Source organism: Anabrus simplex, chromosome X, assembly GCF_040414725.1.
Source record: "Anabrus simplex isolate iqAnaSimp1 chromosome X, ASM4041472v1, whole genome shotgun sequence".
Classification (NCBI taxonomy): Eukaryota; Metazoa; Arthropoda; class Insecta; order Orthoptera; family Tettigoniidae; genus Anabrus; species Anabrus simplex.
In genome coordinates this window covers 141,101,080-141,245,258 of record NC_090279.1, presented here as the reverse complement: position 1 = coordinate 141,245,258, position 144,179 = coordinate 141,101,080, and the positions used below count along the sequence as shown (strand labels likewise).

General features: G+C 39.2%; 1 long non-coding RNA gene across 1 annotated transcript; it reads left to right on the top strand.

Moving 5' to 3' along the window:
• Positions 1-74,627: 74,627 nt before the first annotated feature.
• Positions 74,628-134,256, top strand: LOC136886316 (uncharacterized). The gene is made up of 3 exons (XR_011019039.1): positions 74,628-74,709; positions 79,399-79,494; positions 133,734-134,256. It is a non-coding gene; the product is annotated as an uncharacterized lncRNA (long non-coding RNA).
• Positions 134,257-144,179: the final 9,923 nt, after the last annotated feature.

Below are 144,179 nucleotides of genomic sequence, written 5' to 3'. Positions count from 1 at the left end.
ATAATAATAATCATCAGAGTGATATACTAATAATAATAACAGTAATAACCATTTGTGTTTGCGTCCCGCATTATAATGACGATATTAATCAAACGTGGCAGTGCCAGGAACCGTTGAGTATAATAATAATAATAATAATAATAATAATAATAATAATAATAATAATAATAATAATAATTTCAAGGATGATAATTTCATGGATAAATGAATATTCTGACGATAGTGAATTAATTAATTGGTGACAACATCCCTCTACTCGTATGTTTGAATAATAAGAATCATAAATATTATAGTCGTTTGTTACCTCGTTATCGTTCGGTTTCCGCACGGGACGAGTTACAGTAATACTTGGTGTGTTTGTTTACTTCGCTCGCGATGCGAGGGGAGGTCATCGGCACGGTATTTCCCACCGCTTCTCGTTATCTCATCTGTGGCAGTAGTCTACTGAGGCTACTTTGTAACATTTCAGATCATGTGTAAATAAAATATAAATGCTAATTCAGTGGTATGGCATCAGCTGGACATCGTAAGATAGGAACTGTCCGTGTAATCCATTTTTCGTAATTCACGAGAAATATTACCCAGTCCGAGTACCGGTCTCGGAAAAATGTATATAGCCGGGGTACGTCATCTTAGTTAAATCGAGAAGCCGACCGTAACATGGGTTATGCTCGGGCTCCCGATAGAAGGAAGCTATATCCTTGAACAACGGTTCGATTCAAATGGAATCGACCCATAAGTTACACTCCAATTGTAATTTCTTCCAGAAGCAACCCAGCAACATATTGATACCACTTGCAGTATAGCAAGTGATTTATTTATGTAACATGTGTGAAAATTTAAATGTCATTGCCAAATGTATCAAAGTTTCGTACGTCGGATGGCGTAATAAACTGCTCCTTCTGGCAATTATTTCAAAGGAAACCATTCTCATAATCTTTTTATTGTAGTTAGATGATACCCTTTTTAAAGTTAACTGCAACTTCCTAGTCATATCATGGAGCCCTTAAATTCAAGTTTACAATCGAGCTTTCCCCATTTTAATTTTAATTGCTCCGTTCATTCCCGTGTTTTATTATGCCTCTATATTTATATATTCGTGGACTTAAAATAATGAACCGACACCACTGAGATAAATGCTAGTCTGGGACTCGGGAGGTGGACGGGTGCAGTATCCCTTATACGTTAGATTCGTCTCTATTCCTCGATTTTAAGTGAGATTGGACTTTTACATGCATAATTCATACTTTCAATCAAACTACACGAACATTGGCTCACTCAGTACCCATGTGAGCCAAATGCTATGTCACATAATTATCCGAAAAATAATGCAATGTAAGTTAATCTTACACAAATTTCACACAATTCAACGTTCCTAACTCAATCTGACCCATGAATAGATGAGATGCGAGAAAATATCAAAGGACCAGCCATTTAGACCGCTAAATACTGCGTTTTATGGTACAATCCTTTGTCGATATGACGTAGCGTTTAGCAGCAGTTAATCTGTAAATGAAGGTCTGCAATATTGTAAACATGCATGTACTTTCATAGGCGATCTATGTATATATTCACTGATGTCGATTTGTAGCGATCGAGAAAGGGTGTGTCTGCTGTTGTAATCAGTACTCCCTATACCGACTTTGACTGGCAGTAGGAATGGGGTCCTTCTCCAACTCCCCTGTAACTGGCATTATTAAGGAGGGCCTACCTTTGTAATGATAATTCACTTCTCGATTTGACTTGCAGAAGGCAAGGGAGCATGCAGTTTTGTTCAAATCTCCCGTACCCGGTTGTGTTTGGCTGTAGGCCAGGGTGCCCGCCATTATAAACAAATTTACCCATTTAATATGTGACTAGCATTAGGCATAGTGGCCTTCTGTTATCACGGAAACTCTGTGTGACTGGCATTAAGCTTACTGGCAGCAGGAAAAAGGGTCTGTAATTACAATGATAACTGCATAACTCAGTTTTGACTGGTAGTAGGGAAGTTGCCTGGTATTATAATAAAACTCCGTAACTGTAATCTGTCTGGAAGTAGGAAAGGGGGACTGCCATTGTAACGAAAACTCCCAAATCGATTATGAACGCGCAGGAGGCAATGGTGCCTGCCGTTATCATCACAACTCCGCAACCCTCACTTTACATTAGTAACAGCATATGGGGACCTCCCCATGCTATTTCTCGGATAATGCTAAGTGATATGAAATTTTAAAACAATCTTTTTTTATTGCACGTACAATATTTGCTTTGATATCCGTATACAATGCAGAATTCCGTAGCGAACCATGGGTACATTATCTAGTCTATATAAATAAAATCTTAACGACCGTGTGTCTGCACATTGACTATTATATCGAAATTTCCGTACAATTATCCGTTTCAGGTATAATAATGACCATCTGCATATTTTTTAGCTTTGGTGTCTGTTTCATTGCCTGTTTGTCTATTTGTCTGTCTTTCTATAACTTGAAAAATACTGGATATATTTCCAGCAAACTTCATATTTAGAATCCACTTATCCTTGGGTAGGTTTGAGGCAAATATTGTTTCTAAATCCCTGATCTGACTGGGGGTTTATACGAAACCGAAACCGTGATTTTGCACTCCCTCAAAATGTACGCAACCAAACTTAATGGAAATCTACCTGCCTTAATGGAAATTAATTTTTCAACCCTTTTTCTCATGTGCATAATTTCGATACCAGGGTTAACAAGGGAGGTATCATTAAACGGACCGTTTTTCGGTACAAGTCCCATCGGAGTTAACGCAAGAGTGGGTGCGTGTAAAGCGTATTTCTTACAACTTGAAAACTATTGAAGACATTTGAACGAAACTTTATATTTAGCATCCACCTGTCCAAGGGTAGGCTTTAAGGTCAATACCATTTGAAATTTCCGGAATGGAATAGGGTTGTGTAGGGAACCGAAATGGTGATTTTACTCTCCCATTATACAGAACAAGACCAACATGATTGGAAATAGACCAAACTTGATGGAAATCCATTTCTACCTTTTTCTCATGTGCATTTTTTTCGTCAGGAGGATTAATAAAGGGGATATAATGAAAGGTTCGTTTCCCAGGCTAAGTCCAGCGGACATAACCCAAAAGGTGTTGTACGTGGAGTGGAGCAGATTTCTTATCTATCTATATAAATCAAATCGCAACGACCGTGTGTCTGTGTATTGACTATTTTGGCGAAATTTTCGTACTCAGCCCGTTTAAGCCACGACTAACACATTAGAGACAAAAGACACCATCAGGAGTGCTCAGGAAGGGATTGACATGTTCCATAAAGGAAATGGTGTGGATCAAGGAGATGGGCAGATATCAGTAAATAATGAACCATCGAAATACAGATTAATGGCGGATGATTTATTACAAAATAATTCCGTCCTAAGAATTATGATTATGTGACATGACCACTAACATTTTTAATTTTACGTTAACTCTTGCTGAACATCCAATAATTAAAACAAATGGGATGGTTCATGTTAATTAATTCTTATTAATTCTGACAAAATTTGTTTTCATAAAATCATACTTTATCGAATATTATTGAATGTTAAATTTGATTTTGTTTAAAGAATGATACTTATACGCATGTCAAATCATGCCGGAAAATCGGGAACAAGATTTTAAATGCTTAAGTTACATGACTGGTCAAAAATATGAAAATACAATATATATATATTCGTTTTAAACTTAATTTCACTTGCTAATTATTTCTCCAATTTAACTCGACCTTTCAGTGATTATCCGCTCAGCGTAACCTCAGAATACACGTGACTTTACGTGATAAAAGTAAGCAAGAAAGAAAAAAATTAAATTAAATCTTTAACCATGTGTTATGACCTTAACACAACGCCGAAACTCAGAACAACGATGGTAACACACACACAAATAATTTACAATAAAATCACTCAACCTGTGTAAATAACAAAATAAAAATGCACGTGGGGCTAAGAAATTTCTCGCTGAATCGAGGCGCACTTACTGTAATGACCTGTGTACAAGGTATGTGTCAACTACACCGGCAAACAAATCAGGCAAGCTCGTTGTGTGATGTTGAGAATGATGATGCAGTTGTATTGCCTGGGATTTTTCTTTTCGAGGAAATGTAGTGATTTTGTCATTTCCGGGCGCCCGATTCAAACTGACGAACTTACTGTATTTGCTGGGCCAGAGAGTTAGCCGCTGTCCGTCAGAAGAGGGAAGGGAGGGGAAGTGAAAATGGGAGACAGCGATAATGCTCGATGTGAATGCATAGTCCCTTTATTGATCCGGTAGGCGGTGTACAGTTTGTTTTACACAAATTGACTACTATGTGAACCCCAAGAATACAGGCAGCTTTCCAAGTCTTTCACCACACACTACACATCCTGAACAGAGTCTGGGGATCACTCACTACTACACCATTGTGAACTATGCACCAAAGTAAGAGGGGCCATATCGAACAACTACTATTATCAAACCATAGGGCTATTGTTTCCTTCATTCAGTATTTCATTGAATTTACAATGTTGTGAGTGAAGGAATACACAATCCTGGTGCAGAAGCATTGCACCTTCGAGCATGTTAAGTAATATAGAACAGTACTGCAACAAACAGATGAGAGGTGAAACAATCTGGTGCTTTCCTTGACTGACAAATGTTTTAATAATACAGCGTGTTCTTGCACTGTGTGTGCAGTTGCAGCTATTTAATAAATGAACTCTGGATATTGCATGTTAGAGACAATTCTGTCCGAGTCGTATGAGAAAATTTGTCTTACGCGCGAAGCATTATCTCTGTCTGCATCATACACCCCACCACCCATTCCTTCCATTGTCTTCCCTGAAATTTGGCATCAGCTCGTCAATTAGAATCGCGCAGCCGGAAATAACGATTTTACGACATTTTCTCAAAAAGAATAATTTTCCGCGCCAGTCTGATTGAAGCATTATTATTAACAAAACACGAAGAGCATCCTTAATATTTGTTTTATAGTTCTGATAAACACGGTACACCACTGAACTCAGAGGAAGGAGAAAAGAACTATTTTCCAGCTGACCAAAATTGACACAAGTACTGAGCTCCCTCTGTGCATTAGAGACAAAGATGACCAGTAATTATAGGGCAAACAAGAAATCCTCAAACATTGGCAACAACATTTGTAGGAAATTCCTTCATTGAATTCTCACATCGCCCTATTCCAGATGGAAAGTACCATCTTATGCATCACATCAAAGGAAGTCGACAGTGTCATTAGGAGTATGAAGAACCAAGAAGCGCCAGGTCCAGATGACCTTCCAGCAAACTTCTGAAAATTGTAGCAATATAAAGAACTCCTTATCAACTGACTGACAAGCGTGTTCAGTGCCAGAATTGAATCTGGCTCTGTTCCCAGTCATTTGGCTACAGACATCCTTGTGCCTATTTTTAAGCAAAATGCCGATCCAGCAGAATGTGTAAATTACCGTCCAAATTGCCCACAATTGTACATGAGATCATCTTCCAAATATCTTTCATTATTGACTGGGTGAAATCGTCGGCATTATTGCTAACCAGTGCATCTTCGTGGGGGCTGGAACAACTCATGCAATTTTCACTGCCGGAATGCTAATTGAAAAGCACTGAGAGCATCAGCAGGCAGTGTATATTGCCTTCCTTGATACTAAAATGACTTTCGAATGAGTTCCACACCGTGTGATCTGGTCTGCACTCGTGACCATGGTGTACCAGAAATGCTTAAATTTAGATCAAGATGTTACCCACGAGCACCAGAGGTTGTGTAGTCAACGTCTCAGAGAGCTTCTCAGTGAATGTTGGTGTGTACACCAATGTTCCACTGTGTTCCCATTGCCGTTTGTCCTCAGCATGGACACCACCATATAGGACCTGCAGAGGAGTGTTCCTAAGACTCTCTTATATGCAGATGATGTTGCAGTTGGTGATAGACCCAGAATGGGACTGTTGCATCAAGGTGAAGATTTGAATACCTGTTTCTCACAGTAAAACCTGAGAATGAACAGAAAGAAGAGTGAATACCTGGAGTAATTCGAACCGTCCAAGTTGATTCAGGTATGTAGGATCCTGCCTACACACTGATTGTGGGGTAGATGTTGAAGTGCGAATTATGATCAAGGCAGCATGGATGAGATGAAGGGATATTATAGGCTCACTCTGTGTCTGAAGGGTGCCACTACATCTGATGTCCAGAATATACTACATGGTACTACATCTTGTTGCTGTGTGCGGTGTTGAATGTTGAAATACTGAGAAATGTATGGAGCAGCAATTATACAACATGGAAATGTGAATACTCCATTAGTCGATAGGCATCACAGTCCTGCATCACGCAAAAAAGCCACCGTTCACCAGCAAATTAGCATCGCACGCGTCACTCGTGAGGCATAAGATATGCCACCAATGGCATGGTCGTGTCCTTTTGCAGTAGCTGACACAGTTGAAAATTTCACCCATCCTTTGAAATTACTTTGCAATGTTCACATGGACCTATAAGAAGACATTGAAAATAAGAAACAAAAATTTATAACTAGAGATGCTGCTGGGATTGGTAAAATTTTTGGGCATATACGAAGGTAATTCCTTGATATATAGAACCAAAGTTGTTGTGCTTAATTGATTAGTGTATGTGTTATTCAGCTATACCAGATGGATGGAGAATTAGTGTAGTAGCACCCTGTGAAAAAAGAAAATGTGATAAACTTAAAGCCAATGATTACACAATAGTCATCTTAACTGGTGTTGCATGCAAGCTCTTGGAATGTATTCATTCTTATTATATTTTACACATTTAGGAAATTACCAACTGCTTTGATATAAGGTAGTTCAGGTTTAGGAAACATTATTCGACTGACGCTCATCTTGTAGATTCCAGCAAGATATAGCAGAAATATTAGATTCAGGAGGTCAAATGTATCATAATTGACATACCTAAGGATTTTGATAGGGTAAATCTTGGGAGATCACTGACAAAAATTAGTGCAGGTGGGCTAAATAAAATAGTGGCTAAATGGGTGACTATAAAGACATGGCAAAATTATTAGAGGAAACACTAAGAAATTGAGAATTGAACACACAAAATGTTACCAATTTTTAAGTTGATGAATTTAGTACCTGGTATGCATCCCCTTAGCTTCCATGAGTGACTTGATTCGCCTGGGCATACGATCAATCAGTATTTTACACACTCTTTATATCGTCATTATGAAACGAGATCTGAACGGCCTTCTCAATCAAGCCGATTTTTGTCGTTATATTTATTTTCAGTTTTTTCTTTGCTATCACCCAAGGATTTTCTATGGGGTTCATGTCTGGACTGTTTCTAGGCCAGTCAAGCGCTTCCACATTGTTTCCCCTTAAAAATTCCATTACTTGTTTCGCTTTTGACAAGGAGCCCCATCTTTCATAAAAATAAATTAACTTTGTCCAAATCACTCTTGCACCTGAGGTAGGAAATTGGTTCTAAATACTATACTGTTCACGTCTCATAGTTCCTTATACAATATATTATCGTCCACAGCCGTACCAAGAAAACGCGTCAGACCATCACTTTACACAATCTGGAACTGTCTCTTCTTCGACAGGAAATGCCGATTCGTCACTAAAACAAACCTGAAATAAATAAAACAAATAAGCCTAGCATTAAATGCAATAAGCTGTACAGTTTCAAAGGAGAATTTCATACTTGTACTGCACTGTATGGTTACATCAGTTAGATTGGTTTGACAATGGAATAATGAATGATAATTTAGGAATTAGAGTAATTGTCATGGAGTTGCCTTTTTCCAGTCATGAGATGGCCAGTTCTGGAGATTCTTTGCACACTGGAACCTCTTTGCAGCCATAGCAGGAGTAATGTTGGATTTTCTTTGAGGTCCTTTTGCTCTCATTCCAGCATTAAACAGCTCTCGCCTCACAGTCCTGACTGGTACCAATGACCCATATACTTCATTTCTTACGTAAAACTGAACTACTAAGCTTGCGATTATTTACTGACAAATTAATCAGTTTTGCTTACTCCTTGGGGTTAATTTCTTCTTTCACCCACAGTTTCCAACATGTTATTGACATTTTGGCTTCCTCTTGTCTTCACATTTTAAAATCCTACGTACAGATTGCTGTGATATTTGAAATCTAGATGCTATCTATTTCTGTGAATAACGTTTTTTCAACAAGTAGCTCTCTGACAGTGCCTCCCTTGGCATTTGACAGTTCTCTAGAACCACTCTTAAAAATATCAACTGAACACGTGAATAGTATCAACAGTGCATGTAACTTACAGATTGCACAGCCTTAACAATAGGTCACATTATTTACTTCCATACAGAAACAATATGCATATATTGACGACAAACAACAGAATATGAGCACTAACAAAAATGACACAAAAGCATCTGAATAATTAAATTACGTACATTTTGGTTCTCACTGTAGCCATTGTATTTAAAATATACATAAGTGAGGACAGGGATACCCCAAGGTGTAACTTTACCACCAAACAAGTTCAAGAATTAGGCTATAAAGGTCGATAATTTACATAAAGATAGAAATATATCTTTTACCCTAATAATTTGGTCACGTCTGGTGTATTTCTAGAAAATAGAACTAGAGCATTAGAGTAGGTGAAACTTTATTTGATGCTGTAACAGTTATGGGATTGGATCCCACAGGGCAGTATTATGAGACCTTTATTTTCTGATATACACTGACTGACAGAGCAAATGCAACACCAAGAAGGAGTGGTTCGAAAGGGATGAAAGTTGGGGAAAAAACAGAGACGGCACGGACGAATAATTGATGTTTATTTCAAACCGATATGCAGGTTACACAATGCGCACGGCATCGACTCAGTAGGATGTAGGACCACCGCGAGCGGCGATGCACGCAGAAACACGTCGAGGTACAGAGTCAATAAGAGTGCGGATGGTGTCCTGAGGGATGGTTCTCCATTCTCTGTCAACCATTTTCCACAGTTGGTCGTCCGTACGAGGCTGGGGCAGAGTTTGCAAACGGCGTCCAATGATATCCCACACGTGTTCGATTGGTGAGAGATCCGGAGAGTACGCTGGCCACGGAAGCATCTGTACACCTCGTAGAGCCTGTTAGGAGATGCGAGCAGTGTGTGGGCGGGCATTATCCTGCTGAAACAGAGCATTGGGCAGCCCCTGAAGGTACGGGAGTGCCACCGGCCGCAGCACATGCTGCACGTAGCGGTGGGCATTTAACGTGCCTTGAATACGCACTAGAGGTGACGTGGAATCATACGTAATAGCGCCCCAAACCATGATGCCGCGTTGTCTAGCGGTAGGGCGCTCCACAGTTACTGCCGGATTTGACCTTTCTCCACGCCGACGCCACACTCGTCTGCGGTGACTATCACTGACAGAACAGAAGCGTGACTCATCGGAGAACACGACGTTCCGCCATTCCCTCATTCAAGTCGCTCTAGCCCGGCACCATGCCAGGCGTGCACGTCTATGCTGTGGAGTCAATGGTAGTCTTCTGAGCGGACGCCGGGAGTGCAGGCCTCCTTCAGCCAATCGACGGGAAATTGTTCTGGTCGATATTGGAACAGCCAGGGTGTCTTGCACATGCTGAAGAATGGCGGTTGACGTGGCGTGCGGGGCTGCCACCGCTTGGCGGCGGATGCGCCGATCCTCGCGTGCTGACGTCACTCGGGCTGCGCCTGGACCCCTCGCACGTGCCACATGTCCCTGCACCAACCATCTTCGTCACAGGCGCTGCACCGTGGACACATCCCTATGGGTATCGGCTGCGATTTGACGAAGCGACCAACCTGCCCTTCTCAGCCCGATCACCATACCCCTCGTAAAGTCGTCTGTCTGCTGGAAATGCCTACGTTGACGGCGGCCTGGCATTCTTAGCTATATACGTCTCCTGTGGCACACGACAACACGTTCTACAATGACTGTCGGCTGAGAAATCACGGTACGAAGTGGGCCATTCGCCAACGCCGTGTCCCATTTATCGTTCGCTACGTGCGCAGCACAGCGGCGCATTTCACATCATGAGCATACTTCAGTGACGTCAGTCTACCCTGCAATTGGCATAAAGTTCTGACCACTCCTTCTTGGTGTTGCATTTGTTCTGTCAGTCAGTGTACATAAACAATATGAATAATGAACAGAAATAAGATATAAGCCACTTTAAATAATTTTCAGGATTGTTGAGTGACTGCAAAAAGACCTTGACAATATTGTAAGATGGACATCGGGCAATGTTATGTTAGTGAACGGGGTGAAAAGTCAGGTTGTGTATTTCAAAAATAGAAAGAATCCTCTCTGGCTTAATTATTGTGTTGATGGTGTGAAAGTTTCTCTGTATTGGGGCAGTTTCGAAAGGACCCACTGTGGGTGGGGGAGGCAGATGAAGAATTCACCCACGGTCTCCTCTGCCTGTCGTAAGAGGTGACTGAAAGGGCGAACAAGGGATGATCAATGTAGAAACATGAAACTACTTGTGATTAGCACCACCATGCGCGGAACGCCATAGGTTGCTTTTACTTGCGTGTGGTACCACTATGTTGGATACCAAATAGGTTTGTGATTAGTAGTAAATGAGGGCTCGATGGCTTTTATAGTTCCTGTGATTACTAGCACTATATGAGCGACACCATGGAATGAGGGAACCTATGGTTCTGGCTTGCATATGATTAGTACCCACTATACGAGGAACACCACGGGATAGTATGAGTCCCTATGGTTAGTACCCTTATGTGATGAACACCATAGGTTTGCGTTGCCTGAACATGGCGCCGCAATGTGCAAAAACAGCGTAGGTCTGTAATACATGTGCAGATTTCATTACCTGTGTGTACTACCAAAATGTGTGGAATATTGCGAGTCTACGCTACTCTTGAGTAGCACCGCAGCATGACAAATACCATAGTTCTACTTTCCTAGCGATAAGTACCATTGTGAAGGGCCGTTGACTTGGATTTTGGACCCCATTTGAATACAATTATCATCGATTCTGTATTGTGCTATAGAAGCAGTCCCTTGGTCAGGACTACTATTGTTCTACGCCAGCTTCTGTGCATGTGAGGTACTGTGGGTCGGTTCTACTGATCGTTGGAAATTCATTTCGATCCATCCATTCATTCTTCATCCTCATGCTTTGAATTCTGGTCAGTGGAGGATTTTGGACTTTTGATTTGTCATTTCATTTAATCTTATTTCGTACCGTTAGGGGCCAATGACCTCGATGTTAGGCCCCTTTAAACAAGCATCATCATCATCAGTTTCAAAAGGCCTGATGGCATGCTTTAATGAGACCGAGTGGTAAATCTTCAGGTTAGTGGTCTTTACACACGTATGGCTTTCATCTGATGAGTTGTTACCTTTACAATTATTTAGTTTTGGTAATATAATTTACGCCATAAGACTACATGGTTATGCCGGCAGATGAGGCATAAACCTGTTTTGAGGGAGAAGAAAAAAGAAAGAAATAGATTGTCTCAGTGAATGTACGAGAAAGTTGAAAGTTATGTCACCGGCTATGTTATGCTTAGCAAACGACTGGTGTTATAATAATTATATAGTGTGATTGAAAGAGAATGTTCATTCCTATAATAATAATAATAATAATAATAATAATAATAATAATAATAATAATAATAATAATAATAATAATAATAATAATAATAAAACTACATTTTATTATCATTAATCACAATACTACAGGTAGAAAGAACGTTGGATGAAAGTAAGACAGTCGTGAATTTGATGATATTTACGGCAGGCGCGAGAGCGAGGCGCTGGTGTGCTAAAAGGGCACACTCACCAGCTGTTCACACAGTAGGTTACTGGGTCATTTAGTCGCTCGACGTCATTCGTCGAGTAACATTCATTCTTCAAGGTTATAAACTTCATAGTGGTTCCGTCGCTTGATGTCATTCAGTCGCTAGACATCATTCGCCGAGTAACATTCATTCTTCAAGGTTATAAACTTCATAGTGGTTCCGTATTGAATTAAGATTACACATAAAATAAATACAAAATTTAATCCACCTTCTCAATACTTAACAATTAAGCGATGTTCATAAAAACATCACAATAAACTATTACAAGGTACTAGTTTCGGTCCTATTAGGACCATCATCAGCCTAGCCAAGATACATATGTGAATACCATAGTCCTAAAACAGAGTTGTGTGGTGAGATGAAAGATGTAAAAAATGGACTGGGGATGTGGTGGAATGATATACATATAAAATGGTGAATATATGAACTGTTGTAGATGTAGCAATGTTATGTTGATCAGTGACAAATAAAATCTTTTGATATATGTCTCATAAAATTACATATTAATCAACGATATCTCAAAATTGAATAAAATAAGCTCCATTTGACGAATAGTCTAGGTTGCATATTTGAAAATTTGGGTTATGCCGGATTTTAAACAATGTCCAATGTTTCTATTGAGTTGTTGAACTTCATATCTTCTAGAACTCAATAGAAACATTGGACATTGTTTAAAATCCGGCATAACCCAAATTTTCAAATGTGCAACCTAGACTATACGTCAAATAGAGCTTATTTGATTAAAATTTGAGATAATTGTTGATTAATATGTAATTTTATGAGACATATATCAAAAGATTTTATTTGTCACCGATCAACATAACATTGCTACATCTACAATGGTTCATATATTCACCATTTTATATGTATATCATTCCACCACATCCCCAGTCCATTTTTCATCTTTCATCTCACCACACAACTCTGTTTTAAGACTATGGTATACACATATGTATCTTGGCAAGGCTGATGATGGTCCTAATAGGACCGAAACTAGTACCTTGTAATAGTTGATTGTAATGTTTTTATAAACATAGCATGATTGTTAAGTACTGAGAAGGTGGATTAAATTTTGTATTTATTTTATATGTAACATTCATTCTACCAGCTGAATTTGGGAAAGCGAGACTTTGCTTGTACTTAACTTCGTGTTCCCGGAGACATGGAGATATCACCTTGTACCGTATGTGATAGTGTCAACATGGAAACCTATACCGTGAGACCGCAGCTGACAGCGATTGGATGAGAGGAAGCCCAATGTGATTGTATCATTGAGGACAACTAGCCGTCCAGCATAAAGAAGACATCGAAAAGCTAAGTCGACACAATATTGCAATAAATATCTGTTCTGTAGTGGTTTAGTTATCGTATTTAGAATTCGTAAATGGTCTTGTAAGGATGTAGTTGTGTAGTTCTTGCATTTTGCTATGTAATAGTTACAGCATAAGATTTTCATATACTATGTTTCTGTCAGAGAGATTTTGATATCATAGTGAATGGCATATGTGATTTTCTTAACAATATATGGCAAATAATTTGATAATAATTCTTATTATTTAACTTTATTAGTTGAATATGGGCATAACTTGTGTGGAAGTGGAAGTGTGTCAGGATTTTCATCTAAGTAAGAGTTTCCTGTGTGTAAAGTCATCATACTAAATCGAAATGTACGTTTGAATAAAAGTTGAGAGGATTACCTTAGAACTCAAGTCTTGGAAATTATTCCATTCCTTTGGATCAAAACCAGCTAACGTGGAAATAATAGGAGAGATGATATTAGGTCAAAACATGAAAACCGGAAGATGGGTTGCATCTTCGAGAATCCAAATGTGAGTTAAGAATTGTGTACGCGTAGGACTTGTTGCGTGATATTATATTTTTGAATATGTGACATCCCGGGGCGGATCACAAATGTATGGCTATGCTAAATGGAACTTTATAGTATATTTCACGAGTGGTAATTTCTTAGTCCCGTGTCTTCGAGAGAAAATGAGTTTATAATGGACGTATTAGAATATTCTTCGAGAGTAAAATCGCGGTTTGATAATAGGGGATAATTGTTTATGCAAATGGCAGACGTGCATGGAGATATTTAGGATCTGTGCATGTTACTGGATAACTATAGACTTCGCGTATTTGATTTTGGACTATGTCTTCGGTTAGTTGTGTCCAATAATATTATATTCAGAATTCTCCGAGAGTTATTGTTACTTTAATTTTCACGTGTATTCATGATGGTTATGGATCATTCTTTGAGATTATTCCCGAACATTCGATGACTTTCATCCAGGTCAACTACTTAGGTTTAAATGACGCCGTTATTCATCTAACGAAGCTATGAAAATGTGATTGCATTTGAACGTAATGGTCATCTCACGTGTTGCCAAATGTTGTAGATATTGTAGAATATTCTGTAGATATCCTGTTGGAGTACAATTCTAATTATGGTGTATAATAGATATTGTGTGTTCATCATATATGTTTATTACGTCTCATGTGATATATTGTGGATTAGGCAGTGCCATTTCTTTCATATATCAGTGTCCAACAGGTATAATGTGGCGTTATCTGGAGTTAGATTTTATTTAAGTTAGACCATTTGAAGTGGCAATTCAAGACCTCAATTTATATATTTAATTTATTTAATCCAGAAGGGAGTTGTCAAATGAACAGATACTTATTTCATTGCGTCGATTAAGTTTAATAGGAAATTATCGCATCAAATTATGTACATAATCAGTCATGGTATATGACTGTAATTTATTTTGATTGTCACACAAAATTTAATTTTTTTTTCTAATTTTTCAGATTGGATCATCAGAACCCAGATATTTCACATTCAATTAAATAAGAATTGTTATAACAAATATTATCAAAAACAAGATGTAATTCTGGATCTATTAGGGTGAGATAGGACATAGATTGATATACCACCCCAATTGATTTATTTTTCTGTACTTCAAGTAGAGCACTTAATTTTCTTATTAACGATCATTTCCATAATCACAGTTAAAAGGATGACAACACAATTACATTGTTTTTATGTTAAATAAACCATACCAATATCTGAATTTTATTCAATATTTTCTGTATTACATTCCACAGCACTAATGACTTTCCCATGCATGGTACATCCTTCGTTATTTTACTTCGGCCGGCTAAATCCTTACTCAGCACTCCTGAGATGCCATATTGCTCTGCCACCAATATTTATGCTTACGGGTGCAGTATGTACCAAGGTATTCATATTAAGGATAGTCCTTCGTTGTGGTAATCGCACAAACAGGATTGAAAATAAAATTTACAGATCTCTTAATATGATTATGAGATTATTTAGGGGTTGTAAAGGAGAAGGCATATAAGTCTCCAGCATGGTATGAGACATGGTATGAGACAGCACCAGTATTACTTGATGAGAGAACAGGAAATAATCCATGGAAACATCTCCATTTCTGACAAAAGAGTTGTGTTACAGAGATGTTGCAAAGTTTTGGCTGGGATGACTTGGAGAAACGAGACAAGCTGTTTGATTAAGCAGTATATTCTGAGATGTCATTGGGGAGATGGCTTTGAATGACAATAGTTGATGAATAAACTGAGATTACTCATTAAATGTAGGAAAGATCACAACATGAAGATAAGTTAGAATTAAGGGTGACAATTTTTGGCAAATGTTCGCTTATAGGAAGATTATTTAGTGATCAAAATAATTTACCAAGGGAATTGTTTCATACATTTCCACATTTTTTCTACATAAAAAACCGACAGCCCTAAATGCTGTTGTTTGATTGATTGATTGATTTACAGAGAGGAATGATGGATATTTCTATGGTTATGATTTAAGCATTGTCTACTTTTTGGGAAAGTGGTAGGAATGGTGTGGGTTTATTTGATAATACAGTGAAATGTTTTGTGAAAGAATGTATATAGCAACATGGAAATGAAAAAAGAGGTGACAAGTCAAGTCATGTATAGACAGATGGGAACAGGGGAATGTGAATATAAGATGATAAAAAATAGCTAGTCATTGTGGAAATAGGGATCAACAGAAAGAGAACAAGGAACGGTATTGGATAATGATTTGGAGATACTATTTATTATTATTTATTTTTCTTCAATTGTACATGTACACATACATGGAAGTGCCTCCATCCCCACATGTGTGTGTGTGTACATATATTCTGCTGAATAGTCACTAATATGTAGGCAATTTTAAATTTACATATTTACAAATGTTCCTCCTTTTCTATGCTACCTTGTCTACTGCCATCTTGCAGTGTGTTCCTTTTCATGTTCTTATCTCTCTTATCAGTTCTCCGCAAAGCAGTGGCAAAAGGGACTCGGGTTAAGACGAAAGCAGGTCGTTATGCAAGTTTGCTTCCAAAAGGGGGTAAAAAATAAAATAAATAAATAAATGTAATGTAAATTTTAATATAATACCAATTGTATAGTATTATTTGTTGTAATTCCACATAATGTATATGAATTGATTATGTTTGTAAATACAGACAATATGAGTAGACTTTTGTAAATAATATACATTTTTTAACTCTTTCATTGCCAAGGTGCCGATGCATCGGCACTTACATTCTGTACGAAAAATGCCAGGATGCCGATTCGAACGGCAGCCTCTTATAAGTGGTGTAGTTATGTAGTAAGGCGCTAGATTGCGCCACAAATCAAGTAGAAAAAATGTAGAATGTTTGCAATTCCTTCTTAAGTCTTTAGATGGCACTGACATGGCTTCATTTTTGCTAGTTTACTCGTCGATTGTGAGTGTATGAACTGTGAGCAAATACAGTAGAGACTGTATTTGCTGTGAGCGCTTGACGTCTATGATCCAATATGGCAGCCCCCTTGTTTGTTTATGTCCGCTTGTTGTGACTTGTTTTCAATAATTTTACGTTCTAATTGACGCATTTGAGTTACTTATCGTAATATATTAAGTTTATTATTATTTCTACTGTAGTTATAGTTACTTAGCAATTTATTTAGGTCGTAGTAAAGTTGTAGGCCTAAATAGTACGTTTATCACAACAAGGCATGTCGTCACGTAGGCCTAATTTGGGAGAAGAAATCGAGGAACTTCTGGGTTGCTTTGAAGATGTAAGTGACTCTAATTTTAGCGAAAGTGATAATTTTGATGTTTTTGGGGTCTTCAGATAGTGCACCAGGGAATGATGGACCGTGCCATTGGCTAATGGGCTTACGACATTTCGTGCAACGTCAAAGGGTTATAGTGACAGTGCTAATGAAAATGTCAGTGACAGTGAATTAGATGATTCTTGGACTGAATGCATATTCCCTGAAAGTAGTGTTGTCCATCCCCACTATTTTATCAAATCCCAGGGCCAAAACATGTAGGCCTACCTCATCCTGAGGCTCCATCCATAGAATATTTCAATCTGTTCTTTACACTTTCATTCCTGACACTATTAGTTGATTTTGTATGTTGTTCTGATCTTCTGAACTGTTCTGTAGTAACAAATACTGCTACTAGACACAGTTCTCTCAAATGATTACTATTACTCTCCCAAAATTCATAAAATATCCAATCGTTGACAGGTTACACTGTTGGTGTCTTTCTCTCCACATGTTCAGTGTTTTTGGAAATTAGTTTATAAATTAAAAATTGACCTACATTAACAATATAAATTGGTATATATCATCCCAGATAAGAGTTAAGATGAAATATCTTCACTTAGTCACTTTGGATTTAGTGTAAAATGTGCTAATTCATTTCAAATTATGTTTTTCTTTTTTAAAAATAAAAAAAACAATATTTTTGTGCATAATATTCCACAAAATTTTGTTTTTTGAAATGCAAGTCACATGTTTATATTCCTTGGAGTATGTCAAGCTCACATACCAAATTTTACCTCCATATCTTTTAAAATGAGACATAAATAACAAATTTTATAAAGTAATGGAAAATCCATTGAAACATGCATATGGTGCCCTATTATGGGTCGGCATCCAAAGGGTTAAGGTAGAGCTGTGTGTTTATTAGAAAAAAATTAAATTCTACTGTCAAATGTACCCGTGCTTCGCTACGGTATTCTTCATTTTATACGGATATTGAAGTAAATACTGTACGTGCAGTAAATAAGATTGTTTTAAAATTGTATGACCTTTAGCGTTATCTGAGAAATATCATGGGGAGGTCCCCATACGTTGTTTCCAATGTTAAGTGTGGGTTGCGGATTTGTGATGATAATGGCAGGCTCACTTACCTACTGCCATTCACAATTGAGTTGGGAATATTACATTATAATTGCAGGCCTCGTTGCCTACCGTGCGGTCACAATCGATTTGGGGAGTGTTTGGTAGAATTGCAGGCTCCCTTTCCTACTTCCAGGCAGATAACATTTGAGGAGCTCTTATTATAATGGGAGGCAACTTCCCTACAACCAGTCAAAATTGAGTTGTGCAGTTACATTATCATTGTCATTATCATGACAGGCCCTTTTTCCTTCTGCTAGCCAGCTTACTGCCAGTCACACAGAGTTGGTGAGTTTCCATTAAAATACCAGGCCACTATGCCTAATGCTAGTCATATTTTAGATGGGTACATTTGTTTATAATGGCGGGCACCCTGGCCTACAGTTAAACACAATCGAGTAGGGGAGTATTGAACAAAATTGTATGCTCCCTTGCCTTCTGCAAGTCAAATCAAGAAGTGAATTATTCATTACACTGGTAGTCCCTCCTTACTAATGCCAGTTACACAGGAGTTAGAGAAGGACCTCATTCCTACTGCCAGTCAAAGTCGGTGTGGGGAGCACTGATTACAATAGCAAACACACACTTTCTCGATCGCTACAAATCGACATCAATGAATATAATTATATAGATCGACATACGGAAGTTTATGCATGTTTACAATATTGCAGGATTTCATTTACAGATTAACTGCTACTAATATTGACAAAGGATTTTACCATAAGACGCAGTATTTAGCGGCCTAAATGGATGGTCCTATGTTATTTTCTTGCATCTTGTCTATTCATGGGTCAGATTGAGTTAGAAACTTTGAATAGGGTGAAATTTGTGTACGATTATCTTACATTGCATTACTATTCAGATAATTATGTCACATAGCATTTTGCTCACATATGGGTACTGGGTGGGCCAATGTTCATGTAGAGTTTGATGATTCTAATTTTCCTGTAAGTGATTGAAAGTATGAATTATGCATGTAAATACTCCAGATTTACTTAAAGTCGAGAAATGGAGACTAATCTAACGTGTAAGGGATACAGACACGACAAAAAGTCATAAGACCAAGGTTGAAGATCACTCCAAATTGAACGGAGATTGTGCCATCCGTTATGTGAAAGGACTTCCCGTTTATCCCACGAAATACCTAGAAAGAAAGGTATGCACCATCATTAAACGTATAATTTTGCAAAATTTCAATTTTCTTGCTTGTTTGGCAGATTATTCCACAATCTCGATTTTTAGTGGGGGGAGGGGGTAAAAGTCAGGACTTTCAGGGAACTATGCCAAAAATATGCAGATTGTCATTATTAACCCTTGGGCGGGTAGCTGTATGAAAATTTCACCAAAATAGTCAATGTACAGGCACACTCAGTTGTTAGGATTTTATTTATATAGATAAGGAATCGGCTCCACATACAACACCTTTTAGGGTATGTCCGCTGGACTTAACCTGCAAAACCCACCGTTCATGATATCTCGCCTATTAATCCTCCTATTGAAAAATGCATATGAGAAAAAAGTTTTAGAAATGGATTTCCATTAAGGATTGTAGATTTCCATTAATTTCGGATGCACATATTTTGAGGGAGTGCAAAATCATGGTTTCGGTTTTGGATAAACCGCCACTAAATTTAGGTATTCAGAAATATTGGTCCTTAAACCTACTCAAGGACAGGTGGATTCTAAATATCAAGTTTGGGAGAAATATTTTCAATTGCTTTCAAGTTATAAGCACTCATATAATCAGACAGACACCAAAACTAAGAAATATGCATATGGTCATTATTACACCTGAAACGGATAACTGTATGGAAATTCCGCAAAAATAGTCAATGTACAGACACACGGTCATTACGATTATATTTATGTAGAGGTCAGATAAGCATGGGCACGTTTGTAAGTGCAAACCATCATTTCCAGATTTACTGCTCCTAAACGGTACATAACAAACGGTTTTCATCCTCAGACGTCCCTTTTATCGCTCTTCATGTTTGCTCTGAAAACATTTTCTCGTATCTCCCATATTTATGGGTTCGATCGAGTTATGTTATTTGAATGGGGTGAAATTTTAGTTCATTTTCAACATTTTACTTTATTTTTCACATACTTATGTTGAAGCTAGAATCATGAAATTGGTTCGCATATAGCCATTGGTCATGTCAATGTGCGTGTGAAATTCGACGACTCTGTCTTTTCTATAAGTGCGTCAAACTAAGTAACACATCTGTAAGAAGCACAAAATTTACTAACAATTGAAATATACAGCCAAATCTACCCTATAAGGGAGAGAGAGAGAGAGAGAGAGAGAGAGAGAGACGACAAAATGTCACAGGATCAAAGTTGTAGATTACTTCAAATTGAACAGAGATTGTCATCCGTTTTGTGCTGGGAATTACCGTTTAGCCGCGAAATACCTCGAAATGAAACTCTGCACTGTCATTAAATTGCCTCCATATTTCAATATTCTTCGGCATAAAAAGTGAAAAGCGACGTAAAGCCCCTAGAAAAAAAAAAGTGAACAATTTAAGGATCTCGGAAGTTTTCGGTAGGCTACCGGCTAAAACGTATAATATTCTTTAATTTAAATTTTCCCGCTCGTATGGCAGATTGTGAGGCAATCTTGATTTTGGGCAAGGGGGGTAAACTATAGCTAAAAATATGCAGATGGTCATTATTACCTCTTAAACGGAAAGCTGTAAGAAAATTTCGCCAAAATAGTCAAAACACAGACACACGGTTGTTACAATTTGATTTATATAGATAAAAAAGGAATCTGTTCCACGTATAACACTTTTGGGCTATGTCCGCTGGACTTAGCCTGAGAAACTGACGTTCCATGATATCTCCCTTATTAATCCTCCTGTTGAAAAAAAGCACATGAGAAAATATTTAGAATTGGATTTCCATCAAGTTTGGTCGATTTCCAATAAGGCTGGTCTTGTACTTTATATATTATGTATGTGTATGTTCAGTCTTCAGCCCTAAAGCTGGTTGGATCCTTAAGAGCTCCACCATCAGCTGTCATAGATGGCCTAGGCACCACTGAAGAGGCGTACTAGGGAAATGAGGAGTGAGGTAGTTTCCAGTTGCTTTCCTCACCGAGCCAGAAGTTGCTATTACATATCAGTCTGCCAAGCCGACCGAAATGCATGCACCAACCGACCCTATGAGCAACATTTTCATACCATTCATAGCAGGGACTGGCTGCATAAGGAATGGCATTACTAGCATCACTCATACCTCAGTCACTTTTATATTGTCAAAGCCAAGGATAAGACAGAGACAGATCAATGAAAGTAATAAAATTACTCTAGCCCATACCAGAAGACATAGTGCACTGTAAACACTAGATCCTGCTGGCAAAGGCAACTTTATATTATGGGAGAGTAAATTCACCATTTCGGTTACCTATAAAGCTCCAGTCCATTCCGGGAATTTAAAAACGGTATTGATTTTAAAACCTACCTTTGGACAGGTAGATGTTAAATATAAAGTTTGGCTCAAATATCTTCAGTAATTTTTGAGTTGTAAGAAATACGCTTTACACGCACCCACTCTTGCGTTGTCAGGTGGGACTTACACCAAAAAACGGTCCGTTTATGATATCTCCCTTATTAATCCTGGTATAGAAATGATGCACATGAGAAAATAGTTTAGAAATTAATTTCTATTAAGGCAGATAGATTTCCATTAAGTTTCGTTGTGTATATTTTCAGGGAGTGTAAAATTATGGTTTGAGTTTCATATAAACCCCCAGTCAGTTCAGGGATTTAGAAACATTATTTGCCCTAACACCTACCCAAGGACAGGTGGGTTCTAAATGTGAAGTTTGGTGGAAATATATTCAGTAGTTTTCAAGTTATACAAAGACGTACAAACAGACCAGCAGACAAACAGACACCAGAAAAACCTACGCTTGGACAGGTGGATGCTAAATATAAAGTTTGGTTCAAATATCTTCAGTAGTTTTGAAGTTGTAACAGATATGCTTTACACTCACCCGCTCTTGCATTAAGTCAGATGGGAGTTGTACCGAAAAACGGCCCGTTAATGATATATCCCTTATTAATCCTGGTATAGAAATGATGCACATGAGAAAAAAAGTTTAGAAATTAATTTACATTAAGGCAGGTAGATTTCCATTAAGTTTGCAGGGTTTTAGAAACAATATTTGCTCTAAAACCTACCCAAGACCAGGTGGATTCTGAATATGAAATTTGGTGGAAATATATCCAGTAGTTTTCAAGTTATAAAAAGAAGAACAAACCGACAGACAATCAGACACCAGAAAAACCTGCCCTGGGACAGGCGGATGCTAAATATAAAGTTCGGTTCAAATATCTTCAGTAGTTATCAAGTTGTAAGAAATATGCTTTACACGCACCCGCTCTTGCGTTAAGTCCGGTGGGACTTGTACCAAAAAACGGTCTGATAATGATGTCTCCCTTAATCCTGTTATCCAAATGATGGATATGAGAGAAATGTTTTAGAAATTAATTTTCATTAAGGCGGGTAGATTTCTAATAAGTTTGGTTGTGCATATTTTGAGGGACTGCAAAATCATGGTTTTGGTTCCGTATAAACCCCCAGTCATTTCAGGGATTTAGAAACAATATCTGCCCTAAAACCTACCCAAGGTCAGTTGGATTCTTAATATGAAGTTTGGTGGAAATATATCCAGTAGTTTTCAAGTTATAGGAGGACAGACAAACAGACACCAAACCTAATAAATATGCATATGGTCATTATTACACCTGAAACGGATAACAGTATGGAAATTTTGCCATAATAGTCACTGTTCAGACACACGGTAGTTAAGATTTTATTTATATAGATAATACTGTATTTTATGAAATTGTCTTTTCTCTGTTCATTTAAAATTTAGTGCTTGGTCATAATTTATTTTTGTGTATCATTTGCCAGCAAGGTAGACACCTCTTTTGCATTTAAAGTGATTTTTATTTGATTGTCCTTTCCATTCTTATATTTAAAAATGGGATATAAATTAATTATACCCTTCTTGTGCCACTGTGTAATTAGTTTTCTCAACTGTTCCTTGTTTAGGCCTATATATTTCTATTCCCTTACTTCTTTATTCTTCTTTTCTTATTTCTTACTTTTAGCCTTCCAAAGATATTAAGGAGGAAATATTCATAGAAGAACATACTGATGATCAGCTGTTGCTGTACATCAAAAAAGAAACAAAGTACGTACACTACAAATCCTATACAATATGGAATATTTTTTACCTGTTCACAGTTGTGTTCAGTAGTGGTTGATTCATATCCGAAAACTGGCCATTTTCATCAGTTCAATCATTTCTTTACAAGGTTACATTTAAACACTAATATCATAAAATTCTATTGGTTAAAATTATCTGAAATATTCAGGAACTTCAAGATCATATTTGATGTTCTGTCATGTAGTAGTATTGAATATATATCTACAAAAAGAATTTCTGGTAATGCTAGATATTTTTGAAGTGTATTTGTTTACAATACCTTTAAGCAGCCATGAAAAATGTGTTCTTTCTTTCACTGTCACTGCATCACTTGTTCATCACATTCTTATCATCTGAAAGGCCATCTGTAACTATTACCTAAAGATATTCTCAGTAATTTTGTACATTCATTCCAACAGTGACACACAGAAAAAGCCATGTTTGTAGATTATAAACCATATCTACATATTCAAAATTATTAGGTTTTATGTACACTGTGAACAGTATAATAATTTCAAACTAACATAGTTAGGTTCATTAATTAATGTAATGATGACTGAGTTCAATAAGGATAATTTTAAAATGATTTATTTGGATAGATTCCTTTTCTTTATGATCTTTTCTGTTCTCTTGTGTGTTAAGTCAGATTGCTCCATTTCTGGAAGTCAAAGCAGATAATGTGTTGTAGAAATGAAACGTTCAGATCAGTAGTGTTACAGATTAGATATCATACTTTTCAAATAAAACTTTCACATTGTGGTAAGTGTAAAAATAATATCATGATATTGAATTTATGTTTGTTCCAGTGTTGTCACACTTGCAGATTGTCGCCAATTCCCACTTTTCATTTTAGTGCTCTTTGTCAGTCAAGTGCTTGTAGTGTGTTTTTTGCAAACACATTTACACAATTAGTATAAACCAATAAAATGTACAGCTACAAGTGAAGTTTTAAATTTGTTCAGGTTGCCTAAAAAATTTCAGAATTCTCCAAGTAAGTGGATTTATTATCTATTTATTATGTTGGTAAATAATAATGTAGTAATATAATATTATTTCAAAATTGTAATTTTTATCACTGGCATTAGAAAGTAGTACAAGTGTATATCCTGTTTTCAAAGATTTAATGGTGTAGGTCTTTTTTGAACTGTAGGTGTGCCATTGGACTACTTGCTACTTAATTTTTTGCTGTCAAACCTTTGATGGTTTCTGTGTGAAACGATCTTTCATAATTTATGGGAAATAATTGTATAATCTTGGATTGTGCTCTTAACCGAGGCCTTGTATCGGCAGGTACTATAATGTCCAGTCATAGCCTAAGGTTTGACTTCAAACCAGATTAGTGATTGAAACTACGAATTCTGAACGGTTTATTTGATTTTGTGGGTTATTAGTGTTTTATCGAAAGTTATTTGACTCATTGACTTGTTCGTACTGCACGTTCACAACTAGTGGCAAGAAATATTTATTTCCATGATCAGAACTGCCCAGTACCAGCTTACACTCTCTCATTAGTCAGAGTAGAACCATGCACAGAACTGAAGATCGCCCAGATACGTCAACTCTTCGAGATTCAAATTCCGCTGTTTCTTTGTAATTCGTGTGTAAGAGGACTCAATAGGCTACATTAGAGGACAATCTTGTATTATGACAACCAATAAAATGTTGCTCACGAATACTTTTCTCACCCAGAATGCATATTTATATTTTTGTATGGAGTTTAAATTTGCTTCCTTCCTCCTAAATATATCTCGTTCAGAAGCACTCTCGAACCAGCAAAGCAAGAAGCCTCTTGTGTGTTTTCATTTTCCTTGGTATATAGAGCAGAGGATTCAGTCGACTGTATCTATTCTACTGCTTCCCACTTTGTTTTATATCTCACCTCATGTGCTATGTTATCCTGACTCTCATTTCAGTAGTGTACAAATATCATTCAGCAACTTAAATGACTTCTTTAAAAAATGTATAAAATATTTGCAAGATTCATAAAATTTCGTAATCACAGACTTGTGGAAAGACACATATTTCTGAGCATACCAATTAGTGATGAGATTACCTTTCGTTAGTGGATAGACACATCGTCCTAAGCTAAATGATTAGTGATGAGGCAAACTTCCGTTTCTGTAGGGACACATGGTCCTCAACTAGCCACTTATTGATGCAGTTTCCTTCCACTTGTAGAGTGTCGAGTATCACATTGCCCTGAACTGACCATTTTATGCCAATCCTCCATGGCCTTCATAATTATACGCTTGTTTGGGATGAAAATAACAAATTTATTATTCTGATCGTCTGCTATCTATGATTGATTTAAGCAGTAATATGAACTGCAAAATTCCATTCAGGCTAGAATACACTGACTGACTCCCCTCTTATTGGTATTCGTAGAATTTCATCAGATATTCGCAGATAGTCCTCCCGATTAATGCAGATAATCCTGGAATTTTTCTTTTGTTTTTTTTTTTTGTTTCTAATGCATTATAGGAGTCACTTACACACGAAATCCAAGCGCATTCTGTCATTCAGACACTACTGTATTTTGTGAAAATAAGTCTCTAGATATTGGACATAGGCTTTAGCGGAGAGAATTTGAACATACTCAGTTGAATGATACAATGGATATTTTACACATCCTACTTCATTTTTATAACAAAATGTTTATTAGTCTGCTTCTTGTTATTTGTCCTGCATGGTGGCAGGGTCTAGTGTTGTGATTCATTGTCTCCAGTTAGTTCGGTCTCGAGCCATGTCTGTATGTAGCCTCACAGCTTTCAGGTTGTGCACTTTATCTGTCCTATGCTGTCTTGTTAGTCACTTGTGCCTCCTTTCAGTGACTTTCTGTGTATACATTGCCTTTCTCAATATATCGTCCTCTGCACGCAACACATGCCCATATCAGTGCAGACGCCTTTCCTCAATTTTCTTCTGGATCGGTGCTATGCCAGAAGATTTTCTAATAGTTTCAAATGTGATCCCGTCTAGTTATGCCATCCACCCACCTAAGTATCTTCGTATCCATGATGCTTAGTTGGCATTCTACCTCCTCTTTAGCTGGCCAGCATTTTTTGTCATAGAAAACGACAGGACGGATAACAGTTCGGTAGATCTTAGATTTCAGATGGTCCTTTATCCAGCAGTCGCAAGGGTGCCCGTTGTCATTCTCCACTTCAGCCTGGCCTTGTACATCCTTAAGTTGACTTCATCAGTAAGTCGGCCGTCATTGGAGTTTGTGGAGCCAAAATACTTAAATTTCTCTACTCGTGCTATATCTTCACTCTCAATATGCATGGTTCCAACTTCTCGACGGCATAATATTATGTAATCTGTGTCGACGATGTAATATCATGTATTCTGTCTTCTTTTTGTTGAGGCGCAGGACATATTGTGCTAGTCGATTTTTCCAGTCTTCTGTTTGACGCTGGAGATCAGGCTTATTCTCTGCAGCCAAAATGACATCATTTGCATAGAGAAGTGTCTGTGGTATTGCAATGTGTGGGTCTGATATAATGGAGTCAATCATAAGAATGAACAGCAGTGGTGATAAGGCAGGGCCTCTGTGGACTCTACAGTTATGCGTATGTCATCAGATGCTCCTGCAGCAGCTTGAACATAACTCTTTGGTTTGTAGAGTGATTATACCCTCTCAACCAGGTGTTCTGTAATGCCCTGTTCTTGTAGCGCTAACTGACTAGTTTATAAGGTACCTCATATACGTCCTTCTCAGGGTCCATAAATTTGTGATGAATCCTCTTATTCTTTCACAGTGTCTCTCAAGTAACAGCCCTGCAGCGTGGGTTGCTCCTGCTGCACCACAATTTTACACAAATCCAGCTTGGCTTGTTGTATGTTTGGCTAAAGCGCTAATCCTTTTTTCGAAGATTTGTTCGAAATCTGTCATTGCGTGGCTCTAAAGTATGAACGGGCGGTAATTAGAAAAATTGGCAGGACTTATTTTTGAATGGATGCTCCATCGCCAATCTGTTGCTTTTGACCTTCTTTGATGATATGGTTCAAAAGCTTTGTTTAGCCACACTGCTGCATACCTCTATTGAGAGGAACAAAACTCTGCTGGAAGATAATCGGAACAGATGACTTTCACTGGTTTCATTTCCTTCAGCATAGCCTGGACTTCAGTGACATCAACTTCCTACATTGGACCTTGAACAGTGGAGGTGTTTGGGACTGGTAGATTTGGACATTCTGAGTTTGAAATTTTGACAAAGTAGTTGCACTAGTGTACTCGCACTTCCTGCCAGTCAAGTAGCAAATTGTCCGTTCCCTCATTGATGCTGTAAAAATGTTGGACTTCTTCCATTTTGCGATGCCTCGATTTGACTAGCGGTTAAATATTCTGCTCGTTTTCGCGCTTGTCAAGTTTCACATGTAGACCTGCTTACCAATTTGCTTTTGTTGCAGCAACGACCTCCTTCACTTCACTAGTGGCTGCTTTGTAGGCATTGCAACGAGCAAGAAACTCATGTTACATCTGTTTCCTCAACCGTACTGCATACCTAACATCGGCATTCCAATGTCACGTGTCATAGTTAATCCTTCGTTGTTGTCATCCTGACTTAGTTGTTCCAAGAATAGAGCATGCGGTGTCTTTCACTTAAGTCCGGCTCGCTTCAAATATGGTGATTTGTTGCACTGTAACTTTTGCAAAAGCGTTGGCTTCCTTCTTCAGGCATCACTATTTGATCCCATTTGGTCTATTTCCTGCAAACTATTGGGTTCTTATCCACAGTTTACAGATGACTGGTCGACGTTGCATCGCAACGGTTTCATAAGGAACAACTGTTGACTCTAGAACATCTTTGAGATTCCTTCCTCTCATAAGGATGCAATGAATTTGAGTTGGATGGGGGCCAATGTAGTACGTGACTAGATGTATATCACGCTTTTTGAACTACGTGTTCGTGATGATCAGTTTCTGCATGATCGGGAATTTGTTGGCCATCGTCGTTCTTCTATCCATATCCATGAACGCTGTGGATTTTGTGTTCTTTCCACCGTCCATTATGTCCATTGAGACCACCAGCAATGATAAGATTGTCAGCGTTCTTCTTGTCAGGCAGTGCCCAGAAGGCATCTTTGGTTTCTGTGCCCAGGCCTGTTTGTGGAGCGTTCCACTGAAAAATTTGGAATTTCCTTCTCTCCCCAATGTAGACGAGTTGCATGAAGCAATTGTCATACTTTTGCACCTCAGAAACTGAGCCGTGAAATGTTGCTGATATAACAATAACAACACCATTAGTTGTTCTTCGGCTTCCATTGTACATCAGTTAGTAAACGCACTCCATTTCACATGACTTTTCTCCACTCCATATTTTCCCTGTACCTCACAGATGCCTACATGCCTTCTCTCAAGTGCTGTGGCTAATTTGCTACTTCATCCAGACATAGTTCAGTGATGCGATACAGAATGGGGGTACTCGCTTGCTTAGGCATCATAGCCGTGCGACGGTAACCTTTGCATACTTTTTATGTCGACTGGGCCATGCCAACATACATCCCTTCCAGAGGATGCCCTAACCTTTTTTCTGATTCCATTAGACATATTTCTGTATCATGTGACGGTGTTATTTTATGACCGGCTTGTCTTGAAGCATTTTAGAGCTCATGACAGCAGGTAGTTAGACCGCTCCGGACATGGGGAACAAATGCCTCTTGCAGCCGCTCCTATAGAGAAGAAATCCTATGCTCCTTCTGCAGTAACATCGAGAAAGGTAGAGTACCTCTTCTGCCAACTGGTCCATACTGTACGTCTCCATCTAGGCCAAAATTGCCATTAGATTTTGTGCTTGTTTGGTCCACGCAAACTGTTATAATTCGCTCAAGTCTGCCGGCAGGCCAGTGGGGAACCCGTATCCATCACCTGAGACATGCACATGTTACAGCAATATGCCTGGTTTGTGGAGAATATTTATCGGTGTGTAATGAAATACCATTGTACTGAAATCTAATTGTGAACCTGATAAATCACTTGTCACATAAATCACGTAATCACTTGAAGAATAATGCCCACAGAACTTTGCACCTTTTGTTTGGCGTTATATGCCACAAAATGTATGACATACAATCCAGTGTTCTTTTCTCTGCCCCCTGCTGTGTAGTGGTATCAACATCAAAAACTTGTGTGATAATCAAGACGTCTAGATTTTCGTATCTGGATTCATTGTCCCAGTTTCATTTGTCCACCCATTTTCCCCTAAGAGTGCAGTAACTACACGTTGTCGAGCCTCCCACTACTTTGCTTGTGAGCCAGTCATGCATTCGACTGGACCATGTGAATTCAGTGCATGCAGCATGGATTGGGAAGTATCACTTCTCGTTATGATGTATTTTGGCCTGCGTGATCGACTTTTCCCATGTGCCTGTTGCAAGTGTATCTCACCTTTAATCAAGAAATTTGTAATTCTCGCTCTTCTTTCCTAAAATATGTAGGAACACTCTGCGATGGGGAGACAGGCACAGAATTGGATGCTATCCAACATTGTTATCATTCCACTAAAAATAATCGCTTTATCCATGAACGTTTGAAATAAAATGAATGTCATTCCTTTCTTTACAAAGCAGCAGTAACCACTATGGTGCAATTCAATGTCCTGACATCTCAAAATTTTGACTCAAGCCTTGATTTCATGCACCTTTTAGCTGCAGTGTTAAAGGAACACTTGTAAGAATATTCAAAGACATGATAGCTTATATTTGGATTCAAATTCTGAATATCAGAACATTGTAACAAAGCACTACTACCAAGGCTATATTCCTTGTCAGCTTCAGAATGTAAATGACAGTAGTACCTTAATAAAGGGCAGGCCACTTCCTTCTCACTCCGAGCCCTTTCCTGTCTCATCATCGCCATAAGATCCATCTGTGTCGGCGCGACGTAAAGCAAATAGCAAAAAAAAAAAAAAAAAAAAAAAAACAAACAAACATACTGATTGCAGCTGAAGTATGACTTAACCATCCAGAGTGTCACAGATCAAATCTGTGTCCTCGTAAAGAATGTATTCGACATTAATATCAGTAATATTCATTTATGTTTATATTTCACCATCTCCCCTAGGAGTGCTAGGGGTGTTTTACCCCAACAGTAATTTCTTCAGATAGTAAGTCATACATGTGCCAATTTTACATGAGGGCTATGCTGGATGAAAAACACACAAATCCTTATTTTCGGTAATTTTTTACATTTTCCTTTCCACCCCCCTAATATTCATGCCGATAGGGGCCGAACAACTACTACCTGAGTGTCATTATTCACCTCAGTGACCTCGAAAACCATGGACTGTGCGTGAATATTTCTTGTTATCTATTACTTTTTATATTTCACCCGTCTTTCTGTGTTTTTTATAAATCACCCTCGCCCCTAGGTGTGCTAGATATATCTGACCCCCACTGTAATGTTTTCTATATAGTAAGTCATGTGTATACCAAGTTTGGTTGAGAGGTATGCTAGAACATACACACATACCGGTACGTCTTTAAACTCTGTCCCTTTGGACATTTTCTTTTCTTTACCGGTTCTAACCCGCCTGCTGAGTAGGACTGAACTTAACCTTAAACGGCATCTAGAGTGTCACAGTTCATCTCAGCGATCCTCAAAACTATGGATTAGACACAAATATCGGTCGTTTTCGGTTAATGATTACATTTCAGCCCTAGTTTAGGGGCTAGGGGTCTCTTACACCAAAGGTGCTTTTTCCAGACAGTAGGTCCAATTTTGGTTGAGATTTATGCTGTAATATACATATATACATCCATTATCTTGGTCATTTTCGAAGTTTTGTTTTTTACTTCTCACCGCTATGCAAAAGGAGGCAGAACTTGGACTTCTAAAAAATTCGGAGCGTTACTATTCGTCTCAGTGACCCCGAAAAGAATGGATTCGACACTATTTTCAATTATTTCTACATCTCACCCCCTCGTGGGTCATACCTCCACGCACATTTTCTCCTTATAATAAGCCATAAGTAGTGACGGGAATTTGTCTATTTGCCTGTTTTATTCCTGTGTTTAGAAACGTAGGCTTTCGGGATATAAATCCGTTTTAGGGTCTTTTAGGCTAGATATCATTGGTTTTATTGTGCCTATAAATGCCTATTTTGGGGGTTTGTGTCTATTTTGAGTAAAAGTGCCTATTTAATGCCTTTTTGACTATATTTCAAAGAAACCATTTTTTTCCAGTGTATTATATTGGAGCTGGTGTGCTCGACATAATTAAATGCTCATTTCTCAATATCTGTTTAGCCCACGAACAAAAATGGGAATTCTCGGAAGTCACCAGAAATAGCGATTGGGAAATTTCCATCAGGAGAAACAAGGAACAACTTGACCTCGAAGCCTTCAACCCCTCCAATCTCGTAAGACATATGCAAGAACCAATCAACTTCGAATTATTTTGCACAATCCGTATCCTCAACATCCCTCTCGATGCGAACTGTTGTAAGTATACTCTTTATATTCACTTCAGATTCAGAACGTTGTGTGATTTACTGCGAAGAAGAAGTCCGTCCGTGGTAATGCTGACAGAAAAATTATCGAAGTCTTACTGGCTGAAGCAGTGGATCACAGAGGATCCCATTTTCACCATCGATGGAAGAGTAGTCGTCTGCCAAGCTTGCTGTAAGGAGGTAAATTCGTTTGTTCCTTTTATGTTTTTGTGATTGAAAACTACGATCACATTTCATTGTAGCATTTATAGGCCTATTTATTTATGTATTGTGGCAAGTTGTTTTATTGCAATGCTGTATTAGACGTGAACTTTCCATAATTTATATTGATAAAATGTAAATAATCATTTAATTACTGAACGAGGAGTTAGAACGCTGGTGGTCTCTTGTCACAGAGTGGATGAAAATTAAAAATCGGCAATTTGAACTGTGATTCATTTCCTGTGAAAATGGAATTTACAAATGAAATGCATTTTTTTTAAAGTCGCGAGTAACTTTCACCAGCACTTTGTGTGGGCTCTAGTGAACTCTGTTACGCCTCCGCTTAGCCTTTGGGAAACATAAGTTGCAGATCCAATGTTGCGCGGCTAGGACGATGTCACATAGGCTGCACGGCTTCGACGATGTCACAGCGTGTTTTGGAAGGCTGCGACAGGCTGCGAAGACTATCTTTACAAGACCAGGCCAGTGAAAAGACTGCTGGTCTGGATTCATGGGGTCCGGTTAGTAACCATTGTGCTACAGGCAACCAAAGGGTCTGGGGAGGGAGCGTTAAGCTCCCAGGTTAGGGCCACGAAGCTGCCAGCAAGCCTCTAGCATCTCCTATAGAGTCTTGCTAAATTGTGGCAAAAAGTAAGGTTATGGGCGAATGCCACAATTTCAAATTACGTGGTTTTCACATTTTCAAAGATGGTTGCAGCCTTGTGGGCACATATCATGCAGGATCTATTGCAGGCAACAGACAATAGTCTTCATGACAGCTGACCAAAGCCAGCAAATAGCAATAAATGAAATGTTCACAGATCTGAGATTTATAGTGCCTCCGTTTTAATTCTTCGGTATAAGTAAGAATACTGCTAGGGACAGCTTGGTGGGTCCTTGGCAAGTATAAGGATCTTTCCTCTACACTATTCAGGTATCGTTTCAGATAATATTTTTCAGCCTGTGAACTCGACACGATACAGTCAAATAACCGAAAAATCTTTGAGGACATATTTCCATATAAATTACGAATTCTATTGTTCCTGCTTTAAAGTTTTATACTTGAGGAAACATCCTCTGTAATAGTCTCTTTTTTAATGAAAGAAATGCCTGGTATATACTAAGCATTATTGCCTATTACCCAGCTGTATAAATTGAAGATACAGGAACTGTAATTTAAGTAAATTTTATTATTTTTCAGATCAAATGTGGAAAAAAATATCATATAGATCACCACAGAAATACTTCAATGCATCTGACAAGAACACAGAAAGCTGTATCTACACAGCCATTCTTCCAATCCAGCGTTAACAGTGACCAACAGCAGTTTTGTTCTGACCTGTGCACTGCAATGGTGGGTGCTAATATTCCCTTACATAAACTTGAGCATCCGATATTCAAGTAATTTTTAAAGAATTACACTAGCAAAGTGATACCATGTCCCTCAATGCTATGAAAGAATTACCTGCAGTCATCGTACATATCGGTTAGTTAAAAAGTCATTTTAAAGCAGTAAAAACCAAGTTAGATTCATAGTATGTTTCAATCTTCTCTGTGTGTGAGAAGTAGGTATACACTACTGTTAAAATTTTAAGGATTTTATTTCACTGCTCTGACAGTTGCCCAGTGCTCCGTATGGATCATTTTTATTTTAAGTAATGGATCAAATCAGGGAAGATGTGGGCGAGTCATACTTCTGGCTGTCAGTTGACGAGACCACAGACATGTGTAGTAGATATGTGGCCAATGTGCTGTCATGTTTCGAACCTGGTAAACCACATCTGGTACTTTTCAGAGTAATTGAATTGACAAACCATTCCACAATAACACGAGTTGTTCGAGAAGCCTTGTGTAAGTAATTTACCCGTGTACATATATTTTCCATTCTTATTGTCCTAAGTGTTGAGATTATAATCTAGTGTGCTTTTCTGTTTTAGGTGTTTGGCCACAAGAAAATGATGACATTTTTTTGATCATGGTGACAGATAGTACAGCATACATGCTTAAGGCAGGGGAGGTCCTGAAAGTATTGTACCCCAAGCTGATGGTCTTCATAGAGTGGCAGAAGACATCAGTGGCCATTTTCCGCAAGTCAATGCAGTTGTTTCAACTGTGAATAGGGTTTTTATAAAGGCTCCATCAAGAGTCTCCACGTTTAAGACTGCCCTGCCTTCCACACCACTGCCACCACAGCCTGTACTGACACGGTGGGGTACATGGCTTGAAGCTGCTATGTATTATACTGAGAACATCACAGATATATAACAGATGAGTTGTTTTGGTAACAGTCTTTTTAGAAATGACCCTTGACCATGCAAGATAATGTGGTGGTGATTCCTTACTCTGTTCGGGGCTGGAAATAATGTAAATATAAAAGTTGTGAAGTAGCAGAGGGGAGTGATCCTTCCTCAATGCATTCTTGTCACCATCCTCCCTGCTTTAAACAGTACTTTCACTTAAATAGTATAATAAAAACCAGGACAGCCTAAAACAGAACATTGCTGACATTTTCTTTGTACCTATTAGATAGCTTTGACGAAGGCAATGTTCACATTCTTCCTGATAGAGTTCGCATTAATTGTAGCCACAAGGTTACCAAGTTCGATGAAGGAACAAAAGAGCGGCATTTTGAAATAGACAAGGTGTGTGCCAGATGCAATTCCACTATTTTCGACATAGGTGTTTTGTGCAATGATCAACGAAAATCATCTGATTTTTTAATAAGGGCTTCAATTCTGTGTGTGTAGAGTGGTAAGGAGCTACAAGTGAAAGTTCCTGGTACTAAACTGCTTTCACTTACCGCAAAACTACATGCAATTTTAAAAGATCGACAAATGCGGGAACTTGGTCTTGTCACTACCCGCACCTAATCTGTACAGACCGGTGGTCTTGTCACACAGGATACTAGAGGCCTGTGGGCCGCATTGTGGCTCCTAAGTTTGCAGTCTTGCATAGTCCACTATGATGTCATCTGAGTTGCACCATGTTGTACGTGAAACAGCTGTGACATCGTCCGAGCCACCCCATCTTGGATCTGTCTCAAACCGGGTATGGAATATTTACCGATACCATAATGCAAATGTGTAATTAATTCATGGGAGGAACTTCGTGTTAGTGTTAATTTGCAAATTTCCCTTACTCGGTACCTGTTGAATTATTGGGACTAGAAATTCTAAAAGATGGCACTCTTTATCTAAGAATTGAATCAGGGTTACAGGACATGTTAGAGGAATTTCATACTTATTTGTGTCTTAAATTATCATAATGGTTTTATGCTAAAATGAGTAAATTTTGGGGACCATTAGTAAATATTATTATTAGAACAATCGCATATGACTTTTTTTACTATGGAACTGCAATTAATTCTGTCTTTTGTTACAATTTTCATAAGATGTGGAGTGCCTGTCTCTTATTTAGTTCTGTGCTTTGCCCCAGAAGAGTGCGACAGGCTTCGGCAGCCGGCACATTTCCTATCCGAGCCACCCCATCTTGGATCTGTCTCAAACCGCTTCATTCATTTCATTCCAACAGTCTAGCTCGAGCAGCCGAGGAGCGAGGTCGTGTGGTGTAGTGCGTGCCGCGAACATGGTCGGTATTGAGCAGGACCGGGCCGCAATTGGGAGATGGCAGGCGAAGAAGAAGGAGTCCAAGAATGGACGGGTGCTTAGAAAAGGAGTAATAATGAGTGAAGCAGTGCTGGTAGTGACTGTGATAGTGGTGTTGCTGGTTATTGGGGGGTGGGGGGTGGGGGGTGGAATTAAACCCAGGCCCAAATACCAGCGGAAAATTTAGCATGGAGGACTTGGCAGCACTCAAGGTGGTTGTGAGTGAGGTAATTCAAGAAAAGTGTCATTGGGTTAAGGTGCAGGAAATAAAGGACATGATGGAGGAGCAGAGAAAGGAGTTAGAGAACATGAAGAAATGGCTTGAAACGAAGACGGAAGAATCGAGCAGGAGAGTGGACAATAATGAGAAGGAAATCGAGTTATTGAGAGGGGAAGTGAAACATTTGAAAGAAGAGGTGATGAAGATGAAGAAAGAAGCGGAGGGGTACAGGCAGGAGAAATTGAAGAAAGCCATATTTATATATGGAGTTGAGGAAGGTGGGAGGGAGGACAAGGTTGAACTGATATCCAGGGTGGTAGAAGTCATACGAGACAGAATGAAGATAAACGTCAGTGAAGTAGACATCGATGATGTAGAGAGAGTTGGAAAAACCAGACGTCGGAGGCCTATTAGGGTAACATTTTCCTCAACCTTAATGGCAGATATTGTGTTATGTAACAGTAATAATTTTCAGGGACAGAAAGTAGGGGTGAAAAGAGACTTAGGAAGGGAAGGAAGTGAAAATATGAAGATCTTGAACAGGCACTTATGGAGAGCGAGGAATCAGGGGCTAAAGGCCCGAATAAGAGGTCAGAGGTTGGTGGTGACAAACGGACGATGGGTGAGGGAGCACTCGGTGGCGAAACTAAAGGAGATGGACGAATGTGCTAGTTCCGAGGGAGGAGAGATGACAAGGCAAGATGGAAGGAAGAAAGAAGTAACAAAGAGGAGGGGAGACGAGGAAGGAGAGAAGATCAGCGCAGAAGAGAACGGACAGTGCAGTGTGGATTCAGAAGACCAAAATAGTGAAGGGGTGAGTGGGGGTGAGCAGCAAGAATCGGTGAGAGCAGAGTGCAGTGATGTAGTGAGCAAGAAAGGACACGAGGAGACTGATCGACAGGAAGGTAAAAAATTATGAGTAAAGTAAGAAGTAGGAGCTTAAAAGACATCTGGGGAAAAGTACGTAAAGGGATGGAAGATACAGAGGGCATGGAACGGAATAGGTTGGTTGAAAAAGGAGGAATGGAGATAAGGGATGAGAGGTTGATAACTACAAGAAGTAAGAATAGAGGGGGAGACTTAGAAGGGAGGGAGGGAAAGTTATAACTATATTGGAAAATAGGATGTGTAAATATTGAGGGACTAAGGAACAAATTAGGAAATAAGAAAGTTTGGGAAGTAATAGAAAGTTTCGATGTTGTGGCACTATTAGAGACGTGGCTGGAAACAGGGATGGAAATTTCATGGAAGGGGTTTGTGATAAAATATAAATATAGAAGGAAAGAGAAGAATAAGGGACGAGCACCAGGAAGGATGATAGTTCTAATTAGGGAAGAAATTAGGGAAATGGTAGAAGATATAGAGACCGATATGAAAGAAACCATATGGTTTAGACTGAATATGGGAGGGGTTGAGGGAAGGAGGAAGAAAATAAATCTAGCCTTTGTTTACTGCCATCCTAGTAATTCAGCATATGCAAATATTTTTTTAAGAGTTATTGGTAGATATTGGTAGGATAAGAGGAATGTTTCCAGGGGAAGAGGATATGTTGCTATTCGGGGATTGGAACGCGAGAATAGGGGAACAGAGCCCAGTATATAGTAGGGAGGATAGAATGTGTATATTGAAAAGTAGAAGGAGTGAGGACAAAATTATAAACAGTTATGGAGAGAAGCTCCTAGAGATGTGTGCTGTGGGAAATTTGTATATTCTGAATGGGTGGATGGAGGGTGACAGGATGGGGGAAATAGGCATATGTTACTGAGAAGGGTGGTAGTGTGATAGATATGGTTTTAAGTTCGGAAGGGGTGATTGAGGATATTGTAAGAATGGAAATAAGAGATTGGATTGAATCACACCATTTCCCGGTGAGGGTTATGCTGAAAAAGGGGGAAGAGAAGTGTACAAGGAAGGAGGATGAGACGAATGATAAACGAGGGGGTGGTTATAATAAGTATAAATGGTCAGAGAAGGTGGGCCGGGTTTGGAATATGGTAGTAAAAGAGGAGTTACAACTTCTGAAATATGGGTGGGAAGGGGCGTTAGAAGAGAATAATACTGATAAAGCCTTGGAATTGCTGCTACATCCAATAAAGATAATAGCGCAGAAGGCGAAAGCTAGAAAGAGAAATAAGAAAGAGGGAGAAGAATGGTTTAATAGGGAGTGTGAAAGAATGCGGAGGAAGGTGATGGACGCGTTAGGAGAATATAGAAAGAGAGGTGGGGGCCAAGAAAGGGAGATTTTCTGTGAATTGAGGAAGGAGTATAAAAAGAAAATTTGTGAGACAAAAAAGGGGTGGTTAGAGGAACAAATTGAAGCCATAAATAATGATTGCAAGACAAATAATTTTGAGAGAGTTTGGGACAAGATTAATAAAATTATTAAGGGTGGGAGGAATATAGAGAAAACGAGTATTGAGGAAGTGCAATGGGTCAGACATTTTGATGAATTACTAGGGGAAAAGTGGGAAGAAGGATGGAGAGGGATGGGGAAAGAGGTAATTTGGAGGAATAGGAGAGTGGCAATTTATGATCTGGATAAAGAAAACACAAGGGAGGAAATCCTAAGAGTGATAAGCAGAGTCAGAGCGAAGTCGGCCGGGGGATGTAATGGTATAAATAACAAGTTTTGGAAGGAAATTAGCAAAAATGAGATAATGATAGAGGGCATAGTTAAACTATTCAATAAGATATTTGAGGGAGGTCAGTACCCGAAGGAATGGGAAACAGGAATTATATGCCCTATATACAAGGGGAAGGGCAGTAGGAACAGTGTGAACAGTTATAGAGGTATATCTCTGTTGGATTCCTTGAGTAAAATATACACTGGGGTGTTAGCGAACAGAATAAGCGAGTGGGCGAAAGAAAATGAAATTTTGTCAGATTAACAAGGGGGATTTAGGAAAAAGAAAAGAACAGTGGATAATATAATGATAGAAGAGACTATTCTAGAAAAGTATAAGAATATGGCTAGAAGTACGGTTTATGTAGCAGCAATAGATTTTGAGGAAGCTTTTGACAAGGTGAATAGAGAGGCCCTATTAGAGAAATTAGGCAGGCTAGGGATTTCGGAAAAGATGTTGAGGGTAGTGGAAGGAATATGTAGGGTTGTCAGATTTTGTGTAAAATTGGGAGAAGAGAGACTGAGTGGACCCTTAGAGTCCAAGGTGGGTTTAAAACAAGGGTGCAAGTTATCGCCAATACTGTTGATTTTATTTATCAACGATATTTTAGAGGGTTTTGGGGCAGAAAATTGGGCTGTGCCGGTAATTAATGGTTTAGAGGTACCAGGACTGATATTTGCAGATGATGTGTTATTGATGACGCTAACTTCAGGGGGGATGAATAGGGCGTTAAATTCAGTGACGCTATTTGCGAGGAAATGGGGATTGAGAATTAATGGAAATAAGTCTAAAATATTAGTAGTCCAGGTAGACAAAAGAAGAAAGATAGAAGGTAAATGGGTAATTCAGGGAGAAAGATTCGAACAAGTAAGGAAGTTGGAATACCTAGGAGTTATTTTTAATGATAAAGGAACGTGGAATGACCAGATCAAAAGGGTGAAATACAGAGGATTGGGAGCCCAAGCCTCAGTCAGAAATCTGCTAGCCAAATACCCGGGTATCAGTTATAAAACACTGAGGCTAGTGTTAAGGTCGGTAATTTTTGGGAGGGTATTGTACGGAGCAGAAGTTTGGGGGCTGGATGAGAAAAGAGAGGAACTAAGAAGGATTGTTAGTAGTTTGCTAAGTTGGTAATGGGCTTACCGAGGTGCACAGAAAATGCAGGGGCGGAATTAATGTGTGGGGAGGATTTGGAATCAGAGTGTGTGAAGAGAATAGTTAGATACTGGATGAATTTAACAAGACAGGAAGGTGGGAGGATATTACAGGCAGCGTATGAACAGCAATGTAGAAGCATGTATAGAGGTGGATGGCTAGAAAAATAAAGGGATATTTGGAGAGGATAGGATTAGGACACCTGTGGGGGGAGGGCTGGTCGAAGACAGAAGTGAGAGGGATGAAGATACTTGAAAGGAGAATTAGATATATCCATAGGCAGAAATTACTGGGGGAAAGCACACTGAGAAACTCGCTGAATGTTTCGACGAAAATAGAGGAGATAGCAGGGTTGAATATTAGACACGTTGATAGGTCAAAACGGTATGGGATGATGTGGTGGCTTTTAAGGTTGCAAAGGAATACAGGGTGGCTACAGGGAAGGGATAAGACAAGGTGTATACTTTGTGGAGCTGTGAATGATGAATTTCATTTGCTAAGAGACTGTGAGGAAATAAGGAAGATAAGACATGGATTATTGAGTGCCGAGCATCGGAAAATTTTGCGGAGAGGGGATGAGAAAGCAATCTTGAGATGGATTATTAAACAGTGGGAAAAAGGGGGTGAATTGAACAGGTATTTATGTGCGGCAAAAAAGGCCTGCGAGAGTAAAATGAAGGAGGGTGAGTTAGAGGGTGGAATAGTTATGTATATAAGGGAAGGGGATAGCATGATAGTGTGGTATGTGATTGAGAGGTGGTATATGAAGCGATGTGTTGGTATTGAATAGTAGTTGTAATAGCTTTTGTGTTTGGTATGATGTTTATTTAATGCTAACTAAGTGAGTGTTGAGAGGGAGCAGAGTTTTTTTGATGGTGGAGGTGGAAATGTGGTGTTGGTGAAGAGATGGTATATGAGTGTTTGGTGTTTTAAGGTGAAGATGGCTTGGTATCTAGATATGATTATGTGTTATGATTAAGTTATGATGTGCCATATTACTGAAATGAGGTGTTGGAGAAGTGGTGGTATAAAATGGTCGCAGTTATTGAGGACCATGGTTGAAATGTGGTGAGAAGTGGTGTTATTTTGTAAATCTTAGATTTTGTAAATTTTGATTTGGTGGTGTATTGTGGAAGGTTTGGAGTTGTAGAGGTGATTTTATTATCTATTGAAACGGAATGTAGTGTGGGAGAAGTGTTGGTATATGAGTGTTTGGTTTTTGTAAGCGAAGATGGTTTGGTATTGAGATGGTTTTATTTATTGCTGAAATTTTCAGAGTGGAGAGGTGATTGTATTAAGTGGTGTCATTTTGTAAATTTTGGTTTGGTGGCGTGTGTTGTATTATTTTTCTATACCTTTTCGGTACAGTAGGTGGAGTTTGTAAGAGTAAATGCGGGGTGGTAAATGTAGTGTATGGTGGATTGGAATGCAGTTGCGGAATGTTGGTTGTTATGGTTTGGACAGAGAGTAAGCTAGAGAACAATGAAGATGACGTATGTGCTGAATGCACAAGGACACGTAATGAGTGATGGTTGAGATAGCAAATGGAATGCTGAGCATAGCTTGGGTTTTAAATGAGATCAAGCATGAGTAAATAAGGATAAGTTGCAACATGAGGGTATTAATGTGTTGAAAGAAATGTGGTATTTAAGGTAAGTGTGGAGGGAGACTAGTGTTGAGATTTGATTGTATTGTTGTGAACGTGGAGGACTTTTGTTTGTGTTATGGTTGGTTAGAATGTAAGTGTTGACTGTCGATGTTTTGGTATTGATCGGGAGTAGGTCAGGGAAAATGAATGTGACGAAAGTTGCACGCATAAGGACAAGTGATGAGTTTGCTGGATCCTCGAGCCGATGACTGCTACAGAATTGTTATCATTTTTGTTATTATTTATCCCTATTATCACTATTATCACTATTATATTATTATTTATTTAGTTAAATAAAATAATAATAATAATTATTATTATTATTGTTATTTTTATTATAATTATTAATATTGTGTCTTATTGCTTTGTGAACATGTATTGGGGCGGAAAGCCTGTTTGTTCACAAATAAATACTACTACATTCATTTCATTCCTGACCTTGTCAAATGACTGTAAAGAGGCTGTGGATTTTCATTTCTTTAGCTTTGTTAATCAATTCTCAAAGCGATGTGCAAGACTTCAATAAGACATAGGCTAGCCATAATTTGTTAATTATTCATTGCTCCGCATGGCTTTATTTGTAAACTGACACTTCTCAAAACATGTGAGCATCACGTTACCTCTCTTGCCAGCACTCTACTGCTGCAAGAATAGCTGATGCAGTATGACCGCAACACACAGCCCTCATAAAATGTAATACCGCTCTCGGAAAGGCCAATGAATCACGAGTGAAAAATCCACAAAAACTTCAAAGGGTCCCGCTTCCGTACCTGGTGTGCAGATTTAGGGATAATAAAAATAATATAAAAATGATGTGCAACGATATCTTAAATAGCAGAAAGGAGATATCCCTTATGCTTGCCAGAAACCCACCAATTAAAATCTAGACTGTAAATCAGCTGAATGCGACCAGGTACTGTGTTCCTATTGGCCGGACAAGCTTCCTATTGTCTCTGATAGAGCTCGCATCATGTGAAAGTACAGGACTGCCATATTCGCTCAAAGTTCACCGCCAATTTCAAAGTTTGGCAAAAGTAACAAAACTGCTACTTTGAAAGTTTTCATGGAGTGTGCTGGATGTATGCGTTCTATCACCGACATCAGAACCTTGTGTACCGAAGAAGTAAAATTCAGAATTTTTAGTAAGTCACTGCATCATAAACAGAGTTATTCCCTGCGGAGTCTGTGGTAGGGATCGAGATGTAAAAGTATCCAGGAGGAGATATATTTTCTCATGTGAGAAACGCATGTGCAAGTTTAAACAGTCGGCGAAGACAGGTACCTTTTTAGAGGCACACTGTTCTCCGCACAAAGTAATATCCTTCGTATCTTACTGGCTACTGGGAAATAGACCCCACTATCCATTAACTGAGTCCGAGCTGAAAGAAAGTTCGGAAACAGTGTGCGATAGGTTCTCGTGTTGTCGCAAAGTTTGTAAAGATTAGGCTATTCAAAATTCTACCCAACCTGGATGAGTAGGTGTAGTTGTCGAAATAGACAAGACGAAGTTTGGCAAGAGAAAGCATAACCGCTACCGTCGTGTGGAAGTTCAGTGGGTTTTCAGTTGGGTTAACTTGAAAATAAACAAAAAATTCTTCATTGTACCAGTGGAATCTCGGGACAGTGCTACGTTACTGGCCATCATTAAAGAGTACATTTTGCCTGGGACTACAATAATCTCTTGACTGCTGGAGGGCCTCAAACTGCCTCCAGGATGAGGGATATCTCCACTTAAAAAGTTAATCATTCTGTGGAATATGTGGACACCCAGAAGAGCGATCACGTCTGTGAATTGAATGGAGAATGTCTCGTGGGGGAAGAACTCATTTCGCACACAAACACGATTGAGAGGAAGTGGAAAAACGTTACGGAATCCTTAACCGTATCTGGACAAAAGAAGGAGCATTTCCTTGGGTATTTATCAGAACATATGTTCAAATGCTCCTTCCCTTTAAAGCCCAAGTTCAGCCCCCTTTGAGGTGGGGGCGAGTGGGGAGTGATATATCAAAATGACCGAAAATATTGCCGAATCCATCTTCTGACAAACTGCGTGGGGTTAAGACACCCCATGTACCCAATGGGGCCTGGGGGGGTGACATAAAATATTCGAAAATAGTGTCGAGTACATACTTTTCATGGTCGCTGAGATAAATAGTGACAATGGGAATATTATTAAAGTCAAAGTTGAGCCCCCGTTTGGGGTGTGGCGGGGGGGGGGTGTGATATATAAAATTAATCGAAAATATTGTCAAATACATAGTTTTCGGGGTCGCCAAGGTGAATAGTGGCAAACCGGATTTTTAGTATCAGGAGAAAAGCTGTGTGGGTGTAAGGCAGCCCAGGAACCGTTAGGGAGGGGGGTGAGATATCAGTATCATCGAAAATAGTGTCGAATCCACACTTTTCAGTGTCGCTGAGATGAATGGTGACACTATACAATCTTTTAATGTCCAAGTTTAGCCCCGTCAGAATGGGGAGTGATGGAGGAGTGATATATAAAAGTAACCGAAAATTCAACTAAATCATCTCCTTTGCGTTTGTGGCGAGGGGGGAGTGATACATAAAAATAGTCGAAAATAGTGTCGAATTCCTATTTTTTCGCGGTCGCTGAGATGAATAGCGGCACTCCGAATTTTTAGTATCATGAGACAAACCACATGGGGGTTAGATGCCTCAGGTACTCTTTTGGGTAGGGGGCGAGGGGGTGAGATATAAAAATCATCGAAAGTAGTGTTGAATCCATACTTTTCGGGGTCGCTGGGATGAAAGTGACACTCCGGAAATTTTTAAAGTTTAAGCTCATGCCCCTTTGGGGTGGGGGTAGAGGGGAGAGTGATATATAAAAATAAACGTGTGTCCTGTGGTAAGCTGTTCACTAATAAAAGTACATTATTGAAACATATGTAGACTCACACAAGCGAGAAGCCATACTTCTGCACTGTCTGTGGGAAATTCTTCAGTGCTAAATATTACTTAGGAGTTCATAACCTTTTTCACACAAGTGAGAAGCCATTCATCTGCATTACCTGTGTCAGAACGTTCAGAATGAAAGCCCACCTTACTCGTCACATGCGAAATCACACGGGAGAGACGCCCTTCACTTGCTATGTCTGTGGCAATTCATTCACTAGGACATCGATTCTAGCAAATCACATACGGTCTCACACGGGCGAGAAGTCATACTGGTGCAGTACCTGCTGGAAGCTCACCACCACAGAAATTTCATTCTTGAAACATATGAGGACTCACATAGGGGAGAAGTCCACCTAATTCGTCACACTATAACTCACACGGGCGAGAGGCACCACTGCTGCATTATCTGCGGCAAATCTTTCATTCGGAAATGCAGCCTAGCAGTTCACACGCTGACTAACACCGGCGAATAGTCACCACGTTCCTGTATCTATAGTGAGCACTTCTCCGTGAGAATAGCAATCTTGAAACGCATACAGACGAGTACCTGTAATATTGAAATGTTAATGAATAATCTTCAGCCAGGAAGTCAACTTAACAGTTCAGGTCAGAACGCACAGTGGTATGAGGGCATTTGAATTCTCAGTAAGGCCATAAAATGCTCAGTGCATCAAGTAAATTAACCATGCACATGTGCATACACTGGATAGTTCCCGCTGCCCTGTGTGTTGTAGCACACGACGTCACGTCACGTCGGGATGAACTTGCACGTGATTTAATAATAATGTTATTTTGCTCTACGTCTCCCTAACTACTGCACGAGGGTTCGTAGTTCCACAAGACCTCCAGTTCTGGAGATGTAGCCACGCGCATAAGATCGCGCAGAGCAGAGAAGTAAGATGTTCTTCAGCCCGAACGGCAACTTCTCGGCACCTCATTATGTACACTGACTGACACAGCAAATGCAACACCAAGAAGGAGTGGTTCGAAAGGGATGAAAGTTGGGGAAAAAACAGAGACGGCACGGACGAATAATTGATGTTTGTTTCGAACCGATATGCAGTTTACACAATGCGCACGGCATCGACTCAGTAGGATGTAGGACCACCGCGAGCGGCGATGCACGCAGAAACACGTCGAGGTACAGAGTCAATAAGAGTGCGGATGGTGTCCTGAGGGATGGTTCTCCATTCTCTGTCAACCATTTGCCACAGTTGGCCGTCCGTACGAGGCTGGGGCAGAGTTTGCAAACGGCGTCCAATGATATCCCACACGTGTTCGATTGGTGAGAGATCCGGAGAGTACGCTGGCCACGGAAGCATCTGTACACCTCGTAGAGCCTGTTGGGAGATGCGAGCAGTGTGTGGGCGGGCATTATCCTGCTGAAACAGAGCATTGGGCAGCCCCTGAAGGTACTGGAGTGCCACCGGCCGCAGCACATGCTGCACGTAGCGGTGGGCATTTAACGTGCCTTGAATACGCACTAGAGGTGACGTGGAATCGTACGCAATAGCGCCCCAAACCATGATGCCGCGTTGTCTAGCGGTAGGGCGCTCCACAGTTACTGCCGGATTTGACCTTTCTCCACGCCGACGCCACACTCGTCTGCGGTGACTATCACTGACAGAACAGAAGCGTGACTCATCGGAGAACACGACGTTCCGCCATTCCCTCATCCAAGTCGCTCTAGCCCGGCACCATGCCAGGCGTGCACGGCTATGCTGTGGAGTGAATCGTAGTCTTCTGAGCGGACGCCGGGAGTGCAGGCCTCCTTCAACCAATCGACGGGAAATTGTTCTGGTCGATATTGGAACAGCCAGGGTGTCTTGCACATGCTGAAGAATGGCGGTTGACGTGGCGTGCGGGGCTGCCACCGCTTGGCGGCGGATGCGCCGATCCTCGCGTGCTGACGTCACTCGGGCTGCGCCTGGACCCCTCGCACGTGCCACATGTCCCTGCGCTAACCATCTTCGCCACAGGCGCTGCACCGTGGACACATCCCTATGGGTATCGGCTGAGATTTGACGAAGCGACCAACCTGCCCTTCTCAGCCCGATCACCATACCCCTCGTAAAGTCGTCTGTCTGCTGGAAATGCCTCCGTTGACGGCGGCCTGGCTTTCTTAGCTATACACGTGTCCTGTGGCACATGACAACACGTTCTACAATGACTGTCGGCTGAGAAATCACGGTACGAAGTGGGCCATTCGCCAACGCCGTGTCCCATTTATCGTTCGCTACGTGCGCAGCACAGCGGCGCATTTCACATCATGAGCATACCTCAGTGACGTCAGTCTACCCTGCAATTGGCATAAAGTTCTGACCACTCCTTCTTGGTGTTGCATTTGCTCTGTCAGTCAGTGTACATCAGAGAGTGGTCCATTCCTTTGTGCCATTTTCTCTGAGGTAGAATCTTCAGGAAATATAATGCCGGGTCCGTGTGCGAAATGAGCAAAAGACATTTCATGAGTTATCTCCTCACAATCATAGTATGACACCAGTTTGTTCTCAGCCATGGACGACCCTTTTTCTGTTTCGGACTTCAGTATGAGTGTGCTCAGTAACACTCATTGAGGAGCCGTCCAGGTGCGATGATAAGAAGTATTACGGATGAACACAAGAGAATCATACGACAAGAAAATGTGGTAATATACTAGAAGGACAGGAAAAATATACAAACATTTGAATAAACAATACAAGGGAATAAATAAGTGCCGGATCAAGTCATAATAGGGTATGCAATTGAAGAAATTGTTGTTGAAGATGGAGCACACATGTGCTATCTCTTCCTACATGTCACTAGTGTGTTCCTTTAATCGTGAATAGACCAGTACCTCAAAACTGTAACTGCTCCCTAGGCTCTTGCACGATCATATTGATCTGTCAACATGTTCTGAATGAACATTTGAATTTCAACTTCAGTGCATGTAGTTATTCATGAAGCTCTCGACGTTCTCGAGGAGGCGTCAGAAGTAAGTACTCGTATGTTGATAGCTGCAGTGTACTCACGCTTAAGTGGCAGAGAATTGGCCACTTGCTTTTCTCTAATGAAACCACAAATAAGTCTCTGAAATCTCTTATATCTCAACATTGCACGTGTTGAAGAGACATACTGAGCACTGCACCCTTTCCATCATGTCAAACTGATGTTTCCCTGTTCCAGGTGTTCAGCATGAATTGTTAACTCTTGTGTCTCAAAGGTTTTAATGGCTCTTCGTCACTTCCACACATGACTATCGTATATCAAGGAATGCCTACTTATTTGAATTGAAAGCTTACATAATCTGACTATGTTTATTCAATCAAACGTGTGGCGGGTGTGTTTACCAATGTGGCCATAAACAGTAGCCTGCAGTAAATTACCTTAATATAATGCTGCGGCTGGAAGATTTCAGGATGAAATTAATAACCAACAACAGAAAGCCTGAATGACTATTTACAGAAAACCTATTTGCTGTTAACTAAAAAACAACATGAGATGTAATCTACTCAGCTCCATAAACTGTGCACTACGTTTCCAATTACTTGAACATCTAAATATCAGGAAGTGATCTCCAGGCCTTTTGAATTTAGGCTGTCTACTAACTGACCATCAGCATAGAACGAGTTGCCTGGACCCTCAGTTTAATCTGAGTAACCTTCAATTCACATCACTGAGCTAATCATGGTCATCCAATAAAATTTAATTTTTAAGTGTAACCAAACGTGACTGGTGACTAAAGTGACACTCCAAAACAAGAGAACTTCAAGTACCAGGGAATGAACAGTGTAATAGGAAGTTATTTCACGAACCAAAGCAACGGGTTGAAGTCAGTGATTGAAATAACTCCATAAAAACCTCTGAAAAGAAATAATGTTATAATTTTGTTAAAGCATTCAATCAAACCCCAAAATAAACTCGACTCATAGGTAACCCTTAAATATTATTGGTCACTGACTTCAACTACATCAACTTATAAAGTCCCACTGATATATAAACCTGCAAAATATTACAACTCCTTTAAGAACAACATGGCCATACATCATGGGTAGCCCATGGACTAATGGCAGAGTGTAACTACATCTTACGGGATACCATGTGGTACCGACTGCTTGTGTCAAACTAGAATACTCACCTCTCATCAGGGTGCAGTTGCCTATCTGCATCACTTTACGGTCTTAGCATGGGCGAGCAATCCCAGGAGTTCCTTCCATGCACTTCAATCACCATCCTACATTCCACTGGAGGACACGCCATAGGCAATCCTTAACACCCAGCTGCACTACGAATATATCAAGAAACAGAAATCCTAAATGTCCAAGGACACCGTTCCAAAACCAAAAATAATTATTTAAATGCTCAGTAGGAATACAAGCTATGACTATCTTATGAAAACATCGAAATTTGAATAAAAAGTCCAATGTTCGGAACTGTTAGAGGGAATCTACTCTATCATTTGCCTATGCAGTATAATTGAATTTAAAATAACACCCAATTTATTTTGACATCAATAATGTTTTAACACGATCTTCTATTTCAAAACAGGGTGTGGCTCATATAAATGTGAACACCTGTTTTCTCGTCAAGCAGGTTTACACCACTGGGTTACAAGTGAGCAAACAAATCTGGCCACGGACGGCCTTTTACTACAGCACAAATCTACATCCAAATCCTTGTATTATCAGACATTTTATTGGTCAACATTGTTGCCAACACGAATTAACTCATGTCTAATGGGATCTGTGGAATATGATATGCGTTTCATTGGTATTAATGGAGTTATTAGATGAATAAAGAATCCCTCTGGATATGGGATACTATTCAATGTTCAAACCATGGACCTTACCATATTTCAGAACATTCTGTCCTGACGATTTTTCCTCGGGCCTTTTTACAAAGAAATCTTGGCATTATCTGCACTATTAACTCTGGAATATCTACTTGGATTATGTCTTACTGAGTCACATGGTTTCATAACTATATGGACAAATATAATATATCCACCACCGAAAGTTATGGACAATTACGATGTTTCTCACGTCATTTGGAAATACAGTACTCCAGACGCATATGACATTGACTTCAACATCAACCCCAAACCTCATTAGACCGAATCCCGCGCTATCACCTCGTGACAATTTTATCGCAGACTGACCTTTCAAAAACAAAGCATACCACACGGATAATAACTATTACGCATTCCATTAATTATTATTACAATAATAATAATAATTATTATTATTATTATTTCAAAATGTTATGGCCAACTAAGAAGCGCGATTGTACTTATTTTTTTGATTGTGTGCTTTCTTCTCATCCCAATTCTCTTCTTCCCTCGCTGTGTTTTTCATCCGTTCTTCCATCCATGCAGTGGTGTTCTCATCTTGGGCTTGAAGCAAAATGATGTTTTGTTCACCAACGTTCTAAAGCAATGCGTGTCCCGTATAATTTCATCTGGTATGCTGATTTCGTGAAGGTCTTCTTCAATTTCGATTATCCAGTTAGTGAGGAGGCATAAATAAATATCTTTTTAGTGACTCTTTCATCATCCGTTCTTTGAATATGGCCATTGACGGGCTGAGTGGCTCAGACGGTTGAGCCGCTGGCTTTCTGACCCCAACTTGGCAGGTACGATCCTGGCTCATTCTGATGGTATTTGAAGGTGCTCGTGTCGGTAGATTTACTGGGACGTAAAAGAACTCCAGCGGGAAAATATTCCGGCATCTCGGCGTCTCCGAAAACTGTAAAAGCTGTTAGTGGGACGTAAAGCAAATATTATTATTATTATTATTATTATTATTATTATTATTATTATTATTATTATTATTATTGAATATGGCCATCAAATTCCAATCACCTTTTCCCACATACTTTTGATATTTTTTCATTATGTTGGTATAATTCTGGAGACCTATTCATCCACACTTCTATGCATACTGGGCCAAAGATGTCCTTGAGGATTTCTCTCTCTTGTAGTGATGGGCGATATTTCACGAACTGTGATTTTTTCACTGATATCAAGAAATCACGAGTAACGACTGTTACTTTCTACGCTATCACTGTGATCAGTCGTGATTTCACTTCAAGTGATCATCGTGCGCCCTCTTAACTCCATATACAGAACTAGAATGTTGCTACCTAAACTGTGACTGTGATCGATGTTGTGATCAGTCGTGATATCACGACATGTGCTGCCGCAACGGTATCCATGCGAAGCGATGCGTTCAAGCAAATACAGTAGCAGCATCGCCATGATTACCAACAGTATGGACATTTGTGGATTTAATTTTTTAAGGACGTCAACATATCGTTCAGTATATAATGTATTTGTAGGAATTGAGCACACTCCTCCCGAATATATTAACAACTAAAACACTTATAATCCTCGGCATCGCTTGCAATATCAGTTTCAGGAAATTGTCAGTTGACTCGCAGTGTGGTATTATTTTTAAGCGCGCGTTCAAAAAAATCGTGGTACACGGGACTCTCCTAGAATAGTAACAAACATGTATTTCTCCTGTATTTTGGAATGCCCGGGGGCATATTGTCACTGAAGCTCAGTATTAGGAGCAAGTTGACTGAAATGGCGTTTTCTAGAAAAAGGAAGAACAGTGACCTGTAGCCGTCCTTTAAAGAAGTGGATGAAAATTTCACAATATGTAATATGAGCAAACAGAAATTGTCTTAAAAAGAAGTACTTCAAATCTGAATAAACATTTGGAATGCGAGCACCTCTCACTTGCTTTGCCAGAAAGCAGTAGTCAACAATCGGCATGTATCTGATGATACAGACCTGGGATTTTAGACTCTAAAAATGTTTTAGGCACCTAAAATGGCTTTTTAAACAAGTAAATAGGTTTTTAAAAGAGAATATAGGCACTTCAAATATGCTTTAAAAATAGGCAGAAAATCGACTTTAAAATATGACAATATAGACCTACACTGTAATGTGATATTTTTTTTTACGTTAAGTACAGTAATGTGGTATAGGCTACCCTTTCTAAATAGGAATAGTTGCAAAATGAAGGCATAATTAAACAGGCGTTTATTACAAACAGCTATGGATTAGGAAACAAAAAATTTTCATCAGTACTGTACTAAAATTAAATTAAATGCGTAGTACTGGTATGCGTATTTATTTGTGAGGAACATTCCTACTGCACTTTTCAGTCGTAGTTTGCTTTACAGCACATAACAATAATCTTCTCCAAATTTTCCACAGTCAGGCTGCGTCTTTTGTCTGTTAAAACAATTTTTAAAGCAGAAAAAATGTGCTCTACACTCACAGATGTTGGAGGGGCATAGCAAAATTTACCTACATTTTTCAGTTCAATTTCACTAGGTAGGTCTACTTTTCCCCATCCATTACCTGATATATCCTTTCCTGCACTGAATTACCTAGATTCTTCTGCAATACACTAGCCCACCTGTCTTTTATTTAATCCCTTACTTTACCCCTAGTACTTTGTATAATATTCTCAGCTTCCTCAATTACAAAATATATCTGTTTGAGACTCTACTTTTTTTCCTATTTTTGTAATGATTGACTGGAAGAAATGAAAAATTTGCCTGAATATATGCAATGTCTCTCTGAACACTGGAATAATCCTTTAGCAGATCTTTGCCCATACGACACACATGCAGAGTTGTCTGTTAAAGGCATATTGTCTATCACAGATGTTCGATATAATACAGGGCAGCTTCCATTGAGGAACCCCAACGGCTGTGGTGGAAAAGAATAGAGTGGAATTTCTCTCAGAAGATGGCTATTCTTGATGGAAGCTTACAGAACACTCTCTTCGTTGTGGAAATCAGATTATTTACTGCAGGCAACTTGGCCCTAACTATTTCTGTGAGTCTGTGCAAGGCATGGGCCATGCAAGTAACATGAACATTAAAGAAAGGTAGAAAGTTTTAACGAGAGGTAGAGTAGCAATCATGTAGGAAGCAGCATTGGAGACAAGGAGAAGGTCTTTATAATCATCAACACTCCCAGGATACAACAACTGGAACCCCTTGTTGATGATGTACACAATGCTTTGCTCTATTTTCTGAAGCTGCTTAGAACAAAGGAGAGCAGTAAATGCCAATTGGGTTCCAGTTTTCCTACTATAATATTAGGAATGTACCTGCCCACGGAGTTGCTGGTTTTGTCCACATACAACCCTATGTAAGGACTCCCAAATATCCTCTGTGACTGGCAAAATTACCTCCTATATCTAAGTAGTTTTTCTTTAATGTAGATGTTGAAAGTATGTGTTGTTGGTGTATTTCTGTAAACAAATCTCTGAAAACATGACTATGCACAGAATTCCAGGGGATATTTTCAGCAACTAGGGCTCTAAACATATGAGCATAGAAACTACTGTGGATTGTGGGAGGTATACTTTGTGTGAGCAGAGTCTGTCCAATGTTACTTTTCATGGTTGATTTTGCTTTGTGACTAGCACTATCAGCATGCTCTTGTGAAATCTAAAACACAATAATGTGATGAAAATTAGACTAAGATAAGGAATAGCTAATGAATAAAATTTGTAATTTTGAATTATTTCATTTAAACCACTACTACTCTAAAGTTAATTAAGAACAAGAATACTCCAGGCCTCGAAAGGTCTTGGCTTTCATTTACAGCTGCTGCGCAGCTCTAGGCTTGCAGATATTAGATAGCCGTGTGGTCAGCACGTCACATCCCTCAAGTGTATTGCCGTGCCTCTTAGACCGCTCCTCATTGTAGCTTCCCAATTGCCCTCACGCAGCTGGGTCAACGCCTTTCCATACCATATATTTTTCTAAATTACTGCCGGTACTGGTATCTAGGGAAAGGTGCACTGGTATCGTTAACCTTACATTAGGTGGCTGGGAATAGTCATTCATCATTGTATTTTTCACTTGTGCCAGATAAATGTGTAGTATTTCATTTCCTAGCACATACCAAATAATCGGTTACAGTAGAAAACACGACTGTTACCAATGTTGATCCTATTTTTTCCTTGACATATTGGTTGAACTTCGGCATGTCTACAAAAACGAATGTAAATAATAAAATGATTATGTTTTACGCCTAGAAGTAAACTGGCAACGACCGTGTCTGTAATGCAACCAAAATGTAGGCTGTTTATTAAATGCAAACCCTTAGGTGGCTGATTTTCTTATAAATGTTTACACAGAGATAGCCTAGTCACAATAACAAGGCATTCTCTTGATCACAAGCTAACAAATAACAAGCACCAAGCAGCAGCAGCGGTGATTGTGATCACGTCACGACTAAAAATCACTGATATCAGAAAATCACGATATCAAATCACGCTGTGACTCACAAATCACGGTATCGCACATCACTACTCTCTTGTTTTTCAATAATATTAGATAGTGATCTTTCTCCAATGTACCTCTTCCATGTGATTATATGGTCTACCTGTAATATAGAAATCTCTCCCTCTTTGCCTCATGATTTAATGCAGATGGTTTATTTCCCCAAGTATTTGAAGTTATTTAGCTGAGTAATTTTATCAAACAGAGTTACCAGATTTTGTTTGTTGAAGTATCAAGTAAATCCTTCCACGTATCGGGTTTTCTTGTATGAGATGTGGATTCGTTGTAGATGCAGTTGCATGAAGTTTTTCCAGGGACTGAATTCATTCTTGTATTGTTGAATAAGAATAACTAGACCATCTGCGAAGGCCAAACCTTTGATAAGAATTTTATCGATAACTACCTTGCCAGAAAATGTCTTGAGGCAACCTCTAATGTTAAATACCTTAGTTATACTGCTGACATAGATTGAAATTAAACTCTCCCCTGTCTTCAACTATCTAGCGTGATGGAATCAGTTATTACTTTTGTTATTATTATTGGTAATAGCATTAGACAAATATTGTAAATATCAATTGTTTTAGTGATGTAGCCATACGCAAAATAAATAAATAGATAAAATAATAATCATTAACAATTATTGACATTTTCAAATTACAAGTTTACTAAAACTTTCCAATTTGCATACACAACTGATTCTATGTATATGGACATGAAGTCTCGCAAATTAACGTACTTAAAATTCCTCTGAAATTCACTGCTCTGCTGCAAACATGTTTCTCATTATGTCTGAACAAATTCGATGAGAAATGAACAATAAATGTCCCATCCTGAGGAAAAATATGACAACATTTCTGTTATAACACAGTGACGATTCTAACATACGCAAGCATCGTTAATTTCCTCTCGTGTCTTCTCAGCACAAAAATTAATAGTTAAAATTGTGATAAACTTCCGGTGAAATAATACAAGGTCAATTCAGCCCTACGCATAGCAGAATACACCGGACTACGTGGTAAAAGTTACTGGAACACACAGACCTTCTTTAACTATTAATCAGCCCCCATTTTCTGCCCATCGTTGTCCTCTTTACGTATGGGTTTACTGGTTCATTTTACGCAAGTTTGCATAATGATATTTTGCATTTTTATTATTTTATTTCTATTATTGACTTCATTCTATGAAGCTGAAAGACAACATATATACCTTGTAATTTTCTCCACACGCTAATAATATGCATTCAGAAAACTCACCGGGACTAGCATCTTCGCCGTCCAAAATTCAAGGGCATGCGTTTAGTGGTTGAACTCCCTCAGTGCTATCCAACATCCAGATACTATCCCGTGATGACATTGAAACTCTCACAGTAGAGCTCAATATTTTTAATAAGCCACCAGGTATTTAGAGTTGTGGAGCCTTCCAGCATCAATATGTGAAGTTTGTGGTTAGTGATTTCAACAGTCATAATAAAACATTGGAATCGACAAAAGCGGGTAGGCTGGGGTAGAATGAACAGATTGTGTGGTCTGATTCTAATGCATGATTACAAACTTCCAGCATCATTCAACAGTGCGTGATGGAGGCATGGATATAATCCAAATATTAACTTACAGTATCGGAGACATCAAGCAAAATCAGTAGGGTAAGCAATCCCTCATCTTCCTGTTATATGCCAGGTATATGTTGCAAACTGACCGCAGACAGTTCCTTTTCATACATCTTCAATGCAGACTGTTTTACCTTTCATCGTTCAGTCTGCGACCCTCTGTGGATTTACTAAACGCCACGACATTCGTGTATTTGCAACTAGTTCTGTGGCCTCGTCTCAGTTCTATACGTCTCATCTTTAAATCGTTAGAATTTTAGATCCTTTTCGAGGAAGGTATCATTTTAAGAAGGCTGATTGGGAGAAATGTACCGTTTGAATGGAGGAGAACATTCGGAATATAGAGTCTTTTCATGTATCATACGATGATTTTGTCAATATCGTGAAGCATTGTTCTCGTACCTCAGTTTCCTGACGCTGCACACTATATACAGAAACTAAGGAAATATTGAGAAACTATCGTGTTCTCTTAGACAACGATCCTTTGAGGAGCTCCGATACAGTCCAAATTGGGGAAGATCTCTTAAAAGCGATAACTATTAACAGGATCGATTGAGGAGACTGATCTAAGGAAACGTAGCCAGAACTCCTGGAGGTTTCTTAACCGTCTGAGTTGTGACCCAGCAACTAGAGAGGGTCATGGGAGTGTAACAGCTTAACAGATTTCCCGCCAGATCGTGCAAAATGGTAAACCTCACCATCGAATTTCAAAATGTTACGGTCAAAAGAAATAGTCTAGTCATATTGTGCGACTTTCCTGCATGGCAGCCGTTAACAGTTGTAAGAGCGGTAAGCCAGGAGAGAATAAACGACATTAGATAACAGCAGATTAACTACGAACCTACTACACTGTCATAGCAAGGCGGGAGGTGTTACTCTCATGTGCTGCGTCCCAGGTGGCGAGTAGAGGGTCCGGCTGACTTGAGCGAAATAAAAATAACTCTCGCGGACCAAACACACAAACCTCTGTGGGTGGGGAACGCGATCAAGGGATGCTGAATTTTGAACCAAATTACCTGTGTTTAGTTCCATCATCGTGATTCGTACCACAAATAGAGGAATATCACGGGTCTGTTGGACGATCACTATGGGTTCACAGTACCAGTGTATAGTACTCATCACTATGACGGAGGCTGTCTCTTTGCCCACATTTGGTTGGAGAATCCCAGGGAAATAAAGAGGCTAACCTCGCTCGGATGTTTCAGCATCTGTAGACGTCATGGGTCTTCGTTCCGAGGAGCACCACGGGATAGGACGGGTCCCTGATATTTGTACAACAATGTGAGGAACACCAAGGGTTTGCGATCCGAGGAACAACACGGGATAGTACGAGTCCCTGTGATTAGTACAACTATATGAGGATCAACACGGGTTTGCGTTGGGAGGAACACCACTAGTCTAGGTTTTACCTGTCATTAGTACCCACTATGCGAGGAACACCACGGGATAGTGCGGTACATGAGACTTGCACAACTATGTGATGAACACCATGGGATTGCGTTCCGAGGAACACCGTGGGATAGTACGGGTCCCTGAAATTTATACAACTGCTTGACGAACACAATGGCATTGCTTTCCAAGGTCTGGGTTTACCTATGATTAAGAATAGTACCCGCTATGTGAGGAACACCACGGGATAGTACGGGTCCCTGAGACTTGTACAACTATGTGAGGAACACTATGGAATGGCGTTCTGAGGAACACCACGGGTCTGGGGTTTACCTGTGATTAGTACCCACTATGAGAGGAACACCAGACATCTGGGGTTTACCTGTCATTAGTACCCAATATGTGAGGAAAACCACGGGATAATACGGTTCCCTGAGACTTGTACAACTTTCTGACGAACACCATGGCTTTGCGTTTCTGGGAACACCACGGATCTGGGTTTTACCTGTGATTAGTACCCACTATGTGAGGGGTATGGTATAGTACGGGTCCCTGAGACGTGTACAACTATATGACGGATACCATGGGTTTGCATCCAGAGGAACTGCGCGGTTCTGGGGTTTACCTGTGACTAGTACAACTATGCGAGGAACACCACGGGATAGTACGTGTCCCTGAGACTTCTACAACTATGTGACGAACTCCATGGCTTTGCGTTCTTGGGAACACCGCTGATCTGGGTTTTACCTGTGATTAGTACTCACCATGTGAGGAACACCATGGGTCTGGTGTTTACCTGTGATTAGTACCCACTATGTGAGGAACACCATGGGTTTGGGTTTTACCTGTGATTAGTACCCACTATGTGAGAATCACCAAGGTATAGTACGGTCGCTGAGATATATGCAAGTATGCGAGCAACACCATGGCTTTTTGTTCCGAGGAACACCAGGGGATAGTACGGGACCCTCTGATTAGTACCACTATGTGAGGAACACCATGGGTTTGCGCTCCAAGGAACACCACGGGTCGGGGTTTGCCTGTCATTAGTACCACTAGCCAACGGCCGTAGCCGTGTTGAAACACCGGATCCCGTGAGATCTCCGAAGTTAAGCAACATTGGGCGTGGTCATGATTTGGATGGGTTGCCACGCGCTGTTGGTGGGGGTAAGGGAATGGAGGAGCGGAAAGGAACTGCCACCCTACCGCACGTAAACTCCGGCTCAGGAACACCTCTGCGGAGGTTCGGACCTGCCTTCGGGCAGAACAACCCTTACCTAGTACCACTATGTAAGGATCACCATGGGTTTGCGTTGCGTGGAACATGGCGAGTCTGGGGTTTACCTGTCATTAGTACCCACTATGTCAGGAACAAAACGTCATAGTGCGGGTCCCTGAGATTTGTACAACTATGTGATGAACATCGTCGGTTAGCGTTCAGAGGAACACCACGAGTATGGGGTTTACCTGTCGTTAGTACCACTATGTGAGGAACACCATGAGATAGTGCGGGTCCCTGCGATTAGTACCCTTATGTGAGGAACACCATGGTTTTGCGTTCTGAGGGAGACGACGGGATAGTACAGGTCACTGTCGTTAGGACCACTATGTGAGGAACACCATGGGTTTGCGTTCCGAGGAACACCACGGGACAGTGCGGGGTCCCTGTGAATAGTACCCTATGTGAGGAACACTATGGGTTTGCGTTCCGAGGAATACGACGTGATAGTACAGGTCACTGTGATTAGTACCAATATGTGAGGAACACCATGGGTCTGGGATGTACCTGTCATCAGTACCACTATGTTAGGAACACCACGGGATAGTACGGGTCCCTGTGATTAGTACCACTATGTGAGGAACACCACGGGTTGGCTTTCCGAGGAACTCCAGGTGTCTGGGATTTACCTGTCATTTGTACGCACTGTGTGAGGAACACTACGGGATAGAACGGGTCCCTACTATGGGCCGGTTCTACCACCTATTGGTAAAGTAGCGCGTAACTTTCCCTCCGCGTAAAAGGATGTTTCCGTTCGACCACTCCCAGGTAGCGCTATCGGTAGCATAAACCGTAGTTATCCGGCGCGTAATTCGAGGGCCCGATATGACTTTACCTGCCGGGCAAATTTTGAGAGCTGAACATTATTAGCTGTATTTCTGGTGACATACAACTTAAATTAGCTTAGTAAACTGAAAAAAAGCATGATAGTGTAACAGTGGCCGATATTGTATTGCAGGATTTTGAACATTAATGCTTCCCTTGAGTTGCAACGGTCACACCAGCCTCTCGCATCGGTAGCGTAGAGAACGCATTTTATACGTCAAGCTTTCGCGAAGAAACTCTAAAAGGATATAAAAACAAAACCTATTTGGAAATCATTTCAAATGGGCTTTAATATTCTACTTTTTCAGTTTACAGACGCTACGTATAACTTAGTGTATGTATCCCATTTACCCCAAACGTTCTCGTAGAACAATGGATAACGCGATCGGTTCATAATACGAGGTATGTCGGTTCGAGTCTTCATTATGATGATTTTTTTAAATGTTCATTATTAGCGTTGTATTAATCTATATGCCTCTTTTCATACGTTCTTTTGTTAATAATGTATTTCATTGAAATGTTTAATCACAATATTACGTCTTTAGGAAAATGCTTTATATGTGTGCTCCTTAAAATGATGTTACGATTAATACAGCATACAGGACTGTCGCCTAGGTAGCGGATTCCCTATCAGTTGTTTACATAGTCATCTTGTAAATAATTTCGAAGAAATTGGGAACTATTCCATTCCCGAGTTCCTCTTCCTATGCATGGATATTTAACCCGATTAGTTTAACAGTACCTTCCAACTATATCTTCATAAAGTTAAACATTAGAATGAAATGCATTATCAATGAAATGGAAGCATGTGGAACTAAACGAGGTCACAGAGCTAGTTGCAAGTAGAGCATCGTGGAGATGCTTAATCAAATCACAGAAGCCTGCAGATAGAATGCTCAAAGGCAATAAGTCCGTAAGGATGATGTGGGTGTATATACGTATATGGAAGCGCGTAAAAAAGAGTTAAGGACGACAGGGAACGAAAATAAAATTTTAATGTAAATTAAAAAGACGACGAAAACCTGCGTACCTTCTGTTACGGATCGAGCGACTTGACCACTCTACTACGAGAATACTTTTCATAAACGCTGCCTTACATGACAGGTTATAACTGGCGTAAGAAAATGTAATCTCGAGATTTTAATCCCAATTAGGTACCGGGTATTGATATTGAAGCTCATAGATTAGAATCACGAAAGCTTGACATAAATCGTTGTCCATAATTCTTAAGACTCCCCTTGTTATGCTTTTTGGTGATAATCAGCAGATGCAAGCACAGGAAAATAAGACAATCGAAGTGAGCTTCATAATCTGACGATAGATAGCACCACACTCGAATGCGAGAAGTCGCTGAAAATCAGTCTAGGCAGCTCCGTATATCGGTGTCTAGCTCTGGTTAGTTAACTAGCGCTTGCGGAGGGCTGGTTGCACGCAAGGCAAAATACCAGCTGATTTACACCCCCAGGTGGTTTATCTCCCGGGCAGCTGCCAGCCACTTTACCAGCAGATGGTACAACCGGTCCTTAATGGCAGAATGTGCCGGAAGCCTGCAGTCTAATATCTTGGAACTTGAAAATAGGTGCAATGAGTATGGAATGACAATTGGCCTCTCCAAGACTAAATTGATGTCTAGGTAAGAAAGTCAACAGAATTGAATGTCAGATTGGTGATACCGGTACAAAGCTGGAACAGGTAGATAATTTTATTTTTGTTGTGTGTTCCTCCAGGATGGTAATATAGTAAGTGAGATTGAATCAAGGGGTAGTAAAGCTAAAGCAGTGAGCTGAAAGTTGCGATCGACAGTGTTCTGTAAGAAGGAAGTCAGCTCCCGGACGAAACTGTCTTTACATCGGTGTGTTTCCAGACCACCTTTGCTTTACGAGAGCGAAAGCTGGGTGGACTCAGGATATGTTATTCATAAGTTAGAAGTAACAGACATGAAAGTAGCGAGAGTTATTGCTTTTACAAACAGAGTACCGTACTCGGAACGAGGAGATAATGCCTAAGTTAAGAATGAACTCGATGGATGAAGCTGTGCGAGTAAACCGTCTTTCGTGGTGAGGACATGTGCGACGAATGGAAGAGGATAGGTTACCTAGGAGATTAATAGTCTCTATTATGGAGGTTAAGAGGAGTAGAGGGAGACCAACATGACAATGATTTGACTCAGTTTCTAACGATTTAAGGATAAGAGGTATAGAACGAAATGAGACCACAGCACTATGGTTCATTCCACGTTAAAAAACAGTATTGCTATTATGACAGCAGGGTTGCCATATCGAACGGCTCTGCGCAACACAATCGCGGGGAAGCGGCAGCACATAAATCTGTGAAATTCAATATTTAACTTCAAGATAACAAGCGAATAAACTAAGCTGCAAATAATTTATATGAATTAAAGGGCCTGGGGAGTTTTACAGGGGATATTTTTGGTTTGTACAGAATCAGAGGAAAACTACGGCACATAAAAAACCTCAGCATTGAAGTGTACGGTAAATCGACGGAGAAAATAGACAAATAATATTTTTATGGGCTCGGAAGGTGAAGGATGCATTTAATAAATTTCCCCAGACGGGCTGAGTGGCTCAGACTGTTGAGGCGCTGGCCTTCTCACTCCAACTTGGCAGGCTCGATCCTGGCTCAGTCCGGTGGTATATGAAGATGCTCAAATACTTCAGCCTCGCGTAGGGACAAAATTCCGGCACCTCGGCGTCTCCGAAATCCGTAAAAGTAGTTAATGGGACGTAAAGCTATTATTATTATTATTATTATTATTATTATTATTATTATTATTATTATTATTATTATTATTATTATTATTATTATTATTATTATTATTATTATTAAATTTCCCCAGGCAATGCGGAGTACTACTGCGCTGTCGTATCGCTTAACAAAAGACAATAGTAAAAATTAAATGCGGTCTTAAAGAAACAGCGATAATTAAAACGCTTAAGAAAGAACAGCTAAATAACAAAACCAAGCACAAACAAAACACATGACAAATTTTTGTATCAGTGTAAGTTATGCCATGACTTATCGCTGCACACAACAGCATCGAAATCTTAAGCAACAACTTCTGTACAGTACGAAAATACTAGAACACACACATATACTATGCATTATACAACTAAAGTAAAATATCTGCCATTAGACAACTTTATGGTACTCACCGCATGTTACTTCCTTGCCGCTGCAGGCTGAAGTCCTCTATCATTCTGAATTGGACGAAGATTCACTGCCTACAGCAATTATGAAGGCTCCATTTCGTCATGGATCAAATCAGATTTACACATGTCCGCGTCAATATCTTTCACGTGTTTCATGTAGTTCGCTCAGTTTTCAGTAGACACCCGTCGGAAATCTTCATCGATGAGTATTTCCATCTCCCTTGTTTTGAACTTGGTGTTGTTCATAGCAACATATTGCTTCACTTGCGCCCAGACAAGCGCAATAGAGTTCAGCTCACAATGGTGTGCCATTTCATCGATTCTGTGGCGATCATATTTCCATCGCACACTGTTTACGAGGGCAATCAAGACTGTTTTCAGCATGTTCTTATCATACAATACACCACGTTCTCGAAGCCATGACCGCAGGTTCCCTTCTTTCCATACCTTCGTACGCAGAGCTTCTTTCTTGCGGCTGTGATAGGAGGCCTTGTCAAGAACAATGACAGAGTTTGGTGGCAGGTTTGGTAGTAGACGTTCTTTAAAATACTCCTCATAACAATTACTATGCACTTCGTCGTGAGCATCTGCGGCATTCTTCTTGCACTGAAACACGTATTTCGCACCTGGCACGAACCCATTCTCCTTACCGGCATGAACTAACGCGAACCGTGGACCACGACCTGTAGGTGACTTAAGACCCCAAGAGAGTCCTAACAGAAAAGCATCCCGTGGAGTTGAAATGGTCTTATCTTTCCATTCTTTCCCAATAGTGTGCCCTGTGTTAACCCATGACTCATCAGTGTAAAAGATGTTCCTTACTTCGTCTCGATATTTCTTAACTGTTCAGCATACTTGTAACGCCAAGATATAATGTCCTCTCTTTCCGTCAAACGAGCTGAATTCTCTTTCATTTCGTACTGGAAACCCATGTCTCTCAACAAAAGATACAAAGTTGTTCTTTTGAACTCGAAAAGGACTTCGTCATTGTTCACAGACTGTAGGATTTGCTGCAATGTTGGAGGTTGGTTTTTAAGGAAAATTCGTGCACTTTACGCCTTACACCACTGCGAACAAAATCATAGAACTTGATTGACTTGCTGTCTTTCCCTTGTTTTAATCGGAGAAGCCAAAGGTCCTGTGGTGGCTGCTGATCGCACTTTATAAACAGTCCTCACAAAATGCGTGTTGCATGAGCAGTTTCTTTAACCACCCAGGTGAGAATTTTATCTGTATTCTTTTGAGAAAGGTATTTAAGTACGTTAAGCACAGTTTGTTTTTGTTTCCTCCTAAGTATCACTCTCTGCTTATTTTTATGGACATTCTTACCCATAACGCAAATAAATTACTATTGGTTAACACTATTAATGTTAAAACAAGTAGGGTCATTAATCACATAACAGTCACTCAACAGAAAGCAAGTATCCACTGATTTACAGCCTGAAAGCACACATCGTACGTGACTTCACTACAGAAGTGAGCTGCCCACGGTTCACAGATGCTTGTGCCAGAGCAACATAGAAGGCAAATGAAGCAAGGAATCGAAGCGATGGCTGTTTGCGCCATTGCACATCCTACCTACGAATGTATTTATGAAAAATAAAATGTTATATAGTTATTTGAATATCTCACGGGAAAAATGCGTCATCCTTTTTATCTATCTTTCATAATACATTGCAAAGTAGGGTATCATATCCCTTAATCACGAGGAATTATGGGTGTCGCAGAGGAAGTATGTACACTCGTAGGTTCTTAACGTGGAATGAGCCATAAATGCAAATAGAGGATTTTCGCGACGTGCCGTTGTAGTAAATTCACAGAAGCTTGCAGACTGAACGATGAAAGGTATAACGGACTATAATGATAATGCATGTATATATGTATACAAAACCGTACGATTTTATTTCCGCTAGTGTACGAAGAATTGGATCGTAAAGTTCAGTCAGTTGATCCCTCCTTCCATGGCTGTCCACATGCGTTGACTTACGCACCTGCTTTCGTATTCTTTCTTTCACCCGGAGAGGTTCCTTCTCCCTTATATATCATCTTTGAGTCAAACATAGTGGGATATTGCACTCAGTGCCACCAGTGCTCTTTTCGGTAAGTGTCGCATATCCGGTATTTTTCACATATTCCTTGATCACTACATAAATGTCAACCCTCGAATTAGTGTTATCCCCTCCCCACAATGAACTCCTTTAATGTCGGTGTTTCCTGTCTTAATGCCATTCCCAATTGTAGATCCAGCCATGTTCGTGTGGTAACAAGCCGCCAAGATGGGTCACTCCGACGTGAAGATTAGAACCTTGTGCCCACATGCTTTCTCCTATGTTTATTTACCCTTATGACTGTTGATTCTCACTACTGCTAGATATTATAGGGTCAGAGTACTTTCTGCATAGTTGCATTAATCATACATTCTAATGAGAGACCCCCTATACAGCCTTTACCAAGACGTTGACAGTTTTTGTCAAATACGGAAATTGTGGTACAGTGTTTTATTAACCATCATAAATTGTGGTTAATACTGTTGTTAAGTGTTTACTTCTTACAAGTATTGAAACTGGGTGTCTAATGACAAGCCCATTCGGTTATGCAGAGGGAGAAGGAGCAGAAGAAGAAGAAGAAGAGGAAGAAGTGTCGCATACTCAGTAGTTGTCACTAGTAATATATTCTCTCCTAAATTCAGCCTGTTCTACTGACTGTTACAATTGAAATTTATTCTTCGAGAGTTCTTTTAACCCCCCCATCAGGCGCGCCATGTTTTGTTACACGGATAGCCGCGTGGGCTATCCTTGCAGCCCACAAGGGATTTCATTATCCTTCAAGCTTGAAATTTAGAAACATATTTTATATCAATCTTTGGACTATTCTGAGTGTACCGAGAGGTACACCTCAACGCCGCGCATTCAAAATAAGCGCCTTAATGAACTCCTCTATCGATCAAATGGTGAAACTGATACTACACGAACTTGGAACTTTAATCAGAAGATGTCACCACTGAAAAATTAAGTAATTTTGTTATTGTGAAGTTTCCTAAACTGACTGAATTTCTCCTGGTTTTGTTTGCTATATATAAAGAAGTTTGGACATTCTTCCACAGATGTCACTACCAAAAAAATCTCTGATCATGCACTTTGGTGCAAGGCGGAAGTACTTATAACTTAAAGAAGTTTTGTATTTCTAGTTTGTCCATAACTGAATCTATGTTCATTTATTTTTGGGTTGGCAATACTTCGTTTTCTTTCCGCCAGGTTTGAATCTAGCCAATCATAAATTTTTGTAATTAATTTTGAACCAATCACGCATTTCTTGTTCACTTTGAATCTGCCAATAAAAATTACGAGGGTGTATCCTGATTAGTCTTGAATGCTCTCGAACTTTCCCTGAGGGTATATGAGTTGCGGCTTTGCGGATTTTCTTGTCAATTGATCATCGTCTTTCTGTGTGTGTTTAGGCAGGAGGCGGGGCCGCCAACAGAATATCTGTAAGGTAATGGCCACGTAAAATTTATCTTTCTTGCTACCTCCGCAGCTTTATTCGAGGGGAAGGTCCAAATCCTTAACTATGTAACCTACTTTTCTAAAATGTAAATTTTCTTTCGGCTAATGTAAAACTTCATAAAGTCTTTAACTGTAAATCGCGGATAGAGAGCGAGTTACCCTCTCAAGCTCCTCTTCATCTTGCTTTGAGGTGACTACGTTTTCATAACTGTTTTCTTCTTGTAATGTGTTAGTTATTTCCATTTGAGCCACCTCAGTAGTTTGAGAATAGCCCCTGTTTTATCAGCCGAGAGCCCTGTAGGTCTTAATTTTTCATTATCTGGGAGCGTAGTGTACGCCTCCATTCTGTTTGTGTTCGGGCCGTTTATTTAACCCGTTCTTTCTTCGCAAAGGCCCTGTAGGTTGGGTTCTAGATACCCCTGTATTAACCAATTTCCCTTTGTAATTCGTGCCTTGTTAGGGCAGAGATTGTAACAGTTTGTTGTAATATTGCCTTGAGCTGGCTGTAAGGAACTGAGAGCCTGTAACCTCTTTTCAAGCTTTTGGTAATAGTGATGAATGCCTCTGGAAGGCTAGATATTGTGTTTTGGGAGAATGTGCTCTTGAATTAGAGGATTTCTGCCCTTGAGTAAATGATTCCTTGTTTGAATTAAATTTGTAATCTGGATCCGGTATCTCTGGAATTGTAACCTCGGGTTGCAGCCCAGAATTGTCTAGGTATGAATCTTGAATCTGCCTATTTCTGAAATTGCCTTTGTACCTGATGTTTAATTGTTATGAAAACTTGTTAAGTTTGAAGTTCTAAAAGAAATGTAACCTTCATTTCAAGTTTTAAATTAATTTTGATATTGTTGATAGACCCATTCACCCCGGCACCCTCTTTAACTTCTTCCTGCTCCACGGGTAACCCCGTAACACTGAGCATTGTTATTACAAAATTTAAAACAATTCATCCATTGAAAATTCTTAAAAGTAAATAAACAAAAGTGGTGTATTTTCAATTTAGACGTGATTGAAATTTAAGCCAAGTTTATGGCTCCGGGTTTCATCGTTAGGAAACAAAACTCACATATTTTATAGGTACATTTATTAAACTTAATTTTGATGAAAATTTATGGTTTTACAAACTATCCCTTGCCACACAGACAACAATATTACAGGAAACGGCCTTTGGCGCCAAAATGTTCGTATGACGAAAGTAGTCCACTCAATATTCTAAACAATAAAACAGTACTGTTATGGTATTTGCATTGTTGAAATAAAGAAAATAGTTAACAATTTCATATTTTGGAGAATTTAGTTCATTTTAGCACCAAATATAATTTTACAATAAAACTGAAACTAAAACTTAGTGAAGGTTCCTCATGCCTAATGAATCTTTTTATGCATCCCTTGTTCGGAAAATTAAGCAAGATTCACTGACATCAAGTCTGCACAGTAGGTGTTCTTTTTCAATCGATGCACTCCCGACACATCAGCGCTGAATGTTGAGGGAACACCTTTCTGCTACAGCGCACACAACACTTTCTTGTTGACCTGTCTTTCCCACGTCCACAAAGGAAGCACCGGCCAACTTTGTTTTCTCGGATCTGAAGTACAGGTGGTTCGTCTGTAATTCCTAAAAGATTCTTAGCTCGTCGTCTCATAGGTGCCAGAATCATTAGCAGTACAGCACGTCTGGAGATCGGCGGCTTCATAAATTCCCATGCAACGGTCTTCAGAAACTTTCATCTTGGTGTAAGCTGGTAGTTATGATTTGCAGTGTGCACTCTTGAAGCACTGATGCCACTAATGTTCACAATATCAATAAACACCACCATCAGCAACCGTTTGGTGCAGCGGGCAACGTCATACTTGGCACTCATTTGGTCTAAAATGTCCACTCCAACCTTAGTCTGATTATAACATGTAACCATGGTAGGTTTTTCTAAATCACCTGTTTCATTGTCAATCTCTTTGTCATGGTGCATTGACGACAGCACCAACACAGCCTACTTTTTGGGACAGTAAGGCACAAGGGTCATGTCTTTATGAAACCCAAGCAGGGATGAATGTTCTTTACGATTGTTATTCGGCTGAAACTCTTTTGGAATCTCTCGTTTGTTTTTGAGAATGGTCCCAAGGTACGTCAGCTTCTTCTCAGTGAACAAATTTTCTGTCAGAGGAATGGAAGTGAACCAATTGTCTCCTGTCACATTTCGATTCGTACCTTGAATGGGCTGGACCACGGCCAACTAGAAGTTCCGGCCTGCTACACATGACAGTTCCATAGTGATGACGTCAGTTTTTTAGTGCAGCGATATGTAGGCACGAGTCTTGTTTACATGGTGGTTTCGTAGCACGTTGTTGTTATTTCAACGTTATTAGAGGTGTTCGTTCGTGTTCAATAGTCATAACTGTATGAAAACGTATCAGTAAAGGATGTATTTTCAGTAATAGTATGTGTTAAATACTATAGAATTCTAATTTGAGCAGCCTGATGTTAGGAAGTATTGCTAGGTTTTGTGATGGGTTAAGTGTACCCACTGAGCTATTATGAATTGTCTAAAGTACTCTAAAGTTTATCATTTAATTATGATTATTACTATAATGTGTCAGTGTAGTGTATGCTCCTCTTTCCAAAATGGGTCGAACGTGTAGTGTGCCTGGATGTAGGCCTACATCCAAAAACCGTTCAAATAAGGAGGTGGCTATCTCAACATTTGCGTTTCCTAGCTATAAGGAGAAGCGAGCTAAATGGATTCATGCTATATACCGATCTAATTTTGAACTCAGTAAATATTCCTGTGTCTGTATCAAACATTTTTCCTAGAATCACATAATTCGAGTTGATACTGCAAAACGACCAGATGGTTCCGTTTTAACTTTGCCTAGGGTAAAGCCAAAACTAACTGACGATGCTATGCCAACTATATTTCCTCGGCAGCCGTCATATATGTCTCAACCAACACCTGCCAAACGAAAATCGCCAGAAGAAGTAGACAAGATATCAAATTATGAAGACTTGTTGGGTAAGCTAACAACCCTAAATGTACTTGAATTTTCTACCAAAACTGATGTCAGTAAAGTTTTGTTTTACAAGCTTCAAACCAAATTCATACTTGCTGAAGCTGTCCAGAGAGGGGTTGAAACAGCCTACAGATTTTGTTTTTCAAATTGCTGTGGAGGGTTACACTTTATTTCAGACCTGGGCGTTTTTGAACCCCGGAAGTTACAGGGATGTTTTTACAAACTTTTTGAAAATGAAAGTTGAAGAAACTGGCAATCACTGTGATAAGTGTGTGTGTGGTATAGAGTTCATTAGTATTGTGTCCAATATCTGCCACATTTTCGGAAACAATTTTAGTAACAATTACTCAAAAATAATTAACAACAACACTGTGCGCACAAACAAGCATAAAATAATAACATTTTAGAGACAACAGTTCGCCTATTGAGCATCAAATGATTTCTTATGAAGGGCTACATGTTAATTCAGGCCTTGATATCTGATTCAAAGATGTATTTTTAAACAGTGGAAATCGTGGGGATCTTTCTTTCAATGATTTGATAATGGGAGTTGAAAAACCTGGTAATTTCTCTGACAAATGTGGGTGTGAGCTGCAGAGTTAATTAGTGTTGTGTCGAAGATCTATCTTATCATGGCAAATATTTTTCCTAACTGTCATTCATAAATAATTAATAGCATTATGAGCTCAAATAAGTGTAATATAATGGCATTTTAGAAACAGCAACAGTTTGCCTAGTGACCATCATACTACTTTTTAAATTGTGGAAAGCTACACATTAACTCATACCTTGATATCTGATTCAAAGATATATTTTTAGACAGTGGAAATTCTAGGGATGTTTCTTTCAATGTTTTGATAATGAAAGTTGAAAAAGCCGTGACAAGTGTGTGTGTGTGTGTGTGTGTGCTGCTCAGTTAATGAGTGTTGTGACCAAGATCTGTCATATTTTGGAAACTACGTTTTTTAACTTATTCATGTGCTCAGACAAGCATAAAAGAATTACATTGTTTTGAGAGAAAACCATTCGCCTATTCACCGTCATCGTACAGTCCACCGTACATTAGCCTTCAGTCGAACATTTTACAATATGTAATATATTACCTTGAGTGCATATATTTGTGTATCCGTATGTACACTTTTGATAGTGTTTCTTCGGTGTTTTGTGTTTATAGGCTTATTATTGCATTTTCTTTGTCAAATTATGATAAAAAGTATCGTATCAGCAATATAGGAATTACACGCGACGACGGAGAGAGAACACTATTCGCGTGACGTCACAACTGTTGGTAGCAGGCCTCTATATATTAAGATGGCCGTGGCTGGACCATCCTTAGGACGACGTCAGCAGCAGAGTTTGACATTTGGAAGGGACTTCCATCAGGCTGTGTTCCAATATAAACATCCAAATTCACAGTGTAAACACTCTTTGCACAAACAAAAGCATATAAACTTTTACTCGATATTTAGCTGGTTTGGTGCGCATGTACACTTTGAATGGACATTTTCCCCTGAATGCAACCAACTGTTCATCGATGGTACAGTACTCACTGGGTGAAAATGAATGTTGAAAATTTTGTACGAACATATCAAATATTTCTCGGATCGGTGCAGATAGGTCCACGTAGGCCTATATTGTCGAACGTAAGGCAACGCAAGAGAAAATGGAATCTTTTTTCGCACATAGCAAGATAACATGATTCCACTTCAGATCCTTCAGGAATTGTCCCATACATGATTACTATTTATTCGGTTTACTCCCAAACAACCAGTGAGAAATAAAATTCCAACGAAGGCACGAATTTTAGTCCCGTCGGTAAATCTTGCGTCTCTCTCTCGTACAAATTTCTTTTTCACCACCTCAATATAAATGTTAATATAAGTAGTAATAGTTTTCAAAATATCAGCATCGAGAAAGAGTTCAAACCATTGAAGCTCTGACTGGGCATTCCTAGCACTCCCCTTCGGTCCTGGAAAGTGCATAACAGTATTGTGTGCTCGAGTACGAACATTGGGAGCCGCAATATACTTTCTCCATCCAAAATTATCTTTCACATAATAAAACATGTTGCCTCGCACGTGTTCCTCTTTTTCGGAAGTTATATCGTCAGAATCCTCCATCACATTTGCTTCGTCATCTATAATTCACTCCGTGTCAGAGTTATGGATCTCGTCTCTCACGTGATCCTCTTCCCCATCATCGCTATCACCATCCACCTCCGACTCTAGTTCACAGTCTTCAAGCAACCATTTCACAATACGAAATTCATCACTAAAACCAGTAGATATCACTTGAATGCGGTAACTGTTCGCATAACACAGATAGGCGCGCGGGCTACAGTTGTAGCCCAACAGACTTTGAAGGGAGATTGTCGAAAGACAACTTCAGTAAGCAGTGCCAGATCACACTAAATCCCGAGAGCAGCATAACAAAGAAAGATCTCCCCCTACACGGCCAGCGAGCCTAGGAGTGGGAGCGAAAACAAAATGGCTAGTCTACACCTGTAGCCCGCGCGCCTAACGGAGTGTTAAGTGATAAACCAACATTCAAAGATCTGGTTTTGTTTCGAAGTGGCTGGTATGTTGTATAAGGCGCGTATTAGCCAATTCTACACCTTATTCCGTTAGGTGATTTACGGATTTTCTGCATTGAGGAATTGTGATTTCTATAATTTTACACTGTGTCCACAACATCTGACATATTGTCGGTAATGTTCAAGTTCAATAATTTACTTTTGCGAAATGTATACATCTCAATTGAGAATATTAGAAGTTAATACTAATCTTTCTCAGTTTCAGCATTCTACATATTTTTAGTATTTAATGTTATTCATTTTCTTACATTTTATATTTAATTGAGCATTAAAAATGAGTACACATATAACTAGCTTGCTTGTTAGAAAACTCCGAACATTTCCGTTGCAAGTGCAGGCAAGTTGTGTGTAGTAGAAATATATCGTATATATCTAATTCAGTGGAATGAGGATTTTTTTCTGAACAGCTACGCAGATGAGGAAATGCGGATGGTAGTTTCAGAAAGAAATTGCAATATGTAGTGTGTAATTTTAATTATTGTTTTGGTATGTTATTTACCTCTGTGTGCAATTTTATAGTGACTCTGTGAATGTTGAGTTGTTCTTTACACTGTGTACTGTGACGTATGGTAGTAGGGTTCGAAATCTTGAGAGGTTTGCATTTAGGATATCTGTATCTTGTTATATTAGTGTTGTTATGGAGATTCTTCTGTATCACATCATTACCCCACAGCAGCTATATCCGGTGTTTATTCGTGATGATTTAGGTAACAATAGGCTGCCTCTCTGATTTATTGATGTGTAAAAGATTTTCAGGGGCGAGTGGCGGTGAGTTTGCATGGGATCGACTCCTAGGATCGGCAGCCCTGAAAAACGCTTCAGTGCTTTCCCCATTTTATCATTAATTAACCTTAATTAGTGCCTCTGCATACCTAATCTTGTCCCTTTCTCTTGGAGTTGTAAGCGCAACATTAAACTGTTTGCAGGAATGGAAGAACAATCTTCAGGAATAAATTCTGGCTGTAGAATATGTGAAAGGTAGTTACTTGAAAGTAAAGCCAATAACATATTAATAGAATAACCTGTGATGGCCAGAACAAGTAAACTTGGCACAATTCAGTATTGTCTCCTACATTGAAATATACAAAATACAATTGATCATAGTTTCCTGAATAGATATGTGTTTACATAGAAATCTGTTGCCTGGCAATGCGTATAAGTCGACTCAATTGGCCACAGGAACAAAGCTTGTATTACCTGTAGGAGAAATTGTAGTATTCATTTTTAGTGCAGTATGTTTACATTTACAGTAAAATATCACAAACTGGGTGAAATGAATTCTCTGATGCACTACTCGAGGTATTCAACACAGACAAGTTTCGTACCACTTTAGGAATAATAAAAACGGCTAAACATTTAAACCAATTGTTTGACACGGATCTCCCTTCAAGGGGTGTTTTGGTAAACACCACTCGGTTGTGTCATTAGTAGGGCCCGGATTTTTAGGTTCTTAAAAACCACGTTTTAGTTTTTAATAGCTCAAAATAGTTTAAGTTTTTTATCATCATTTCAATCATTACTAAAGTTATACTATTCATTCAAACTTTTTTTTTGCAGTCGCGTAAGTGCGGCCTGTATCCAGTAATCGGGAGATAGTGGGTTCGAACCTCACTGTCGGCAGCCCTGAAGATAGTTTTCCGTGGTTTCCCATTTTCACACCTGGCAAATGCTGGGGCTGTACCTTAATTAAGGCCACGACCGCTTCCTTCCCATTCCTAGGCCTTTCCTATCCCATCGTCGCCATAAGACATATCTGCGTCGGTGCGACGTAAAGTAAGTGATTACTTGCCTTTAGGCATCGCTACTTCTGAGATGCGTAAGCTTCTTAAACTGCCTTCAATAATAACTTGATTTATAGGGAAAATTTTAGTCTGTCGCATAATAATGTGTATAGAGCTAAACAGCCGTAGCTGGTGGTAATCGACCGTACACAATGAGAGATGCACTGAAGCTGGAGAGTTAGGCGGGCTTGTACCTGCTAGATACAGGTCAGTGAACGCCAGGGGGTTGTCTCTTGATTTGTGCTGTACCTTAGTGGAATAGTATCGTATCACGTTGTTTCGCTCTCACTAGTTTTACTTACAAACCACTTCCAGTTCCAATGCATGAAGTCATTTCAAAAAGTCGTGCATAATGTTCATTTAAAAAAAATCATTCAATTTCATTAATATTTGGTATCTATTTCAAAATAACGTAATACTGTCTTGAATAGCCTATTTAGTTTTTTTTTAGGTTTTAACATCTTATTTAGTTACTTTTAGGTTTCATAAGATTCGAGTAATTTACTCCAATGGTAATGAAATGGATAAGTAAGTTAAAATACTGCAGTTAGCTAGCAAGGAATAAAATAGTTTAAAACCAAAAAATCCGGGCCCTAGTCATTAGACATGACATGGACAGAAAAATAAAGAAAGGACACTGAAGTAAAGGTTGGTGGCATTGTTCGATGAAATGAGCTGATAGCAGTATTGTATAAATTCTTGTCTTCATTTTAACAGAATTTTCTTCATTTTCCATTTTCAGTCTTTTGGGTTGAAATATGAATCAAGAACCACCTCAGTTTTTCTCTCTCCACCACTCCCTTCCTTCCTCGAATATTTTTTCTACTTTTACAACACTCTTCTCTGTACTCTCCTTACCATATCCATTCACCCCTTTCTGGGCATTCCCTGATGTCTTTCTTCTATTACTTTTTCTATAAATACTTACTTTGGAACTCTATCCTCTTCTATTCTCATCATGTGTCCATTACCATTTCAGCTTATGGGTCTCTATCTTACCTTTCAGATCAGGGAATCCAATTCTTTCCCTGATTTCTATGTTTCTGATTCATTCTTTCATGCCCTCCCTATTATTTCTTTAAGGAATTTCATCTTGGCCTTTTGCATTCTGCTTTCATCTTGTTGTTGTCCATGTGCTTGATGCTTATGTCAAAATTGGTGCGTAATACATTGGGTGCAAATTTTTCTTGCATTCCTTTGGGACATCCCAGTTACAGACAATACTTCTCACACATTGGTAAAATTGTTTGGCTTATTCAATTCTCTTTCCAATGTCTTAATTTATTTTCCTGTCTTCTGCAATTATTCTCCCCAAATACTTGAAGCTTTCCACATCTTCTAATGGTCTTCCATTAACTTCAATATTCTCACTTCTCTATTACCTCTCATCACCACTACTATCGTGCACTTTTCCACACTTATTTTCATTCCATATTCCTCTATCTCCTTCATTCCATACAGTATACTGTTCTTGGGCTTCCATTTCATCTCTCCACATGAAACCAAGGTTTCGTATTAGTATCCTCTGCATCTATGTTTTGGGATAGCCTGTTACGGCATAGAAATTCGTGTCAATTTTTCTACAACTTAAACTGTGTTCTCACAGTTATTTGTGATGTTTAAATCTGCGAGCGCGTGTAAGCTCTGATTGTTTCTGCCACCTGTTTGTTTGTCCTTTCATAGTATTCACACTACTTACTCACTTTTCATTCATGGCTTTCATAATTGGTTCCTCTCCTCTCCCTGACTACTTTTTTATCAATGCACGTTTTTAGGTTCAGTGGATTGAAAAATTTAATAATTATGTTTACACTGAGTATGGATTGGGACACTGTATGGAAGTGAAACATATATAATACGGGTGCCGAGAAAAACATAGTTGAAGCCTTTGAAAGGCCGTGTTATCAGAAGTTCTTGAAGATCATATTGATAGAACATGTCTCATGTAAAATTTTGAGTTTTTTGTTATGATCATAATATTGATGGTCATATAAAATTACAAGCTTGTTGCGTAGTCTGTTGACAAACAGTATAAGTAGCAATGACAGCAATAAGGTAATATATTTTTCTGGCATATGTTTCAGTGTAAGGTCATTGGAAATAATATGGAGCTGGAAGTAAAGGTCAAAGAGGAACCAGCATGGCTTGAAGGAACAACAACTGCATCACTTGTAAGTTTCATTATAGATAACTTTATGGAGGTCAGAAATTAACCCTTAATAGCTGAAAAAGTTTGCCAGGGGCATAATTTTCTGTGTGCTTCCTCAACATTAGCACCAGCAGTCACCATTTGCTGCATGAGCATCTATGCGTAGTACGACTCTGTTTGGATTCTGTGTCTGGGAATACACCACAAAGCCCTACACAAAGCTGCCAAATCTTAGGAACCTAAGGTTGGGGTTGGATTAGTCTGTACTTTTTACTGTCAATATTGAAATTACTTCGGTTTAGGTGTTGCACCTCTTCTATTCTTCCCCACTGATTATAATAGAGGATGGTTGGCCCATTATACTTTTTTTAAACTAATATCTTCCAACACTGCTGCACCACCATTAGCACCACATGTTAAAAATAATTACTCCTATCATAATTCAGTGTAGAAGATGTTAAATCACAAATCTTTTGTTAGTGTTTTTGAGACTGGATACACCAGTCTTCTAAACAATATGTCAAGACAGGTGTGATTATTCTGGGTTACCCTTACATCCACAATTTTCCTGGAAGATATGCGTTAAGGAAAGAGCAGATTTGCCTATGGCATATGAGGGATATAATACCTCAAAATCTGAATGTACGTTCTCTCAAAATAACTATTGCTCAGATGTTGAATTCATTTAGAAAGGCAGGATAGTGGTTAGCTCATTTCATTCCTCAAATACTGTGTCCACCTATGTATATATATAGAGAGAACCATGTCTAAGGGCTCAAGAATGCATGATTTCTGAGAAAAGTTTCTTGAAAATGGCCCTTTTTAATGGGCTCTGACACTTTAAGGACACAAGACACATTAAACAAACATTTTTCTTTCACTTTTGTAATTATTTCCCTCTCCTTTTTTTGCATCCTTTTCATCCATTCCTTAGTTCAGCTATTGTTCTCTTTTATATTGAATGTGTTAAGTCAGTACGTTCTAGAACTTGATACTTTAATTCACTTCTATATGTAAGTTAACTTATATTAGAACATAAGCTTTTGATCACTGTCCTTCCCCCCCGTTTAGTGCCGAAAAGGTTTTATGAAATTACAAGTAATTAATCTCATTTTGTTCCGTATTGAATATAACAATAAGTAAAATTCTATCAAGAATGACATTTACTGTGCCCACCTATTCAATACAGGAGCAACAAAGACTTTTCAACATGAACCCCAATATCTCTACCACCAGAGCTTTGCCGAAGTTTCATAAGAAGGACACCCCAATGCATCCCATTATAAATTGTATGAATAGCCCTACCTATAAAGTATCAAAGTTCATACATATGTTTGTAACAAAGCATTATGTTTTCAACAATAAATCCCCCTTAAGAAATTCAATTCATTTTTGCAAAATATTGAAGAAATTTGAGCTGCAACGCAACCATATTTTATGTTCTTACAATGTCACGAACATGTTTCCAAGCATTCCTACCAAAGAAGCCATTAAAATTATCCATGACAACATCAATAAACACAGCGGCCTTAGTGAAATGGCAATTAAGGAATTTATGAAGATATTACATTTTGTTCTAAACAATAATTCTCCTTTAATGCAAAATATTATCAGCAGAAAGGCCTAGCTATGGGGGACCCTCTTTCTGGCATTCTAACAGATATTTACATGGATTCGATAGAACATACAATTTTTTTTCACAAATAAAGGCTATTTGTTTATGGCTAAGATTTGTTGACGATACTTTCGTGATCATCAATAAGGACATTACTAATAGTGATGATATATTAGTTTCACTAAACAAAATAGATCCTAATATAAAATTCACCAAAGAGGACAAGATCATTAATTCTTTAAATTTTTTAGATTTAACAGTTACACGCTTGAATAACACTTTTGAATTTCAAATTTTTAGGAAACCTTATCATTCACCCATAACTATTAAAGATTCATCCTTGCATCCTAAGACACAAAAACTAGCTGCCTATCATAGTCTAATATATAGGGCACTAAAAATTCCTCTTTTGTCAAAAAGTTTGAAAAGAGAGCTGAAGTACATAAAATAGTTAGCTCATTCCAATTGTTTTAAAATAAATATAATCAATTGGTTAATTAATAAGATCAAAATTGAGGTATCTTCCAACCTATTCCCAGAGAAATCAAAGAAAAATAGCTATGCCACATTTCTGTGTAACAGCCCAGCTATTCATCAGATCAGTAATGTTAAAAAAAAACACAACATCAACATAGCCTTCAGGATGGTAAATAATAACCAGAACATATTCCTCAACCACAATAAAGTTAACAATAATAACAATGTTTACTCAAAATCTGGTGTCTATAGGTTAAAATGTACACTGTGTAGGTTCACGTATCTTGGTCAAACAGGGAGAAGCTTTTACACAAGGTATCTGGAACATTACAATGCTTCCAAACATAACAAGTATACAGCCATGAGCCAGCATATGAGGGAAACGGGACATAAATTCACCTCAATAGAAAAGGATTTGACAATCGTTAGAAGCCTAGGTAAGGGGAAGTTTTTGAGTGAGACGGAAAACTTGTACATTTATTTGGAGCAAACTTATAACAACAGAAAAATCGTAATGACATCATTGAAAACAAAGATCCATTATATGAGGCAACTCCAAGGTTAATCCAGGCTGTAAGTCAGAATAAAGTCTCCAGTATGTTTCAGTCACAGCATGTATGCGCTCCAATTACCACGCCTAATGCTGGGCCTGCCCAATCCAATTCGAGTAATGCCTTTCAGGCAATAACACATGCGCACAGGTTAAAACCCACTCCCCTTTCCCCTCTACGCTCCACCCCTCCGTTACCACATCAATACTTCACTGGAAGTAACAAGGTTAGTAGTTCAGACACAAACGGAACAAGTGGATCCAGCTAACGTCTGACTGGACAAGTAAGTTCGTCCATTTTTAAGGGTTATAACACTTTCCAATTATTATGTGGGCCCTACATTCAACATTCTAAATTCATTCTTTTTCTCTTATTCACTTTCAGACATTACTCATGAATCCTCCCAAAAGTTGAACAATGCACCAACGGGAACATTAATCTGACAAGAATGGCACAAAATTCCAGGAAATATTTTATCAGATGAGCACCTGTCTAATGAATGATATTAACAACATGTTCCAACATACATGTTGTAACCTATAAAATATCACCATCCAACCATGTTTCTTTCTAAAGGAATATTCAAACCCAACAAGATCGGCATTATACCTCGGTTCCAGTTTTGTAACTGTGTACTTACAACAAAGGTGACCATAACCACCTTTGAACGAACACAACAGTGTAAACCTTCAACCTAATGTTACATCCCTTCAGTTGGAGAAGATCCAATTTATGCTGTGGTCAATTTCTAGTCAATGTGAACACATTTGCATAAACTTTCATCCATGCAGTAGAAGTTCCAGTTTATGCTTTGGACAATTTCTAGTCATTATAAGATAATTTTAATTGCTACCTTGTCACAAATTTAGGGTTTGAAACAATGTACACATTGTAAACTATGTAAATATCACCTAAAGCACAACTTTTTATAAAAATGTTTTTAGCATGAGACCTTTGTGTTTAGTTTTAACTTGTAGGTTCAAAGACTTGACCTTAAGATTATTATTAGGCTGAAGATGCCCAAAAGTAGGGTGAAACATTTTCCTAATTAGTGTTTGTAACTCATGTAGGATTTAATCACTACAGAATATAATTGTATTGAATAGGTGGACACAGTAAATTTTATTCTTGATAGAATTTTACTTAAGGTTTTATGAATTCAAGTGAGAAATTTAATTGTCTCATAGTATATCATAAAAGATCTTCTGAAACTGCAGATGTACACTCCAACACTGCTGACTCTCCACTGACAGTGTCCTCATCCCCACAGTTCTTCACAGAACACTCATAACATGCTCGTAGTAGTATAATATTTCATTTGTAGTTGCTTTGAGTTTGGGCTACATCACATCTTTTGCTGGTATAAGACTGTGGTATGCCTGCTTGTTTCATGTTTTTTTTTTTAAAATTTTACACTTGGAAGTATTGAAATAAGCTGTTTAAAACAGAACTCTTTTAATGCCTTATGTAGCCCCTGTGATCTCAGCAAAACCAGAGTACAGAATGTGATTCCATTATTTCAGTTATTTTAATCTGTCTATGAAGAAACTCTAGGCTGAGAACAAAACATTATTTAGAACTTCTAATGGTTCAAACAACTTTCAAGATTTAATTGATATGATTGTACTTATGAAAGCACATCATAAAATTTAGTGTCCATGCCTATGGCTGCTTCCTTCCAAATTCTGTGTGAGATAGCCCCAATTCCATCCCTGGTAGAATATCTTCCGATATGGCTAAAAAATAGATTGTTGTGGAGACCAAGGATGTGCAAGGACCGTCGCATCAAGGAGTAAGTAAGTAATGGCTGAAAAATGTTTCGCATTTTATATTTTGTTCTCAATCTCATCCTTTCTCTGACATGAGGAGTGAGCAAGAATAGTAACACCGTTCTCAGTGCAGCCTTTGGTTATAACAATCTCTGCTGGTAGAAATCTTCTTTAAACTTTAGTGAAATTCTGAAAGTATCTGTAATACTGGAAATTAGTGAATTCACATGCTTATTTATTCGTGACTGTATTTGTAGACATGTGTTATGAGCATACCTAATATATCTTATTTTCCACAGGAAAATATTGAACATGCATCAGAAGTGATAGCTCTGAAAGAAGAATTTAAATCAGAGTTAACAGAGCCAGGGTCAACACAGGAAACCTCTCTTGAGGTAATATAAATGATTTGATTAGCCATCGTCAGGTAATGGAAATGGTTAGAAAATGGCTTAGCAGATACCAGGGTTTGATCCTTCATTTCAGTGCACATGATTGATAGTCATACAGAAAATATACTTTTTTATGAGATTGACTGTTTACTTACCTAATTTTCAATTTCCTTCAAGTTGTTCCACGATCTTGTGTTATGAATTGTGCCGCAGTTAGGATTATTACAAAGACCTGTACTCTATATCATTTGCGAGATGGTATTGTTCCTGTTACGGAGTTATCCGTGGTAGTTAGAGGTCAAAGAAGGTGCTGGGATGATAGGACTCAATCTACGAAATTAAAGTTAAATTTTAAAATTTAACAAGGTTATATTTTTCTTTTCAAGATCAAGAAATAACAAATATAACAGGTACACAGTAGCCTAACAACAAACCGAGAATGTTCAATTACAGTGTTACAAGATTTGGGCTCCGAGAGCCAGACACACAATTCTTGAGCAGTAAGCCCAACTTTACCCAAATATAGGATTCAACAAAGGGGCAGAAAACCCCAATCATGCCCAGGAGCACTTGCTCCCAATTACCTAATAAAGCCTCCTCGAGGCACACAAAATCAACTTTTAAGAAAGAGCAAACCCGCTCTCAAAATTCAAGCCTATCAAAGGCCACACCGAACTCCACCTTTAAGCTGTCCTCCAATTACAATAACACAGGGGTAAAAATACCCAACCTACTGAGGCCTATTCAGTGAAGAAACAGGACAATTACATGGCCTCCAAAAATACCAACTTGAGAGGAGGCAAAACTGCACTCCTAATACATTTTGTTTAAAACCTACTTGGCACTAGGCCGTTAATGCAAGGGCTAATCCCATACTAAAGAGGTGACATGATAGGAAAAGTTATTACATTTCGAAACGAAGAAAAATGGTTGAGAAAACGTAGTCACCTCAAGAACAATATGAAAGGGAGCTCGAGAGGGTAGGCACTCTCTATCCCAATTTGTAGTTTAAAGAGATAGAATTTATACCAAGAGTCTTTTACATTTTAAAGAACAGTTACATGATAAAAGTTTCAAACCCGCCCCGAGGGTTAAACTGCTGAGCTAGCAAGAAAGAAGTTATAAGGCGGCCATTACCTGGTGGTTGAACTGCTGCCCGAAGAAAGAGGTGCTCCCCGCCCCCTGCTACATAATTTACACACTGATGGATGTTACTGAAGTGGCGCAGAGACCCGAAAATCAGCAGTTTATATACCCTCGCGGAACATTCGAGACCTTTCAGGAATGAGAACACCTGCCCACAAGCCTTTTATTGGACGACCAAAAGATTACATGTCAGAAGTGAAGAAGAAAACCGGGATTGGTGGAAAATTAATTACAGAAATTACTCATTGGTTGAATTCAAAACTGGCGGAAAGTGAAGGGTTATACAGCCAACCTAAACAATGACTGAAAGAAATTTAACAAAGAACAATCTTATGAACACAAAATTTCTCCAAAAACATAGTTCTTTCACTTCACACTAGGGTGCATAATTGTAGTCCTTCGGTAGTGCCGTGTAGAAGAGAATGTTCACACTTCTTACTACAGGCAAAACAAAAATATATCGAAAACGACACTGTTCAGAACACTTCAAAATTTACAAATAGGGACATCTTCTGAGAAACTAGGGAATTAACACTGTAGTTAAAGTTCAGGCTTCCTCCAGTAGAGGAGTTTCAATTGGTGCAATGTTTGAATTAGCGGAGCAGAGGTGTACCGCCTGGTACAGTTCCTACTAATACTTTTGAATTTCTAAATAGTTTGAACACAAAATAGTTATAAGATACATTGTTTTGTTACTGTTACAAGATATTTTACTAGTTGCTTCCAAATGAAGGCCGTTTCTTATTTTATTGATTATATTAATTGATTTCTAGATAATACAGTAATTCGTTGATACAAGTTGCAGGTAATATCGTTGTTTACTGTGAGCGTTCGCTTATATACCACACATATTGTAGCCATTTTGTGGCAAGTGAAAAATATTCTTATTCCTGCTAATGTGGTCTGCTGTGTTGCTAGTCCATTGGGACTTATAATATTACTTAAACATGCAATGGAATAAATAAGCGTTTCAGGAGTTATCTAGCCTTTCTGTTTCATACTTCGTAATGGATAGTGTTAGTAAATAGGCCCCTAAAGTTCACTATTACTCACCTGAACATTCGTTAATGAATGAATTCGTCATTACCAGCATACATATTTGATCACTGTCATCGTCCACTTCACAGATTGCGTGTCGTCTTCTTTCAGTATGACCATGTTGCTATGGAGTATTTCATTGCCCATTTATTTAGATATTCATTCCATCATCTCTTTTAGGAGTTCTGGGTTAGCTGCTGAAAATGTAGCCATGTGGGCAAGGTTGTGATGACAGAGGAAGTATAATCATGGTGAGAGAGTGTAGTGATTGGCTATCCTATAAGGAAATGAGATGTAGTTAGGTAAGGAATGTCAAAAGGGTCATCATTTAGCTTTGGTGAGAGGATGTGAGTGTGTTGTAAGAATGGTCCATTCTTTATTGGTGAAGCGATAAGAATCCGTCACTTATCTGATGTGTTATATCAGACTCTTGACAGCTGCTTCCCAGATTCCACGAAAGTGTAGTGCTGCAGGAGGGATGAAATGCCACGTCAGTCCCATGCCTGCAGTTGTGTGAAAAGTTGGTTTTCTGAGGGTTCTTTTGCAGAAAGGCCTTGATTTCTGTATCTGCTCCAAAAGAGTTTGTACAATTATTGCTGTAAATGTTCAGGGGTTGACCTCTATGAGAACTAAGTCGATAAAGTGCGGAGAGAAATGTTGTTGTGGTGACATGAGGTATCATGTCTATGTAGACAGCCTTGGTAGCTAGGCAGTCTGGCCTTGTTCGATTTCACATGGTATTTTATTAGAATTAGGCTGTCATAGTCTATGCTAGTTTTAAGGAATGGGTATGTCGGGGTTACGAGCACCATTTGTGTATTTCGCACTAATTGTTCTGAGGTACCTGCATTCAACTTAAAACACTTGAGACATGTATAAGTGTGGCTTCTTCCATCCCCCTTGCTGATGAGATCCAAACTTGTCTCTCAGAGAGTTGAGAGACAGGATGGAGTAGTCGAAGATGTTCCCCCATCATAATTATATTTGTGAGATGATACAGAATTTCTAATGTTTCCACTCCACTAGTATTGGAGTATTTTGCAGTCTTCCACTGACAAGAAGATGGCCTTCTTGATCTATGATTGGATTTATATTCTTTATATGAGTTGATATGGTTCATGGTGTGGTTTACTGTAGACATGTCCTAGTTCATGAACCATGGGCAATGGCTGCGTGGCCTAGTAAGTGGTCCTGAGAGTTGGGATACCAGCTGCTGTGGAATGTGAGTGGGCATCTCGGACATATTCTGAGTCATGGTCTTCCCCATTGCTCAGGCGGCTAGGACTATACAATTCACTGGTGGTCCATAGCCCGTTAGAAGAGAGATCCTCACTTGGACTATGTGGAAGTAGGGTAGCATTCTGCTTCATGAATTTACCGAGCTCAGAACATTTTAAGCAAGCCTCGGACCTATGGGAGTAACGGAGTCCCACTCCCATTTGACAGGTGAGGGACTCCTTGGAAACAACTTACACTATAAATTGAGGATAGTTATGTCCACCTTTTCAATACAAAAACAATGTGAGGTCATTAGCACATCACATATTTATTACCTTTCAAACATTGGGACCGGTTTCGGCATTATTTGTATGCCATCATCAGCCATAGGAAACTTAGTGACAAGGCCTAAGTACAATATTAACATAACTTACAACATACATATATATATATATATAAATGAACATATTCTTACAATGACTATTAAAATTTTTTGGTGTACACCATAAAACCTTAGATTAAGATTGGTAGCATATTTTATGGTGTACACCAAAAAATTTTAATAGTCATTGTAAGAATATGTTCATTTATATATATATATATATATATGTATGTATGTTGTAAGTTATGTTAATATTGTACTTAGGCCTTGTCACTAAGTTTCCTATGGCTGATGATGGCATACAAATAATGCCGAAACCGGTCCCAATGTTTGAAAGGTAATAAATATGTGATGTGCTAATGACCTCACATTGTTTTTGTATTGAAAAGGTGGACATAACTATCCTCAATTTATAGTGTAAATCTAAATTCAATACGGACCAAAATGAAGTTCTTAACTTTAAATTGGAAACAACTTGGCGAACAAAATGGAATTCGATGGGGAGCTATCAATGTTAATGGGGCTTATGGAAGAAAGAAAATAGAACTGGCTGAGTCAGTAAAGAGGATGCATCTGGATGTGCTAGGAGTAAGTGATATTTGGGTAAGGGGAGATAACGAGGAGGAGAGAGGAGATTATAATGTATACTTGACGGGTGTTAGAAAGGGAAGAGCAGGGCCTGGGGTAGGGCTCTTTATCAGGAATACCATTGCAGTCAGCATAGTTTCTGTTAGGCACGTAAATGAGCGAATGATGTGGGTAGATTTGTCAGTTGGAGGAATCAGGGCTAGATTTGTCTCCGTGTATTCACCATGTGAGGGTGCAGATGAGGATGAATTTGACAAGTTTTATGAAGCATTGAGTGACATCGTGGTGAGGGTAAACAGCAAGGATAGAATAGTGCTAATGGGCGATTTCAATGCGAGAGTTGGGAATAGAACTGAAGGATACAAAAGGGTGATTGGTAAATGTGGGGAAGGTATGGAAGCTAATAGGAATTGGAAGCATTTGCTGGACTTCTGTGCTAGTATAGGTTTAGCAGTTACGAATACATTCTTCAAGCACAAGGCTATTCACTGCTACACATGGGAGGCTAGGGGTACCAGATCCATAATAGACTATATCTTAACCGACTTCGAATTCAGGAAATCTGTTAGGAATGTACGAGTTTTCCGGGGATTTTTCGATGATACAGACCACTATCTGATCTGTAGTGAACTGAGTATCTCTATGCATAGGGTAGAGAAAGTGAAATCTGTCTGCAAACGAATAAGGATAGAAAATCTCCAGGACAAGGAAATTAGACAGAAGTACATGGAAATGATTAGTGAGAAGTTTCAAACAGTAGACGGAAAGCAGGTTCAGGATATAGAAAGTGAATGGGTGGCATACAGGGATGCTGTAGTAGAAACAGCAAGGGAATGCCTAGGAAGTTGTGTGTAAAGATGGGAAAAAGCGAATATCTTGGTGGAGTGATGAAGTGAGAGCAACTTGTAAACATAAAAAGAAGGCTTATCAGAAATGGCTCCAAACAAGGGCCGAGGGAGACAGGGAATTGTACATAGATGAAAGAAACAGAGCGAAACAAATAGTTGTTGTATCCGGAAATAATTCGTGGGGAGATTTTGGAAATAAGCTGGAAAGACTAGGTCAAGCAGCAGGGAACCTTTCTGGACTGTAATAAATAAAGAATCTTAGGAAGGGAGGGATAAAGGAAATGAACAGTGTTTTGAGTAATTCAGGTGAACTCATAATAGATCCCAGGGAATCACTGGAGAGGTGGAGGGAATATTTTGAACATCTTCTCAATGTAAAAGTAAATCATTCTGGTGGTGTTGCGAACGGCCAAGCTCATGGGGAGGAAAAAATGATTTTGGTGAAATTACGCTTGAGGAGTGGAAAGGATGGTAAATAAATTCCATTGTCATAAAGCAGCAGGAATAGATGAAATTCGACCTGAAATGGTGAAGTATAGTGGGAAGGCAGGGATGAAATGGCTTCATAGGGTAGGAAGATTAGCATGGAGTGTTGGTAAGGTACCTTCAGATTGGACAAAAGTGGTAATTGCACCTAATTGTAAGCAAGGGAACAGGAAGGATTGCAACAACTATCAAGGTGTCTCATTGATTAGTATACCAGGCAAAGTATTCACTGGCATCTTGGAAGGGAGCGTGCGATCATTCGTTGAGAGGAAGTTGGATGAAAACCAGTGTAGCTTCAGACCAAGAGAGGCTGTCAGGATCAGATTTTCAGTATGCACCAGGTAATTGAAAATTGCTACGAGAGGAATAGGCAGTTGTGTTTATGTTTCGTAGATCTAGAGAAAGCATATGACAGGGTACCGAGGGAAAAGATGTTCGCTATACTGGGGGACTATGGAATTAAATGTTGATTATTAAAATCAATCAAAGGCATGTATGTTGGCAATTGGGCTTCAGTAAGAATTGTTGGTAGAATGAGTTCTTGGTTCAGGGTACTTACAGGGGTTAGACAAGTCTGTAATCTTTCACCTTTTCTGTTTGTAGTTTACATGGATCATCTGCTGAAAGGTATAAAATGGCAGGGAGGGATTTAGTTAGGTGGAAATGTAGTAAGCCGTCTGGCCTGTGCTGATGACTTGGTCTTAATGGCTGATTGTGCCGAAAGCCTGCAGTCTAATATCTTGGAACTTGAAAATGGGTGTAATGAGTATTGTATGAAAATTAGTCTCTCGAAGACTAAACTGATGTCAGTAGGTAAGAAATTCAACGCAATTGAATGTTAGATTGGTGATACAAAGCTAGAACATGTCGATAATTTCAAGTATTTATGTTGTGTGTTCTCCGAGGATGGAAATATTGTAAGTGAGATTGAATCAAGGTGTCCTAAAGCTAATGCATTGAGCTCACAATTGTGATCAACAGTATTCTGTAAGAAGGAAGTCAGCTCCCAGACGAAACTATCGTTACATTGGTCTGTTTTCAGACCAACCTTGCTTTAGGGAGCGAAAGCTGGGTGGACTCAGGATATCTATTCATAAGTTAGAAGTAACAGACATGAAAGTAGTGAGAATGATTGCTGGTACAAACAGGTGGAACAATGGCAGGAGGGTACTTGGAATGAGGAGATAAAGGCTAATTTAGGAATGAACTCGATGGATGAAGCTGTACGCATAAACCGGCTTCGGTGGTGGGGTCATGTGAGGCGAATGGAGGAGGATAGGTTACCTAGGAGAATAATGGACACTGTTATGGAGGGTAAGAGAAGTAGAGGTAGACCAAGACGACGATGGTTAGACTCAGTTTCTAGCGATTTAAAGATAAGAGGTATAGAACTAAATGAGGCCACAACATTAGTTGCAAATCGAGGATTGTGGTGACATTTAGTAAATTCACGGAGGCTTGCAGACTGAACACTGAAGGGCATAACAGTCTATAATTTTAATGTATGTATGTATGTAATGTATGTATGTAAGAGTTGATAGTTTCTTACACAACATTCATCTAACATTTGTGTACAGGGTTCAACTCCAATACGAACAGTTGACTTTAATATCAGTCCATAGGTTTTTTACGACAATCTCAGATAATTATATGTTACAAATCTTCCGTATTGATATGTACATTAATTCAACAATGTTGCAAAAATTTATTGAAATCCATGTATTCAATACACATTGGATTTTAAAAATTAATATTTACATGTTGTCATATTAATTTAAGGGGGACATGTTTCGCACACTGCACGGGCATTATCAGCCGTGATCTCATGCCTAAGGGATAAAAATCAGGATCCTGATTACTCTAGTCGAAGTGTTATATACAAGAACATATGTTATAAAAATGAGGAAACTTGTTGCAAGTTCACAAACGACAATTTACACAATGTAGGTATGTCTGAAAAATATTTGTTGAGAGGATGTGAGTATGTTACAAGTGTGGTCCGTTCTTTGTTGGTGAAGCAGTAAGAATCAATCACTCTTCTGAGGTGATATATCAGTCTCTTGACAGATGCTTCCCAGATTCCATCAAGTGTGGTGCTGCAGGATCGATGAAATGCCATGTCAGTTCCATGCCTGCAGTTGTGTGAAAAGTTGGTTTTCTGAGGGTTGTTTTTCAGAAAGGCCTTGATTTCTTTCGGTGCTCCGAAGAAGTTTGTGCCATTATCGCTGTAAATGCTCAGCCTACAGCCAACAATGCATAAGCTCAATGCTCTGCTCATCTCCTCTCCTCTGCCACACCCCCTTCCCTCAATACCACACAGATACAATACAAGAAGTGCAAGTGTCATTCATTCTCATGCTGCAAAGGCAACTAGTTCACACCAGAAAGGTCTACGGGGTAAGTAAATGTGTACACAGCATTTCTCGTGAAATTTATCCCTTTATTCTCAAATCTTAAAAATCCTTCTACCCTCCTCTCATTACAGATTCATCATCAAACATCCCTCACTCATCGATTTCAACATTGAAGCTGTACCCAGCTTCAAGAACGAGCGTCCCCATTTGACTAATAGGACAAGAGGAGGCTATCACATCAGCTAGTACCGACATGCACAGTAATGCAGAGTCTTGAACCTTTTTTCACTTTATCAACAAAAATAAGAAGACTGTGGCCTCATTGGGTTTAACATTGTGTCCACCAGTATAGAAAACCGGGAACCGGAGAATGTCAGGAAATTTGATAAATGGCAGGAAAACGAGGAATTGACAGAGAATTCAGAAAAAAAATCTGGAAATTCGTTCTTCTGCCAGATAAAATGGATATAACATATTTATCCACGCATTTAAGCACATTTTTCAATTTTTATAGCATTAATCTTGGGCATGTCTTTTATGCCAGGAATGAATTGTAAAGAAAACCGGATAAATATTAACAAAGCCAGGTGTGATCTCGATTGTGAAGTAACCAGTAGCTTCAATAGCTATATGAATAGCCTATAGCAAGCAGAAGCGACTATGATTTTCAATGTTTTGATCTGCTTACTATTGTATATTCTGTTTTGTTGGAGAGTGGCGAGGCCTATATTGTGTTCTCAGTTTTCTAATCACCTAAATATATTGCTTCCACAGCAAAATATGCATGTGGACAAAATTCTACAACCCAACGGATGACTGTTTTTTTACTATGTGATGACGTGTGCGATAGTCACTACCTCATAAAATGTGAAAAGAGACAAAGACACTGACTGAGTGCAGGAAAGTGTGAAATTCGCTTATACTTAATACTCGTTTGAGTTCTCATTATTATTATTACAATTATTAAATGTGCTGATGTAAGTAAACCTTACGTAAATGTGTAATGCATCGTGACACCATTCGGGCCGCGCCATGTTGAGTTTCTAACCTATCTGATGAAGTAGTAGGTGACAGACGTGAGTGAGGCTCCACAGTGATTTGAAGGTTATATACGGCAGTGGAAGTGATAAAAACTTGTGTAAGTGTTACATTTGTATTTACGAATCGATATACCAACACGTTTTGTCGGTATTGATTTTCTTTGTCTTCCAAATTTGCACTGTAAAAAATGGGCCACTAAAACAACGGAATTGCAAGCCCCGTCACTACCAGTGCTGCCAACGTAGACCACCTCGTGAAGTGCGTGCTGGCCGATTTCATTAACTCGGACAGCTTCCTTGAAAGAATTGTGCGGACCATTTCAAGCCGCATAACAGAAGTGGCTATAAAAGAACTTGAAAAAAATTTCAAATTTAATATCGAAGCATTTTCAGCGTTAACTGAAAAACTTGATAAGAAGGAGACGGAAATCCACAAAGTGAAGGAGGATATGGATGCCAAGTGCAATTCATTGGAGCAATACAGCAAGAGAAATAATGTAATAATTTTCGGCATCCCCGAATGTTTGAACGAAAACTGTGTTCAACTAGTGCTCAGTGTGTGCAAAGCAGTAGGTGCAGATGTTAGACTTAATGACACTGATAGGTGTCATAGAGTAGGACCTCGATCACCAGGAAAAACAAGAATTATCCTAGTGAAATTTGTGTATTATCGCTCACAGCAGGATGTCTTTACTAGGAAAAATGAAACTGAAAAGCTCATCCACTTCAATCCGTGAAAATCTTGCATCTATCAGAATGTCCATAATGAAGACAGCAATCCAGCGTTTTGGTCTTACAAACACTTGGACTGACTCAGGAGACATCATAATCAAAAAGGTCGATGGGATGAAATTACGAGTGTGCCAGTTAAAGGAACTTCCTATGGCATAAGCTTCTGTTGCAATGCTGCCTTATTACTTTACAATGTGGGTCCACTCCCATCCTTTACCATAAGTCACAGCGGAAAAGCTAGCTTTTTTAATTTTTGTAAGTAACTTTATCTATCATTCATCTATCTACCTATCTGTCCATTTGCTGTATTTATTTATCTATCTGTCTAAATATCTATTCTCTTACCTCTCTTCTTACCCTACCACCCGTCGATTTACTTACTCTTAAATAAAATTTTCCTAACTGGATCTAATTTAAGTTAGGCCTCCGTATTTTGTCTACATAGATCTAACATCAACACTACATAGAATAAGCTCCTACTTGAGTATTCTGTATGCCTAATCTGCTGTTGCATGTTATCATTATATTATATATAAATATATTTCACCGGAGCCATCAAAGACCATGTTAAGTCCTCTTGCACTTGACACTGAACTTGGCCTTCTTTAGAGCCCAAATTTCCCTCATTCTTTGTGAGTTTGCCTGCTTATGCTCCTCTGTCCAAGGGGCACCATGTCTTCTCTTCGGTTGCTCATCTCGGTTTAGCCCATTCGTCAATATTCTCTTGCAGAAGCGATCTCTGATAAGGCCGTCTTGTGGTTTTGGGGTTAGAATCAAAAAAAGTGAAAGATCTCTTTAGTTAACTTTCTTCCATCCATTCTTTTCAGATGACCTAAAAATCATGCCTGTTTTTTTCGGATTGTCTCAGTAATTTTCTCTATTTTGCTGTAGACTTCCTCGTTGGATCTCTTTTGATGGATTCCATTTCTGTATTTTGTTCCCAAGGTTCCTCTCACAATTTTGCGCTCTTCTTTCTCCAGTTCTTCAAGGAGTCCTTTTGTTGGAATTTAGAGACAGGGTTTCGGCTGCATATAGAACTACTGGCTTCAGAACTGTTTTGTAGTGACGTATCTTGGTGTTTTGGGAAAGGCATTTTTTGTTGAAGATTGTGCGGGATGTTTGGTGGGCTAATTCCAGTTTGCATACTCGCTCCTGAAGTGCTTCTTTGTCCAGTCCATTTTTCATGATGATCTCACCCAAGTATTTGAATTTGTCTACTCGGCTGATGTCCCCTATTTTGTATGAAGTTTTGGTGGGGCCTCTTTGATGTTAGTCATTACTTCTGTTTGCTCAAACGATATCTGCAGACCAGTTTGTTCGGCAATTTCCTTTAACTTTTCAACTTGAGCTCCAGCTGTTTCTATGTCGTTTGCGAGAACGGCCATATCATTGGCAAATGCTAAGCACAGAGACTTACAATAGTTGAAAATCTTCCACCTTTTTGATACTTTTTATTTGCTTTTTAACAAATTAATTAATTAATTAATTATAAACAGTACATGTTTCGTTCTTATTTGAGAACATCTTCAGCTGTGGTATAGCTTAGGTGAATGACTGAGTTTTTGAGTACATTATTTTCAGGTACCTTGTTCCTCTTAAAAACTATTTGAATATAAATAGAATTAAAATGATATTAAAACAATGTGGTGTTTAATGGGATGGTGAAATGAGACATTGGTGGTTAATGGGTTGGTGGAATGAGACAGAATGAATACATAATTAGCCTACTTAAAAAAACTATATCTATTCATTTGGGTAGTTATTGTTAAAAGTTTCAAACTCTGTTTCACTAAATAAATATCTGTTTGTCTTCCAGTTAAAAGGTTCTTTTAAAATGTATGACACCTTGACACTGTTCTAAATATTGTTGAATGTTCACTTCTTTCCCTCCTTCCAGGTTGGCTGTTATTTATTTTGAGCTTACTTAATGTGTCTTAAATTGAGTCTAATGTGGAACTTTGAAGCTGATTGCCATTCCATAATTGAGAGGGGAGCTTCATCACATTTTCCAAAATGAAATGAGGAAAATAGGGATTTACTTTTATAATGAAAATATGTGTCTTTATAAAGTAACTTAATGTATAAAATTGTTCCATACCTTGCTGTTGTTAAACTCCAATTCTACCGTGACCGTGGAGGAGCTACATTTGAAGCTGCTTTACCACTTGTATAATAATGATGGGTGTGTTCAGATGTTTGCTCCACCTTCCGGCGAGGCAAGACTGTGGAGAGGGTAGGAGGCTCAGTGATTCACCTAAGCTATACCACAGCTGAAGATGTTCTCAAATAAGAATGAAATATGTACTCTTTATAATTAATTAATTTGCTAAAAAGCAAATAAAAAGTATCAAAAAGGTGGAAGATTTTCAATTATTGAATGTCTCTGTTATAAAAATTTGATATTGAAAATGAAGCTGATTACTTGCAAATGCTAAGCAGTCTGTTGTGATCACCTTGGATTTGGTTCCTATTCTTATTGGACTGTAGTTGGTTTCCTGTAATCTCACCTGCCAGGTTCTGATGATCTTTCAAAGAACGTAGCTGAAGATTATCGGCGATAGCCCAACACCTTGTTGGACTCATGTTTTGATGTCAAAGGAATGCGAGAGATATCGGTGGAACTTCACCTTGGAGTTTGTATCCATCAGGGTGTCTCTAATTAATGCCAACAGTTTCAAATCAACTCCAAATTCATTTCAAATGTTTAACAGGACTTCCCGGTCAGTGGAGTCGTACACTTTCTTGAAGTCCACAAAGACAGATACGTACTGCTTGGAACTTATTGTACAATATCTGATAATCGTTTTGAGCTTTTTGTTCTGTTTGACTGTTGAGCGACTTTCTCTGAACCCTATTTGATGCTCGACTTGTGCTTTCAAATGCTCCAGGACGTCAAGTGATAGAATTTTGTAAGTCACAGGTTGCAAAGATATTCCTCTGTAGTTGTTGATGTTCTTCATGCTGCCTTTTTTGTGTAATGGATGGATCAAAACTATTTTCCAGTCTTTGGGTAGGGTCTCCTTGCTCCAATTTCTTCTGTTTGCTTTTGAAAGATATCAAGTGATTCCTTTGGGGCATATTTCCGTAGTACTGCTACTATTGAGTTTTCCCCGGTGCTTTTTATTTTTGAGATGGGCAATGTGGTGCTTGATTTCATCTCTGTCAGGTGGTCTGGAATCTGGGTACCTGAGTAAGGGTTCCTTGGTCACAATGGGGCTTTGTAGTTTAGAGGAATTAAGTAAATTCTTGAAGTAGTCTGCCAGAATGCTACAATCTTCTTCATTTGACATTGCCAGTGTGCCATCCTTTCGCTCAAAGCATCGAGATGGTGGTTTATAGCCAGTGAGTTTGCGTTTGAAGACTCTGCATTTCTCTCTGCTTTCACTCTTCCTAAAGTTTTGTTCTATCTTTTCAATGAGAGATATTTCGTTTCTCAGTTCTGAACAGTCTAGCTGCTTGGGCACGTTGGGATTTTAGGTTTCCCAATCATTTTCTGATTTCGTAGAGTAGTAATGTTTCCATCCATTGAGTCTTTTTTGAGAACTGATTTGCAGGTTCCATTCCACCAGACATGCTTTTTGCTTCTTTTGATTTCTGTAACGTCTTTGGCAGCCAGCCTCAACAAGGAGACTTTCGGTGTTGTTAAAGTCACAGTCATTTGGTCGAGCCTTCTCCTGGAACTCATCGGCCCTTTGCCGAAGTGTGTCGTTGTCGAAGGGTGTGATCTGTTTGGTTGCCTTCCTTGTGTTTGCAGGAATTGGTTTGAATTTGATCAGAGACATATAGTGATCTGAGGCCACATTGATACCTTTCTTTATTTTGACATTCGTAATCCCAGGGCTGTTTCTATGGAGAACTCCTGGAACTCTCCGAGAGTTTGAACTGGAGTACGCCAAGTCATTTGCTTCGTGCGTAGATGGCGAAAGTGGGTGGACATGACCTGCAGGTTGTGATTTTCGCAAGTGGACACCAGTCTTTTGACATTGGGATTGGTACTTTTGCGAGCATGTTAATTTCCGATAACTTTGTTGTACATTTGTTCACGACCTAGTTGGGCATTGAAGTCACCCAAAAGAAGCTTGACATGGTGTTTGGGAATTTTGTTTAATATTTCATCCCGTAGATCACAGAAATTATCAACTTCATCTGGATCAGACTTGTTCTTATCGTTTGTAGGAGCATGTGCGTTAACTAGGGTGTAGGTTTTATTCGCGCATTTAATTTTTAGTATAGACAATCTGTCATTCACATGTTCGAAAATTACAACCGATTTAATGATCTTGGTTCTAACAGCAAACGTGGTTCCAAGCATCACAGCTCCATTAAGGATTCCTTTTTGTGCTTTGCTCTTGAAAAATCGGTAGCCTTCGAATTCAAAAATCTTTTCATCTGGGTACCTTCTTTCTTGTAGGGCCATTATGTATATCTAATTATCGTGAAGAGCTCCGGTGAGGGTTTTCAGCATGCCAGTTTGTGCAAGTGAATTTACGTTGAAATTGCTGGAAAGGTTTTGAATTTTGGCCTGAGTTTTTTACTCTTCGGGTACACCGAGATGCTCCGACTCGTCTCTTGCATGATGTTCAGCCTCCCCCAGAATCCGAACAAGACTCGTACGCCGTGGTATTCACGACGAGGGATTTATCCGAAGACTTACCCCCCTGGGATATGTTTCTTAAAACGTTGTGCCATCATGCTTCTTGACTTGACTTTGTTTTGGACAGGTACCCATCCTTTTACAACTAGGGTTGTTAGCCCTAGGGGTTGCCTCAAGATGTTTTCTGGCTTCTGGTCATTTACCAGTCGTTGCCGTAACCCTGGCAAAGGATCTGTTTTTTTCACAGTGGTATTTTTTCTCTACTACCTTCTGACTCTGCTGGCGGCAGAGCCAGCGAGCTTCCCCAATTCCAATGGGATGTGCCCGATGGCGGTAACTGGTAAATCCCCACTATTATTATTATTATTATTATTATTATTATTATTATTATTATTATTATTATTATTGACAATTTCATTATCTAGAATATGTTAATTGCTGACCATTCTTAGGATATAGTCGCATGCTGTGTTCTAGTTAGTTTCATTTTAGTAATTGGCAAGGCATACCACAAACAGCCGTAATCCCTCTGGCCATAGCAATACTTTCCCTTGTCACACTTCCCCTTTTCCATCCATCCCTTCAACCTGTCTACCTGCTAGTCCATTGACCCGAACCCCTTCCCCCTACAACACACATTCTCCAGTCAGCAGTAAACAGACATAAAAGTGCACTTCACATATGCCACCTTAATGCCCAGAGTTTAGTTTCTCAAACTCATATAGATGAACTAAAAGCAATTTTCATACCACAGTCCTTTGATATAATCTTATGCAGTGAAAGTTGGTTGAAAGTCAAACATCAGGCTAAGAATCTGGAATTACCTGGCTACTGCCTTCTGAGGAATGACAGACTTGGCAAAGGGGGAGGTGGGGTCTGTGCTTTTGTCTCTTCATGCTTGAAACCCCAAATTATCTGTCAGTCGCATCAACAGTATGAGCAAAAACCTGAATACATGTTCATAGAGGTACAAGTCTCTACTGTGAAATGCTTAGTAGATACTGTATACAAGCCGCCTAAAGCTCTCCGTCTGAATGACTCAGAGACTGCTCTTAACAGACTGTTACCTGTATAAGAACATATTATATTGATGGGAGACTTCATTACAAACCTTCTTGATCCAGATTCTTCTGAAATCGTCCATCTGTTGAATACGTTTCAGGCATGCGTTATGGCAATCCTCCCACTTTCTCCCACTCACCGCATTAAAACTTCACACACACTACTGGACCTAATAGTAACGAACAACCCTGACAGAGTATTACATCACGACCAGACATTTGCTTCCGGACTGTCAGCCCAGGACATTATCTTTTTTGTCTTACGCACTGCAATGCCCTAAACATAAACCTAAGTGCATGACTTACAGAGACTATAGCCGTATTGACAATGGAAAATTCTTGGAAGATGCTGTTTCGAAGCCGTGGCAGGAGATAACTCATAATACGAACATTAACGACATGGTCACCACTTTATATAACACGATACTACATATTCTTGACAAACTCTCCTCTAAGAACAGCACACATCTGTAAAAGACTCTCCCCGTGGCTAAATGATGATTTTAGAGCAATGATGGCTAAGCGAGATGCAGCTCATAGGAAATATAAACATTACCCGACAGAGGAAAACTTTATCTACTAAAAACGGCTACGTAATAAAACGACTCAGACAGTAAGAAACGCTCGACTATCGTACGCCCATGACCTTATAAATCCTGATGTAAGACCCGCTACCTTATGGAAGTCAATCCGACAATTTGGACTAAATAAACCAGACATGGTAGACGATTTGGAGATTTCTCTTGATGAATTGAATAATCACTTCGTGTCCTCTCGTGTTCAGTTAAACAAAGAAGCAACAGAAAATCTTTTGAGGGCAAATTACAACACACTACCCATAGGCAGCGACAAATTTTATTGTAGTTATCTCACCCATGCAAGTGAAAGCGGCTATCTTGCGAATTAAAACTAAATCTACAGGGGTGGACAATATATGTATTATAATGCTAAAGAAAATTATCGACGCTATTATTCCAGTATTGACATTCATATACAACTTCTCCCTTCGACACAGTGTATTTCCAAAAGTCTGGAAAATGGCCCTGGTACATCCTTTACCGAAAACAAAATCTTCTAGACTAAACAGTGACTAGAGACCTATTAAATTACTGTCTATAATAGCCAAGGGACTCGAACACATTGTGCATAATCAAATCATGAACTATCTCAACGACCACGACATACTAGACCCACACCAGTCAGGTTTCCGACGAAATCTTAATACATGTACTACCTTACTAAGTGTGACTGACGGTATAAGACAGGCTGTTGATGAGCAAAAACTGACAATTATAGTATTATTGGACTTCAGCAATGCACTTGACTCTGTAGACCATGAGTTGCTCCTATCCAAACTTTATCGCCTAGGGTTCTTCTACCGAGCTCGATAGCTGCAGTCGCCTAAGTGCGGCCAGTATCCAGTAATCGGGAGATAGTAGGTTCGAGCCCCACTATCGGCAGCCCTGAAGATGGTTTCCCGTTTTCACACCAGGCAAATGCCAGGGCTGTACCTTAATTAAGGCTACGGCCGCTTCCTTCCAATTCCTAGGCCTTTCCTATCCCATCGTCGCCATAAGACATATCTGTGTCGATGCGACGTAAAGCAAAAAAGAAAAAAAAGGTTCTCCTACAGTACTCTGAGATGGATCGGAGCCTATTAACACGAACGTCAACAGCGTATCTTCAAAACAGGTGTCCACAAGTGTCAATCCTAGCTCCCTTGCTATTTTCTGTCTAAGTCAATGACTTAGCTAAACAGCTGACACATTTATGCTGAAGACATACAATTATACATCCATGCAAAGCCAACAGACGTTTCGATAGCAATCGAGGAAATTAACATGGATCTAGAGACCATAAGTAAATGGTCTTTCAAGGATGGACTTATTTTAAACCCCAAAAAATTCCAAACCATAGCTGTTTCCCACCAAAGACTTATTTCCAGTAATTACCGCATGACCATCCCTGACGTACGACTTCAAAATTAAGCTTTACCCTTTTGCAAGACCATAAAAAATCTTGGAGTGGTCATTGACCAGCACTTCTTGTGGATGGATCAGACAATATCTGTGAGTAGGCGAGTTTTCGCAATGCTGCACTTATTAAATATTTTCAAATTAACTTTCCCGTTCAGTTTAAAGAAGAAACTAGTTGTAACATTCGTTCTTCCAATATTCGATTATTGTGACTTTGTTTACAAAGACGTGAACATCGATCTTCGAGATAAACTACAACGTGCACAGAATGCCTGTGTAAGATTTATATGTAATCTGAAATTTTCAGATCATGTTACTCAGTCTTACGTCGAACTCAGATAGCTTCGCCTTGAAGACAGACGCAAGCTGCATACCCTGACTTCATTGCACCGAATCTGTACCTTGCAATCCCGTCTTACATGTATGAACGATTTCATAGCCTTTCTGAACACCATGATAAAACACCAGAGTGCTGACCTCGACATTGCTCACTATTCCTAAGTATAAATCCTCAACCTACAACAATTCCTTCACTGTTGTGACCAGCCGTGATTGGAATTTCCTTCCGCAGGAGGTCAGAGGGATATCAAACCACGGAAGATTTAAAAGTATGAGCTCAAAATATCTCTGTGAAACGAGCTCATAGTGCGACAGATTTCTTTTTCTTCGTCTTCTTCTGCTTTTGATCCTGGCCTTTCTTCTTTGTCTTATTATTATTATTATTATTATTATTATTATTATTATTATTATTATTATTATTATTCATCAGTAGTGTTAGAGAGTATTCAGCTGTGGTTCCTAGCATAGTTAACCTTATCACGATCCCGATTTTGTAATGTTTTCGCCAGCAAAAAATACAAGAAAACTGTAACATTTTTTAGGGTGAAATCTTTCTGGAATTGGGCAAATTAATTGTAAATATTATGTTTGCCTATATTATTATTATTATTATTATTATTATTATTATTATTATTATTATTATTATTATTATTATTACACTTAAGAAAAAGGATATTGCAACACCATGAAGGCATTGGTCGTTTGTGTTGATTTTCAAGATATGGAACGATGCCATCTGGGTATGTAAACGTCAAAGTTTCAGACCCATTGGATTGTTGCTACAGGTCTCCCCACGTGATTGGTCACGGAGGAATCAACTCCGGTATACGGACTCTGGTGTAGCGTAGTTGACTTGCAGTCTGTGCAGTGAGGTGTTCCCCGTCAAACATGCCTTGACGACAGAGAAGAGCACGCTATGAACAACTGTCGCCGTTTGAGAGGGCTCGGATAATTGGGCTGTGTGAGGATGGATTATCTCTAAGGACTGTCGCTGCACGTGTTGGCCGACAGGCATCTACGGTTCAACGTGTATGGCAGCAGTGGTCAAATGAAGGTACCCACACTCGTAGACCTGGCACAGGCCCAGCGCGACAGACAACTGTGAGAGAGGATCGCTGCATCATTCGGATGGCCCGGATGGAACCCCATGCAACAGCAGCGCAAGTTCTAGCTGCTGTAGCACCCCACGTTACACAACAAACAGTTGGTAATCGCCTGCGTGCAGCTGGCTTAGGAGCCCGTGTCCCTGCAGAAGGTGTTCCATTGACCCCACAACTGCGATGTGTAAGGCTGGCCTGGTGTCGAGAAAGATCGACGTGGGTCGACGAATGGCATAGGGTCGTCTTTAGTGATGAATCGCGGTTCTGTCTTGTCCGCAGTGATCACCGGAATCGTGTGCGCCGACGTACCGGGGAGAGGGGCCACCCAGATCTTATTGTCGAGAGGCACACGGGGCCAACACCAAGCATTATGGTCTGGGGAGCTATTGGCTTTAATGTCAAATCACGATTAGTGCTTGTTGAGGGCACTATGACTGCTCGACAGTACGTTGATAGGGTACTCAAACCAGAGGTTGTCCCTATGATGGCGAACATTGCTAATGGGATGTTTCAGCAGGACAACGCCCGGGTTCACACTGCACGCATCTGCAGAGAAGCTCTCCACGACATCACAACCTTAGAATGGCCCGCCAGATCCCGGACCTCACTCCTATTGAGCATGTATGGGACATGATGGGTCGACAACTGGCCAACCGTCCTCAGCCACTCACAACTGTGGAACTGACCCGTGCAGTGCAGCAATCATGGGCCACAATTCCTCAGGAAGAGATCCAGGGTCTTATTGACTCCTTGCCTCGACGAATTCATCAATGTATTGCAGCTCGTGGTGGGCACATCCTGTATTGATTGTTGTCCAAACTTGCGGTCAGAGGGACCTGAAAGTGTAATAATCGAAGTACAACCGTACACTCGCCCTGAATGTTCAATTGCAGCAATGTAGCACCACTCCTTCTGGGTGTTGCAATTTCCATTTTCTTCAGTGTATTATTATTATTATTATTATTATTATTATTATTATTATTATTATTATTATTATACCCATAACACGGTTCCAAATCTAAGTCCCCGATGTATGCGGAGTTATGCTACCCGCCGAACACGCTTCCCCTGCGAACATGTCAGCTGCGAGCAGCGGGGAAGTGAGACGTCACAACTGGGTAACTTGGCCAAGGTTGTATTACGTCAGACGGAATGTTCCATTGTTTTCCATCGTTAATTTCTTCCAGATGGATTAATGATATGAAGAAATGAACCACATCACCGTATAGTCAATTTTTTTATGATCCTGGTTCCCAAGTTTCAAGGAGATCTGTCAAAATTTGCGGAAAATATCAGCAATTATAATTCCCAGGGGATACTGAATAAATAGGCAGGCATTTCGCTTGTCAAGCCAGTCTACCTTGTGCCGCAGTCGAGGCCGGTCGATCGGCTGTTGGTCATTCTGCTACCGTGATGTTAGTCGCTAGTTCGACTCTCCGATGAAAGTTTAAGTTCGCGTACTATTGAACTCTGATTCTACAACGCATCTACAAGACTTAGAAGTATTGCAGCATCGTTTGCGTGTGGTAATAGAAGTTGTGTATGAGTTGAGACTTGAACAGTTAAGGTGTTTAACTATTGACAGGAACAGCGTGATTCGAACTAGTACGATACTACACTACCAAGTACTTAAATGTAATTTGATATTTAAATTACAAGAGATGATAGGATTTGAATGACAGTGTTTAAACTTCACAAAGTCATTTAACTCTTTATAGGTCTTTGGGATATTATCTTCCCACCTCGTATATACGTCACGGTTTTAGGGAAATTATCTTCCCAGCTGTTTCAGAACATGCAGTTCCACTTGCTGGTGTAAGAGGGCTGCACAGTTTCATTTCAAACTTAATAACCTGATCGCTACTGCCACTTAGATCACTAGGTGGGAAGTATATATCCCAGTGGTTCCTAGCGCGCGTACAGTGGAAGTATCATAGTGTTCAGCTGCAGTGAAACGGTGTTTGTAGGAAGCAGGTGTGGAATACTGAAGACAGAAGAATTCTAAAGGTTAGTATATATTTCGGAGATGCAGTTTATCATGTTTTATTCAAGGAGCAAATCCATTTGTGCCACGAATATAATAATGATCCATCCGCTGTGTCATTCAGAATACTAACAACAGAATCTATGAAAATTTCATAGTTTCTCTGTAACTTAGTATGATGCTATTTCAAAATTATTTACGTATTTTTCAAACTTACTACAGTTCATTATTCTAAACCTGTTTTAAGTTTCCCCTTATGACGACAGAAAAAGATGTTATAGTCATTCGCACTTAGTCAGCACTTAGATTTTATGTAAGATCTAAGCCTAATTTTGGTTGGACTGTATTTGTGCTATTTAGTCCCGCTAATAAGTGGTTTCAAATCGTAATATAAGGTAAAGCATGTTTCGTCTAATAGTAGCTTATAATAATAATAATAATAATAATAATAATAATAATAATAATAATAATAATAATAATAATAATTGTAATACAGTATTATTTTGGAGCTAATTGTAAGCTGATTACTACTGCTGTGAATATGGAAGCAAAGAATGAAGTCTGGATGGATGAAATATCGGAAGAACAAGCTGTGGACTCGGAGGAAGGTGGAGATTCAGATACTGAAGACCATGTCCAGTACTGTGGTTAGCAAAGACAATGTTCAACCCACACAACCTATTATGTTTGGAATTCCTATATGTAGTGCCTTATAGGTTCATGTTATCTTTTATTGGCAGGTCAAGAAGTCAAGAAGATTGTGGCTCAAGATTTTTTATTACTTCCTGGACAATATGATTGTCAATTTATACATAATGTACAAAGCAGAAATGAAAGAGAAGAAGACAAAACGTACGTCACACCTAAAGTTTAGATCACAACTAGTAAATGAACTGATACAGTCATTTTCCAGCAAGAAACGCTCTGGCTTTTCCCCAGCAAACGGGCAAGGAAGGAAGAGAAACAGGTCTGATGGACAAGCAACGATCGAAAATAGAGTGAGATTATCAGATGTCGGCAGCCTGAGCTAATAAAACTATCGTCGCTGTGCACAGTGTAGTACAAAACAGAAGGAGAAAAGCAGTAAATGAAATATTTATCATGCTTTGAACCATTTCACAAATCAGAGACAGTATTTTTGAATTTTTCTACAACCAAAGTACATTAGGTTTGAGCGATTTCATTATCATTTTGTATTCCATAGGCCATGTAGTATGTTATATTATTGTATTATATTGATGTCAGTAAAGTAATTAAAACGTAATGAGCGCACTATCATAAATATTTGTAAGTGGGAAATTATTATCCCACTGCCCACACACAAACATCACCTATCTGGAACGGTCAGTGGGATAATAATTTCCCACCCCATATTTTATGTAATAAGGTGAAAATCCATAAACTAGTTGTACATCCCTAGTCATACATATATTTCATGTTCAAATTAACCATAAAATTTATTTTTTTAATACCCCCAGTCTTTTGCCCTATAAAGGGTTAACATTGAATGCTAAAAGTGATAACTCTTGTCATTAGTGTAACTTCAAAACTGTACATAATTTTGTATTTAACTCTAACAAGTGATAAACCTGTGCTATAGCGAGATGTAATTCAGTATTTCAAACTGTACAGGTGATTGAATTTTGTGACAGTATTACTCTACCAAGGTGTTAGAACATTTCGTCAAACTATACGTTTATGTTACAAGCTACTGACACAAGTAGTTGAATTTAACAGTGCTATCGAACTTAGGATTTATTTTCCAAGTGACCATGTTCACGATAGAACATAGCCTTAAAACTGTGGTTAAATAAACTGGTACAGTCTACGAATGCTCCTAGACCATCCAGACCTCCGAGATATTCAAGACCAACTCGGAAGATGATAGCACCATAAGCAGACATTGTGACCCGCAATGTATCAGGGCCAATTCCGCCCCTAGGAGAAGTACTCATTATAACTGCTGTGCTGAGGTGATGTTAAAATCTGACTTTATATCATGAATAAACTTTTTTAAATAATTAGTGTCCATTATATTTATCTGACTTCCCTCTCCTCTGTAACAATTCAGATAGGGACCGGTCACCCCTGAGCCGAGTCTTGTGTTCAGCTAGCCATCAAAACAAACTTTTACAGTTACATTATTTCAATTCGTCGTATGTTTATTCTTTCGCAGGTATTATATTATTATACTTAGGAAATGAAATGTTAATTTATATTGTGTTTTATAATAAATATTTTATGTACAGTAAGATAGCACAGTGGCATAGTAATTTGTTTGTCTCTTTTTTAATTCCGTATTCAAATATTTTTATTTTATGTTATATATTGCACTGGTTAAGTGTAAGACAGGGACACTTGTCCCTAACTGTGCCAGTTAAAATAAACCATATCTATCTATCATACGAGATGTTCGATAGCTTGAGGCAGTAGCTTGTAATATAACGTGTAATTTTGTGATACATTGTATGATGAAAGTTGCTTGTTGGTTTGGAGTTTTTGAGTTTGTGAAGTATGATTCTGTGTATTCAGTCTTGATCCAGCGAATGCCAAGCTGCCATTTATACGGATTTATATAGACTGAGTGCAATCTCGAAACATGGCTGCCAACTGTACTGTCTACATCACTACTTCTACAATGTGAAATATTTATTGTATCGACTCGAACAATCAGGAGTGTATATTACAGCAGTGTGGATCCCAGGTCATTCTGGTATTTTGGAAATGAGCGAGCTGATCCTGTGGCTAAGGTAACGAGTACTCAATATACAGCACCAATTTTTGTAGTAGTTGACATCCTTCGTGTACTTCACGATGCAGCCTATAATTCGTGGCAAGAGGATTGGCAACATTCCACTCGTACAAAAGGCAAATTTTTGTTATCAAATTCAGCCGCAAATTCCTCAAAACTCCGGGTATTTTTATGGTTCATACATTCGTCGGCATATCACGAATATAATAAGCCTTCGATTTAATCATGTGCTTACACCGCAATATAAGTACCATTCTCATCTATCTAACCTCTCTACCTGTATGTGTGGGCACCCACATAGAGATACGAGGGCAGATCAGAAAATAAGTTGCACTTCCCAGATATGGTCATTTACCTATACAACAGCAACACGACTATAACGACATACACTGTAACGTCACTTTTCCACATAGTTTCAAAGAGACTCCAAACATTTCTGCGAACGCACAACCAACTTGTCGATGCCGGATGCATAGAAATTTCCTCCAGCGTTCTGCAACCACTCGGAGACAGCGGCATTCACCTCCTCATCGGACTGGAAACGTCGTCCACCGAGCTCCGTTTTGAGTTTACCGAACAGATGAAAGTCACATGGCGCTAGGTCGGGACTGTAGCGTGGATGTTGCCAGACCTCCCACTTGAAACACTGCAGCAGTTCTCTCGTTTGGCTGGCCTTGTGAGGTGTTACGTTATCGTGCAACAAAATCACACCGGCGCTCCTCTTTAATCGCTTTGCATAACCGGTGCAGCGTTTGTCGATGCGACGCCGCGTTGATCGTCGTTCCTTTCGGCATGAATTCCACGTGCAGCAAACCCTCCATGTCAAAGAACACTGTCGCGATAACCTTACCGGCTGAAGGTTGAACCTTGGCCTTTCGTTGTGGTGATGAGGGGTGCACCCATTCCATTGATCGCTTCGTTTCGGGGGTGAAGTGGTGGACCCACGTCTCGTCGCCTGTGACGATTCGCCGCAGAAACCCGTTGCCGTCTGTGGCATAGCGTTGCAAAAATGCCAGGGGGATTGGAAACGTCCCTTGTGCTCAGCGGTGAGAAGACGTGGAACCCATCTTTGACACAGCTTACGATATGCAAGGTCCTCATGAACAATGGCGAACACACTGCCATACGACATGTTCAGCTGCGTCCCGATTTCTCTCAGTTTAATGCGCCGGTTCTGTCTAATGATCGCATTCACATTGTTGATCTTTGCTCGGGTCCTGGACGTTGCGGGCCTGCCTTCGCGATGGTTGTCCGTGTTATCCGTGTGTCCGGCTTCGAATTGCTGACACCACTTTACGATACCTTGCCGGGAAATGGCCCGCTCCCCATACATAGCACTGATTTCACAATGAATGTCCGTGCTGTTCTTCCTTTTGGTCCATAGGAATCGGATTGTCGTGCGCACCTCATATTTGGAGTGAATGTCCAGTTGACGCGCCATTGTATTTGACTGCTATTCACACAATACTAGACGAGACACCACAGCGACCTGCCTAACAGACGTGTGGGCTGTGTCTGTCCCTTTCTCCGCTGTGCCCACGTTTGCGACACACAGCGCGCTGCTGCGGCACGTTAGTGCGACGAACCTTTTGATCCACCTACGTACCTGGATCTGCGTTTGCAGTATAGGTTTAATAATCTTCAGTGTAGATGTAATTTTATTTATATCCATGTGTTGGTTAGTATATAGTTCATCTGTGTACCATACCTCAGTATAGTTCGTGAAAGACAAGTGGCAATTATGTGACTCCACAGAAATTGGCACCATGGTCTCAATCAGCCAAAACATCCTTCCTATGGCAGTCATTAGCCGCAAATAATTCATTTCTTTTGTTCTTTATAATAATGTACGTATTCTTATTTTAGTGTCGATATTGTTAGGAAGCACATACGAGGTTTGTCCGGAAAATACGTATAAAAGTTGAATAATAATTTTATTTGACAATTATTCAGGTATTACAATGTGGTCTCCTTCAAAGTACTCTCCCTGAGACAAGATGCACTTCTGCCAACGCCGTTTCCACTGTTGATAACATTGTTAAAAGTCTTCAGTTGTGATGCTGTTCAGTTGCCGTGTCGTTTCTCCCTTGATGGCTTCCACATCACCCAAGTGCCGCCCCCGAAGCACCATTTTGCATTTCGGGAACAGCAAGAAGTCACAAGGGGCTAAATCGGGTGAATAAGGCGGGTGGTCTGTCACGGTGATTGAGCTTCGGGCCAAAAACTCACGCACAACGAGCGACGTGTGAGCGGGCGCATTGTCGTGATGAAGGATTGTCTCCGTAAACTTGTTGCAAACACTCAAAAATCTCACGTCCATTCTTACCTAGTTTGGCAAGAAACTTGATGTTGATGCGCTGTTCCTCAATCAGAGAGAGCTCCATACCGACGGCAGGTGAAAACGGGTAACTTTCAACAGGCAGCCGCACACTGCTACTGACACGCAGAGCTCTCCGACTCGAACTGAGCGTTGAGAAGATTGGCGACAACAGCAGTGCCACCTGGCGGCGCCTCCACGATACGTGATACGTCACCCCGACGGATTTATACGTATTTTCCGGACAAACCTCGTACATTATCTTAGTGATAGTGAAGTAGATACTATTTTGAAGCTGTTACATTTTGGGATTTTCTTGCCTCTGTTTTTCCCTTCCACATATTAGTCAACATCATGAAGGTTATCTATAGCACGTTCAATGACTTTCGAATTTTCAAGCCAACTTGTAGCACTTTATTTCAAAGGAAATACATTTGAACCTGAATAATGTCTTGCAAGAACGTAGCAAAACAAGAAGTGAAGACCACGAAGAAACTCTGCAATATTCCACTCGGCTTCTTTTACTGGGATTTTATATGAACTGTGCACAGTATGCAAGCCACAAGGTCCAATGTTCACCAAAATAGGTGCATCTGGATTATCATTTAATAAATTACCGATATCCGAAAGGAACTTCTTATTAACATTTGGGCCATTCATTGAAATTTTTTAGGTTGAGTCCTTGCAGTACTTTCAAAAACCATTTAACGAATCCTAGGAGGTTCAGTGACCAAGAAACACGGAATCAAAATAAGAAGTGCATACCTCATTAGTAGCAGGATTGAAACAACGAACTACAAGTTCCATTTGTCCCATCTGAGAAACTTTATTCAGTGACTCGTCAAAACCAATGGTGAAATATGTGCATTTACTACACATATCAAGAATTTGTTTACGAAAATAGGGAGCCAAACCATGAGCGATTGTATATGCAACTTTTGTTCTGTGCAGTTGAACTTTTGAAGCGATTTCAGAGTCTGGAAACATTACTGGGAACAAACGTACACTAGCTTCACTGGCTTGTAAATAATAGTGTTACATGAGAGTGCATGCACCATATAATGTCAGCTTTGGTTACTTGCTCTCTTGAAAGATAATTCTGTAGACATCTCGCCTCTTGTGGACCTTGGAAGTAGAAGAAGAAGCAGTGGAGTCATATGTGATAGATTTTGTTGTGGTAACTGTGGTAGGCAGAGGACAATTTGTGTTTGCGGGCAGGGTATTAAGGCCACTTTGTTGCTGAAAGAATTAGAAGAACAGAGGTGGAGGGCAATAGCAGAAGCTTGACAGTCGTTGGTGTCTTCTAGATAAAGAAATTTCTTCGCTGCAGCAGTAATGGTAATCAATTTTTTCTAAATCTTGAACTGAATTTTATTAGACTAAATTCAACTTCCGAGTTTTGAAATTGAATATGCACATTCATTGCTCATTTATTTTTTGGATGTTAAGCTTTTAAAATGTATAATATTACTGTCATAGCTGGAAGCTTCCTTTAATATTTTATTTTTTGTCATTGTGTGTCAGGGAAAAAAACTAGTTTTCATGTCTGGAAAACGGGGACATTTTCAGGGAATTTCAAAATCTGGATTTTAGTGGACACCCTGTTGAATAACAATAACAACTCCATCTGTCACGCAGCTCTACTATCTATGATAACACTAACAGCTTCCTCCAAGGATATTCAGTGTCATCTTTCAATGATAAAACTACTTAAGGTTCATAGTAACCATTCTACGACTACAAATTGAGCTGCCTTAAACCAGATTCAACTCATACTTTGAACTTGTAACTTGAGGCCATAATTTTAGCCATACGCATTCTTATCGTTCATGTAAATACAGACAGATTGGCTATTTTTAAAAATCTTTTAAGGATATCAATGTAAAACTGCACCAATATAAACCACCATTCTCACACATTTCTTAGACATGTATTAATTGTGTAAATTGTCATTTGTGAACTTACAAGAAGTTTCCTCAATTTTATAACACATGTTTCTCTATGAGGCACTTTGACTAGAGTAATCAGGATCCTGATTTTTATTCTTTAGGCATGGGATCACTGGTGATGATGCCCACGCAATGGGCAAAACATGTCTCGTTAATTTACTATGACAAGATGTAAATCTTAATATGAGAATCCAGTGTGTATTGAATAGTAGGATCTCAATAAACTTTTGTACCGTTGTTGAATTAATATCAGATCATTTGAAAACAATATGCAGCTACTTTCTATACCTTGTTTAATCTTGCAACTTTTATTATGAATAGATCAACGTGCATGATTTTAAAAGCATTAGTGGCATTTCTTGAATTTGAAACTTAATTTGAACATTTCGTTTTGGACTATTAAGGTATCTCGATTCAGCCATCTAGGACCATGGCAACAAACTGTATTGTTGATGATTATGTTCATTTGTAGTCGTCCAGATACTAAGTCATTGGGATTCTCCTATTCCTTTTTACTACGATATCCTCCCTAATGTTTCTTATTTTTCATTGTACAGTTGGTTAGGAATCATCTGTTCTTTTTAATGAGTCTAATTGCAAATGTTAGTGTCACTCTCACTGATCTTTGAAATATTTCCTTTGTTATTAGTTTTGAAATATTTTTCAATATTTATTGTGCAACAGAAATGAAGTTTCTCCATTCTTGTCTAGACAAAACAAAAATGGATTAAATAAGGAATGTGGGTATCCGACAACAGCTGGGATTGGAAGGAAGCTTGCTGGAGACTCTAGAAGTGTAGAGATTGCAATGGTATGGTCACATGAAAAGAATAAACCCTCACAGGACTCCTCGAACATACTTTGACCACTATGTTCATGGGAAGAGACCGAGAAGAAGATAATGTGCATGTAGGTGTAATCCTGGCTGATTTAAATATTCTAGATTTTGTAATTCCCAGTTACGTTGGGGTTTTATTCTGATAGGGTAATTCTGGTAAGATGCAAACTCCTGCGGGAATAAATTCCGTCACTAGATTTCTTTATCTTCTTAGGTATGCATGTAGAGTTTTGTACCAGGAAAATAGTCCGGATTTACTATTCAATTTATAATCGCATGAGTTATGCCTCAGGGCAGTTCCAGGTAAGTTATAGCTAGGGCTTGGTACAGGAGGAAGGGTCCTATCTACAGGAAAACTTGAAAATTCTTTGAAGAATGAAGTTTATTCAAATAATTGCATGTTGAATTGCATATCACCTTGGTGTAGATTGAACATCGCCTATTAGGTAACCGGTACTCCCAGGTCACCATGCTGAAGTGGACTGGCTCGCTCTGCAGGTCTCGTTTGTCACCATGGAAATGAGCTGGAACACCCAGCTTGGTCCGACATGAGATCGAACTCGTACCTTTGAAGTTCTAGGTGGTCTCCAACGATCTTGCGGGGTAATCGGTCGTTTTATTACTCACACGAGTGTCCACAATTTCACAGACCCCCGACACATATTTGATACCAATGTTTGATTTGATATTGACATAATATGACGTCGATCTTCACTATTCCCTTGTAGTTAGAACTTAAATGTTATTAACAGATGAAGAAGCGGATAGCATCGAATTAAAGAAGAAAAATGAATCACAGTTTATGGACATAAGCTTTTAGAATAACGAAACTGAAGACTGTTCATATATTATGTACAGGTCGTGGTTGCTTTCCACTGAAATATTGTCGCACTTGACATTGAAATAAATATACGACTGCACAAGTGTTTATCCAGCGGACACTGCTGTCAGTGACGCACTAATAATTTTTTTAAACACTTTGAGGAAGAAATAATATTGGCAATTATTATGCACAGTTCAAAATTCAACTCAGTTTGAATTGAGTATCGTTCACTTCAACTCAAAATTTGAAGAAATAATGAAGTTAGCGATCACTATACATAGTTGTAAATTCAATTAATTATGAATCGAGTATCGTTCACTTCTACCCAGAGTTAATCACTTTTGTCAAAGCAGACGAGTATAAATTGTGTGATAGGTAATCACTTGCATTTAGGGTAGTGAAAAAGTTTTAACACTTTCATGATCACTTCTACTTAATAAATAAAAGAAAATAGCTGACTGAGTTTTAAGAAATATGACAGTTAATAATGTAATGCAGTAGTGTGTCACTTTGAATTTTACAACACTCGTTGATAAGAAACTAGGTTCCACAATTTTAAAGTGGTAAGAAACTAAGTTCCACAATTATAAAGACTTGTCACAGATCGAAGTTTCTACATGCGCACAAATCCTAAGTTCCAATTAACTGTCAGAACCTAAGTCCACTATAAAGACTTGTAGAATTCGAAGATAAATTTTGACAGCACTTTGTCTCGACGAACAGACGAGTCAGACTGGACTCCCAGCTGTGACTGATTGACTGACTTGGTTGGATTGAGCTCGTCTTATGTACACGGTTTGTGCTTCTACGTCATCAGATATCATGATTACTATGAAGTGGAATAACTCGAGAATTCCTCGATGGATTTACTTGCAACTTATTATTAGAGACGTTTACACGATTCTCTCTCGAGTTGGTACGATCATTATTACAGGAGTTTTGAAAATTTCCTAGTCGAACATTCGGGAAGGTGTGACATCTTCTAGAACACGCTAGTCCTTGCCGGCTAGCACGTGGCGAAACAGGCGGGTAGCCTATCTTGCTCTTGTGTCCACGTCACTCGTACAGTTGTAGCTGCTTCAGGTGGGCTCGCACTAAATATCTTGCGTGATGATTAAATAATATTTATCTAAAAAATACGGCATGTACCGCGCGTTACTGGTACAGTATTCAGTACAAAGGTAGGTTGGATCCTGCAAATTATTTTTTGTGTGTGTGTGTAATGCAGGCTGATTTAAATTTATTAGATATGGTAATTCCCAGCTGGGTCGGGGATTTTATTATTTATTACCAGGTAGGTGATTCTGATAAGACGCAAACTCCTGCAGGACTAAATTCCATCACCGGGTATTTTTTCTTTTTGGGTATGCATGTTGAGTATTCAGTATGAAGGTGGGTTGGATCCTCCAAATTGTTATTGTTGTTGTTATTATTATTATTATTATTATTATTATTATTATTATTATTATTATTATTAGTGTGGGTGTGTTATTGGCACTTAAGAATTGAATTGCCTGGCTGAGTAGCTCGGGCGGTTCAGCCGGTAGCCTTCTAACCCCAACTTGTCAGGTTTGATTCTGGCTCAGCCCAAAGGTATTTGAAGGTGTTCAAGTACGTCAGCCTTTTGTCGTTAGATTTACTGGCACATAAAATAAAGCTTGCAGGACTAAATTCTGGCACGTCGGCATAGACCTTATCGTTGTTCGGCACCGTGTTCTCCGACCAAGAAAAGATATGAATGTCCTGTCATCTGTATACCACTTCAGCATAAGGTAGTCATAGCGTATTTAATGCATCGTAGAGTTGGAGGGATAAATGCCCCAGAGAAGATCAAGTGGTGAAAGCTTAAATAGTAGAAGGAGACCCTAGCAGACAGCGTGAATTTTTCTCTCGTTGACCTGAATGCAATTGACAACATGTGGACACATTCTACAGATCTTTCGCTGCGACCGACACAGTTTACTTGGGTACAACATAACCAAGTTCTTACTGTATTGAAAATCAAACGTTTTTATGGATGATTCCAGTTCAAGAAGGGGTGTAGGAAAATACAAAGACATACTGTATATAAACTGGGTTTCGCGAAAGACTCCAGAACATAGGGAAAGAATTGTCTTTGCCGAACGTGTTGCTAAGAAATCTGTCGCTAAATCGAGCCGCATTCACTGTAATGACCTGTGTACAAGGTGTATCATAACTGTACTGACAAAGAAATCAGGCATGCTCTTTGTGTAATATTGAGAATGATGGTGCAGTTGGATTCTCGTGGAAATGAAGTGACTTTGTTACTTCCGGGCGTGCAGTTCAAATTGACGAACTTGCTGTATCTGCTATGCCGGAGAGTCACCCTCTGTGCGTCACACGAGGCAAGGGAGGGGAAGTGAATAGTGGGAGAGAGGGTTAATGCTCGGTGCGAATGCACAAGTTTCTCGTTCATTTCGCATAGTCGCTTCCGAGTTCCGGTACAGTTTGTGAACCCATAGAAAGAGAAGACATACTTGTACCAAGAATACAGGCAGCTTTGCAAGCCATTCGCCACACAGTACACATCCTGGACAAGGTCGAAAGTCACTCACTACTACACCATTGTGAACTATGCACCATTGTAGGAGGGGGCCATATTGAACATCTACTGTAATCAAACCATTGGGAGTGTTGATTCCTTCGTTCAGTATTTCATTGAATTTACAATGTTATGAGTGAAGGAATACACAATCGCGACGCGGTAGCGTTGAATTTTCGAGCATGTTAATTAATATAGAATATTAATGCGACAAACAGACGAGAGGAAAAACAAGCTGGTGCTTTCCTTGACTGACAAGTGTGTCTTAAATACAGTGTGTTCTTTGACTGTGTGTGTGCAGTTACAGCTATTTAGTAAATGAACTGAGGTTATTGCCTGTTAGACACAATCTTATCGATGTCGTATGAGGATATATTTCATATGTGCGAAGCATTATCTCTGACTGCATCATACACTCCTCAACCCCTTCCTACCTTTTCTTCCCTGTAACGCGGCAGAAACTCGTCAATTTGAATCGCGCACCAGGAAGTAATATTTTAACCTTATCTCCTCAAAAGGAATAATTTTCCCCGGAAGTCACATTGAACCATTGTTCTTAACATAACACAAAGAACATCCTTGATTTTTTGTCGGTATAGTTCTGATGAAAACTGTATGCCACTGAACTCAAAAGAAGGAGAAAATAACTGTTTTCCAGCTGACCAAAATTGACACAAGTATTGAGCACTCTGTGTGCATTAGAGGCAAATATAACCAGTGATTACAGGACAAACAAGAAATCCTCACACATTGGCAACAATATTTGTAGAGTTTTTCTTCATTGAGTTCCCACATCACCCTATTCCAGATGTTAAATCCCATCTTATGCAACACATCAAAGGAAGTCGATGGTGCGATTAAGAGTATGAGAACCAAAAAGCGCCAGGACCAGATGACCTTCCCACTAACTTCTGGAAATTATAGCAATTTAAAGAACTCATTATCAACTGGCTGACAGGATTGTTCAGTGCCAGACTTGACTCTGGCTCTGTTCCCGGTCATTGGGCTACAAACATACTTGTACCTATTTTTCAGCACGATGTCGATCCAGCAGAATGTTCAAATTACCGTCCAATATTCCCCCAATTTTACATGAGAAGATCTTTGAGAGTATCCCTCATTACTGACTGGATGAAATTGTCGGCATTATTGCTAACCAACGCATCTTCATTAAAGGTGCTGGAACAACTCATGCAATTTTCCCTCCCAGAATGCTGATTGAAAAGCACTGAGATCATCAGCAGGCAGTGTATTTTGCCTTCCTTGATATTAAATTGATATTTTTCACTTTGTAAAGTTTCGACCGTGTTCCATACCATGTGATCTGGTCTGCACTCGTGACCATGATGTGCCATAAATACTTATAATATGGATCAAGATGTACACGAATACCAAGGGTTGTAGATGTTGCGCTGCCAACGTCTCGGAGAGCTTCTCAGTGAATGTTGGTGTGTACACCAATGTTCCATTCTGTCCCCATTGCCCTTTGTCCTCAGCATAGACACAACCACATGGGACCTGCAAAGGAGTGTTCCTAAGACTCTCTTATATGCAGATGATGTTGAACTTGCTGATAGACCCAGAATGGTACTGCAGCATCAAGGCGGAGATTGGTATACCTGTTTCTCACAATACAAACTTAGAATGAACAAAAGGGAGAGTGAATACCTGGAGTCTTCTGATCTATCAAAAGGCTTCATCCAAGTTGATTCAGGTATCTTGCCTACAGACTGATAATAGGGTAGTTATTCAAGTGCAAATTATGATAAAGGCAGCATGGGTGAGATGAAGGAAAGTCACAGGCACACTCTGTGACTGAAGTCCAGAATATACTGCAGGGTACTACGTCTTGTTGCTGTGTACGGTGTTGAATGTCGACAGACTGAGAAAGGTATGGAGTAGCAATTATACAACATGGAAATGTGTATACTCCATTAGTCGATGGGCATCGCAGTCCTGCATCACGTAAACAAGACACCGTTCACCAGCAAATGCGCATCGCACCCATAACTCGTGAGGCATAGGATATGTTACCAATGGTATAGTCGTGTCTTTTGCAGTACCTGATGCAGTTGACACTTTCACCCAATCCTTTGAAATTATTTTGCTATGTCCACATGGACCTGCGATAAAAAGATATTGACAATAAGTCACAAAAATTTAAAACTGGAAATGCTGCTGGGATTGGTAAAAATATATGAAAGTCAATTCGTTGACATACAGAATCAAATCTGTAGTGCTTAACTGACTAGTGAATATATGAAGCAGCTATACCGGATGAATGAAGAATTAGTGTAGTAGCACCCTGTCTATAAAGAACATGCGACAAACATAAAGCCAATAATTACACACTAGTCATCTTAACTGGTGTTGCATGCGACCTATTGGAATGCATTCTTTCTGATTATATTATACACATTTACGAAATCGCCAACTGGTTCTATAGATGGTAGTTCACGTTTAGGAAACATTATTCCACTGAAGCGCATCTTGTAGATTCCAGCAAAATATAGCAGGAGGTCAAATGTGTCACGATTGACATACAGCATCGAAGGCTTTTGATAGGGTAGATCTTGCTAGACTACTGACAAGAATTAGTGCAGTTTGGCTGGATAACATAATGACTAACTGAGTGGCATTAAACACGTGGCCAAATTATTAGAGTATTAAGAAATTGAGAATTGAACACATAAGATGTTACCAAAATCTAAGTTCATGACTTTAGTACTTGGTATGCTTCCCATTAGCATTCATGAATGACTTGATTCAACTGGGCATACCCTCAATCAGTATTTTACACTGATTCTAAATCGTCACCATGAAACCAGATCTGAACGAGCTTGTCAATCAAGACAATTTGTGTCGTTATAATTGTTTTTCGGATTTTTCTTTTCTATCGCCCAAGGATTTATATGGGGTTCATGTCTGGCTTCTTTCCAGGCCAATCAAGCACTTTTACATTGTTTTCCCTTAAAAATTCCATTACTTTTTGGCTTTGTGGCATAAAAATAAATTCACTTTGGCCAAACCACTCTTGCACCTGAGGTAGCAAACGGGTTCTTAATATTATACTGTTCACGTCACGTAGTTCCTTCTACAATATATAATCCTCCACAGCCGTACCAAGAAAACACACTCCAGACCATCACTAATGTTGGAAGCTTCAGTCCTAGCTTCACACAATCTGGATGGAATGCTTCTCCTACTTTTCTTCTGACATATTGACTTGTGTTTTCTTTGACAGGAAATACCGGTTCGTCGCTAAAACAAACCTGAAATGAATAAAACAGGTAAGCCTAGCACTAAATGCAATAAGCTGTACAAAGAAAAATGTCATACGTGTACTGTACTGTACGGTTACATCAGTTAGATTGGGTTAAAATTGAATAATGAATTATAATTTAGAAATTACCGTAATTGTCATGGATTTGCCTTTTCTCAGTCATCAGATGACCAATTCTGGAGAGTCTTGGCCCACTGGAACCTCTTGGCAGCCATAGCAGGACTAATCTTTGCTTTTCTTCTAGGTCGTCTTGCTTTCATTCGAGCATTAAACAGCTCTCGTCTCTCAGTCCTGGCTGATACAAGTGTCCAGTACTCTTCTAATTTCTTACGTAAATCCGAACTAGAGACTTGCGGTTGTTTACTGACAAATTAATCAACTTTCGCTTACTCCTTGCGGTTAGTTTCTTCTTTCGCACACAGTTTCAAACACGTTGTTGACATTTTGTTTCTTTTGTCTTCACATTTTTAAATTCTACAAACAGATTGCTGTCATATTTGCAATCGAGAAGCTACCTCGTGCTGTGTATAACGTTTCACAAGTAGTTCTCTGACAATACCTATCTTTCTTCGTGAAAGTCTTTTCGTCTGCCTATAACCTGAAAATTTGACAGTTCTGTAGAACTACTCTTAAAATATATCAACTGAACTCGTGAATAGTATGAATAATGCGCGTAACTTACAGAATGCAAAGTTCTGACAATAGGTCACATTATTTACTTCCATACAGCAACAATATGCAGATATAGACGATAAACAACAGAATATGAGCACTTACAACAAAAATGACACCAAACCACCTGAATAATGAAATTATTTTGTGGCTCTCACTGTAGCCACTATATGAAAAAGTACATTAGTGAGGACAGAGACATCCCAAACCACCAAATACACTGACTGACAGAGCAAATGCAACACCAAGAAGGAGTGGTCAGAACTTTATGCCAATTGCAGGGTAGACTGACGTCACTGAGGTATGCTCATGATGTGAAATGCGCCGCTGTGCTGCGCACGTAGCGAACGATAAATGGGACACGGCGTTGGCGAATGGCCCACTTTGTACCGTGATTTCTCAGCCGACAGTCATTGTAGAACGTGTTGTCGTGTGCCACAGGACACGTGTATAGCTAAGAATGCCAGGCCGCCGTCAACGGAGGCATTTCCAGCAGACAGACGACTTTACGAGGGGTATGATGATCGGGCTGAGAAGGGCAGGTTGGTCGCTTCGTCAAATCGCAGCCGATACCCATAGGGATGTGTCCACGGTGCAGCGCCTGTGGCGAAGATGGTTGGCGCAGGGACATGTGGCACGTGCGAGGGGTCCAGGCGCAGCCCGAGTGACGTCAGCACGCGAGGATCGGCGCATCCGCCGCCAAGCGGTGGCAGCCCCGCACGCCACGTCAACCGCCATTCTTCAGCATGTGCAAGACACCCTGGCTGTTCCAATATCGACCAGAACAATTTCCCGTCGATTGGTTGAAGGAGGCCTGCACTCCCGGCGTCCGCTCAGAAGACTACCATTGACTCCACAGCATAGACGTGCACGCCTGGCATGGTGCCGGGCTAGAGCGACTTGGATGAGGGAATGGCGGAACGTCGTGTTCTCCGATGAGTCACGCTTCTGTTCTGTCAGTGATAGTCACCGCAGACGAGTGTGGCGTCGGCGTGGAGAAAGGTCAAATCCGGCAGTAACTGTGGAGCGCCCTACCGCTAGACAACGCGGCATCATGGTTTGGGGCGCTATTGCGTATGATTCCACGTCACCTCTAGTGCGTATTCAAGGCACGTTAAATGCCCACCGCTACGTGCAGCACGTGCTGCGGCCGGTGGCACTCCCGTACCTGCTCTGTTTCAACAGGATAATGCCCGCCCACACACTGCTCGCATCTCCCAACAGGCTCTACGAGGTGTACAGATGCTTCCGTGGCCAGCGTACTCTCCGGATCTCTCACCAATCGAACACGTGTGGGATCTCATTGGACGCCGTTTGCAAACTCTGCCCCAGCCTCGTACGGACGACCAACTGTGACAAATGGTTGACAGAGAATGGAGAACCATCCCTCAGGACACCGTCCGCACTCTTATTGACTCTGTACCTCGACGTGTTTCTGCGTGCATCGCCGCTGGCGGTGGTCCTACATCCTACTGAGTCGATGCCGTGCGCATTGTGTAATCTGCATATCGGTTTGAAATAAACATCAATTATTCGTCCGTGCCGTCTCTGTTTTTTCCCCAACTTTCATCCCTTTCGAACCACTCCTCCTTGGTGTTGCATTTGCTCTGTCAGTGTATATTCAAGGATTAGGCTATAGAAGTCGATAATTTACATCAAGTTATAAATATTCCTTTAACGCTAATAATTAGGCCACATCTGGTGTATTTCTAGAAAGTAGAACTCAGAGCATTAGAGTAGGTGAAGCTTTAGTTGAGCCTGTAACAATTATGGGATTGGGTCCCACAGGGCAGTATTATGAGACCTTTATTTTCTGATATATATAAACTATATGAGTAATGAACTAAATGAGAGATAAGGATCTTCGTAATAAATAAGTCTCAGGATTGTGAATGACTCCAAAAACTTGACGGTATTGTAAGAGGGACAGCGGGGAATGTTATGTTGGTAAACGGGTTGTGTGTTTCACAAATTGAAGGAGCCCTCTCTGGTTTAATTATTGTGTTGATGGGGTGAAAGTACCTCCTACTGTCGGATTTTTTATTATGGACACTCGAGTTTAGGCTTTAATTGCATACGAACTGATAGGCCTATTGCAATGCGAGTTATGCCAATATATTCCTTGTTTAATTCTACATTAGCATATATAAAACACATTGTTTTCGACGTTCACTAAACATTTTTTATTTGTGGTTGTAATAAATATTCCGCGGGTTTTTGGCTTCTTCTCTGGGAAGCGCTCACTTAGGAGTATATACAATGAAAACTACTTGTCTAATGGTAATGACATTTTTGTATGTTATAACCAGATGTATTTGTAGCGTAGGCCTTAATACTAAAGTTACGATGCTTTTTCTACCACCCCGAAAAATGTTCTTATCATTTTTCTAAAGCAACTCTTTCTCAGCCCAGGATAAACGTACAGCAGCAAACTTGGGCTTGTTTTGAAGCACTAAGTCATGGTTATCAGAAACTACAACAACTGTAACCGTACAGTGTGGTACCGAGGTTTTGTGTACGCCGGACCGTGCGATTAACAGCAGGCCGGGTGGTGAAAACGGGTGCAGTGTTGGCGCGTTCAGTAGTAATCACGCGTTCAACGAACACAGCTTTTCGTTTACTTTCAACCTTTAATCTTATTTCCTCTTATAAATTCCACAGTTGCTGCATCCCGACATACCTAACTTAGACGAATTAGAGACTTAAGGGCACAGGGCTACAAGATCTTCTTTACAGACGAAATGAAATGGCGTATGGCTTTTAGTGCCGGAAGTGTCCGAAGGTGCAGGTCATTCGATTTGATTCCCTTAGGCGACCTGCGCGTCACGATGAGGCTGAAATAATGATGAAGACTACACATACACCCAGCTACCATCAATGATGGTTAAAATTCCCGACCCTGCCGGGAATCGAACCCGGGACCCCTGTGACCAAAGGCCAGCACGCTAACCATTTAGCCATGGAGCCGGACTTTACAGACAAAACCCGGTGCGGACAGAACCATATTATGAAATATGGGTGGCAAGAAAACGTGGTTAAAGCTTTAGAAAACAACTTTGACAACTATAATCTGTACAGAGGGTACATTCAACAAATTTATGGATGGCGTGGAGGGTTCAAAACACCGCCTGGAGCTGGGAAATGCATCATAGTTTTACACATCGGAAGTGAAGAAGGATTTCTTGACAGTGCAGAACTTTGTTTTATTGGCAAAAAAGGAAGTGGTGATTAAAATTATTGAGATGAACTGGACTCATTATGAAGAATGGTTCACGGAGCTCCATATCATACGATGGTCGGTCCTTCATCTAAAAACTCGAACATGTCATGGCTGAAACCTGAAATTATATCTTGGATAAAATAAAAGAATATTCCACTACCACCTGGAGTTGACGATTATAACAAATTAACTAAACCAGAGCCGATTGTCCTTGCCAGGCCTTATTTTCATACATCGGTAAAGAAGCTGAAACAACTGACTAAACGACTTCGACCAGATGTACAGCTTGTTTGGTTACCAGTGGCCCATTGCGAGCTTAATCCAGTCGAGCTCATTTGGGCTTGCGTAAAAGAGAATAGCAAAAACAAATATGGATAACACATTAGAAAATGGTAGAGGTATGGAAGCAATTGACTCTTTATGCCGAGAAGCCTTACGTACCATGACCCCTGAACTCTGGAAACAATGTGTTAAACACGCTAAGAAAATTGAAGACCACTAACTGGGAAAAAGATGGACTGTCTGAAAATGTCCCTTATTTCGAGCCAGTCATAATCAACATGAATGACAGCAGCACCGATTCATCGGAAAACAGTGATTTTTCAGACGAAGAAAATTGATATTAAATATTGTAAATATATGTAAATAATAACGCAAATAACTCGTGTAAAAATTGTACAGTGTGGTATTTCTAAATTAGGAAGTCAACCATTTTTTAACCTGCCATTGAAGGTCCAATGCCCTTATGAGAAAAGGTGATGGGAAGTGGAATTTATAAGAGGAAATAAAATTAAAGGTTGAAAGTAAACGAAAAGCTGTGTTCGTTGCGCGCTTGATTACTACTGAACGCAGCAACACTGCGTCCGATTTCACCACCCGGCCTGTTGTTTATCGCACGGTCCGGCGTACACAAAACCCTCTTTCAATATTACCCTTCATAAATTCGGTACCACACTGTACGGTTACAGTTGTTGTAGTTTCTGATAACCATGACTGAGTGCTTCAAAACAAGACCAAGTTTGCTGCTGTACGTTTATCCTGGGCTGAGAAAGAGTTGCTTTAGAAAAATAATAAGAACGTTTTTCGAGGTGCTTGAAAAATGTTTTATCTTGAGTATTACACTACAAATACATCTGGTTATAACACATTAAAATTTCATTACCATCAGACAAGTAGTTTTCCTTGTATATACTCCTAAGTGAGCGCTTCATAGAGAAGAAGCCAAAAACCCGCGCAATATTTACGACAACCACAAATAAAAAATATTTAATGAACGTTGAAAACAATGTGTCTTATATACGCTAATGTAGAATTAAACAAGGAAAATATTGGTATAATTCGCATTGCAATAGGCCAATTAGTTCGTATGCAATTAAAGCCTAAATTCGAGTGTCCATAATAAAAAATCCGACAGTAGGTATCTCTTCAAGTACGTAGGTATTCATAATGAGAATAGATCTTCATTGAGTTAATGACATAAACAGGATTAAAAATAAAATTTACAGAACCCTTAATATGATTATGAGGTTATTTAAGGGTTGTAAAGGAGAGGGCATATAAGTCTCCAGCAAGGCCGAAATTAGAGTATGAGACTGTCACCAGTATTACTTGATTAGAGAACAGGAAAGAAACCACAGAAACAGCTCCATTTCTTGTAGGTGATTTCTGGCAGAAAAGTTGTGTTAGGGACATTTTGCGAAGTTCCGACTGGGAAGACTTGGAGAAAGGAGACGAGCTATTCGATTAAACAGTATATTCTGAGGTGTCATTGGAGATATGGCTTGGAATGACATTAGTTGATGAATAAATTTAAGTAATTTTCTTTAAATGTAGGAAACGTCAAAACATGAAGATAAGTTCGAATTCAAAGGGACACATTTTATCAAATGTTCACTTTTTCTATTGGTTTTAGGTCGCACCGACACAGATAGGTCTCATAACGACGATAGGGGAGGAATGGGCTAGGAGTGGGAAGGAACCGGTCGTAGCCTTAATTAAGGCACAGCCCCAGCATTTGCCTGGTGTGAAAATGGAAAACCACGGAAAACCACTTATAGGAATGTAATTCAGTGGTTGAAATAATTTACCAAGGGAGTTCCTTATACAATTCCACAGTCTTTTTCTACATAAACAACTGACAGCCCTAAATGCTGTTGTTTCAGTGAGTGAGTGAGTGATATTTCTCTGGTTACGATTTAAGCATTGTCTGCTTGTTGGGAAAGTGGTAGGAATAATGTGGGATTATTTGATATTACATTGAAGTGTTTGGGAAAGAAAGTATATGGGAACATTGAAATGAACAAAGAGTTGACATGTCAGGTCATGTATAGAAAGATGGGAACAAGGGAATGTGAATATAATAGGTTAAGAAAATAGGTAGTAATTGTGGAATTAGGGATCAACAGGAAGAGAAAGAGAAGCAAGGAATGGTATTGGTAAAGATTTGGAGATAATATTGATTATTTTTATTATTATTGTACCAGAGGTACACCCACCCCGTTTATTTAAATTAAGCGCCTTTGCTAAGGCCCTTTCTAAAGTAAAGTTTGAACCGCCTATTAAAAGATGTTTGAACATACCTGAACAAATGTCGCTACTGTACACTTACGTTGACCCCTCTGGTGTGAAGGTGTTAAAATTCTAGATAAATTTTGTACGTATGGGTTTCCTAAACTAGAATGTTCGTTTTTGTTTTTTCATGTTCAAAAGATTACAACACTTTTATCTCTTCCTGCCAACTATGATGTTGGCCAATGAAAAATTATGTACATTTATTTTTCTACCACTCAACATTTTCTGGTATTTATTTGATTATTAAATAAGAATTGGTGGTGTGTCGGGCTTTAGCCCAGAGTTTTCTGGAGCTTTCCCCTCTACTATAAAAGCTGGCACTATTTGGACCAAGTTGTCTTTGTGATCGTTCCAGTCTAGAGCATGTTTATAAAGGAGACCGGGGGCGCCTCGTCAACCTTCGAGAGTTCCACCAGCTCAAGGTAATGGCAGGTCCTGATTATAATCTGATAGTCTTCGAGAGCTGGATCGAGGGAGAGGTTTCAAATCTTTAATAATGTAACTTCATTTTCTAAAAATGTAATTTTCACACTCTGAATATAAGTTTCAACCAAGTCGAAAGAACTTAATCGAAATCAGGGAATAGAGAGTGATGTACTCTCTTGTGTTCCCTCTCAACTTAATTGTGAGGTGACTACGATTTTGTAACCTTTTCTGTCTTGTAAATTCTGTAACATAAACTTTTTCTGCATCTGGTCATCTCCGTAGTGTAGGCTTATCTTCTGCAACGTCGGGCTATGAGCCCAAATAGCATTTCTTACATGTTATGTGATATTCTAGGAGTGCCAGAGTTTGCCTCCTTATCATTTTGTTTTTGGGCCAGTAATTTAACCTTTTGCTTTAACCATAGGCCTTGTAGAATGGGTACTTGTTACCCCTGTTTAGCTCTATTCATTGCAATTCAAAGGTATCAGACTGTCGAGCAGTTAAGACAGTGAATACTGTATAATTTTGTAAATGTGATTTGTGCCTTTGATAGATCTCAAAAGTGTGAATTTTGTAAGAGGATTTTGAAGTGTAAATTCATAGAGCAAGGACGCTCTTCCTAGTAATTGTAAAGGTATTGATGTAAAGGTTGAATGGTGCCTTTGTAAGTCTGGAATGGTATAATGTGTGGAGAGTAGACTCCTAGGTATTTTGTTCTTACTCATGGTGTAAAAGCATTAGGGAGATCCGTCTCCTTGACCATTGATTGAAAGGGAGCAGCTGTGCTTGGATAAAGTCCGTAAATTGGGAGCTTCAAGCTTATGTTGTAAATAGTTGTTTTTTTAATTTTGTCGCGCAAGATTACGAGCTACTCACGTTTCTAGTGTATTGTTATTTGCTCAGCAAAGTGTAAATATTAAAGATTTGAAAAGAAAAAGGGAAGGTCAAAGAAAGGAATAAAGCTGCCAACTCTAAGAGTTTTAATTACCGGACGAGTTGGCTGTGCGGTTAGAAGCGCGCAGCTGTGAGCTTGCATCCGGGAGATAGTAGGTTCGAACCCCACATCGGCAGCCCTGAAGATGGTTTTCTGTGTTTTCCCATTTTCACACCAGGCAGATGCTGGGGCTATACCATAATTAAGGCCACGGCCGCTTCCTTCCCATTCTTAGGCCTTTCTTATCCCATCATCGCCAAACGACCTGTCTTTGTCTGTGCGACGTAAAACATATAGAAAAAGAAAAAAGGTTTTAAATCAGTCTTTCGATTTTCGTATATCCACCCATTCACGTCCGAACCTCTTTTCACCTCTGCAAACCGCGGTATCCCCTTAACAGGTGGTTACAGAGCATGGTTCAATGGGTCTTGATAAAGTCCCTTTTGACGGCTACTCATAGAAATCAACACCGAACTCAAAAAATTTATTTTTTTGCTGGAATTTTTCAAATTTAGTTAGATTCTCTATCACTATATCTGGTCCTCGCGAAGTCCTTGTACCTGGGTACTTCTAATTAGGAAGGTCCAGTCTCGTTGCACGGTTGCGGTAGATATTACCAAACTTAATGAATGTTCAGAGTTGCCCATTTGTATTACAGTATTTGGGGAGAAGGACAATGATGAGGCACTGTCCACGACCACTGATAATACCACCTAACTACCGTCAGTTGTAAGTTTCCTTGAAGTATGTGACCCTTCTACTAATCAACTTAAGAGTGTTCAGGCTGGACTGTTCCATTTTTGCAATAGGGCTAGGGAACTATTGTCTCTCAACCTAAAGGATAATCACGCTAAGGAAGCTAGTAACTTGGTCGAACACCTGTGTGACATGTCTAATAGGGTTAGTCAGTTGTTTGTCCGGGGCCTCTTGTGCTAAAAGCGGCCATATTCCACCTGTAAACTTGACTCTACTTCCGAGTACAGAGGTTGGACGAGAATTTGGCCGGTTTTTTTTTTTTTCAAGATATAAAATTTTATACCCGGGTATTCGCTCACCATTTTCCCGAAGATCAAATTGTGCAAACCATTGTCGAAGGGATTTCTCCAGCTTATAGGTCGTACTTATGTTTTGCTTCTCGACCTCAAACCTTCCCCGAACTTGAGGTAATGTCAGTGTCAGCCGAGAGAGTGAGGTACGCTCACACCTTACGAGTCGTCAGGGAGTTCCCTCAGTCATCTAACAGTTCTCGGCCATCCCCTCACCGTACCTTTCTCTCACGCAAGTGTTATGCGTGCGGATCGACTGAACACCTTAGGAATAAGTGTTCCTTGGAAAGATCTAGTGGAACTAGCAACGGAGTAGATCCATCCCAAGGTTGTTTTAATTGCGGGTCGTTTTCTCATGTAGCGAAAAATGGCATTTCACTTAACAGCACACTTTCCTGTTCAACTTCTGGTGCTACTTCCACTAACTCTAGCGATCGGATGTGACTAGTGTCATCGGCTGAGTCACAATGTTCAGCTTGCCGAGGTTCAGCCCCCTTTACATTAGGCAACGAATCCCTCAAGGAAGAAATCTCCTCTAATTTATAATTTGAAGGCCCTAGAGAATTCCTTAGAATTGCTTCTGAGACCCCAGGTTGCATGCCATTTCTAGAAATGAACCTGTCACTACACTATTAGATTCAGGAAGCGTTAGCTCCATTATTTCTGAGAAGTTGTACTATAAACTGAAAGCCTTTTGTAAAATTCCAGTTTATTGCTTTTCTTCTATTAAATGCGTTCCAGCAAATTCTTCACTATTATAAATATTAGGCTTTTTTGCTTAAAGTTCATATCTCAAAATTTACATGTAAAATGAAGTGTTTTGTGGCTAAACAGTCATCTTGCCCTGTAATATTGGGGGCCGATTTCATGGTGGCAGAGTAAGAGTGGTGTCATGATCGGCTCCTGAACATTGCGTAATATCGTGTGTAACATAAAGATACGTATCCTGTGCAACCAGTGTAAATGTGAAATACTGTAAGCGTGAACGTATAAACGTAACTAGAACTAGTTAAGAACGGCAGTTTCATTTATTATTAAAAATTTCTTTGTGGAGCCAACGAAACACAAGAACATGGCAACCTGTGCTGTGTGTGACAAGGAGCTGGGCAAGAAGAAGAAAGTACAGTGTGGACTATGTGAAAAATGGGCTCACGGTAAATGTAGTGAAATGAACAATGGCAAGTGTTGTGGGGCAAGTACGAGTCAAAAGCAGTGCTATTCTATTGAGGACGTGGTAAAGTTGCTACTAGAGCTGCAAAGTGAAATAAGGGAACTCAAATCTGAGCAAATGAAGAGAGAGTGTGAGCTAGGGAAGTCTATAGATCTCTGCCATGAAAAGACAGACAGCAACACTAAGTCTATTGCTGAGCAAGACGACCTTATTAGGAAAATTAGTGAACAGGTGGAAGCAATCCGGGTCGAGAATTCTAATCTCAGAGCTCAGTTGAAAAGTCTCGGTACTCGATTAACAGAGTCTGAACAATATTCTCGCAGGAACACACTTGAAATATTTGGTGTTCCAGAGAAAGCCAACGAAGACGTGCTGGAAACTCTAAAGGGCACAGGGAGAGCTCTGGACCTTCAAATAGAAGAACATATGATTGATGCCTGTCACCGGTTACCTAGACTACCCGGCCAGTCTCACAGTGGGATCATCGTGAAGTTTGTTCGACGTTCCGACAAGGAGAACTTCATGCAGAGAAGGCGAGTTAAATACAACTTATCAACACGACACCTAGGACTTCCGGACGACAACATCATTTATGTGAACGAAAGCCTGGCGCCGGAGAAGAGGAAGCTGTTAGCCCTCGCTCGCAGATTCAAGACGGAGCACAACTACAGGTATCTATGGGTAAGAAATGGAATCATACGACTAAGAAAGAGTGAAGCTTCAAAGATATGTGTAATTAATGAAACTGAAGACTTGAATAAGTTGAATTAGAAATGCCAGCTATGAATTCAGTTATGTTTCATGTTCCTTGTATTGTCTGTAGTGTTAGGAAAGTGAGTGTACTCCGAGTCAGGTATGTTCAGAGAGCAGCGGGCCTAATCTTCTTTACTTTCACTTTGCAAGGACTTCTATTCAAAGTTAGCGGCATTCCTCCCTGCATTACTTGAAGAATTCTCTTTAAGTAAGTCATTAAACGTGTATTACCAAAACTGTAGAGGTCTAAGGACCAAGCTTGATTTATTTTATACAAACTTATTAGGTGAGAACTTCGATCTGTTGGCTTTGACGGAGAGCTGGCTAAATTCTTCTATTAGCAATTATGAGCTCTTTGATCAGAGATATAATGTATTTCGATGCAATCGTAATAAAATATCTACAGGTAAAGAACTTGGCGGAGGTGTTGTACTGGCTGTCAGCAACAAATATAAGGCCTAACAGGTTGACATAGATGTTTCGGCTGAGCATGTATGTGTTAAACTTCTGAGGGAAAATATTGATAGTATCTTTATTTGTGTGGTATACTTTCCGCCTAGTACTAAACTGGCTGCATATAATGAATTTTACGAAGGTATTGAAGCCAGTCCTATTGTAAATAGTAAACAGTTAGTAATATTAGGAGACTTTAATTTACCACAAATTATTGAAGAAAACGATATAACGTGTACATCCGTAAGCATGAATAATTTCTTACAATTCATGGGATTAAGAAATGTTAACGGCGTTGTTAATAACAATGGCAGAATGCTTGACCTAGTATTGTCGAATATCACTCACATTACTGTCGACCAAAACTTTCATCCTCTCGTACCAGAGGACAAACATCATCCGGCCTTAAACATTACTTTTTGTTACCAAAAGAAGGTAAAAAATGTAATAATGCGGGAAATAAAATTGTATACAATTATAACAAGGCAGATTTTGAATTGTTATACAGAGGACTTTCACACATAGATTGGAGCTTTCTGGAAAATTACACTGATGTTAACCAGGCACTAGATATATTTTATTCTATATTTTATTCTGTTTTAAATGTCTGTGTTCCGGCAACCGTCAGGAAAAAGAAACGATACCCTTGTTGGTTTACGCAAGAGATAATTAGAAATATTAGGCGGAAAGCATACCATCACAGGAAAATGCGCGAAGGGCAGAAAAATCAGACTTCCCATTTCTTGAAATTCAAAGAATTGAGAAGAAGTATTAAGAAAGATATAAGCATCGCGTATAAAGCCTATATCGGGCAGGTAGAGCACGAAATAGGCGTAGATACTAAGAACTTTTGGGCATACGTTAAAAGTAAGCAAAGGAACCCCTATGTCAGTGTAATGAAATACAATGGAAAAGAACTAATAAGCGACAAATCTGTTGCTGACAGTTTTGCAGGCTATTTCTCATCTGTATACTCAGAGAAACGGGCGCGGTATGATTTACCGAAATATGAGAATACGGAAATAGATCCATTGATGAATGTACTAGATGTTAATGAAATTAGTACTACCGAAATTCAAAACGCAATACGCAAGATGAAACCTGAAAAAGCCGCAGGCCCAGATCTAATCCCTCCGTATGTAATTAAAGGCTGTGGAGATATTTTATTACACCCTCTCTCAATTATTTTTAACATTTCGCTAAAAACTGGAACTTTTCCTACAAAGTGGAAGACAACGCGAGTTAGTCCGCTTCACAAATCCGGGGATAGGTCAGTAATTAATAACTACAGACCCGTTGCAATTTCTTCCGCATTAGCAAAAGTCTACGAACAAACCCTATATCGGCATCTGTTCGAACATGTAGAAATTATCATCAGTGACACCCAACATGGCTTCAGACCGGGGAAATCGACAACGACAAATTTGTTGGAGTTCACTCATGAAGTGGCGGCAGCCATGGATACAGGACGCCAAGTGGATGTAGTTTTCACAGATTTTAGAAAAGCATTCGATAAAGTTGATCACGATGTACTTTTAAATAAATTAGCTTATTATGGACTCTCTCACAGCTTAATAAAATTATTTGCATCATATCTCTCTGATAGACAACAATTTGTGTCTTATAAGGGATTTGAATCTGAGTATTACAATACTCGATCTGGTGTCCCACAGGGCTCAAATCTTGGACCATTACTCTTTTTACTACTTATTAATGATCTTCCTAAATGCGTACAGTATTCAAACATATTACTATTCGCAGACGATGTAAAAATTTTCAAAACCATTCGTTTACAGGTGGACTGTAAATTTCTTCAGAAAGACCTCAATAGCATATCACATTGGAGCGTTATTAACAAGTTAGATTTTAACATTATCAAGTGTCATGTAATGGTATTTTCCAGGAATAAAAATAAAATTAGTCACTCGTATAATATTTTGAATACTAATCTGTCATCAGTGAATTTTATCAAGGATCTTGGCGTGCATTTTGACGCTAAATTGACGTTCTCTCTGCACATAAACGAAGTAGTTGCAGATGCTTACAGAATATTAGGATTTATTAAGAGATGCACACGTGACTTCACAAATCCCGAGGCAATAAAGCTATTATACAACTCCTTTGTAAGAAGTCGGCTGGAATAAGCACCAACCATTTGGAATCCCATCTTTAAACTATATGAAAACAAAGTTGAAATGGTGCAAAACAAATTTCTTAGATACCTTACGTACAAAATAACTAATGATTATCCTAAATTTGATTCGTATGATGACTTAATGAAACAACTTGGCTATAAGTCCTTAGCAAAAAGACGAGTAATTGCAGTTCTTCTATTTGTCTACAAATTATTTAACAATCTTATTGATAGTTCTAACTTGCTCTCTCTGTTCAACTTGTCTGTCCCTAATCCATCTACACGCCCGAAATATGTTACTTTCTACAGCTCTAGATCAAGAACACAACAACATAGTAATTCACCAGTGTTAAACTCAATGAAAATATTTAATAAATATAGCAATGAGTATAGAATAGATATATTTGCAACTACATACACATCCATAGTAAAACAATGTAAACAAATAACTTAATTGTTTTCTGTTCTAAGTTAAAAATCCCACTTTGCTGATTCCATTTGTTAACCTCATAACTTTAGTTAATATTCTAGTTTCTAGTTATACCATCTAGCTCATCATCATTATTATCTTCGATAACATCACTACCATCATGTATAATTACAGTACTAATGCAGCTTTAAAGCAGTTCGTAAATCATTTTTATTGTAATATTTTAAATACCTTGTTATAATATGTGCATATGTAACTGAATATTTGTAATACTATGTTACTGAAGAAAAGTGTATTTTTTTATTTCATTTATGACTTTATTTTACAAGGACTTTCATAAGAGGTATTATAATTTTAATTTAATATTTGTTTTTATCTAATGTAATAATATATGTATATGTGTTTCACATCATTAGGTTTGTACCTGTCTGAAGCACAATAAATAAATAAATAAATAAATAAATAAATGTCTCATTCTGGTCTTGTGCTCGACCTTCAGAGCTAGATGTGCACATTCATATTTGATAACAACGTTAATCTTCCTGTTTTGAAATGTAATTCTGTGTCATTTTCATCTATTTCGCCTATCCAGAGTGAGATGTCGTTAGATCTTAGGCATCTACCTGAGAACCAAGCTGAAAGAATTCCAAGGTTGTGTCAGGCTTTCCTTGATGTATTTTCAGAATCCCTTGGTATCACTGACCTGATTGAGTATAGATTGAGGTTAAGGATTCCATTCCTGCAAAGTTTCCTCCATATAGGCTATCTCCACATAAATTGAAGGCTCATAAAGAGATAATTTATCAAATGCTAAAGGATGTAATTATTCGACCTTCAAAGTCGGCGCATTCATCGCCCATTTTTCCTGAACCGAAACCCAAAGTTGGTTTCAGGACTGTTATCTGTTGCAGAGCTCTAAACCGTAAGGTTGTATTACACTCAGTGCCCCTTCCTGATCTTCATTCTTGTTTTCCGTTGTTTCGTAAGGCTAAGTTCTTTACCTTCTTAGATCTTAACCAAGCATATAATGAGATTCCGCTGGCGGAAAAATCCAAACATCTGACGGCTTTCGCCACTGATTGGAATTTGTATGAATACAACCGCTTGACTTCCCCACGGGCGCGGCTGTCCTTACTAGACTGCTGGATAAGGTCTTCTCCGACATCAAGTTCGAATAACTTTATCATTACCTTGACGATGTCGTGGTGTTTTCTGACACCTTTGAAGAACACTTAGATCATCATACCGAAGTTCTAAATCGCCTTCGTAACGCTGGGTTGACAGTAAATTTATCCAAGGTGGCTTTTGCTAAGCCTTCTTTGTCATTCTTAGGGCTCTCGACCATTCCAGAACGCAGGCTATGCGTGTCTTCAAGCCGCCTAAGGACGTCGAAGGTATCGCTAGGTTCATAGGCAAGGTGAATTTCTTCAGGAAATTTATTCCTAACTTCGCTAATAGGCCAGCGCCCCTAAACCTACTTCATAGGAAAGAAAGATGACAGGATCGAATAGGGACCGTTGCAGCAAGCTGCTTTTGAAGATCTTATGTTAGTGCTTTGTAACGCCCTAGTATTAGCCATCTAGTGGGGGCCTAGAGTAAAACGGAACGTCGAAATTGACGAGCAGACAGCCAGATGGCGTCAAATTGAAATGTCTGCACACGGTAGCTGAGGCCATATTATTATTATTATTATTATTATTATTATTATTATTATTATTATTATTATTATTAGCCATGCCCGATTTATCTAAGAAATTTGTAGTTTAACCGATGCCTGTGCACCTCTCTCAAATAAAACCTGTATAAATCTCTAGGTTCGCAGTATAGGCCACTATGTTGTGGCAGTAAGAAACTAATATTTCTCTCCTTAACAGCTCAGAATCTTAAAATTGTAAATTGAAAAGTAGAGGCCTTCTGCCGCTCATGCATTACGTTTTATTCTTCCACCTGTGTATAGACCTTCCCTTTAAAAGTAATTGCTTTTCCTCCATTGCTCGGCTGCCATTGCCTTTCCCCCGCATCCAGACCTAGCTTGCATCCCTTACACTCATCCTCAATGCCGCCCTTCTCATCTGAACTGGAGCTTAAAAATAAACAAACTCTTGCACTCCATAAAAACAATCTCCGTCGCCAAGTAAACTACTATTTCAGTGCCCTATCTGCCGTCTGGGGCCGAGTTACAACATCAGGGGAGTGATGCTGGCGTGGGATAAAGGCCTACCCCGCTCTGGCCCAGTCTCCTTCATGCCCGCGTACTTGAGCACGAACCTTACCGGCAAGGACTGAGGTGCAGTAACTCTACCGCCTACATCATCTTGGAACAGTGGCTCAATATCTGATCTGGTGTGACCATCACCATGGCTACCCTTCTCAAGTTAGCGGGTGAGATGTATCTGAGGGTACTTGGGGAGTCCTGACGAACCCCACCCGGGTATTGGTACTGGCGGTCGCTCTTGCCGTTAATCTTGATCTGTGCATCCAGGACTTCTACGGCTTCAGGAACACTTCAAGACTTGTTTTTGACATTATTACTTACAAATGAACTTTCATCAAAAAATTTCCGACTACCAACTCCAACTTAATTTTTTTCTAAAAAGCAAAATTTTCTGAACTGTGTCACCTTAGGATGGAATTTTGTGGGGGAGAGGTTTGTATTGGAGGTACACCCATCCCGTTTATTTAAATTAAACGCTTTCGATAAGGCACTCTTTAAAGTAAAGTTTGAAACGACTATAACAAGATGTTTGAATATTTCTCAGAAGATGTCTGTACTATAAACTTATGCTGTGCCCTCTGGTGTGAAGATGAACTATTAAAATCCTAGATAAATTTTGTATGTAAGGGTTTCCTAAAGTGGAATGTTCGTTTTTCCTTTTTCATGTTCAAATGTTTTCAACACTTCTATTCCTTCCCGCCAACTTAGGATGTTGGCCAATGAATAATTTTGTACATTTGTTCTACCAATCAAACATTTCTGGTATTTCTTTGATTATCCAATAATAATTGGGGTGTGTCGCGCCTTGGCCCAGAGTTTTCTGGAACTTTCCCCTCTACTATAACATCTGGCACTTTTTGAAAGATGTTGCGCCTCGTCTATCTTCGAGAGGTCCACCAGCTCAAGTAAATGACAGATCCTGATTGAAATCTGATAGTCTTCCTAAGCTGGCTCGAGGGGAAGGTTTCAGATAATTTTTAGTGTAACTTCACTTTCTAAAACTGTAAATTTTAAACTCTGAATGTAAGTTTTGACTAAGCCGAAAGAACTTTAGCCGAAATCAGGGAATAGAGAGTGATGTACCCTCTTTATATTCCCTCTCAACTTGACTCTGAGGTGACCATGATTTTGTAACCTATTCTGTCTTGTAAATTCTGTAACGTAAAACTTTTTCTCCATCTAGTCACGTCCGTAGTGTAGGTTTAGCCTCTGTAACGTCGGGCCATGAGGCCAAATAGGATTTTATGCATGTAATGTAATATTCTAGGAGTGCCAGAATTCGCCTTCTTACCATTTTGGTTTTTCGGCCAGTATTTTGACCTTTTATTTTCAGCATAAGTCTTGTAGAATGGCTACATGTTACCCCTGTTTAACTGCATTTATTTCATGTTAAAAGTATCGGACTGTTGAGCAGTTAAGGAAGTGAATATAGGTTGTGCTTTTGATAGACCTCGAAAGTGTGAATCTTCGTAAATGGATTTCTAAGTGTGAATTCATAGAGCAAGCACGCTCTTCCTAGTAATTATAAAGGTATTGATGTAAAGGTTGAATGGTGCCTTTGTAAGGCTGGAATGGTATACTGTGTGGAGAGTAGTCTTCTAGATAATTTTATGGAGCAAATATCCTCCTGGTAATGGTGTAAAAGCAGTTGGAAGATCCGTCTCTTTGATTATTGATTGAAATGGAGCAGCTGTCCTCGAGTAAAATCTGTAATTTGGGAGCTTCAAGCTCATGTTGTAAATAGTTGTATTTTTCTAAATTTGTCACCCAAGATTACGAGCTAGCCTCGTTTCTAGTCTCTTGTTATTTGTTCAGCAAGGTGTAAATATTTAAGATTAGAAAACGAGAAAGAAAGGTCAAGAAGAGAAATAAAACTGCCAACTTCAAGAGTTTTAAATCAATTTTTCAACTTTCGTATATCCACCCGTTCATGCCCGCACCTTCTGTCACGTCTGTGAAGCACATTATCCCTATAACAATTATTATTATTATTATTATTATTATTATTATTATTATTATTATTATTATTATTATTATTATTATTTGTTTTCCTTAAATTATACATGTACACATACCCGAAAGTGCCTCCATCCCCACATGTATATGTATATATACACTGCTCAATATTCACAAATATGTAGGCAATTTTATATTTACATATTTACAAATGTTACTCCTTTTCTATGCTACCTTGTCTACTGCTATTCTACAGTCTGTTTCTCTTCATGTTCTTGTCTCTCTTATCAGTTGTCCGAAAAGCAGTGGCAAAAGGGACTCGTGTTAAGACATAGAAAGTCGTTATGCAAGTTAAGTTCCGAAAAGAGTAAAAAAATAAAATAAATATAATGTCAATTTTAATCTAATAACATTCGTATAGTATTGTTCGAAGTAATTCCACATATTGCGTATGAGTTGATTATGTTTGTAAATACAGAAGATATTATGAGTAGAATTTTGTAAATAATATAAATTTACTAAGGATGAGCTGTGTGTTTAATAGAAAAATTAGTGTAAATTGTATAATACTGTATTTTAGGAAATTGTCTCTTCTCTGTTCATTTAAAATGTAGTGATTGATAATAATGTATTTTTGTGTACCATTTGCCACCAAGGTAGACACATCTTTTGCATTTAAAGTAATTTTGATTTGATTGTTATTTCCATTCTTATGTTTTTAAAATGGGAGGTAAATTAATTATACTGTTTTTGCCACTGTGACATTTATTTTCTCAGCTGTTTCTTGTTAGGCCTCTATATTTGTATTCCCTAACTTCTTTATTCTACTTTTCTTACTCCTTACTTACAGCCTTCCGGAGATATTAAGGAGGAGATATTCATAGAAGAAGACACTGATAATCAGCTGTTGCCATATCTCAAAGAAGAAACAATGTACGTACGCTACAAATCCTATACAATATGGAATATGTTGTACCTATTTAGAGTTGTGTTCGGTAGTGGTTGGATTATCTCCAAAACTAACCATTTTCACCAGTTTAATCCTTTCTTTACAAGGTTACATTTACACACTAATATCTTAAAATTCTATAGGTTAAAGTTATCTAAAATAGTAAGGAACTTAAAGATCATATATAATGTTTCGTCATGTAGTTTTATTGAATATATATGTACAAAAATAATCTATGGTAAACCTAGATATTTACGATACCTTTAAGCAACCATGAAAAATGTGTTCTTTTTTTCACTGTCACTGTATCATTTGTGCATCATATTCTTACCATCTGAAATTCCATCTGCAGCTATTACCTCCAGATATTCGCAGTAATTTTGTACATTCGTACGAACAGTGACACACGGAAAAAGCCATGTTTGTACATTATAAACTAAGTCTACAAATTCACAATTGTTAAGTTTTATGGACATTGTCAACAATATACTAATTTCAAACTAACTTAATCAGGTTAATTAATCAATATAATGATGGCTGTGTTCAGTAGTGCAAAAACTCAATAAATATCATTTTTAATGATTTATTATATTAGATTCATTTTTAATGATCTTTTCTGTTCTCTTATGTGTTAAGTTAGATTCCTCCATTTGTGGACGCCAAAGCAGATAATGTATTGTAGAACTGAAACCCTCAGATCATTAATGCTACATCTTAGATATCATAGTTTTCAAATAAAACTTCCACATTGTTGTAAGTATAAAGAAAATTGTGGTATTGAATTTATATTTGTTCTAGTTTTGTTGTTACACTTGCTGATTGTCACCAATTCCCACTTTTCGTTTTAGTGTTCATTGTCAGTCAAGTGCTTGTAGTGTGTTAATTGGAAACACATTTACACAATTTGTATAAACGAATAAAATGGAAGGCTACAAGTGAAGTTTTAATTTGTGCAGGTTGCCTTAAAATTCAGAATACTTAAAGGAAGTGAATTTATTATCTCATAAAAGTAGGTAAATAATTATGTAATGATATAATATTATTTCAAAATTATAATTTTTATCACTGACCTTACGAAGAAAGACAAGTGTATATCCTGTTTTCAAATATTTAACGCAGTAGTGTTTTTTGAACACTAGGTGTGCCATTGGACTACTTGCCATCACACCTTTGTTGGTTAGTGTGTGAAACGATCTTTGATAATTCCTGGGAAATGATTGCATAATCTCGGATTGGTGCTCTTAACCAAGCCCTTGTATCGACAGGTCCTGCAATGGCTAGGCATAGCCTAAGGTTTGACTTCAAGCAAGGTTAGTGATGGAAACCATGAATTATGAAAGGTTTATTTGATTTTGTCAGTGGTTAGAGTCTTCTCGTCTGTTATGTGACGCATTGACTTGTTCTTACTGTTCATTCACAACTGTTGTTGTTTGAGTCATCAGTCCATAGACTGGTTTGATGCAGCTTTCCACGCCACCCTATCCTGTGCTAACCTTTTCATTTCTACGTAACTATTGCATCCTACATCTGCTCTAATCTGTTTGTCATATTCATACCTTGGTCTACCCCTACCGTTCTTGCCACCTACACTTCCTTCAAAAACCAACTGAACAAGGCCTGGGTGTCTTAAGATGTGTCCTATCATTCTATCCTTCTTCTCGTCAAATTTGGCCAAATCGATCTCCTCTCACCAATTCGATTCAGTATCTCTTCATTCGTGATTCGATCTATCCATCTCACCTTCAGCATTCTTCTGTAACACCACATTTCAAAAGCTTCTATTCTCTTTCCTTCTGAGCTAGTTATCGTCCATGTTTCACTTCCATACAATGCCACGCTCCACACAAAAGTCTTCAAAAACATCTTTCTAAATCCGATATCAATGTTTGAAATGACCAAATTTCTTTTCTTAAGAAAGCTCTTCCTTGCTTGTGCTAGTCTGCATTTTATGTCCTCCTTACTTCTGCCATCGTTGGTTATTTTACTACCCAAGTAACAGTATTCATCTACTTCCTTTAAGACTTCGTTTCCTAATCTAATATTTCCTACATCACCTGCCTTCGTTCGACTGCACTCCATTACTTTTGTTTTGGACTTATTTATTTTCATCTTGTACTCCTTACCTAAGACTTCATCCATACCATTCAGCAACTTCTCGAGATCTTCTGCAGTCTCAGATAAAATACGGTAACAATATCATCAGCAAATCTCAAGGTTTTGATTTCCTCTCCTTGGACTGTGATTCCCTTTCCAAACTTCTCTTTGATCTCCTTTACTGCCTGTTCTATGTAAACATTGAAAAGGAGAGGAGACAAACTGGAGCCTTGCCTCACTCCTTTCTGGATTGCTGCTTCTTTTTCAAAGCCCTCGATTCTTATCACTGCAGACTGATTTTTATACAGGTTGTAGATAATTCTTCGTTCTCGGTATCTGATCCCTATCATCTTCAGAATCATAAATAGCCTGGTCCAATCAACATTATCGAATGCCTTTTCTAGATCTACGAATGCCATGTTCGTGGGCTTGTCCTTCTTGATTCGATCCTCTAAGATCAGACGTAAAGTCAGGATTGCTTCACGTGTTCCTACATTTCTTCTGAAGCCAAATTGATCTTCCCCCAACTCAGCTTCAACTTGTTTTTCCATTCTTCTGTAAATAATACGTGTTAAAATTTTGCAGGCATGAGATACTAAACTAATAGTGCGGTAGTTTTCACACCTGTCAGCACCGGCTTTCTTGGTAATAGGTATAACAACATTCTGCCGAAAATCGGATGGGACTTCTCCTGTCTCATACATCTTGCACACTAAATGAAATAACCTTACCATGCTGGTTTCTTCTAAGGCAGTCAGTAATTCAGAGGGAATATCATCAATTCCAGGTGCCTTGTTCCTATTTAGGTCACTCACAGCTCTGTCAAACTCTGACCTCAAAATTGGGTCTCCCATTTCATCAGCATCAACAGATTCTTCATGTTCCAGAACGAAATTATCTACATCGTTACCTTGATACAACTGTTGGATATGCTCCTGCCATCTTTCTGCTTTGTCTTCTTTCCCTAGAAGTGGCTTTCCATCTGAGCTCTTAATATTCATGCACCTAGATTTCCTTTCTCCAAAGGTTTCCTTGATTTTCCTGTATGCAGCATCTACCTTTCCTAGGACCATACAGCCTTCGACATCTTGCACTTCTCCTGCAGCCATTCTTCCTTAGCTACCTTGCACTTTCTATCCACTTCATTCTTTAATCGCCTGTATTCTTTTCTGCCCTCTTCATTTCTAGCATTCTTGTATTTTCGTCGTTCATCAATCAGGTCTAGTATCTCCTGAGTTATCCACTGATTCTTAGTTGATCTTTTCTTCCTTCCTAACATTTCTTCAGCAGCCCTACTGACTTCATTTTTCATGACTCTCCACTCTTCCTCTACTGTGTTTCCTTCGGCCTTTTCATTTAGTCCTTGTGCAACATGTTCCTTGAAACAATCCCTCACACTCTTTTCTTTCAACTTGTCTAGATCCCATCTTTTTGCATTCTTTCCTTTCTTCAATTTCTTCAACTTCAGACGGCATTTCATGACCAACAAGTTGTGGTCAGAGTCCACGTCTGCTCCTGGGAAAGTTTTGCAATCCAACACCTGGTTTCTAAATCTCTGCCTAATCATAATGAAGTCTATTTGATACCTTCCAGTGTCTCCAGGTCTCGTCCACGTATACAGCCGTCGTTTGTGGTGTTTGAACCAAGTATTGGCGAGGACTAAATTATGGTCAGTGCAGAATTCAACCAGCCGACTTCCTCTTTCGTTCCTTTGTACCAATCCGAATTCTCCTACTGTGCTACCTTCTCTTCCTTGGCCTACCACTGCGTTCCAGTCTCCCATCACAATTAGATTCTCGTCACCTTTGACATATTGTATTAAATCTTCTATCTCCTCATATATTCTTTCAATTTCTTCATCATCTGCTGAACTAGTAGGCATATAGACCTGCACTATTGTGGTGGGCATTGGTTTGGTGTCTATCTTGGCGACAATAATTCTTTCACTATGCTGGTCGTAGTAGCTTATCCGCTGCCCTATTTTCTTATTCATTATTAAACCTACTCCTGCATTACCCCTGTTTGATTTCGTGTTGATAATTCGGTAGTCGCCGGACCAAAAATCCTGTTCTTCCTGCCAACGTACTTCACTTATACCAACTACATCTAACTTTAGCCTATCCATCTCCCTTTTCAGATTCTCTAACCTACCACAACAATTCAAACTTCTAACATTCCACGCTCCGACTCGCAGAATGTCAGTATCCATCTTCCTGATGATCGCCCCCTCTCGTGTAGTCCCCACCCGGAGATCCGAATGGGGGACTAGTTTACCTCCGGAGTATTTTACCCGGGAGGAAGCCATCATCAGTCCATCATTCATACAGAGAGAGCTGCATGTCCTCGGGAGGTGGTTACGGCTGTAGTTTCCCGTTGCTTTCAGCCGTGTAGCAGTATCAACACAGCTAAGCCATGTTGAGTATTATTACAAGGCCGTATCAGTCAATCATCTAGACTGCCGCCCTTGCAACTACCGAAAGGCTGCTACCCCCTTTCGATGAACCATTCGTTAGTCTGGTCTCTCAACAGATACCCATCCGATATGGTTGCACCTGCGGCTCGGCTATCTGCATCATTGGGACACGCAAGCCTCCCCACCGCGGCAAGGTCACATGGTTCGCAGAGGCGGGTATACTAGCAAATAAACCAAGGAACTGGGCAGAGAGACAATCAATCCTGTCAAAATTTCAAAATGGTTTCAGAAGAGAGAGAACACCAGATAAGGTTTTTATTTTGAGAACTCTTATTGAAAACTACTGTATGTAAAGAAAAAAGGTGGTAAGCTCTATGTTACATCAGTAGATTTAGAAAAAGCATTCGATACTGTGAACAGGGGGGGCAGTCGTTACTAGATTGAGACAAGTAGGAGTGTCATGTGAAATGATAAGGGCTATAGAAAAGATACATGCTGAAGTAAAGTGTACTGTGAGAGTGAAAGTAGTAGTAGTAGTAGTAGTAGTAGTAGTAGTAGTAGTAGTAGTAGTAGTAGTAGAGATTATCTCTAAAATGGGCCTGAAACAAAGGTGCAAGTTGTCACCGATTTTATGTCTATAGTTCATTAACGCTATACTAGAATTAGAAGTTGAGGAAAGATCTGCACTGCCACGTTTAGAAAATCAGGATATTCCTGGTCTTGTCTTTGCTGATGACATACTCCTGTTCACACTAACGCCAGTTGCAACGCAAAAAGTATTGATGGCATCGAGAAGTAGTGTGAAGAATGGAATATGAAAATTAACGCACAGAAAACTAGAATAATGGTATGCAAAAAAGCGAACAAATTAGCAAGAAAGGAAAAATGGTATCTTGAAGGAGTAAATCTGGAAGTAGTTAACAAGTTAGAATATTTAGGAATTATCATATCAGGAAATGGAAATTGGTCTGAACACATCAAGAGGGCAAAAATGATTGGTGCAGCAGCCCTAGCTAGTACAAGAATATTACTGTATTTACGCGAATAATCCCCGTATATTCTTATTAAAAATTCAAGGCACAAAATTGGAGGGCAGGCTTTATTTGCATCACGGTTGCCAAAACGCTCCTGGTTCACCTAGTTTTCGATGCTAAGTGTACAGTTATGCTTTGTGAAACCGTAGATGGAAGAAAACTGTCCCCATATGTCATATTTAAACAGAGAACAATTCAGACTTAATTCTAAACAGACTTTACATTTTAAAAAAATAGTACCATATTTTACAGAGTAATTTAAATTAAAAATTTCTCGACGTCACAATAGAACGCGCCTTCCGGAACTTGCAGGGGTAGCTTTTCACACTTTCACTCCGGTGTGTTTCACAGTTTAAAATCGAGTGAAATCTTAATTCTTTTGTATTCAGCGTTTTAAGGAAAGCCACAATATCACGTAGCAGGCAGTATGCGGAAAAGCAGAATCCGCAAAAAACTGGTGAGGGTTGGCATTTCTGAATTACAAGATGGCTGTTAATTCGAAATCACATAATTGGAAGTCCGATTTCTGTAATACAAAGACTTCGAATTAACGAGGTTTTACTGTATCGCAAAACTAACATCAGATTTTGCCAGTGTGTCTATTTCAAGTGTTTACATTGCTCGAAAACAACTATCCACCATCGGCCGTGTTACTGTCTACTAAAAAGAGACCACGTGTGAGAAGTGTTTTAGGCCCGTATTCACCAACGTCGATAACTTTTGCTTGTTATCTTAGATTTTCAAAACTCGGGTATGTCATTATTTCGGATAACGCTCACTTCCGTATTCACCACAGAATTTATTATCTCGGTTATCCAAAACTAAGTTTTCGTTTCAATCTCAGTTTGAACTGCATTTCTTCATACTGACGTACAGAAAACAAATGACTACGTGCTGCCGCCACTATCGAATTGTAAAAAAGTTTTTGATTCCATTCGGGGTTTGCAAATAATTTTAATAAATTATGTCCGCTTCTGAGCATAAACGGAGAAAGAAGCCTAATATGACTTTCCAAGAGAGTGAATTGTTACTGAACTTGGTGGCAGAAAGCATTAACAAAGGGAATAAGAAAACCAATTATAGCCTACACATTGTACGTCACCCAAAAAATAAATCAGTATTCCTTCATTCTTCAATAAAAGTCACCCAGTCATGTACCGTACAAGATATTAGCTATAATCGAGAATTCATTTTAGGCCTACCTGCGTGTTGGGAATTCCAGGTTATGTTCGGAAGCTTTAGATAACCTAAAATATGTCTGAAAATCAGAATCATCGTAGCCCTGGAAATACGTCACACGTTCTCTTATCCATCTAAGACGTTTATTAATTGCATAATCTTGATCATATTACTCGTCGCTGTGATTTTATCTTTCAATTAGATATTCCAGCCGCCTACGGGCATTAAGACGTGGAATGTGACGAACTTGTAAGTAATTTAGGAGAGAATTCTAGTGATGCAAGAGACAATGAATCTTCCCATCTACAGGGAATCGAGCCTATTGCAAATTCAGATTAATTAAATACCTGTCATGTAAGTAGACCTACTTGCTCATTTTCATCGAAAATATATTTCATAGCAGTGATATTTGCGTAAAGACCACGTGGACCTCGCGGAGTGATACAAAATATTTGTTTATACCTAAGTTACTCTTCCAATGAAAGGAATTGGAATTCATTTCATTTTTTCAAAATGAGCCTTTCTAAAATGAGGGTGCTGGCATTATTTGACGGCAGGGATTATTTGGGTAAATACGGTATATAGCAGGATGCCTAATAATTTTAGGATACAAAGAGATGTATTCAATGCCGTGATTAAATCTAAAATGTTATACGGTACAGAAGTATGCTCGATTCAGTCACTAGTAGATTTATTAAAATAAATACAGGCTTACCAATATGTACAGCGAATAGTGGAGCATGATTACTGTGTACGGACATTAATATAAGTGGATATAATTAAGAGACTAATAAAATATAGGTTTGGATTAAAAAGGAGAAGGGGCGGGGGGGAATAATTCTAGATACAGCTTACCAAAACCAAATGAGGTACCAGGAGGTACTGGGCGGGGAACTTTTAAGAAAATACTAGAAGGAATTGGGATGGGGAACTACTGGGACAACGATTTAAAAGAAAGAAAAGTCTGTAGGAAAGTGGCACAGAGGGTAGCAGATATAGAAATACAAATGAATATATATCCAGGTATGAAAATAATACATGATAAATTAACCAAAAGAGAATACAGGGGAATGATATGGTGGCTGATGGGAGTTTATAAAAATAAGGCATTTACAGAAGTTGCAAATACATGTTTATTGTGTGAGAAGGAGTTAGGAAATGCACATTTCTTGAGACAGTGTGAAAGTACAAGAGCATTATGGGTTAAATATTTGGAAGCGGAAGAGATAAATAAAATGGAATGAGAATCTGAGTACTATACTCTTGCCAAATTAATAAACAGGGATTGGAGAAGGCCAGGAAATCTATCAAAATCATTGACAATTGTAAAAAGCTTGTGGGAGAAAAAAAATGAAAGTGGTGAATGAGGGAAGGGGTACATTCTGATGAAGGTGCAGAAAAGAAAATAGTGGTAAAAGAGGGAATGGTACATGCTGCTGTAGAAAATGAAACAGCAAAATCAGCACGAGTACACATGGTTAAAAGGATATTATGTGACACGTAAACTACACATACAGGAATGCATGCTAATATTTCAGAATGAACCAAGTCTTGGCTCTCCTCCCTCGGACAACCGAAGTTGGAAGAGGGAGACTCCAAATCGAACAGTTTAAAATTGATTATAGCGAGTAGAAGAAAACATACGGAAAGTATTTATCTCTGAAGTATCATCTCTGTATGGGCTAATAATAACGAAGTTTTGTAACCATGTATGCATAGAAAACTACTTTGATACACAGATATGGAACATTATATCAAGTCACTAATAAGTAAGGGCGACAATAATTATAATTTTAGTATTATGTTTCGTTTATATATTTGTTCAGTTTCGTTCCTTTGTTCCTTGAATCTATATATATATAAAATTGGATGTTGGTATATTGACGTTAACAGACTCAAAAACTACTGGCCCGATTTTGCTGAAATTTTCACACTTTGTTCTTATTACATCTGAAAGGGATTATGAATTGGTTTGAACGAAATCGGAAAGGTAGTTTTATTATTATGAGTAATTGCAAAGCCGCACCAAGATTGGATCAACTTGATGGACAAATTGTGCTAGGCGACAGCAGCTTCACAACTAGTGGCAAGAAATATTTATTTCAGTCCTCAGAACGACCCAGTACCAGCTTACACTCTCTAATTAGTCAGAGTAGGGACATGCACACAACTGAAGATTGCCAAAATATGTCAACTCCTTGAGGTTAAAATTCTGCTGTTTCTTTTTAATCTAGTGTAACAGGACACAATAGGCTACATTACAGAACAATCATGCATTATGACCAATACATTTCTCACACAAAATGCATGTTTCCATTTTTGGATGGAGTTTAAATTAGCTTTCTTCTTCCTAAACATATTTTGTGCAGAGGCACTCTCAAGCCAGCAAAGTGACAAGCCTTTCATGTGTGCTCTTTCCTTGGTATACAAGGCAGAGGACAGTCCATTGTCTACGTAGTTTTGTCCATTGTATATCATAGATTTTAGATGCTTCTGAAGGATTCACTCGACCGGATTTTATCTACTGCTTCCTACTTTGTTTTATATCTCACCTCAGGCGCTATGTTATCCTGACTCTCATTTCAGCTGTCTACAAAAGTCATGCAGCAACTTAAATGACTTGTTTTAAAATATCTAAAAGAACTGCTGTGTCAGTTTGGTACTGAATTAAATAAGAACAGGTTTGAGATTCATAAAATTTCCTAATTTTGACGTGTGGAAAGACATATTTCTTACCAGTGATTAGTGATGAGGCTAACTTTCTTTTTTGTGTAGAGACACATGGTCCTGAACTAACCACTTAGTGATGCGGTTTCCGTCGACTTGTAGAGTATCAGATGCCCCTGAGCTGATCACTTTCTTCCTCTCCTCCATGGTCTTCATATTTATAGACGTGATTGGGGTGAAAATAACTAATTGGTTATTATGATCGTCTATTATCTATGACGGATGTAAGCAGAAATATGAATTGCAAAATTACATTCAGGCTAGAATACACTGACTGACTCCCCTCTTGTTGGTACTCGTAGAATTTCACCACTTATTCAAACTCTCACTTCCGATTAACACACATAATCCTAAAATTTTTGTTTTGTTGAATTACATATTTTTCTTTATCATTCATTTATAGGAGTCACTTAAACATGAAATCAAGAAGCGTTCTGTCATTCGAACACTATTTTGTTAAAATAAGTCTTTATAGATATAGGACATATGCTTAGGGGAGAGAATTTGAACATACTAAGTTAAATGATAGGATGTGCAAAGTATCCATTGTATCCCATTTTTATAACAGAATATTCGTCACTATGCGTCTTGTTATTCTGCTTCTTTAGTGTTAGTCCTGGTCCGGTGTTGTGATTTATTGTCCCCAGTTAGTTCGGTCTCGGGCGTTGTGCACTTTATCTGTCCTATGATGTCTTGTTCGTCGTTTCTGCCTCCTTCCACCGACTTTCAGTGTATACGCTGACTGTCCTAATATATCGTCCTCTTCGTATCCATGATGCTTAGTTGGCGTTCTTCCATCTCTTTAGCTGGCTAGCATTCATTGCCATAGAAAACGACAGGACGGGTAACGGTTCGGTAGATATTAGATTTCAGATGGTCCGTTATCCGACGTTCGCAAGG